We start from the raw sequence: 142,668 nt of genomic DNA, 5'->3' as shown, positions 1-142,668 counted from the left end.
TCAGCATCTTTATCTTAACTTTAGCGGTCCACCTGAGTAAAGGTGCTGCGATCCAAGAGGATGAAGGTACGTATAAATACATATATTTCCATTTTGCACATTTATTAAAATTAAAATCTATTAATTAGTTTTTGCTTCAAGATATAAAAATCTTAATTTGTGTTAATTTAATTTAATACATCAGTTAAGTAATTTAAATTATTGCTTGATTACATTCCAATAGCATTGTATCAAATTATTCAATGCCCTTACAAACGTGTTTTAAGATCTTTTAGACGTCTTGGAAAAAAAACCGAAAACTATTGAAAAAATAGCAAATAAAATTTTCTAGAGCGAAAAACAGGTTTTTCAACCAGACTGGAAATTTTTGGAGTAAGTAGCGAGTAAGTAGGTAAAGCTACCAAATTGAAATTTCTGAAGAAAGTGGTATTGATGTTTCTCGAAGGAATAAGTAGCCTGAAGTCTTAGTAACCAAAAAGAAAAATTTGTAACATTGGTAACAGCAGCGGAAGCTTGCAAATCAGTATCAGTTTGATATCCAAAAAATTTATAGCACCATAAAATTGTCACGAACATTTATAAATCTTCTCTGTCCATTGACTTCTTCGTTTTAATTATTATAAATTCTTGGTTGACCTGGTCTCACCAGTGTTCAACAGTTTTGACAAATCCTTAAAAGCGTTTTGTTTTTTAATCCTACTTCTAATGCTTATAGCACGCATCCCATATTTCAGAGTATAATTGCACGTTTTCTATTAACAAATGTTTCCTCCCTGTCCTGTATGTTTTCCGTCGCGTCGGTAGCCATACTATCTACTTGCGCAAACACTTCCCGACTGGTAGGAAATTCTGCTTTAAGAAGATAAACTTCACTGTAACAAGTAGTTGCGAAATGATTCATAAATGTGTACCTACCTACTTAAACAAATGATTCACATTTAATATTGCTATTTTTTCAGTTTTCTGTGAAATAAATCCTCTTGTATACACCAACTCTCCCCTGGTGATACCCAACGGAGGAAACACTTTCCTTTACCCCGAGCACGGTGAAACCACCCTACGCATTCCCGCTGGACAAACGGTGGACCTGGTATGCCCCGGAAGCGTACTCGTAGTACTGGGCTCCCGAGCGCAAGAAAGCGTCAGCGCCACCTGCATCTCCAACATCCGGTTCCGCATCCTCGGCGAAAGGACTCTCTTCACCCAAGTCTCCTGCGCCGGAGACGCCGTGGCTATCACCAGATTCACGGGGGCGACATGCGAAAGCGGAGGCAGGGTTGGAGAGATCGGATTCAGCCTTACCGACAGTCGCTTCCTGCGTATTATCTTGGTCTGCTACGACACCGTCGCCCAGAGCCCGCTCTACACCTATTTCGACATGACCGCTTCGATTGGCAACAACGCCAAGGGAACTCCAAGACCGCTGTTCGGACAGGATAACGAGTTTTACAATTTAGGGAGCAGAACGGTGAACCAACTGTACACTAGAGCCGTACAAAGGCAGACAGTCAACACGCTAATAGGTCTATCCACGACTGATCTTACTTTTATCGACAATGGGAGCTGGTTCTTCTTCGCGAGAGGGCATCTAACAGCGAGAGCTGATTTCTTCTATCCCGCGCAACAGAACGCCACCTTCCGCTACACGAATGCTGCCCCGCAGTGGCAGACCTTCAATGGGTTGAACTGGAACGAGATCGAAGGTAGCACGAGAAGCTACGCGAGTAGGAACGCTGTGGATCTTCAAGTGTGGACTGGGATACATGGTGTAACCACTCTTCCCCATCAGACTACCGGGGCGCAGATACCCATCTATCTCTTCACCGATAACGGGAACAGAGCGTTACCAGCTCCTGCAATCTACTGGAAGGTGGTGTATGAACCGATTTCGAGAAGAGGCGTTGCTTTGATAGGGGTGAACAACCCGTATGATACGACTGTTGCTAGTAACTTAATTTGTCCAGATGTGTCGAGTAGCCTCAATTGGTTGACGTGGAATAGGCTTAATATTACTCAAGGATATTCCTATGCTTGCACTGTAGCCAATTTGAGAAGGGCTGTTCCTTACGCACCTAACCTCCAGGTATCTGGACTACTTGTTTGATGGCAATAAAGGTTGTTTCTTACTTTGATCATAAGTTTATTTTTAATAAAAATACTCGTCCTCCTTTAATTTAGGCATTCCTTTATTATCAAAACACAAAACCCTCAAAATTTTTTTAATGACACTTGAAAAAGTGTGCATTAAATAAATATAAAAGACTATGTAGAAAAGTTCTGTTTATTTAAAAAAAGTAACAAATATTTTTATAAAAGATGTAAACGTAACAAATATACATAACCAAAAAAAGTAAATGAAAAATATTTAAAATAAACAATAACTAATAACAAAAATAAACAATGTGGAGTTGTATGCAAAAACTATCTATAGTAGGAAAGACTTGTAGCCTTTACTTGATCTAATAATAGAAACTCCAATTTTCTTCTTTGCTATCTGCATTCTGTGGCTGGACCAGCTTTGGATGGGTTCAGAAGTACATTCGGCATCGCTAAAGTCGAAAACTATAATGATAAAAAAGTAACCCTTGAATTGCTAGAGCAAAATAAAATCAGCAGAATTAAAAAAGTCCAACACCTATAGACGTAAATGTAATACTTCTATTACCAAAATTTGGAAATATGACCAAGTATAACACCATGGTGACATTGGTTGCCAACTTTTACTTACCAGACGAGCTTGAATTGTCACTAGTTGAGAAGCTTCCACTTAATCCTTCTTGACCAGATTTGTCATTCTGAGATTTATTAGATACGCTAGATACAGATGAGCTTGATTGCAATGCAGTGGTGAAATTGTCGTCATTGGTACTACTCTCTTCTGGTGAATTAGATGGCCTCTTAAGATGGAAATTCAGACCTAGATTTAGGCATGGTAACTTCGCGAATTTGTTGGCAAGATCCAAAAAAAGGCGGGATTGGTGCAAGTTGTTGTTTGCTAAGGTGATGGCAGCTCTCACCTGAGTTTTGGAGAGATAAGGGTAGAGAGGCAAGAGCTGTTCGTGGTAGATTTGAGTTATTTGCAATTTTGGTGAAGGCTTTCGAGGGCGCTGCGACGGACGTCGGGAAATGGACTGCAACAACAAAAGCTGGTGATATAAAAATGCAATGGCGTCAGGATCGCATAATATCAATTTTGAAGTTATTACAAATAATCGACTTGTTAACAACAATCAAGGATAATTTTGATCCACGGCATTATCCAATCAATCAATTTCTAGAGAATAATAATAACATTCTTATTAAAATTACTGCATTGACGTTAACATGTTTATATATAGTTGAAAATTTGTTTATAATTTTTAATATACAAATAACCATTGTTTCAGAATTAACTATAATTAAGATGGATTAAGGCAATCACACGATTTTGATAGCTAGCATTATCAAAAGTATGTGCTTTGTAATACATATTCATAAAGACATCGAAGTCTTAAAATTATAGGCTACTCTTATTGCTTAATCTTGAAAGATCTTTTAATAAATGCTGAATATGAAATACAATAAACCTAGAATCCTATTATCATTAGAAAAATATAATAATATAATAATAAATAATAAATATTTCTCTGCCTTGTTCATGAATCCATAGCTTTACTGTATGCTTAAAATATTTATATTTTTAAGATTAAGTATTTGGTAAAATATTATACAACTTGGAAGCCCTTGGAAGGGTAAGTAATTTATATAGATTGTGAATAATACAGGACCCAAGACCGTTCCCTGTGGAACCCCATAGGTAACGGTTTCTAGATTAATTCTTACCCCACCAACATTTACTTGTTGTTTTCGGTTGCACAAGTAGCTTTTTATTAAATTATGTATTTCCTCTAATTCTAAGTATTTCGTGGCTAACTGTATCGAATGCTGTAGAGAGATCAACGAAGATGCACAGTGCAGGATTTTTCTTATATATGATCAATTTGTAAATGACATTCTCCGTTGACCTTCCTTCCCTAAAACCATACTGCCGATCTGATATTAGTTTGTTTTTCTAAAAATTTTACAATTCTTTTTTTTTATTATTTTTTCTAAAATTTTTGCCACTTTAGATATTAAAGAAACAGGTCTATAATTAACAACTTCCATTTTATCTCCACCCTTATATAAAGGCTTGATTACCCCAATTTTTAATATGTCTGGAAAATAACCGTCTTCAAAACATTTGTTTATTATAAAAAGCGGAACAACTATTTCATCTGCAATTCCTTTTAATGTTTCAGCACAAATTTCATCATGGGCTGGAGATATCTTCGATTTTAACAGATTAATAATTGAATTCACTTCATCACAATTTGTATACATTTCAAATTTTATTTGCATAATTCTCGCCCAGCTTACTTTAATATTAATTGAAAAATTTTGACATCTCATATTTATCTGTTATTATTTTACCATTATTAATTTTAATTTCACTTATTTTTATTTCAGATTTAGATTTATTACATATTCTTTTAATACTCTCCCATAACAATTTAGATGAACTTTTATTTTTTTCAATTTATGTTTTAATATATATTTTTTGCTTTTGTTATCAATGTGTTTAGCTTATTTTTGTATGTTTTATACCTAATTTATAGATTTCTGTCGTTTTGGTTTATTTGGTGTTGTTTGTATACTAGAACATCCTGAAACATATACAGGCCATTCATTCCGAAGAACATTGGCTAACAACTCATTTTTTATATTTATAGACTGTATAAGAACACTAGTAATCCAAGGCTTACGTTTTACTTGTTTGCCAGAGATTTTAATCACTTTAGTATTTTTATATGTCTTTATTTATCTATACATTTATCTTTTGTGTAAACTATCATTTTTCTGCATTAACATCGCTAACAATGGACAAATATTTGTAGTATTAAGGCTACTAAGACATGTATTTATGTCAGCCTTTCCAAATGAATGTGAAATACCTCTTTGTTTTTATAGAATTCTTAGTTTCTGGATAAAAATGTCAAAAAACGAAAAATGAAGCTATATCTCGGAAACTAATAAATCAATCTATATATAGAGTGAAATAATATAATATGTACATCACATGAACATCAGTGAAGTACAATCATCGGTTGTCGCGAATAAAATAAAATATTTACTGAAATAGTCATTGCATAGAAGATAGTTATGTTTACCATGTATATTATGTTATAAAGCTAAAGAAAGAGATTTATCATCTGACAAAGTCAATTCAACTTTTAGAAATTATAAATATAAACATATTAAATATAGGTAGTAAAATAATTGCATTTAGTAAAAAGGTCTTGGAACTTATTGAACATTTTTCGACGTATTTGAAGAGTTAAAATTATAGTAATGTTTATTTAAAGAGGATGACTTTTTAAATGTTTAACTCTTCGACAAGCATCACAACGCGCTACTGATTTGGTAAGTACATCCTTTAAATAAAATATTAAAATTGTATTTATCAAGATAATATTTAGATCAGATTAATATATAATCTAAATGTTGATGCCGTGTTCCAAGCATTTGTTTGAGCTCCGTTAGCAATGTTTCTCTCGCTACTAATTTTTTTCAGTTTCAGTTCAATAGTTACTTGTTTCAAAGTATCAAACAATACGAGATCTGCAGGTATGTGTGATATTTAAATTAGATGCTATAATTATTATGCCTTTCCTTTGATACAGCCACAACAATAATATTTGTTAGTCAAAGTTACAAATTTATAACTACTCTTTAAACAATTTTTTTGAAAAGGGATTTTACTTTTAGCTGAGATTTAATATTGTCAAATGTTTTTTAAATAGGTATTCCTTAACTGAAAATAGATTTTAATTTACTAAATCCATAAATTATAAGCGTACCTACTCACTAGGTATTGAGTAAATAAATCGAAAGTTTGGTGAAAAGTAATACAGACAAAAATATTGTAATAACAAATTTTAGGATGCGAATATCATATTAACCAATTACCCAACCACACTCCACTGGTCCTGAGCCTATCAACAAAAGAGATACTCTACCCCAACTATGGATCTTCCTTCGTAACTTTGGCCAGTGGAGAATCGGTGGAACTAGACTGTCCCGGAACAGCTAATTTGCTAGCTGGTGATTTGACGACCCGAGAAATTACCAACGCGAAATGCCGTTCAGGAACAACTTTCGACATAGCCGGCAACTCCGTCGACATCGGCACAGTCCTGTGCTCCAGCAGAATAACCAGCGTCGCCAGATACACAGGAGCAAGCTGTTGGGGTAACGGAAGAGAAATCGAAGTAGGCCTCCAGGTGAGAGACGGCCGATGGTTGCAATTGCTGACTTCCTGTTTTGATGATGTTGCGAGAAACGTCCTCTACAGTCGATATATCCTGACAAAACAGATAGGAAATCAAATAACGGGTGGCACTAGCCCTACCTGGTCTGAAGGTACTTTTTATAACCTGGGTGTTACCCTTAACAACATATATCCGATTGCGAATCACAGAGTAACAATCAACAGGCAAGTTGGATTGCCTGATGGGGACTTTAAATATGTACAAGCTTCTGGTAAGATGTTTTTGCGAAGGCAATCGACATACACTCTGTATGAAACAAGTTTGTAATATTTTCAGGTCACCACTACATAGCTAGAGGTCACTTAATAGCGAGGACGGACTACATGTACAACGCACAGCAAATGCAAACTTATCACTACATCAATTCTGCCCCCCAGTGGCAGACTTTCAACGGGTACAACTGGTTCTATTTCGAAAGAAACCTTAGGAACTACGCAGCGAATAATTTCGTAGATTTGGAGGTATACACAGGTAAAGAGAATGTCTATGTGGAAGTGTTTTGTTTCTGTTATTCTTATGCGTTAAATCGTAGGTACCTATGGAATATCAACTCTTCCCCATGAAGTAACCGGTGAAGACGTGGAACTTTATTTCTTTGTCGACGACAATGGCAACAGAGCCATGCCGATTCCGGAACTGTTTTGGAAGGTCGCCTACGACCCGATCAACAAGGCAGGAGTCGCTGTTTTGGGAATAAATAATCCTTACCAGACTGACATCGAGAGAAGCATTATCTGCGACGACATAGCTGATAAATTAACGTGGTTGACTTTTGACAGATTTTGGGTTCAAAGGGGGTATATGTATGCGTGTACCATCGACGACTTAAGAAGGTTTGTGCCGAATATACCGAGGTTTGATGTGAGAAGTATTCTCAATTAAAGATGTCGAGGAATTTGTGTTTATTATTTTTTTTTGTTACCTATCGAAGCCGAACCCCGTGTGCTGTTTCATAAGTCAATTTTTTTATGCAATTATTACACAGTGGGACATCAAATTTGTGTGTTATCAACTTCTAATAATTTTAATCATTAAGGTTATCTACTATATTATAGTACCGTCTACTTGTTTTACGAAAAAAAAATGAGATTCAAAATGATGAGGAAACAAACTTAAAACACTGTATGTTGTTTTAAATTGTATTATAGAGCTACTTATCTATTATGGAATGATCTGTTTGCGGAAAATGGCTTTGTGACCTTGATTATAGTAAAAGAAAAGGCAACTTAAATGTAGTTAACAAATAATTCCCAGCATATTGACAATTTTGTATTTTACACTAAACAATTAATTCAATAAGGTCAAAAAATGTATCAATTTATTTTGACTGTAGAATTACTATTAACTGTGGATAGTAGGAAAGATTTTAAATTTTGATTGGGCTAATAGAGGGAGCGCCCTAATTTTTGCATTTAAATGTTAAATAAAAAGGCCGTAACTGATTTACCTCCCGCTTTACGGCAGATTTCGCATAAAAATTGATTTTTTTAAAATAAAAAGAAAGTACTGCTGTCTTTCAGGGCCTACTTAAAAAAATATTATAAAGAGTTGATAAAAACTTGTATAGAATTTTTAAAATATACTTCCTCAAAATCGATTATATTATATACTAAGAGACTTCAAGTATATATTTCTTTATTAAGAAGGTGCGGAACGCTATAATTTTTATAATAGGAATAAATATAAATACCTACATATGCAGAAAAAAGTTCTTTTCACAATGTGTCTGATTTTTCCTATTAATATACCTTTAAACACAAGTAGGCTCCTGGAATGAAAAACTATTTTGTTATGGGGAATGATCGTTATTTGGCAAGTAATCCAATTGCCCACGAATGGCCTGTTATGATTATTTTCGAGAATTTTTTACATATGTGCATTTTTCAGAAAAACATGTTATGATTTTTCTATTCGAAAAATAATGCTGTAACTTATTCTCCTTGACTCAAATAAATGAAAATATGAAGAAAAAATATATATTAATTTCTTAAGAGAAGAGACGAAAAGAAAGGTTAAGTCCTACGGTGTTGTATTGTTGATTTCATGGCATCTTAGAAGCGCATATTATGGTCCTTTATATGTATATGTAGTTCAATTTTGATTTTTATAAAATTCATTGGCGCAAGGAACATAACCAATAGATTTTTTTCTTCTAATTTGGTACACAACTACTTAGAAGTAGAATAACCTTACAGCGTTATTATAATAAAAAAAATTCTAACATGTTTTTCTGAAAAATGCACCCACATAAAAAGTCATAGAGCGCTATGCGTTCCTGGCAATGGAAAACCGATGAAATGGTGACCTTTCGGGACCTTACCCTAAAAAAATAGTCTCACTTGATTGCGCCAACGCCGCCAACCTAGTGTTGTATTTAGGAGGTATTAAAAATACTACAAATAGACTCCACCGTCAATTTTGATTAAAAAAAAAAAATGGTAAAAATTCATTGAATTGGTATCGTTTTACTACATTATTATTAAAGCAAGCTGCAAGATTAGCTAAAAATAAATAATTTGACTCCTATTATTTACAGAAAAATTTAGGGTTATAAAACCAAAACAGAAAAATACACAACCAAGCCACCCTGATGTGCTTCATAACAGGAAAATATCTCTTTCTACATCATAAGGATTTTTGTAGACATGTTTGTAATATTCGAATTTTAAACTGTACCTAGGTATCTCTAAAATTTTGTAGGTACAATGTATAGGTGGGTACCTACCTACCTATTTGTAAAATCATCCTCCAAATTGTAGACAAATTGTTATTAACTAATTGTTATATTGAGAAATAAACTTAAGATATAACAAGCATAAAAATAAATGGGTGAAACATCAAAAAAACTAACCTTTACTTTGGGATCGGCAGGCTCAGGAAGTTTCTTTGCAGCAGCATGCGACCCACGAAAGTTGTTGGGCATCTTTGGCGTCCATGGGCTGTTTGTTACTGGATTATTAATTACAAGCCTCATTGTTTGTAAAAGAAATAAACACAAAATCACTGAAAACACTCAAACTCAAAAGTTACAAATTGTTCTCAAAGCTTTGTTCAAGGTTAAACAGCGTGCGCATAGCTGCCACTTTGCATTCTTAATTTCGTTTATTTCTTTCTACCCTACCAGGGTTGCAATAGCGGTTGTACAATTTATAAACTGAAGTAAACAGAAAGTAAGGGTATTTATTATAAATTAAATGTGCAATAGATGCAAAATACATTAATAATAATTTAAACGTTATGAAAGTTAAACTTCGGCAGTTTTATCATCACATATCTCTGTCGCTTGCATCAAGTGACCACCGAGACCGGGTGACGTCACGGTGTGCACCGTTTTTTGATTGTTTTCATTGCTGCTGACTGTGGGAGGGAAAGCGGAGGAAGATACAGTGGTTGTTGTCGGTGTGTGATTTTCTGTAGATGTTATCGTTAGCGGGATGGGGATACCTGAAAAAAAGTTTAAATATTGTTAACATTGGTGCGTTGCGTTCTAAAAGCTGTTGCCTAATTTGCCTCTTTCCCTGTTGATACGTGGTAAGATGTGGATTGTGGATGAGGGTAAGTCTAAGTTAACCACTACGAAGTTACAAATTATTTTAATTATAATGTGTTATTTCATTGTTTTGGATGTATAATTACTAGTAGTACTCTAATTTTATTCTTTCTCTCTATTCTCAAAATTTTGTCTTTTTATGCCTCATTATTTTGTTCGTAATTTTGTTAGCCAAAAGATTTTATACATTGAATTATGTTTAGGTACAGGTAGATATTTCGTATCGCCTATTCCTCTATCATAAGTTGCTACGTGTAGTCATTAGAGGGCGTCGATGTTGTAAAAAATATTTTTAAAATAATTTTCAACTGCTTTGTACAATTTAAATAAAATTTGATTTATGAACACAAAAATATGCGTCAACGTACTTGATATTATAAAAAGAGCCATATTTTTTCTATATAAATTGTACAAAACTATCAGTTCCTGTGTAGGCATCTCTTCCCATTTTTTTCGATAACGTTATTCTATATATCAGACATATGCACCTTTCATTACTGCTATATTTGTCCATCTATTCTAGTCCTTTTGTAAATAGTACTGTAAATGTCACATGCGTTGTATTTTTGGATACAATCGTCTATCAATTCGCACAACGTGCACTTGTGGACATTCCTTGTAGGTAAACAGGTGACTATTTATTAATCGCCATATAAACAATACACAATAATCCATAGTTAACTGCGAAGAAATGGTGACAAACAGATCGTGGTGGTACGATTTATCACAGTTACCTGCCTCTATGTGGTTGTTTCAAAGGTAGGCCGTTTTTTTGTTGTTTTTATTAATTTTTTATTTTAATCTGTTGTATAGTGAAACATGTTTTCGAATTATTATTTTTCTTTTTGGATTAAAACAATATTTGGAAAATCACGATAAAGGAATGAAAGGCACAGAAATAAAATTTTAAAAGCATTTGACGACGATCCTCGGCTAAGTAGGTACACGAAGAATATCTCGGCAACTTGGGGGAGTAAATCGAAAATTTGAAAAGTTCTACGTAAGAATGGCAGTAATCCGTACCATTTACAACCTGTGCAAAATTTACTTCCGGGAGATGCATAGAGACGCCTGAATTTTTATCAGTGGTTGTTTGAATTTTTACTAGAAATACTTTGGACCGATGAGACTACGTTCACAAGGCGAGAGTGAATTTTCACAATCTGGACATTTGGTCACATGGCTTAATGAAAATTATATGAGATGATGGATAGGTAGAAGACCAAATGCCAATGTGAATCATAATGGTGCCGAGGGTCCAGTGTGTTGGCCAGCCAGATCGCCAGATCTAAACTCCCTGGACTTCTATGTTTGGGGTGACCTACCTGAAAAGTTTAATCTACTTCAATAGATACTAGACCACAACTACTGCAGCGAATAGAAGACGAGTGTAATGAATTAAAAGCAAACATGATATTAGCTTCAATTAGTTCCATTAATAGAAGATGTCAGAAATGTATCGATGTGGGTGGTTCGCATTTTAAACAATTGCTGTAAATACGCAACGTTAATTTTGTTTCTTGTTTAGTTGTTGTTGCTTGGTAAATGTATTTTTATTATTATTTTGATTTAAATTGTTCTTATTTGTAAAGATAATGTCTCCAGGGAAAACTAAAACACACCAGGAACACTACCTCACAAGTGATGTGGAAAGAATTTCGTTGATGTGCTTACAAATTGCACTTACTTTTAAGCATAAACATAATTTTGTAATATTATGATTTGAAATGTCTGCCACAAGGGGATTGTATTTGTATGAACAACTTGAAAATGGTGAATTTTAGGGAAAAAATTCAAGTCACCTTTTTTACGTTTTAGACCAGGGTGGATAATTTTTTAAACCAAAAAAAATTATAGTAGGATGAAACCCATTGGAAAAGAAAGAGAATATAATATAATATATAATCTGAGGTCGGGAAGGGGTAGGGGGTGAGTTTTTAAGGGTAAAAAACGGGTTCCCTTGATTTCCAGAAAAACTACAAGTCTTATGGAAAAAAGTTAAATGACAAAGTTGTAGGTAATAAAAAGATCTACAACTTTTGTATTTGCACTTTTTTCACATAACCTCAAAATTTATGTGAAAAATTCAAATAACCAAGTTTTTGGTTTTTAATTTTTCTTTTACAAAAAAAAATTTTTTTCACGAAATTTGGTGAAAACACCTATTTATGTCCCAAACACGCTGTAATTTTTTTGATTTGAAATATTTGTTTTTTCACCTTATTTTTACTTATTATCGAAAAAGCACCCTAATTTTCAATCGAAAATTCTCAAGTCAAAATATCTGCTTTTTTAAAAACGTCGGTGGGCTTTTTCTTCGTTGAAATCTGTACTTTCTGATGGTGTAAAAAAATATACATTACTATGGTAAGTTTTCTCAGGAAATGCAAAGAAACGAAAGAAGATTTTACAACTTTCTCAAAATATTGTAGATGTCTTATTAAATATTAACTTTATTAACTTATTTGGTTGTTAATTATAATAGTATATTTCGACTTGTAATTTTTTTGTTTATCAATGTAACATGGAATCTTACGTTTTTCGAGTAATTAAAGTGTAAATTTTAATAAATAGCTCAAAATTCTACATAATGATTAGAAAAAAATTTTCGGATTCTAGTTCGTTTCTTTGCATTTCTTGATAAAACTTACCATAGTAATGTATATATATTTTTTACACCATCAGAAAGGAGAGATTTCAACGAAGAAAAAGCCCACCGACGTTTTTAAAAAAGCAGATATTTTGACGTGAGAATTTTCGATTGAAAATTAGGGTGCTTTTTCGATATTAAGTAAAAATAAGGTGAAAAAATAAATAATTCAAATCAAAAAAATTACAGCGTGTTTGGGACATAAATAAGTAAGTCTTCATCAAATTCCGTGAAAAAAATTGTTTGTAAAAGATAAAAATAAAAAACCAAAAACTTGGTTATTTGAATTTTTCACATAAATTTTGAGGTTATGTGAAAAAAGTGTAAATACAAAAGTTGTAGAACTTTTTATTACTTACAACTTTGCCATTTGACTTTTTTCCATAAGATTTGTAGTTTTTCCGGAAATCAAGATAAACCGTTTTTTACCCTTAAACACTCACCCCCTTCCCCTTCCCGACCTCAGATCGCCCGTAAATTATTTTTCTTTTCATTTCTGTTATATTCTCTTCCTTTTCCAATGGGTTTCATCCTACTATAATTTTTTTTTCACTTTTTACCATTTTTGACGGCTTAAGCACTGGTCTATTTTTAGTGCATTAGAATATAAATCCGTTACAATAACTTGTAAAAAATACAGTGGCGTAGGTTTTTTTTATAAAAAGGGGTGACCCCTGTCCAGTTGTACACCACTAGTTAAACCTTTAGAGCCCATATTTTAGGGAATGCAATGCCTACTATCGTACATTATTTGTACCAAATTTTATTGAGATCGGTTAATAGATTCCTGAGATCAAAAAATATATTTTTTTAACAACTTCAACACCCCGTATCTCTAAAATGTGGCCGTTCCAGACCTATGTTTATAAGGCAAACACATATTATTTTAAAGAGATCTATCTGCCCTCGAAGTTTCCTGCATAAATTTCGGACCACCCTGTATACAAAGTATATGTCATAATCTTAAATATTATTCTTATTCAGTGCCTACTGGCACAAGGCATTGGTTTGTACCTACTGATAGAAAGTGACCTACTAATCTGTAGGCACTATATATTCCAGTCGAATTAGAGTTCAACGTGAAAAGTAGACATTATTTCACTTTATGACAAGAAACAGTATGTAGAATGATAACATCAAAAAAGTAACTGCAAAAAAGTGACGCTAAGTTGGCAAATTGCATATAAGGCGCAAATTTACGTGTTTCTCACATTTTTTTACTTTTTACTTTAAGTGCTATATAAAATGTCTACTAATAATTTTTTCAAGTTTTTAGGTTTTATGATCTAATTCGACTGGAGTACATGAAAGCAGGATTTATTTCACGCTAGGCGAAATAATTTTTTTATATTATGGGAATCAACTATTCTGTGGGTTATATCCTCACTGAGTTGGTTAAAAAGAATATGCTAAATGCTATATTAAAAAAAATGAATTATCTCGAATTTAAAATTTAACACTATTATAATTGCGTGCGTTCTACAAATCCCTACTTACCGTTATTTTCTTCGGCAACATCCAAACTGCTCTCCCCTTCGGCCTGCGTTTTACCCAGATCCGAACCTTTGTGCAAGTCGATGATCTCCTTCGTGCCAGGATACACCATTGTCTCATTACTTCTCCCTTTATCCTGTTGACTTATCACCTTTCCGCCACTTCCATATCCGCAGTACGGATGACTCCTTCCGATGGAACACCTCTTGAACATGCCCTGGCTTCTACTGTACAAAGCCTTGCACCGTTTCGCGTACAAAAGTTTGTCCACGGCGCAGAAGAAGTCGTTTTTGCACAAGCACAGTACCGTGTGAAGGGTCGCTGGGTGGGTCTCCGGGAAAAGCTGCATTAGACGCAGGAAATAGAAGAATTGGCTGGAGGAATGTTGCAGGGAAGGACAGGTTTTCTCGTTGATGGTTCTGGATTCCATTGATAGGGGTATGTTGGGCTAAAAAGAAGGAAATTAGGCTAATAGACTAAGTTTGATGCACTATATTCTATTCAATTTCAAAATAGTATTGATTTTGATAAATTGTTATGAATTTCCACGTCTTCATTGACTTCCTGGAGCAACATTGACCCCCTTATTATTATTTTTTACTATCACACTCTAACTTGTCACTTTCTATCCTTTCTATTATGCAATACCAACCATTGATTTAGCTGCTGTGGAATCGCTTGCTCTATTTTTATTCAACGTTGATGGATAAGGCTGGTTGGTAATCCAGGGGCAAGTAATTGGTTGTTTGCAGAACAATTTCCAGGGGTTTTGATTGTCCTGATTGCTTTTAGGTTGGGCCTGGTCCATACTCTAATCTGAAATAACAGAGGCATTTACTTGAAAACATTATAAGGGGAATTAGTACCTCGGTATTCAATAACAATCCTTTTTTTCAAACGAAAATATTGGGCTTTGTTGTTTTGTTATAAACAAGTTTTTGTTTCGCTCATTGTTATGATGACTATTTGTAATGTGAAATATTATTATGACAACTGATCTGACTGTACAGATTGACATATTTTTTGACAGTGTCATACAAAGCACCCTAAAGAAATTGATACGAATTATTTAGAAGTGCAAATTGTTATAACAATAGCGTAAGTGTTTCTGTTGGGATTTTCTACCAAACTATAGAACATAGAAACTGATATCATCATTTTTAGCGGGTCCAAATACGTACTTTGAATATTTTTATATACATTTTGGCCACTTCCAATATTTATTTGATAATTTTTCCTTGGAAACTCTCATGGAAAATTCTTCATTAGGAAATTTTTGTCTATTTTCCACACCAATTGATTGAACTTGGAAAAACTTACATCAACGGACACTTAAATGTTTTTATATTTTTTTCTCTAGCTTCTAAAAGTATTTGCTATGCCTCATCCTAATCACAAGAATTATATCATTTGGAGACTTGTGCGAGAGAAGGAATGGCGTATTATGACTTGGTGGCTCGTATTTCCGCACAGGATCGACTTGTGTCTACATTTTGCTAAAAATATGGCATTATTAGTGGTAGGTTTTAGTGTTTAATCAGTCTGTTGATAGAAATTAATTAACGCCTAATGAACTGTCGTCAGTTCTTCGAGCGAGGACCTAATTCTGTTAAAGTATGCTATTAGGCTTGCATAACAAGTTATTATTAAAATCTAAATAGTTCCACAGCATATCTACGTAGCTACGTTTAAATGTAGGAGTATTTTAGATCCAATAAAATAGAAATTTTGAAGGATGCTGCTGCGAAAATATCGTTTACTTTTAAAAATAATACGTACTAAACGCCGGAATATTGTTTTATTTTCTTTCTGGTATCGATATTGTCCAGTACTACTAGAAAATTAGTGGACAGTTTTTTTAAAAGACTGACAGACTGAAAAGAGCTACATTCAAAAAACCTCGAAATAAGTAGGACTGTCAGAACTGAGCCGCGAGACATAGGCGTACGCAAGCAACAAATTAGATTGTCTACAACTGTCATCGGATAGGAATTAATTACCTAACATCCGCACGATAACAAAGCAACAGTATACTAAGGTGATGTGAACGTGAAAAGCATTCTGAGGCAGCGGCTCACGCATGTCTCGGTTGATCCGCTTGGTACGCCATTGAATTGCGGCTCTCTCTGACTGCCTTAGATATAAGTAATATTAAAGTAAAATAGACAAAAGGCAATGTGCATATAATTTTTAAATGTCTAGAAATAATCTTTAACTTTATATAAGTAATCATATAGTGAAGGTATTATAATAGAAACATCTTAGAAGTTATTAGTTAACAATTACCTAATTATTATGAGTTATAAATGTTTGCGTTCTCGGTCGCACTAAATGACGTCACAATGCGTTCTTGATTACCTGACAGAATTTAAATTTGTTCATAATTTTAAACATCTATAATTAATTGACAGCATTAAAAAATGTTTATCACTGTTGTTGATTATATATTACAAATTGATGCTGTTCTATTAATAAGATTTTTTTTTTAATATAAGATAAGGCAGTTTAAAAGTATTGTGTTTTAATTTAATTGCTTTCTACAGCAGTGTCTACCGAAGTGTCTACTTTCCCCTGTTTTGTTCTTTATCGTTGACCACCTTCAAGTTGGTTGAAAAGTTTTGTCAGCAAAAACCCTTGAAAAATACGATCCAACAGGTTTTTATATTTCAATGTGTTGTTTTTCAACAGTTGTGCCCTTGACCTAAGCTAATGATTTTTTCGAAAAGTGTGCCTTGGAAGCGTATTTGAAACAAAACAATTGTTTTGTGTGGAATCAGGCATTCGACCAAAACATATGTATACGCAACTGTCTAAAATAAGTACCATTGTACCTGTATTTTTAGAATCGAAACATACCCAATGAAATTACACATGCGGATATAATAAAAACAAAAGTAATAATGCAAACACAAATAATATTTCCATGTGAATCTGATTTAAAGCAATAGAAATTCTAAAATATGGTATTTAAATTTAATGTTTATAAGCTATATTTGATAGTTTTTTTTGTCAGATTTTTCTGTAGTTAATTACATTTGTCGACGTTTGGACAGCTGCAAAGCTGTTAATACCAGTAACCATAAAGTTAAAAATATTACAAGGTACCTGACAGCAAAAGTACAACATGCAATGATATTCTAACTACCAAAAAATTGTTTACGGAATCGAAATTACCGCCCCGTTGACAGACAACTGTTTAAGCTACATATTTCCAAAATAACTGATTGATCTCCAACTTTTCTGCAAGCTGGGCGCTGAACTATTATTGCAACGCTACTTCCTCAATCCAAAAGCCTTCCAAATAATTTAAATATAAATAAATAAATCTATGTCAACGCCAAGTAAACGGTGTGATCTAGAGACTAAAAATAATTCCGGTAACCAGGCAACAACTGTTCTTTGATTTCAAAATGTGGAAAGCAGGCGCGCGAAAAACCATGCGGATGTGAAAATTTAATGGAATAGTTCGCCTAGATAAGTTGCATTCAGATTCGGATGTTGAAGTTGGAGTCTGTAAATTTAATAACATTTTGATCATGAAATCCTAGCTGCTAGTCATTGGGTGCATACCAATAAATATCTAATATTTTATTTCAACAAAAGGTCAAGAAATTTTGGTCAGAAATTGTTTACTTTTTTTGCTTTGAATCTCGAATCAATTCTTCATATTTACAAGTTCATCTCATAGTCCAGTCGATGATCATTTTCCCGTATAATTTTGCCAAACAGCACCGATTTTCATAAAAATTTGGATTTAGGTTCTACTTACCCTCTACTTCAAAGTTGACCTTGTACCGGGGGTCGCTTTTACCCTGAGGGTGGATTCCACCCCTTCTCGGGGGTGAAAAGTGTTTCATTGAAAATAATTGACTAATTCTAAGCAACTTTTGTTCTATAAAGTTATTTCGGAAGGCCAATATTTTTCGATTTATTCGCGAGTGGAAGTGTAAATTTTTTAACCAAAAAAAGAACACTTTTTCAGACGGTTTTTCGCAAATAACTCAAGAAGTAAGTATTTTATCAAAAAAAAATCATTCTTATAAAAAATGTAGCTTATAAAAAACAAAAAGAATTGTGTATTTATGGTGTCTGTACACCCAATACAAGCGGAGTAATAGCACAGCTTATATATTAAGCTGTGATTATAGCTTGTTGAAGGTTGGTTCTTATTCGTCAAACGTCAAACTCATAGAACCTTTTTTAAAGTGCTGGAAAAACCTTTATTTTTATTTTTTTATGAAAGTCTAGCGGCAAACCTAAGCGAGTTATGACGAAAATTAAGTTGGTCCGTATTTTTTTCGGCGACAAAAAACGTGAAAATCACCCTCTAATTACCACCCCAATTGAAAATAATCGTTACAACTTTACAATTTACTTTATTTATGTTCTTGTAATATGCTTTAGAAGTTTAACCGGTTTAAAGTGCTTAGTTTTGAAAAAAAGTTGAGCTTGAAGTGAAAAGAGAATTTTTGTATTTTTGGAAAAAATTGTCTTTTCTTCAAAATAACTCAAAAATTATTAATGATACGCAAAATTTTGTAGAGTACAAAATTGTAGGTTTTGCTTTTTTGAAAATTTTGTTTTTTTTTCTGTAGGATAAAAATTAAGTAAGATATGACCGTTCAAAGTTTACATATGTTCCTAATAGTAACTTGTGCAAGCACTTTCAGCTCAAACCATTACTAAAATAAGGGCTTTGATCTTATAGCCCTTGAAAAAACCTACAAAATGGTTCTTTGAAGGGCTTGATAGCAAAAAACTAAGCGAGTTATGGGTAAAAAACCAATCACATATTTTTGCAGATATCAGAACATGTATATTGAAGTATTGATATTGAATACACATTGTAGCTATATTTTAGGCATATTACATTTTAAATAATAAAAAGACTGTATTATATTTTGAACTAAATATTTTTTAAAATTAATAAAAAATTAAAACAGTAAAGAAATCTTAATTTAATATCACTATATATATTATGATTAAATTATTCCAAGTTGCTGAATAATATTTTTCAAGATTATTTTTTAATGATTAGTCATAGGGAGTGGTTTTTAGGGATTGACAATTTTCAATTCTTCATAATTACTTATTTAAAGATTATTTCAACCTGTTACACGTTCGAATCTACAATTCTATAGTTATTTTCGAATAGGGGTAGTGTTCACCCCTAAAAAATAAAAAGCAACCCCCGGCACAGGGACAACTTTGAAATAGAGGGTAAGTAGAACCTAAATCCAAATTTTGGTGCATATCGGTGCTGTTTGCGAAGCAAGAAGAGCGCCAGAAGAAAGGGCCCTAGCCGGCGGGGCCTAGCCAGGACAAAAGGAGGTCCCACAAAGCGCCTACACCGGCCGCATTTGCGGTCGGGGTAGACGACGGATGGGGCCCACCTACGAAGGCTGTCCAGGCCTACACGAGATGAGGCAGGATAAAGAGGGATAATCCCCCTCGATCCCAAATCATTGAGGCCAATTTCTAGCCATAGAATAATCGCGCGGTGCTGTTTGGGAAAATTATACAGTAACGCCGTATTTTACCTTCAATGACTGGACTGAAGATACTTGTTTTGACTTCTTTTACAATTTTTTCTAATGATCTATCTTCAAATGAATTGGTGTCAATTTTTGAAATCGTTTTCTCATATTCGACTTTTTTCCAATCCTATGATGTTTATTCTAGAAAATTGCTGTAAATAATACCTACTAATACAGATTTAGTATCCATTTAAAAAAATAAAAACACATTAAAAATAGCAGGATTCGATTTTTAAAGAAATACCTACTACATTTACTTGTATAAAATATCTACTAGTCGGTGTGCCAAAAGCTTGCCTTTCAACGAAAAAAGCGTATCGAACAATACGTAGCTCAGACTTGGCTTTATCGACGCGTTGCTCTTAAAAAGAAAAATCGAAAACGCGCGTCGCTTTATACGGGAATAGCCGTGATGCGACGAGAAGGTATTTTGAATTATCAGAAACGTATTGTGACGGCGGCATTACAATATATTTAAAAATACTCATTGCTGAAAAGCGTTTCCCGAAATAGACAACGGATTATTATACGACCGTATAAATTCTATCTGTCCATATGTTATTTTTACGTTTGTGATCGTCTGGACAAAGCAACAATGAAATAATGAAAACACACATGGACGGGACAGCTGGCGAATCATATTACGAATCAAAAGACTGAATTACTCCTACAAAAAAAAACAAAGGTGATAACTTTTTTATTACTGGAGAAAATTTTACTTTTCTGAATGGATCTTTCGTGGAAGTAAATTAGCGTAATCTAGAAATGATAAAAATTGCAAGTAGTTAAGCTCATGTTCAAGATCTCGAATGATGTTTTAGACCTAAAATGCATAATGCAGTACTAGTATAATAATAGGTTGTTTCTTCTAGTCGTAAAAAATGCACAGCATTTAATTCGTTCATGAAAAAAAAAAAACAACTCACTCAGGGTAGTGGTATGGTAGCAATCAGAGAAGTGTAACACCGCGAGCTTAAGCCATGTCATAAACTATACATATATGATATTTTATGTATTTCCTTTTTCTTTTTGTGTAATTACTGATAATTACTTTTAACAATGTGATCAATGTGATTCAATATGTTTTTCATTCAACCATTTTTTCTTTTTCTGTTCGTCGACTATGGTAAGACGAATTGTCCATAACGATCAGTCCATCAGGTTCCATGTGAGGTAAAATAGACGTAAACCATTAGTAAAGTTAAGAAATTTCTTTCATAGTTTGGTAAGTCATATCAGAACACTATGCAAAATAAACGGTACACTACAGTTTCCATCCAGAGAATATACCTACACCATTATTTTACTATTTACCATTATTACCATTACCATTACCATTACCATTATTTTTATTTGTTTATTATTACCATTACCATTGTTATACCAGATTATTTTACCAGACTAAAAAGTAAATATTGTGGAGTGACTTAGTTACGGTTCACTGCCTACTCTTTGGACCTAGAGTTTTCAGTCCCACCTTTCTAGTATTATTGTCTTAAAAGAAATCAGTACATAGAGGCTAAGTGATTTGGAATTGCATTAGCCTTTAAGCTTTAGCATTATAGCTTACGTAACAGTTCGAATAGAACACAGATGATGAATAAAATAAGATTTCTTGAAGAGTATGTATTATATGTTGTTAAAATAGGCTACTGCAAACTGCAAGCACCAAGACAAAAAGTTAAACAATCCTGCAAGGTTGTTTGTACGGGCTACCTCTTAGATTTACATAATTATGTAATTAACTTTGCCAAAATCAACACAAGAATGCTTTCTTTGATCTCTATAAGTCTTGTACAGTTCAGAAGAATCCCTAAACCACTAAAGAATTCTGTTGAACAATCTGTAGATGTTTGCTCGCAGCTTTTGGAATCGTGAAAATTATCTGAAAATCGTCCTGTACAGGAAAGTGTTAAGTTATTGGCATTAGCCTGACACCTCTCCCTACCCCGCAGTGAATACACGTTTCTGACCAGTCTTTACATCAATCTTTGTTCTCCTTCAACTGGTCACCAACTAACAAATCAATCCGTCCCAAACTCTCCTTCGCATTATGGTTTTTCTTCCCAAAAGAATTGTAACACGATGCTTGCCAATGTTTAAATTTAGCCAAAAAGAATACTTCGTGATGTAGCAGGCTGTGGCTTGCTCATTCAGGTTCAATCGTAACCATCGACTATTCAGTGTTTGTTCCTCTACTTCAATCTCTTGAAACAATTTTACTGCACCTCTGTCTGAGGTGAATGTCTTCAAGTAGCCAAGGCTAATGGGATTTGAAGGTGGTCCGTCAAATTTAGGCTCACCATAAACAAAAAATAAATCAATATTGAATATCCGTGTTCAAGAACATTTTTTTTGCTTTAAATGGAAAAACACCATCAAGAAACAAAATGATTCTGGCAGAAAAAAATGTGATATTTCCAATGATACAAAAAAAAATTGAAGGACCATTCCTTTGAATTTAATTCATTTTACACCTATATCAGTGGGCAAGTTTCTCTACAAGTATGCTAACTATTACCCTGGATTACGACAATGATATGTCCTGCAGTTGGTTAGTCTACTGTGGAAAGGACAAGTTACCAATTTTGTCTTTGAGTCAAAATATAACTCAAACTTCACGCGGTGTGGTTTTAAAGCTTATCGTTTTGTGACTGGTAGTATTATTTTTTCATGTTCTTATTAGAAATTTAGCGTCTCAAATTTCAGCATTAGAGCTAATTTTGGTAAGCAATTGGAAAATGTGAAACTTTGCAATATCCCCGCAGCCAAGGGGAATGGTGGGAACTCCACGAAAAGGGTGTTTTGCTATCTGGAGCTGATGCTTCACAGAAACTCCTTGCAAGCTTATACGTACATCCATATTCATTTTCAGCAAAATTGGGGATGGTCAAGTGGGGAAGATTTTCAAATCTGATTCACTTATTTTAGTTCATTTATTCATTTTCATTTTTAGTTTTATTCCACCCATTTAGTTCGTTCACGAAGTGAACAAAATGAATGCAGTATCAATCTGAAGACAGTTTATGACGATGCTGGATCAAGAATAAGAATATGTGCAGAAAACTAATAAGGAAAACAAATATTAAAGTTATGAGTTTGCATAAGAACAAGATTGAACAAGCTTGTGACTGAACTACAAGATTGTAAATATTTGGAACATCCTTTTTTCATTACTAGCAACCGTAGTCTTTTGTGACCTTCATGATTTTATCAAACTTTAGCCTTCTAGTTAAGCTACACAGTTTTGACAGTGATGCTTTTGCATAGCTTCTGGGTTTCCTTTTCCGACCATTAGATAACGCACTCGTCAAATACATGAGTTGTAGTCTCTTCCTCTTCCTGACTGTCTTCCACGAGGCCAGTATTATTCAAATATTTCCTAAATCTGTATTGTCCGGTTAGTAGTTCCACTGTTATCCTCTTAAGAACTTCTTGACTTTTGTTTAGAGGTTCCTTGCCACCATTCTTGAGCCCGATCTTTCACCCTTTCCTGTATGAGGAAAATCATTGCATGCAAACATTACCAAGACTAAAAGTTATGCTGCAATGAGAGCAGGAACCAGGACTACCAACTTGCTGTTGATATGGGCTTTGCACAGTAATCATCTTTGTTGCTGTAGCTTGTAGGTATCAGCAAAAGCAACATCCGTGCGGTTCCAAACAATTATTAAACAAGCCGTATATTTTCGCTTGTGACCATCGCAATCCCGACAGGTACACGAAAATCGCCCTGTACGGCAAGGTGTAAAGTTATTGGCATTAGCGTGACACGTCCCCCCACCCCGTCCCGCATCCCATGATAATTCCAAACATCACAATGTATGGCTGAAATAACGCCGGACATACAGCAGCGACCGTGTCCAAGGCCCCGCATGCTTGGGCTGCAAATAGCAGAAACGAAGTCGCGGAGTGCCAAGACGCTCGCTTTCGTACGCAGCGCACTGCGATCCGCTGCTTACCAGACACACGCCTGATAACGCCAAATGAATCACGGTCGAGAGGGTGATGAGTTTCGTTAGGAGCATCTTCGGGAAGATGAGTGATAACAAGGAAGAGGTGGAGGACGAGGAGGACGTCAGTGAGGAAACTTCGGTGTCTTCGGACGCGGGATTCTTCAGCCCCGGGAACAGCAACAGTGACCTGGACACTAGGTTGCAGGGGGCGGCCGTGGAGGCTGACTGTTCCACCATTTCCAATTTCTTTGGATACTGGTACGTTGGTTGGATTTGTGTGGCTTTTGGTTTGGTTCAGCTTCAGTAAAAAACATGTATGGCTTATGTCATTGTTTTCTGTACTTTTACCTGCATTAGCAACTGAAACTTCTTGATATTTTTTAAGGAATTGTTATTATTTCCAACATTTATTCCAATGTTTTGCGCGCAATTCTACAAATTCTACATCACAATTATTTATAGTATAGATATAAATTCGTATATGTTGCTTGTTTAACCTTTATTTTTTTTTATAAATATATTAATACATGATTGTGTAAAGCAAATGCTATTGTTGCGTTTTTCAAAACAAATTTTTTTTGAAAATAAATTGAGTTCCAGTATTTACATGTTTTCTAACAAAAGGTTCTAAAAATAGCACACACAACATCGTATTTATTTTTCCCGCAATATTTTACTTGGTTTCTTCAAAGTTGCTCGAAAATACACAAAGCGCATATAGTTACAGTTATTATTATATTATGCCAATATAATTTATTTATTTTATATAGTAAATAATATATTTTGCTCCCAAATCTAATGATTTTACTTACCATGATTTGATACATATATTTTGGTAAATATCCTTGGTCCAATATATTGGCCAAGAAGTAAAACTGGTTCTAATTTCTTGATCAATTTTGGTGATTTTTAGTGACTTTTAGTAGTACCAATTTTAGTTTCAGTCTACATTTCGAAAGTTAAATGTGATTTGATGTCAGGCCCGGTCTGGCTCTTTCAGGGGCCGTCGGGAAAAATCGAAATCGGGGCCTATTTGGTTTTGTCTGTTATTAGGGTGCATATCGACTCTCTCAAGGGAAACTGTCGTATCTGAAATTTGGTTATTCTGAGATAATTGCATTTGAAGAGTTAAGAAAATAATAATGTTCGTTATTTTTTTATTACAAGAGCTAAATCGTTCTTCTTTAACAAAGTAATTATTGTTTAGGTCTTAATTAATTATTGATGATCTAAATAAAATAGTTTAGGATAAGAAAAAAAATGGATTTTGAATGAATTACTACAGTTTTCGCTGACAAATTTTTTTATTGAGAAACAACTTGGTACACTAATAAGGTACAGAAAAATTAAACATTTTCTATTTTTAGATATAAAATATTTGTTAATAATCAATAATGACATAAAAGGAAAATTTATTACGATTCAGTCAGTCATCTTCTTGGTCAATATTACTTTCTTCCTGGTGGTCAGTCTTACTAGCAGGCCGAAGGGAGTTGTAAAATCCATGATACATCGGTGGTATCAAATTAGCCTTATAGAGACCTAAAAACCGCTTAATTTTTTTTCATCAATTGGCAACAAACCTTGATACAATTTTGGAAATTGATATTCTTCGCGTTTGCGTGTGTTTTTTGTTTGGAAGTCTAGTTCTTTATGATTTTCTCCAAAATTATACACAAAAAATACTTTATTGGGAGACTTTGGATAGCAGTGGATTTCTCTGATTTTACTGATTTTTACAGCCTCTCCAGTAATATCTTTTTTCCAGTTTTGTTTCTTTATCATTGGTATAAATGTTACAAAATCTTCTTAAGACATTTCTTACTTTGTACTGTGGGGCAGTAACTTTGGCCATTTTTATTAGACTAATCCACTGATCAGGAGTGTATATAGCAGAGTGACGTTTTTTTGCAACTTTAATCACAGCATGCATGCTGTCATTTTCATTCTGCGTGTGGTCAATTTCAAGAAAACGGTGTGTTATTTCTAAATACAAAGTCATTGATGCATAAGCAAACATCGCAAAAACAGAACGATTACGGTTTTGACCACCGCAATTGTCGGAACAAAGAATAACCTTTCGTATGCCATTTTCTTTAACACTTTTTAAAAAGATCCATAAACAACTTCCAATTTCATCCGGTCCTCTCTTCGATATTTGCTCATGCCATACATAGCAATAGCCTTGATTGCTGCCAAAATCATAAATTGTAAAGTTGCATGTTGCGATTTTACTTTTATAATAAAAATCGCTGACTTCTGACTTGGGCGTTACTAACACCTTCTGCAAATCAAAGCATGCTGTTTAGAGATTAGAGATTTATCATTTTTCGACAATTCTTTATCAATGTCTTTCAGATTTCGAACCGCGATTTTCTTTAAATTATGATTTTATAATCATATTTTTTTCTGTTCTCTTCTCGGGATCTGTATTCTTATAGGCACTACACACGGAATCTTTTTTTGGCTTAAAGAAAGCTATATTAAATTTCGAATTCTCTTGTTTTTCCTCCAGGCCCACGATTTATAGATAAAGGAGTTATTATTTTAAAGGGCTTATGGTTTGGAATATATATTTATTTCTGTACACTGTTTATAGGGGTATAGGGCAAAATAATAAAATTTGTGTTATTTTTTTGACGTGGGAAAATCCCATTTCTACAAAAGATTCCATTTTCATTTTTACATTCTTCTTTTTTCTTTTCAATTTACTGTGGCTATACCTATCTCAAGAATTTACAAAAAATTTTCTTATACTTTTGGGGCCTAGTTAGTCGTTTGGGGGCCTATCTTCCAAAATAAGTCGGGTTTTGCCGACTTCTCGACCTGGACAGACCGGGCCTGTTTGATGTTATCATAATTGATTATTATTCTAAAAACCACTACGTTGAAATATGACAGTGTCTTGATTAATTTTTTCAACAATTTAGGATTTAACATTGATATTTTTTCTACACTGTTCAGTCTCCATCATTTTTGGGTACTACAGACGACGCCAACTCGACTAATGAAACGTGCGTCGACGTCAGTGTTTCTCTAGAGATTCTCCTGATCTCGCTTCATAATTAAAAAATAATTGACGGCAAAATATCCGCCTAAACCAAATAGAAATATACTCGGATCAAAATAGACGTCTTTGCTGTTATTGACCTTTGAAAGATATGTTTTGACTACCCGTAACAATTCGAAGTGTTCTTTCTGACAGGATTCATTAATTTGATTCACTAATATAAGAAAGACTAAAATGCAACAGAGACGTTCTACAATTAAATAGTTCAGAAACACTTAGGTTTCTATTATTGGAAAATATGCATCTCCGATACTATTTGGAGCATCTTGCTTGAGAAATATCACACTTCACAAGAGTCGTCATAATCGTAGATAGAAAACTGCTGTTTCCTGAATCATATTCATGTCATTACATCGATAATATTTATATTATGACTAACATACCCGTTTACAATTATCCGAAAATAGTTCGAATCAAAAGTATGCACGCTGATCGAGACTAGTAAAAAGTTATGTGATACAAGTTTTACAGGATCTATTTTGGTTAATTAAATAAACGCAAGTCAGGCGAATAAGTGGTTGGTTGGTTAATTAAAATCTCGTTTATATTTAGCCCTGTAACTGAACTTCGCTGAAAAACATGTTGACAAAGGAGTAGGTGCACTTTGTAAATATTTGTTTAGGCTGATTAGGAGGTGCTCGCTGAAGTAAATGGCAAACTGCGGATTCGAAATAGACTATTTTAGTGTGACGTCACATATTTAGGCAACCCACAACAAATTGTCATAGTTGAAAAACGGTCTATTGGTAGTTGAAAAATGTATTACTTACAAGCCAATAAATTGATTTCCATGGGTCTCATCAGAAAATGCCTCTAAAAAAGTCAAGTCGGGTGAATTGAACAAGTATTGAATTTGAAAATTGTGACCACCAGTTTAATTTTGCTAGTGGACCTTGTCGTTTTCTGTATCCACTTAAAAGTGGGTAGAACAGCGACCGATGAACTAAATATTTCATTTCGACACAATTATTAAAATCTATAAATAACTGTGAGAAATTAATATTTCTATAAATAAAAGGAGAATATAGAACACGTTCGACAGCTTCATAAACAAATTTGTAGGAGTACGTATTGATTTGTTTATGTGCACATTGATGTGTACACTTGAAATTATAAATAATACATTTTTGATATAAAAATCTTTAGAAACAGTTTAATTTTTTTTTATTACAAATAAAATTGGAAAATCGAATATAGGTAGTTCGATTTTAATGCTAAAGACGTTCAGAAAAGTGTGACATTTTGAAGGCTTCAGAATAGTTTGTTGTATGCTTGCCAAATTGAAAATTAATGAGATTACCACTTTATAAATTTACAAATGAAAATCTCCGTGAAACCGATAATTACACAGGCCGTCAAAATTTCAAAAAAAAAATTCCAGAGATCAGACACTACGTTTCCGAAGGCATTTGGCGCGCTGAATCCGAATTTGGCCTCAGAATTGATCCCTCACCCTAGGTTTCCGAGATATTCTAACCTAAAAGTGCAAAAAACACGTACTTTTGCTATATTCAAGGTTATGTAACTTTTTCTCAAAACTGAAAACATCATTGGAAACGACTCTCTTTCCCCTTCAAGACGCATTTTTTTATTTGGAAAAAGCTCTATTTTTCGCGGAGATATCGTCAATTTAAGATGACCAGTATGGCTATATTATTACATCATGGCTAACCCCATAACACTGAGCGCTGCTAGCCCTAATTGTTAGGAACGTTAACCCCAAGCCCTATAACCCCACAACACTAAGCGGAGCGAGCCCTCATCGTCAGGAAGGTTAACTTCAAGCCCTACAACCCAATGAAGCGCTGCGAGCCCTAATCGTCAGGAAGGTTAACCCCAAGTCCTATATGTCTGGAAGGTTAATCCCAATCCCTATAACCCCACAACACTAAGCGCTGTGAGCCCTAATCGTCAGGAAGGTTAACTTCAAGCCCTATTACTCAATAACACTAAGCGCTGCGAGCCCTCTAAGGCTCGTAGCGCTTAGTGATATTGTGTTATAGATCGAGCCATGGTTTAATAAGGTAGCTATACTGTTCATCTTTAATCGACGATATCTCCGCGAAAAATAAAGCTTTTTACAAATAAAAAAATGCGTTTTGAAGGGGAAAGATAGTAGTTTCCAACGATATTTTCAGTTTTGAGAAAAAAATTTTTTTCGCCAAGTTACATAACCTTGAAAATAGCAAAAATACGTGTTTTTTGCACTTTTAGGTTAGAATATCTCGGAAACCTAGGGTGATGGATCAATTCTGAGGCCAGATTCGGATTCAGCCCGCCAAATGCCTTCGGAAACGTAGTGTCTGATCTCTGGAATTTTTTCCTTGTTGGCCTGTGTTATTTAATAAATTTGAACCTAATTAGTTCTTAAATTACTACAAGGAATAACAAAACGGCTAAACCTCTCTTATTTTTAGTAGGAAACCTCTTGAAATTGATTTGAAATAAAATTGAACTAACGCTTTGTACTCGCAATACAAATAAATCGCACGGGAATCAAATTTATTAAGAATTCGTTACTATGCACTCTAAAAATACTTATTTACTTGAAACGTTCTGTAGGTACGATTTTTTTCCGGTGGCATTGAAATCTATAAATATGTTATATCTTAATCTCTGTAATTCTCGTGTTAGTACCGCAATATTTTAACGACAACGCTTGGCAGATACGACATCAACAGCGGCTGCTACTATGCACCGGTACTATAAGATTAGAGCAATTAGTTTACAAGTAAGCTTCATATACAGAGTGTTAAAAGTTTGACTGCCTTAATTATAACAGACTATAGAATACATTAAAATAAACAAAAAAACCTTATATGACACGGGTCCTAAACTCAACCATTTCCGAGAGAAAAAAAAATATCAAAATCTCCAAGTTGATGTACAAAAGTTGGATTAATTAAGGAATATTGACACCTGCATGCATAGAATATCATAAAATACAATGTTTATCACTTTTTTGACGTTCTGTATCTACCTCAAGATGGAGTTGCTTAGTGCTGATTTTTGAAGTTTTATGAAGTAGTTTATTGAATGTCGTTTAATATGACCAAAACTTTTTTATAAATTACAGATTTTTTTGGCTGAAGGTACAGGGTATCAAAATTACAATTAAAATAAAGATTGTTATTAATAACTATTGTTTTTTAAGACTAAGTTGAAATATTGTACAGACATATCTTTAATATAATTTTGGTTAAAAAAAATAGAACATAGAAAAGTAAGGAGGCGGAGGGGTAATGTACCCTTTGACTATCATCCAACTTTTATCCTGCTTTGGGCTATGATGTAGAGATATCGTTTTTTAGATTATAAATTTTTTTATTCAATTTTTTTCAAGTAAAAATTTTGAGTTAGTATTTGGTTTCCGAGATATTGCAACTTGTAGACGTTACAATTTTCTAAATAAACATTAAAGTAGACGCGAAGATAATTTTATACATCGCGTTGTTTAATTTTTTGTAGTACTGTATTGTAGAATATTTTGAGATCTATCAAAAAATTAACAAAAAAATACAAAGAATTGTCCCAAAAGGATCAGTGAAGGGTTATTTCTATGAACATACATTTGTCTAATCAAAAATCACATACTTACTGAAAAAAGCAGACAAAAAAAACAAATATACATTGTTTACGTTTCGAAAAATAACCTGTTTTCGTCTTCTGAACTGATATTGACTTCATTAGATATAAAGGACAAGAGGGTGCGTCTAATTGTTGACATTGCCTATAGTTGTAAGGCAAGGTAGGTCGCGCGCGGCTAGGGTGCAGCAGGATCGGCATCAGATCTAAGAAAAGGTGCCTCAAAAAGAGGCAATATAGAATAATAAAAACGGTAGATGTAATAAACAGATGGTAAATACTTAATTAGTCTACAAACGTCAAAAATTTGTAGGCAAGCGTCAGCCTTTACCTTAAGTTTATTTCTGTAGTACTTTCAGCACAGGCCTTTTGACTTAGCTGTTATAGTCCAGTCGAATTAAATCATAAACACTGAAAACTTAAAAATTGATCCAAAGAAATGTATCAAAAAAGAAAAATTAGAAAAAGTTGAAATTTACTTGCAACTAATAAAGTAGGATGTGCAAAACAGCGTTATAAATAAATTATCCCATTTTCCTTACTGCTGCTAGCGCGTTTATTACATGAACTATCAATGTAAAATTTTTTGAAAATAAAAGTTTAACCCTTCTTTTAATTGTCTCAAAAATCCCGGTTTGATACGTCCAATAGCAGTTAATTAAGAATTAACGTTATAAAAAAGCTATCTTGAGAACAAAGAGGCGTATATGATTTTTTTTTATTGACGTAAATATAATCTATATTTAATGCAAAAAGAGCGAATTCCCGAGAGGATTTTGAAATTTGTATTTTTCGACACGTTTCTTTGGATCAATTAGAACATATGTCTACGATATTAACTTCTGAAATTAACGTTTAGTAATTAAACAATTAATTGCAAAAAAACGAAATTAATTAACAAATATCTGGAGCAACAATTTCTCGGTCAATCGAATCGGCTTTTAGCACACATAGAATAGAATAGAATATAATAGAATAGAAAACATTATTTCCTTTAGACAATACAAAATTGCATAAGATTAATTCAATAAAATAGGAAAAATTCCATAGGATTGAATGAACTGTTTTATCCCAACTGAATGCTAGGGCATCATTTTCAAAATGGCATCCAAAGTTCGCAAGAAACAGTTTTTTTAATTTAAAAACATTTTAGAAAAAAATATTTTAGACAAAAGTTGTAGAACTTATTATAATAAAAGTTTTTAGCCCAGCTCGATGTCAATTGATAAACAAATATGTATTAGTTATTGCAAAAAAAAACGACTAAAAATCGCATTTTTTTTAAACTTCTACATATATCTTTAAAACGAAAAAAGATTTTTTACGAAACTTTAAGAATATGTAGTGTTTGGCAAGTACAATAGGTGCATTTTTGTAAAGTTGCAAAATATTTGATGGTTTTTGCAAAAATTGAGTTTTTCAAAATAGAGAAATTTTTTTCAAGTTTCAATAAATCATACAGTACCTAATGCACTTACATGACCCATCTTGGGCTCAAAACTTTCTCTAAGAGTAGTACAATCGAAATTGCATTATTGTTATTTGAAAGGTGACATGTTTTCATAAATTTAAAAAAAAATCCTACGACCAACAGGAGTCGAGATTTTTTTTTTTTCAAAAAATCGTTCCAACTTCATTTATTAATATTACTTAAGGTTTGAAATTTACACATGTTATAGTTGAATACTTGTACTTCAATATAAAAAATAGTCGCAAAGGGCCCAACAAATTGCTTGTTCGGCTCGACACGTTGATGCGCGTGGTGGGGGGAGAAAGAAATCTCATTTGATTGGACTATATATCTACAAGTTCTATTAAACTTTGTTTAAAATTATCAGTTTGCTTCCACATTATATTTTGATTATTTTGCAATTATAAATATTAACTATAATTTGTAGATCTTGTGACATTTTCAAACAATATTGTAGCAAAACTTAACAGCCTGACACAACTTGTAGCCGGACCAATGTTCTATGCGCTAAAATTTTATGAATTTTCATGACAATGTTATAATTTTGACCTCAAACTCAATAAAATGTATTTCACTTAAACAAAACGCATTTCAATTAAATAACACAGAACACAGATCACAGTGTGTTGAAGTTAACGGATTCACGTCACATTTCACTATGATACCCTCAGGAGTACCTCAGGGACCCTTAATGTTCACAATTTATATTAATAAAATAAAAGAATGCCTTAATTATTGTAGTTTGTTAGGATATGCTGATGATTTTAAGCTATTTTTACCTCTTCGTGATGTTACTGATTGTCTAAAACTTCAGAACGATCTTGATGCTTTGCATTTTTTTGTAAAAAAAATAATTTGTTTATTAATATCGGCAAATGTCATGTAATCACTTTTACTCGAAATAAACATCCTTAACTATATCAGTGTAGTATTAATGACTTAATTTTAAATCGTAGAAATGAAATTAGAAACCTTGAAGTCATTTTTGATAGTAAAATGTTATTTGATGCCCATATTAATAAACTAATATCTAACACACTTAATATGCTGGGTTTCATTATGAGACAGTCGAAACAGTTCACAAATTTTAAAGCCATATTGCTTTTATATTAGTTACACGTTTGTATTTAGTAAAATTAATTTTGCTTCACTTATATGGAATCCTCAATATAATCTACGCTCATATATTAGTCGCATTGAAATGATTCAACATAAATTTAAAAAAATTTTTTCTTTCAAGTGTAGGCGAACTTTGAACGATGACAATTTTCATAGATTTTGTGTATTATAACTTTAGCTAACAGGAGAGTATTAGCGGATGTTATTAACCTGTATAAAATTATTAATGGTAAAATCGACCGTGTCCAATTAATTAGTAAAATATTTTTTAATATACTATGCAGGCCGTTTATTACTTATTTTTCATTCCTTTTAAGCATACCAATGCCTCCGCAAACTCTCCTGTGTGCAGAATGGTACGTTCTTATAACGATATTTGTAGCAGTGTAGATTTATTCTCTACATCTTTAGTTTCATTTAAGAGATTGCTCAAACGTATATGTTTATAATATTTTGTATGCTATTTATAACTCTTTGTACTGTTGTTTGATGTATATCTGTTAATTTAGTGGATACTTTAGTGAGTTTTTTTCGTCTCTTTGTGTCCCAAATGGTAAATAAATAAGTATGTAAATAAATCATGATCGAAGAAAAATTGGTTGCTTCAAAATTCAATTATTTTGATTAATTCAAAATGATGACTTTTTAATTCAAATGCGTGCGGATAATTATAAAATTCTTTTCCGTGCAAAATAAGGGATAAGTGACCCTACAGGCTTTTTCACACTTTCTGGATTGTGTGACAAATGGAGTAAAACGGATTTTGCGATTTGAAACCGTCGAGATAAATATGTACGTACGGAGAAATAAAATAGAACGCATGGAGAACACGTCGATATATTTTTACGGTTTCTCCCACGGTGGCAAATTCAAAGACCGAATTATTGTTTTTGGCCCAGACGGTCATATACACCGGCTATTAACACGTATAAAAGGGGCTACATAAAATTAGTCATGACACGCTTAGAATATATTCGTACCAAGAATTGGTCTAAATTTACCCATAATGAAAGTTCAGGTGATACGTCTACGATTAATGCTCTTGCGACCAGTAAAACGTCAATTCGACTGGAAAAATCGGAGGTATTAATATGGCCTGAATAAATTTATGATCTTTCTTGCGTAAAATCGGTATAAATAAGCTTATAGTACGCAATTGCTGCCGAGTCATGGGGTTATTCCTCGATTTATCCAAACAAGTAGGTGGTGGACTAGTTCAAATTTCAGAACATTGGGGTAGACTCGAATTGAAACGCATATAGAAATAACGAAAAAAAGAAATACAACTATTTTACTGATATATTTGTTTTAGTCGTCTAACAACTGATTTTGTTCATGAACATAAGCGTTAAAAAAGTATGTAATTCAAAAATACAAATCAAATTACAATTTGAATTTTATTTTACAGAAGTTAATATAGCTCACCAGAATTACAAGTACGCGTATTGTTGGTTGCCTATAATTGTTTTATACATGTTTTCAGACGGTTAGTAATTTCTTGCCAAAGGCGTAGCCAGGATATTTTTCAGGGGAGGACAAAACGAAAATACGTTCGAAAACATTTGAAAATATATTTTATTATTGAAATCTTAAAAAAATTTGAAATTAAAAAATGATTAAAAAAATAGACGCATCGGGAGATATGAATCATTTAAAAAAACCCGGCTGACGATGATATTTAAACGGTAAAAAATATTTTTTTAATTTCAAATAAATAAAACTAAATATGTATATTTAATTAAATTTATAATTTTTTGTTTATCAGTTATTACATATTTATAAAAATTATTTTTTATTTTTTAAATGTAGTCGTCAGTTGGAGGTTTTTAGATAATTAACTTTTACCGGCGCAACATTTTTTTTTATATTTTTTTGTTTCATTAAATGAACCAGAGGGGCAAGTGCCCCAGTCTGCCCCACCACGCCTATGTCCCGTGCAGTAAATATTTATACTGGCAAATTTTAGAGGATTTAGAACTTTAGTTGAGCTTTTTCAAAAATGTATGCTTTATTATTAGCTTTTCTATTTTTTCTTTATTTTAAAGGTAGTACTAATAGTACGAAAAATAACTTTTATTCTTGTTATTTTCACTTTTGACAAATATCCATACGTAAATATAGCCACGATAGATAGATCCCAACTATTTGTGAATTTTCTGCATATTTATTTAGCCATACCCATGATGTGGGTATGGCTTAATTCTGGTATTCTGGTATTAGACCAGACCTGTGTGTTCGACCAGACACACAGGTCTGGTCGAACTAAACGTGCAGGTGGTAGAAATGTATAAAACCAATTGAAGAATGCGCGCGCGAACAAACGCACACAAGCATGGCCAAACTGGGCGATTGGGTCATAAATTTCAGTTGTTGACAAATTGCCTAGCAGTGCAGTGCAGCAATGAGGAATTATTTTATTGTTGATTTAATAACTTTTCTAACCTAAACTAACAACCTTTCCCCATCCTTTCCTGGCAAGGACATGTTCGTACTTTCCTGTTGGTTCTTGGCGAGCAGTAATATATTTTAATGAAAATACAAATGTTTTTTGATACGTCATAACCAAAATTTACCATCAATATAATACAATTATTTCAGGACATAAATAATTAAAATATTATATTTTACCTTTAGCAGAAAACTTCTTTTAGGGACGCCTATGAATCTCATTAAATTTTATCGCTAGCCGTTTTTATACATGTTCAACTGACTTTGGAAAGACTATACTATGAAGTACTCGTACATAGTTGAAAACACTGATAATCACGGAAATAATTGTGTAGTCTTACTGCATCGCAGGGGACTTGAATAAAGGGTTGCCTATACTACACGTTAACTTGATGCATATTGCATATACTGCGTTTCTTATTCGCACTGAAAGAATAAATGATTTAATAGTTATAAAATCAATCTTTATACGCCGTTTGACCCGAACTTTCAGTTTTATTACTAAACAACTTAACAGATATTAAGCAAACTTTGCTGGAATTAATTAAACAGCGGCTTCACTTCTCGTTGATATTGCATTACAGCGTAAACACGTTTAACCGAACTATTTTGGAACAACCTCAGTATTAGATGAAAGCTCGTTTGACGCAAAATTGCAAATAGCACTTGATAAGTAGGGTAATTGAGTTCATGCTTGTCTGTTTGAATGAAACGAAGAATCCATTTTACGATCGATGGAAGCAGAAGCAGACCACGCTGTTCTGTATCTAAATTAATTGCCCAATGTCTGTGACCCACACCCAGAATAGATCCTATTATTTTACAGATAGAAAGTTCGGTGTGTGCAACATCAAGGAAAATAGATTGGAATATCTGAGCGTCCCATATATTTTTACAAGTTTTTAGAAATAGTAACCCAAATGTCGGGACATCTGGAACTGTGTCGGTCATACAGGTGTTAGGTTTACTTTACTATGACATGACACTCATGACAGTTCGTTAGGTTTAGATATTTTTCTTTCATTCATACTAAGTTATGTTTTGTGGAGAAATGTCTAGCCAGTGCACCTGCATTAAAAGTCAGTACAAAACGCAATATCGTTGGCCTATTAGTTGCTATTATACAATTTCTTCAAGAATGGCAATGAGATATAGAGATATATATTAATGAGATATAGAGATATACATCATTGAGATATGGAGACAGAGATATAGAGATGTAGATATGGAGATATAGAGATATCTCTATTTGTAGCCAATCAATTCTGATGTGAAATTTTCTTACCATACGTGCTAGTAATATTATAACTGTAAATGTACCTATTGTCATCCTCCAGGAGACTCTTTTAATACATTTTTGAGACCGAATAGAATTTTTTCTAGTTTATCTGTCGAGACATAAAATTCAGTTAATAATACAACAAATGTTATAAATCATAATAAACGCTTGTATTTTATGTTAAGGATTATACTAGTTTCAAGATTACCATGGCTATTGAAGTAAATCCATCAAAATGTTACAATTATAGAAAGGCTTGTTTTTAACTGTAGCCATATTTTTTAAGTGTTTATTAAATTCTATCAGATCAAAGTTTTGCTGGTAACTAACGTTTACAGGACAGGTCCAATTATAAACATTCTGTTTAAAAATACATCAGTGACCTTAACATCTAATTTTAAAGAAACATGCGTTTGTGAATTAAAAATAAGAATCAGTGTAGTAGATGTTATACTCAAAGGTGGTTCATATATCAGTTAAAAAAATAAACAGAAAGTTTCTTAAAAAATGAGCAAGTAGAATTGAAGTTAATTTTAGCTCTGTTAAAATTAACTTTCTCCTGTTTGTTTGAACTTTTGATTGTGTTGTCTTACTTAAATATAATTTTTCAAGTGTTTTGTATGTTTATTTCGTCTTAATTTTTATGCAAATGTTTTTCTCTTCTCTCTTTATTATTAAGAAAATAGTTGCCACTACTGCTGACGTTTATTTTCTTCTCGAAATATCCGTAGTCCGTTTGATATGCTTATTTTGTTCCATTAAATTTAACAACCGATAAAAATATAAATAACAGGATGCAGACTCGGTATGAACTTCTAAATCGGTTTGCGTTGGCTTCAATGCCGGTTTCAAATTTTATTTGATTGATTAGGTGCTAATGCGCAGAAACGAAGTCACTTTATTTTTGAAAAAATGTGTCGTACGGTGCTTAATGTTTTAGGAAGTACCTCCTACTTATTTTAGAATCATATATGCAACTTCAAGTACTTTTTAAGTTTAGGGAAATAAGACAGAAAGAAAGTTATTGCTCTTTTTTAAATTAAAAAAATACGCAACAAGGAATGTGACAATTTTTCATTCATTCAACATTTTAATGTCTTACTTTTTGCACAAAGAGGTACTACACAACAAAAAAGTACCTGGAAAATGCTTAGTCACTGATGTGCTTCCAAATATGGGATAAGGCCAAGAGTAGATCCTTAAGGAACGCCATACTCAATGGTGGGAGGCATATCGATATTAGTTTAATAATAATTATACATATTTGACTGATTTTAAGAACTAGAGTTAGTTTTTTGAACAAGGAAGCCGTGAAAAATTTCGTAAAATGCATGTAGAACTGGAATGACTTGCATCCTGCACAATATAAAGCTTTGTTGTGAACAATGGAATATAAATAGTGCATGTGACAGCCAAGGAATGTTAATTACTAGACAACAGTTACAAAGACATTAAGGAATTTTGTTTTTTAGGCGCTAAATTTTTGTTTTGCTGCATGTGATATTTGAAAAAATTAAAATATTATAAAAGCAATTGCGTTGCGAATATAGATAAATGGACCTATTCCTGTTTGCTTCGAGCTTACGTTTCGCGTTTTTTATAGATCATTAGACAAAGGTGTTGAAAACTTGTTTAAGGTTACAGGGAATATTTATGAAGCTGACTGAAAGAGCTCCAGCTGGTTTTTATACAATTTATTTATAAGAAATCCACGTGAAAGTCATGTGATATGCAAATACCAGCGATTATTCTTAAAAATATATTTTGATTGTTATTAATTTAGCATATGCATTTGCCAAGGTAAATTGTTCACATACCGTAAAATAAGATAACTTTTAAGCTATCGTTATGGCTACAATATGATTATTATCATTTTAAAGGAAAATGTAAGAAAAAATTCAAATATACGCTTTTTTAAAATTTTTGTATAAATTTTTTGTTTGTCTTTAAATTTGCTGTTCAGGGTAAAAGGAAATGGTCTTTCTAATACAAGTAACCTTTATAAATTAAAATATCGATTTGAAATTTTCAGAACCGAGATTTTTTTCAACCTAGAAAGTGATAAAATAACGAGAGAAAAAATTTAAAAAAAAAATTCAATTTTTTACGATTTTGGAAATTTTTAAAAATCTTGACATCTAAAAAAATTTTTTTTGAGCCGATTTATTGACGGGGCTCTTAAAACATGATAAACTAACATATTTTCACAAGAGACACGAAAAAAAATATTCGTTTTTTTTGGGCCACCCTAATATACATATATATACGGAGCATTCAGTGCCAAATCATTTTTAGTTTTCATGATTTTTTGATATTATTTAGTAGGCACTTATTAATAGTAGCTTTCACTAATTTTTTTCAAAATTTACTTCATCCCCTTAAGAAATTATGAGCATTTGAATATTTTGGGAAAAAATTTTTTCAAGTAACTGTATCTTGGCTAAAACTAGAGAATAACAACTACATGAGTCAAATCTTTTGAAGTGGCGCTTGCATCACTGGCGGGAATATTTAATGAAATAATACAGAAAATAAAATCCGTCAAATGTTCTGCAAATTAATTTTTTTTTGTTTCATCGTTAACCTATTGTTTTTACTAAATACAAATGTTCAAAGAAATAAGTATTATGGTGTTATGCCAAAACGAACTTTTGATATTGAATGAAAAATAAATAAATAAATAAATCGGAATATTTGTATAGTTAATATTAATTTAGACATTTAATAATGACAATATCAGAAGAATTATTTATAACAATATGGTATTGTTAGTAATTAGTCATCGCGATTTATTTCTAAAATAAAATTTGGTTTAATAAGGTGCAAATTTTTTTTAATTCGAAAAAAAATAGAATAAAAAAAGATCCCTCTCTAGAACCTAGACGATTTTTTTGAGAAGAAAAGAAACGCCACTCAAATATTGAAAAAATGAGTCCAAAATTAAAAAATATTCTATTTTTATATATTTTTTGTAAAACTACGTCTCAAAACGAACAAATTGAAAAATAAAAGCTTGCGTTATCTCTAGTTTTAGCTAAGTGTCAGGTATTTGAAAATTTTTTACTCAAAATTGTAGGATGTCAAATATCTAACATAGGCCATAATTTCTGTGACCGAAATCTGTTGACATTGAAGAACCTCACGAATTACCTTTATGAGTTTTATAAGTTAACTTGACCTATTTCTGTTTTAATAAAAGAATAACTTGTTCAATAATTGAGCTTAGCATTGAATCACTACAAATATTCTAAATATGTATTCTATTAGTCTAAAAAAGAAGTTGGCATTTCTTTTCTGATTTTAGAGATAATTTGTAACTGTGTATTTGTCACAAGAACAATATTTGTCAGACAATTTGCGTAGGATGAGTAGAGGAGGCGTATTAGTATTTGGAATTATTAGAATGCTTCCAGAATTGGAAGTGTTTTTGTAAGAACATTATCCTTCAGTAAAATTCAGACACTCCAGAATGTTGCTTTTCCTGACATAAAATATTGTTCATATAATAGCAGAGTGTTTTTTTATGAGATTTATTATCAATAATTTCCCAAAATAAGCTGCCGGAAACGAGCTTTTTGAAAAAATAAGTCGGTACAGTGCTCCTTAGCCACAAGGACGTTTAAATACGCGAAACCTAAAAATAGCACCGTATTCTTCTTAAGCAGAGTTTATTTCAAGGCATCCCCCCCACATCCCCAACGGCTTTCCACCAACACACAGCCTTTTCCCGACGTTTTTCTCATTTTCGAATTAATGCAAGGACATTTTCACGGCTCGCCCCGCACAGATCACTTCTGCCTCATTTGTAGAATAAAGCGTCTATTTTTAGACCACCACCGACTACTCTAAAATACCGGTTCGAACTAGCCAGACGGCACTAAACTGTGATAACAAAAAAAATCCGTAAAGTGCGGTCTAAATTTAAATCCGGTGCGTGAAAATTGCAAGGTATCCAGTTTCTCCCCGACGCCGCCGTTCACCGTCAGTTCCCCTGCTGGACAAGATGCGGACCTAGGAGCCGATCGCCGCCGGTAAGATGAGCAAGATGTTCAGCTTCTTCAGGAAGTCGAAGAAAGACGACCGCAGGAACAGGGACTCGCCGCCGCAGAGTGCAGGTAGCAGAGACGCGAACAAAAATAATCACCAAAAACCTGAGATTGCGCCCGAAAGTGTCGCCAACTATTCGTCGGAAGTCGGACCGGTGAAAAATGCCACGAATGCACCCAGTCCGCCGGACAAGCTTAACGAAAAAATCGACTCGAATTCGCGCTCCGCGAATCCCGAACCCTCCGCAGTAATGTGCGATGACCACGCTGCCACACTCGCCGCGAACACCTCTTACGCGAGCATGCTGAAGAAGCCGGAACCGGTGGCGGACAGACGCGGGTCTGGCGTGAAGCCCTGCGGGCACGGCACCACCGCCATCGCGCCCTGGGTTGCGGTGTTGGGCCACAGGCACGATAGTGCCAACACGCCGCCCGCTAGTCCCGTGCTGGAAGCCAAAAAGGCTCTTAAGGTGGTCCAGAATGGGGTGGACGAGAAGGCCGGCAAGGAAGAAAAGGATACCGTCACCGCTTCGATGAAGTTACACGTGAATCTTCCCATCACCTCTAGCGAAAAGATCTCTGCGGGAAATGGGGTTGAGAACCAGGTAGAAAAGTATGTGATATTACGTAATTTCATAATTTTGTAGGTCGCTTTATGACAGTGTGTCAAATTAGTTGTCTCCTCACAAAGCATACTGCCTTAAGTGAAGGTAAAAGTACGTAGCAGTTTCTTTTCCACAAGTTCTTTTTTGTTTTGAAAAGTTAATCGGTCAATTCAGCTTTCAGCTGCTATTGCTATCTGTAGTTTTTTAATATTTTTGCGTCTTGGTTTGTTCAAATATCAAAATGTATCACGCTCTTGTCTGTAATAAAGTATAAAAATGTTTGGTTCTATTGTATTTTAAAACAGAAGATTTTGAACATTTTTTTAACACTTAAGTTAAGAATATGACGATATGTACTATAATTATTGCTCTGTCACTTTATTTTAAAGGGAATTAAGCTAATTGAAATATTCACTTATAATCTCCCTAGTTCTTGAATTATTTCCGGATGTTCAAGGCCGTGGGGAATTCGGTAAGAAAATTTTACAACCAAAATTTATTTAAAAAATTTGACATGTTTCATTTTGGAACTTATTTCGCCAAAATAAATTTGGCTTGACAGGTAGACACTGTTTTGTGGTGCATGATATTTTCTTCTTAAAGGTCCATAATTTAATCGAATTTCATGCGTTTTTTTAAATTCAAAAATGGCTCGTTTCTTTCACTTTAGTAATAAATGAGACATTTAATTTTTTAATTCAAATATTTACCATTGCAATACAATTCACTTAGTATTACTAAAATAAAAGGAAAGTAAGATTTTGAAGAAAAGTGCCTATGGCAGTTTATCAAAGATTCCTATTAAAACATAAAAAAAACACATTCCTTTCACTTTAGTAATAAAAAAGGCATTTTATTTTTGAATTTAAATATTTATCTTTGCAACACAATTCACTTAATATTACTAAAATAGAAGGAAAGTAAGTTTTTGTAGAAAAGTGATGTTTATGGCAGTTTATCAATGATTCTTATTAAAACATAAAAAAACACATTCCTTGCACTTTAGTAATAAAAAAGGCATTTAATTTTTGAATTTAAATATTTATCTTTGCACCACAATTCACTTAGTATTACTAAAATAAAAGGAAAATAAGTTTTTGTAGAAAAGTGATGTCTATGGCAGTTTATCAATGATTCTTATTAAAACATAAAAAAACACATTCCTCGCACTTTAGTTATAAAAAAAGTATTTAATTTTTGAATTTAAATATTTATCTTTGCAATACAATTTACTTAGTATTACTAAAACTGAAGTAAGTTAAAAAAGTTGGATTTTGCATTAACATTAGGCGAAAAATAGTAGAAAATCATATGTATATTTGGAGCAATTTTAAAAATAAGTAAATATTTATAAATATTGATGAAACTTTGTGAACAAATAGTAAAACATATGTCAATTCTACCTTAAAAATTTTGCAACGATCGTTTGCGTGGTTTTGGATTGACAGGAATGTTCTAATTAAGAAAATTTCAAAAAGCTTATCGCGTACCGTGGGTTTAAATTAAGGTTTAGAAAGGGTATACAACTTTTTAGAGATACTTGTTGCCATAATAAACAATGAGCAATACTAAAAATACCTATTTTTACACTTTTATAACCATTTAGAATTTTTTTTTAGTTTTTCAACATTTTACTCTATAAACAATTATTTATTGCTCCAGGGAATTTTCTATGCAATCGACAAAATCTTGCACAGATAAAAACTACGTAACCCCTTGGTTTTTAGCAGAGTACGATAGCATTTTACTGTGTAGATTCTGAGATATAGAAGCGTAAAGTTAATTATGAATTTTTAGCTCACGTAATCGTGAAGTCGAGAAAAAAAAATGTTTTTATTACTAACTGCAAGTACTTTCAATATCCGTTTAGTGCATTTTCGGCAGATAAAAAGCTTAATGAAAGAAAAATCAAGAAAGGTATTCTACCGTAGTCACTGGAATTTCTCGGCAGAGCGGGAGTGGGGATAACTGCGCTGCCGCGCGCCGCATGGATTTCCAAATGCGTATGCGCGATAAAAGATGACTTTTCTCGGAAACGGTAGCACTTATCAAGACGATTTTTTTTTAATTTTATATAGCAAAATGAGAGGAAAACGAGTATGTCATCAAACATCAATAAAATAAATAATTTTTGCACGAATTTTGAGTTTAAAGAATTATGCCGCTTTCGTTTGCTTTAAAAAAATAGCTATATTATGGTAATCAAGTTTGTGTTCATCAATGCATTCCATGAAATTCACGTTTCAATGATTAAACTAAAAAATATATATTTTCGTATTTTAATGATCTCTCTGTTAATTCATTGAAGTATAACAAAATTTTCAGTTAAATTAATGATAGGAGGAAGTTGTTATTAAGAGAAAAAATGGTATAAAAATCGATAAATTCAAATAATTTGATTTTATTACAATATGTAAAAATTATGTGTGCCAGATTTTGTCCATTGCATAGAAAATTCTTTGGGCAATAAATAATTGTTTAAAGAGCAAAATGTTGAAAAATTAAAAAAAAAATAAATTGTTATAAAAGTGTAAAAATAGGTATTTTTGGTATTGATCATTATTTATTATGACAACAAGTATCTCTAAAAAATTGTGTGCCCTTTCTAAACCTTAATTTAAACCTACGGTACGCGAAAAACTTTTTGAAATTTTCTTAATTAACAATTCTGTCAATCAAAAACCATGCGGCCGATCGTTGCAAAATTTTTAGGGTAGAATTGACATATGTTTTACTATTTGTTCACAAAGTTTCATCAATATTTATTTATTTTAAAAATGGCTCAAAATATACATATGATTTCCTACTATTTTTCGCCCATTATTAATGCAAAATTCAACTTTTTTGATTCGCAGTTGTTTAACTTTATAGAAAATCGTCAAATAAACAAAACATAAAGAACGACTTTTTTATTTAGAGCTTACTTTCAATGTTATAGGGAAAAATATGTCGAAAAACGAGTAATTTTTCGTTCTTTTTGTGCTTGTTGTTCCCCTGAATTTAGCAATGGTTTTTTGAAATAGGCAAACTTGGATTCTTATTCTGTACAACAAACTAGATGACTTCAAATACAAACGCCTCGAATGCTCTAGCGCCTGGACTAGTATTTGCTGGCGTCATTTGAGATGATCCTTAAAAATTTAAATTTGAACATCTGCATTTGCAATACGACGATGACACTGACATTTTTAGTTTCATAACATTGCTTGTATTTACCAAAAACAATTTTAACTCAAGTACAGGAGCGAATTCGATACTTTGAGTTTATGTGCTCTGGATATATCTAAAGTATTTATGTAAGAGTCATCTTAAAAGAATTGAATTACAAAAATATAAATTTTAGACGTATGTATCTTCGAAAACATTTTTTGTGCAAATATACGTATATGACACATCATTTCAAAGGAAATTTTATGAAGATTTAAAAGATCAAAAAGTACATTCCATTTAAAAAATTAAATATAACTCAAAAACTGGAAATTGCCATAATGAAGCCAACATTTTTAGTTATAAAAACAGCTAAGATTCGTGGATTGCATGTAAAAGAGATGAATTGTTAGATTTGTTGTAGACGAAAGTTCCACTTTCCGAATATTACCAAACGCAAAGACCAAGATCAACGTTTTTTTTTGCTTGGTATAGAAATAAAGAATGTACCAAACAACCAGTTGAAATTTCATACCTATGCTAAAATGCCAAAAGCTCTTTCTTGATTGTAGTACACCCAGAAGAATCTATGTATTACTTCTGACGTTTCGCTTTATTTTTGACCATTTCTGGTGATTTGTCTCCAACGAAACGAAGGTTGGAAAAATACTACCGTAGCTGATAGTTATGCAGAGAATTCCATCGAACAGAACAAAAATACAACGAGAAAATTAATCAACTTGTTTTGGATCAACATCTACCGTTAATTTAACAAATTGCAAGAACTGGGGTTATAATCTTTGCAGTAAATAAATATTAAAATAAAATTTAGAGTAAACATATCTGGGGAATTCTTCTGATGTTTGTTTTTTTTTTAATAGTCGCGGAAAAGGCTATACCGAATCAAAAATATTTAAACCTGAAAATTGTATTTTACTTGCACACCTGTCAAGTTTTGGTGGCAACTGTAATAAAATCATGAAATTTACAGTTATTTGTCCTTGTTAATTGTTTTGAAAATAATTCACTAACTATAAAACATACTTTACTTACTGATAGTTGTAACAACAGAATATTCGAGGATGCTCATAACATAAAATAAGGATAATTAGGTACTTAACGTATATTTTTACGACTCTCTTTAGTTTATTTAAATTTTGATTTTCGTCTGTGCTATGACGTCGTATTCCTCGATTTAGGAAACATTTATTTCTTTTAGAAACATTTATATTCAATCAAGCGTTATGGTACTGAAACCGTCAAGATGTTATAAAATTAATCGAATAAACATAGTTAAAACAAACCGAATAACATTCTAATAATATTCCTTTTCGCAAAATATTTATGCTAGGGTTACCTTTGTTAACAATGAATCTGTAGTCGTCGCAATTTTTTATATATGTGGTTTTAAATCAATTCAATTGGAAGCGGAAACTTGATAGTTATTTTAAAATTTAAAAGCACGTTTGTGTTACCCTCTTTCGCGTGCCAAAACCGAATTGCTGCACAATCTACAATGACATAAAACGTAAAATGAAAAGAATTTTGCTAGTTAGTAATGATTTATGGCAAAATTTAAAACAATTTTACTAATAAAATAAGTCATAACATTTGTAAGAAAATATCTGAGTAACATACATAGAATGGCGTTGCAAGAAGCGAAGCCAGATAGTTTTGGCCCATTCTGGCATAATAAAATTAATTGAATAAGACCGCTTTAAGCCTCTAAAAATAGTTTGGTCATTAATATTTAATCATCTGGCCACAGCAATTATTTTTAACGAGTTAAATACTTCTTTGACAACTTACCAAACGTTTACTTACATATTACTTGTCAAATTGCTGGCTATAAATCTACATACATACAATTGTTGAGAGAAAAACATTATGTAGTGCATGCTGCTAACTTAATTTTTTTGCGTTATCCTTTGTCAAGTTAATAGCTGTCATAAATTACAGGCTTCCAGACTTTATATACTTGGTTTATTTCTGGTTGGATATACTTCTAGCGTAAATTTTTCAACAAACTATGTAATATAACCTTGTTAAACGTTTTTTTAAAAGTTGTTTTTCAAAAACACACGGAAATAGCTTAGGGAAAGGTTAAATAATATGCCGATCCGCATATTTTATGTGCACAGAAATAGTAGCTGGATATTTCAAATGAGATACGTCTCTTTCAATATATTGAAGAACGCATTACTCAACAATTAGAGTCAAGTGGTTATGAAGTATCTAATAGAAAATGTTTCTAAAAAAACGTTTCAAAGGATAAACATCATTTTACAAAAATATGATTAACTGATCACTACGTAGAATTTTTTAAATAAACTTGACATACCAAGGCATCGAGGCTAAGCAAGAGCAAAGCCAAAACAAATGTTTTTCTAAAACTGCAGTGTCTTTACTGGTATAATTAATTTTATATTATCCGCACAAACAATATAACAGTTCTTTATTTGTTGTTCAAATTGTAATACTACTTAAAATACATATGTCACAATTTGTTTCTTTGGGCAATTTTAATATTTTTGCTGGCTTCTTAAAATATTGTCATGTTTCCTATCAAAAATACCAAAAACAACTATTAAAAAAATATATATTATTTTCTCGGGCTACAACTCGCTTGGCTGCTAAGGCAGAAAAAACAGAGAAACAAATCCATACATGTTTATCTTTCAAAGTCTTGACTAAAGGTAAAGGGTGATTATTTAAATTTTTAATATTATTCTTCCTATCTCTAAAATATTTATAGTTGACAATATTTTTTCGTTTGTTTTTGTTTTTTATGTTTGTTGCAAGTTCAGTCATGAGAATTACAATTTGCGGCGGTTGGATGGCAAACTGTCAAATTTACACATGCAAAATAATGAGTAACTGTAGTGAAAATAAAATACTTTCTTACGTGTGGTCCAATTAAAGCGTGGCTATAGATATTTTTAAAAATATATAAGGTCGATTTTAACTATATTACATCGTACTAAAACGCACGCTAGTCATTGTAATTGCGTTTAATTTCGGTGCGCCGAAATTTGGACAGAAGCTCAAAACAAATAGTAAGACTGGTTTTTTGAGATGTACCTGGGTTGTTTAGGTTAGAACTAAACATCCTGTGTTTCATTAGTCAGGCTGTTGATGAATTTCTTAACAAAACATTATTCACTATTTTTTTTGTTTGCCAGAACTTTAGTATAAATAGAAAAACTTCAAAATATTTGTAAAATTCCTCATTATTTCTCAACATTCATCCGTGAATGGGAAAATTCAATGAAACCTTTAAATTTTTGTTGATTTAATAAAAAAATCGATCTGACGCATAAAAAATTTGCACCGACATTCGCGTTTCACCGAATAAACAAAACCACCCATCGATTAAACAGTTCTGACGCATGTTACTTAACAATTTGATGCAACCCGGATGCAGTGTTAAAGACCAGCCTGTATAATTTTCATGTTCGGCTAAATTTAAAACTAAGTAGGCACACGTGAATCAGTTCAACGTCAAGTGGCCCCAAAATAGCGTCTCTGGTGTTATTCTATAATTGTCAACCTCGAGTCTATTGAAAACTGTAGAAAAAAACTTCCAGATCGAGAATTCTCTTGCTGTTTGCGTATATTTATAATATTCTCTGTCTTAATGTCGTTTTCCTTCCAGGAAGAATCTTATAAACCAAGAGGCTAAATTCCAAAGCCAACTAAATGACCTGTCTAAGGAACTTTCCATTCGAGATGCTGAGGCTACTAAGCTCAGGTTTCAAATGGAAGAATTGCAGAGAGATGTGTTTGCGAAATCTGCAGGAATAGACCGTGAGTTCTTCTAAATATTTTGTAATGTTTTAAAAGCTCATCGATTTTTTTGTAGGTCTACAGACTGAATTAAATACGGCGAACAAAGAATGTGAAGTAACCAGACAGCGGATCCGGCAATTAGAAAGTGATTTAGAAAATTATAGAGCCAAACATAGTGAACTTTCAGAACAACTATCAGAGAAATCAGGTGAGATTTCACCATTACTTTGCGTATCTCAAATTCAATCAGTGTTGATTTTTTGCAGAACTATTAACTAATTACGAAAAAGAGACCAAGGCAAAAATAGGCGAGCTCGAAGGTGTGGTTAAGGAACTTCGAGACAAAATAGAAAACCTAGAAAACGAATTAAACACCTTGGGAGATGAAAAAGTAAAACTAGAAGAGAGACACGCAGAGCTATCAGCGGAAAGGGATGAAGAAAAGAAAAAGGTCTCCGAAACTGTAGAACAAGCTATAAAACAGAAGCAGGAGATTGAGAAGAAGTGGAAGGAGGATTTTGAGAAGTTGAGGACGATAAATATCCTGAAGGAACAACAACTTCTAGATGATTTCGAGTGGAAACTTAGGGAAGTCCAACAGACATGCAAAAAACGGTTAGAAGATAAAGATAAAGATGTGGAGGATAGGCTGCAGGAGGCCTATAAGGAAGCGGAAATGAAAATGAGAGAGACTGAAGAAATGATGGAAAAGGTAATATAAATCTCGTAGAAGTAAAATAATTCTTTTACACTACAAGTGTTTAAGTGACCTTATTAAATGCATTTAACTTGTTTCAGATAGAAAACTTAAAAATCTACCAAACAGAGGTAGAGAAACTGCGGAATATCACCATAGACCAAGAGAGGGCTATGAGATCTCTCCTGGACCAACAAGAACAGATGACGCAAGCAGAAGGCAATTTAAAAAATGAGACTAAGAAACTTAGAACTTTAATAGACATAGAAAAAGAGAACATACAGCACATCCAACGAATCCATCACCAAGAACTGGTGGACAAGGAGAGAAAACTCCAACAAACCTTGGACGAAAAACGCACAGAGATTGCGATGTATTGGGAAGAACGGTTGCTTCACGAATGCGGAAGACTGAAGTCCGAGCTGGAGCAGATCCACAATGAAGAGAAGTGGTTGGCCATGGAAAGCGTCCGCAAGAAGAAGGACGAGGATTTCCAGAAGGCCCAGAACGAGTGGGAGCAGAAACTGAGGAATTGTCTCAAAGAGGTATGACACTCTATCACTGTTACCGTCTAAAGGTATAAGTAGTTCTATTATAACTTCAATTCTTATATTGTGTTTTTCCTTTTACACCTCCTAACTTAGTGTTGTGTTATTTGGTGTGAAATAAGTTTCTGTTCTAACTAGTTTCTGTATTCTCCCAGATTAGTTCAATAGGGTTCAGTTCACAGTGGTATGGAGGCAATCGAAGAACTGTAACACCGAGAGCTTTGGCCGATTCGTTCACTACATATTTCATGTATTTGACATTTTCTTTCTGTGCATTTGCTAGTCATTTTAATATCCCATAATTTTTCCTCTATGTAGATACTGGTAATTTCATCTATATGGTAAGGCGCATTATCTATGGCAATCACTGCACCAGTTCGATGTGAGTTAAAATCAATTCTCAAATACCCCACTGACCATATTTTCATGGCAATCCTCTCGTATGTTGCAACTCGAACAAGTGTAAACCGTTTATCCAAAAATCCGCATTCACTTTCGTCTGCTTTCCCAGAGGGTGCTTTATTCAAAAGAAAATGTTTCTAAGAATGTTTATTGTCTGCTGTTGATATTTTCGCTTCCGATTGTAACCTGAGGGGTTATTTCTTTACTTATCTATCTACTGCTATGACCAGTATCAACGGTGTTAACTGACAAAAGAGTTTACTATTAACTTCTCGAAAGGGAGTTTATAATTATCATTACACTTTAATTAATACGTGAGAACTGAGAAATGTTGTACGTTCAGAGAATTAAGACCAGACACTTACCGTATGTCGCTCATGTACAAGGTAATCCAGTGGTTGGTTGTATGGGGTGACACTTAAGATGAAAGAACAAGAAAGTATCACCAAAACTCCCAGGAAGAGTTTTAATAACAATAAAAACAAAACAGACAAACAAAATAACGACACAACGGGCTCGAACAACATTATTAATTTATTGACACGCGACAGAGTACCGAGATTCAGGGAATGCGCGATCCATAGCAAAATGTGGAATAGATAACCATTATTTAATTAACCCGAGACTCTAAAACTAAGTAGACTGCTCAATGTGGAACCCAAGGAAGAACTGCCTGTTCTTTCGGAGATCTCTCCTGAATTCGACACCTCGCCTGGACACGCCCATTTCTTGGGTGCAGACGTTTATGTTCTTATCTTACTGGCGGGAACCCTGAATATCGGGACGCTGTGGCATATCTATGCCATGTTAATAGTTATCTAATGGACAGAATTTACATTTACATAAATAATTATGTGACTAACTGGACTTACAAGTAACCCTAGCCTTCCTCTAGTGACTCCGTGTAGCAATACGGGACGGATTAGTCAATCTTATTTAATCTTTTCTTATATCTTGGAAAATCCGCCTAAAAACCAGCTATTTGATCTATTATTATTTTTGTAACAACTTATTCTTGGAATTCCTACGTTCTTTGGAATGCATTTCGCGCGTTATTTGAAATATCAATTTTTCTCTTTATACCAGATGCTCAACACATGGCCCCGACAGTCTAAGTGAACTTGTTCAAAAATACTGTTAAACTTCATGAAGCCTTCTCCGAAGGACGGCTTTGTGGCGACGCCACCTACTTGAAGACTTAACTTTTCGATAAAATTAGTGTTTACTGAAATATTTTACTTTTTGGTCCATCCGTTCCGAGAACTAACAAATAAATTACTACGCGTCCCGACTTTTGTTACACAATGTACGACACTCTATCAGTATTTAATGCTGGTAGTTTGTACGGATCGCCTATTTAACTCATTGCCAATTTCAATTTTTTCGTGTCACGTCTTTCGCCTTTTCGTTAACTCACTGATTTAAATTTAGTCCCTTACGACTATCTTGATTTCAGATTGGAATAAGTAAAATGTGAAATAAATTCTCCCCTTTGTACGCTTATGACACGCACTGACACACTTCGGGTGGAAACTGTTGTATGGTTTTAAGAACTCAAATCATACGACTTCGGTCCTCTCGCTTTTTGTACAAGATATAACGTCCCAAGTGCGCGTGCAAGCTGAGCAATTGAGCATATCGGAACACTATGCGAAATGAACGGCACATTACAATTTTAATGCATTTTTAATTTTTAATCATGTTCTCGGATTAAGAAGTAGTGAAAATTGTGGTTTGACTTATTTACCATTCTACTGCCAACTATTTTGGCACTGTATCTATTTAATTTTTAGGTGGCTTCGCTAAAAAAATCCCTAGTGGAGAAAGACGAATATTACAGAGAAGAACTCGTAAGTCAGCAAACAAACACAGACAGGGATATTATGGAACTCAGACGACTGATGGACAAAATTGACATGTCCCATCACAATAAGTACGAAAAAGTGATAACAGATCACGAATCAGAGTTGGGTAAGTCTTTAAAAAACTGCGTATTTAAAAAGCTTTCAGACGTCTTTGGAATCCTCAATTATTTTTATAATTCGTAAATTATTCCATACCTTTGGCTAAAAATTGCAGCGTTGTTTATTTTACGTCTTCTCGCGCCCCGTCACTTTGTTTCCCAACTTCGTTCCAAAATTAACCCAACCCGACTTTTCTATTTTTACAACACAAGTTGCACGATTGTCGCAAACTCAGCATCAAAAAATGTTTATCTAACCGTCTCATGTTGCGACAAATGATTAAATTTTTCTCGCATTCCTCCTCAGAACGAATCAATGAAGAGAACGAGAAGAAGCTGAAGGAAGCGGAGGTTTACTGGCAAAACCAAGTCAGTACCCTCCGGGCCACGGTAGAGCTGGTCAAGGAACAGATGGAGAAGGAGTCTCAGCAGAAAATAGAGACCCTGATCCAACAACACAGAACGGAATTAGGTAAGGATAGATCCTTCAGGTGAAGCTCCAGGTAGTTTTCATTGCGGCGAATGGATTTTAGATGCCCAGTGGGAGAACCTCATCCAGCAAAAGGGCGAGGCCATCGAGCTCCTAGAAGAGGAATACGTGACGAAGTACAAGACGCTGGAGGAGCAGTTCTACATGCAGCAGAAGTCTCACAGCGTGCGAGAGATCGAGCTGCTGAAGACCATAGACAGTTTGAAGAACGAGCTGCAGAGTAAGGAATCGACCATAGATGATCTTCAGAACAACGTAGACACTCTGGAAGGTGGGGTCCAGGTGCTGAATCAGGAGATAGCGCAGAACGCTGTTGATTTAGCCAAGACTAGGAAAGATGCGGACCATAAAATAAGGTAGGGGATATTTTGTGATTGTCATGAATTTTGCTGACAGTAGATGTTGATGTTCGAGTTTCGCAGCGAGAATTTTATTTTTAATTTCGTTTCTAGAAGAAATAATTAACTTTTGAGTAGGTAGTTTTGAAATGAAATAATAGCATTTACATATAAAAATTGTGTAAAGATTGAACTCTTAAGAAAAATGAATAGTAAAATACCTTATGGTATAATTCATTTTAGATTTAATTGGATTTGGTGAAATTGCTAAAATAAGTTGAAGTTTCATCTAAATAGCACGAACTTTGAAGAAGAGAAAATGTTAATTTTTCTCTTTAAAAATTATCTTTCATTAAAGATCTTTAAATGAATTGAAAATTAACTAAACAAAATAATATTTTTTCTCTTCTTCTACAAGTTCTTCAATCATGAGAGCAGTTACCGTTTTATGTTGTAATAACTGTAGAAATAGTGGATTAATATCAAAATTGACACGTTCAACTAATGTTACTAATAAATGAATCATCAAATCTACACAATCCGCTACTTCTATTCCTCTCGCACACCATCGTACCGACTAATTCGTTGTTATTATTATTTTTCCCATCTAGATGTACTAAAGAGCCCAAAGACCTTCCTCCGCTCTCCTCCTTACTTATACTGGTCTTTCCCATTCTCACTTGGATCATTTCCAATTCAATTCTGCAAACTGTAACCTTCATGTTACTAGCTGTCCTTGTAATAATTAATCAAGGACCTTAGATGGTCCACCCGATTTTTCGTGCATTTCCTGAAGTGTGTTCAGCAACCCGCTCGCATTTAATAGATTGTGCATTTAGACTGCGCCTTTGAACGTTTTTGCGCTTGCTCCAACCACACGACTGTTAAGACTTTTTTGGTACAATCGAATCCAGTTTACAAACATTAAAAAGCTTCTCCAAGTTCTAGCTTTCAAAACTGATAATCCGGTCAGTTTTTGTCTTTGAAAACATAGAGGATGTGAGCAATTGCGCGATATCAGGCCTATGAAGAGAATTTGTGACGTCACAACAAGTGGGTTCTGATTTTTGACATTCTCGATGGATGTAAGTGAATTATTTCGGTGCAAAATCGCAGATGGAACAATAATTTTGCCTTAATGTTAATGACTGTCACGGATACCCCGTTTTTGGAGAGCCTTGGTGTTTTCAACTGGAAAATTTTTCAGGAACCAAAAGAGTCTTATCGAGATTATTCCTCGCGCTTGCTATTTTTTTACAATTTTTACACAAAACTGTGCATTTTAATCCCCTTGATCGCCTTACTGTGTGACCCTAATTCTTTGTTCCTTTCCCATGAACTCAGAGGTCTACAGGATACCATAACCAAGCTCCAAGAGGAGCAGGAAAATGAACGGGAGGTTTTCAGACTGAAATACATGAGTTCTCAGAAGCAGGCTCAGGAGACCATCGACCACTTGCAGAAGAAGTGCTTGTGTTTGACCAAATTGTAAGTGAATGAGTGTCTATACGCCAGTGCCAAATAGTAGGCAGTGACTCGTTGGTAAAACATGTAGATTCGAGCGAAGGGTACGGCGGGCGGGAGAATGCGATTCCAGGGGCGTATCATTTTAGAGGGTTCCAAAAATTGTTATTTGTAGAATGACAAGTCTAGTCGAATTTCGCAGACCGCATGTCTTTCATTTCTTTCATATGTCACTATTATTTTTTCTAAATTTTCTCTTTGACGTACCTATATTCTATTATTTCCGTCTTTTCTATTAATATATTTTGTATTTTCTTTTAAATGCATAGTCAAACTTTTGGCGACAATCCAGGTAAATCTTCGTCTTTAAATAAACAAATTGGCCACTGATACCCGCACAGAATTCCATTTTTTAACATCACTTATTCGAATAACTAAAATATGAAGATACTAGCAAGTATTTCACATTGACACGCTTATGACACGAACTGTCACGCTTCAGCTGGCAACTGAGATAGGACGAGATTTCAAAAAGTCAAATCATGTAGCTTCAGGAGTCTTTCTTTTTGTACACGATCATATCGGAACACCATGCGAAATGAACTGCACATTACAATATCCATGCCGAGAATACACGACATTATTTTATCATAATAAAAAGTAAAAATCGTGCTCCTACTATTTTGGCACTGGATATGGTTTTCTTTCCCTAAAAACACTAGCTTAAGAAAGTGAGCCAAATTGTCGGGAAGAAAAGCTATAAAACGAATTAATTTCCCTTAAAATTGTCAATGAGACCTCTTCTTTCAGATTTGAGGAAGTAAGGCAACGTTACGAAAGAAGAGAGTCGAGACAGGAAGACTTGACCACGATAGCCGATCTGAAACAGATCATAGCCGAGCAAGAGAAAGACCTGGCGTGCATTAATGAGGAGAAACGTTACTTCCAAATGAGACTGATGAGCCTGGAGAAGCACCTCGAGGAAGCCTCCGCGGAAGAGGAAGAATTCGAGGATGCGCGCGCGCAGCCGACTAGATCTCTAGAGAATCTCGCGCATATTTCCGGTTCTCCGGAATGTCCCCCCGTCAATCCCCAGAACGGCCCCATTTGTATACCCCCCACGATACCTGAATGTGATGATTGTGATGAATGATTTTACTTTTTTTTATGATAAATATATTTATTTGTAACTTTGTAATATATGGTTGTAAAGAAAATCTTTGTAATATAATTACAACCGATTTAATAAAAATAAAGTTTAATACAGCGTATTTTTTAATTTCACAGGAAGTGTGTGTATAAAATTTTAGTAGGAGGAGGGTGGAGGCTCTCAATATTCGTCGTTCTCGAAGGGATGGTGTTTGTGGCCAATGGCTCTGGAAAAGAGATAAAACATTACTATCGGTTTCATTTTATTTTGAATCGCAAAAACATTTAACGGCTATCTGGCGCCCAACGTGGGGCAATATTTATCCTTCATGTTTTCAACAGTACTTCAAATCTGTTGTTTAATTACTTATTTATATCGTTATTTATGATTTATCGGAATGTCTTATTATAAACAACTTACGTACTGTAAAAAAAATCGTTTTTTCTTTATCAGATAAGCAAGCAATCACTGTAATTTGAAGAAAGTATTCCGAAGAATAAGATATCAAATATGTCACGATAAATAAAAGTATTTGTACGTATAGTAAATTAAAATTTCGTGCTTTTGTTTTTCAAACTAAGAGTGTCAATTGTTGTAAATCGAAATAATTCTATAATCAATACGTTTAATGCGAAAAATATGAAAATGAAGATAATAAAGTACTTACTCCACAAATTCGCAAACCCTTCCATTGCAATCGAAGGTGTCGATGACAGCGACATCTTCAGCAGCCAGTTCAAAGTCAAAGATGTTGACATTCTCTTGGATACGCGATTTCGTGACGGATTTTGGAATTGGCACCACACCAATTTGAACCAAGTACCTAAGAATCACTTGGGCGGGGGTCTTATTGTATTTTTTCGCTATTGCTAAAACTTTTGGGTCTTGTGTGAGGACAGGGTCGTCCGGTTTCGCCCAGGGTCTGTCGGGGGATCCAAGAGGGCTATAAGCTGTCACCGTGATGCCTTTCGATTTGCAGAAGGCGGTTAGTTTCTTTTGGTTGAGATAAGGATGACACTCAATCTAAAAGAGGATCATTAAAAACAAAGATGGAAGAAATACTAATATATGATTATTATAATGGTAAATATTTAACAGTGGATTAGTATATAGGTAGACTATCGCTACGTCTTTTTGCATGTATTCGTAAGCTTAAAATTTGAAAGGATTAGGTTGGAATTCTAGGAAAATACTGTTGTTTATTTAAAAGCATTGCAATATACAGTTGCATTAGGTCGTTTTTAATCATTTTGCAATAGGAAAATTTCTTACAAAAATGTTCAAGATAAGAATTTGTTCGAAATATGCTGTAAAAGATTTTTGAAGTAGCAGATAAACATTAATATTTTAAACAAGATAATGAAAGACGTTTAATAAATTTAGCCTTGATTTTACATCAATCTGTTTTTCAGTGATTTGAACAGCTTGATTCTAATCAAACTATAATCTGAAGACAAGATTTTTAATATAAATCGGAATGATTGTTTAAGAACAACTTTCAAAATAATCAATGGCCTTACCTGGTTTGTTACTGGTACTATGGTTGAGTTCTGCAGAAGCCTTTCCAGCTGCCTTTTGTTGAAATTGGAAACACCAATGGATTTGGCCAGTCCCTTCTTGTTGACTTGTTCAAAGGCTTTCCATGTGTCGAGGTAGTCAACATCGCTGAAGATAGCTCTTACACCATCGGGTCCAAATGGCATAAGATTATCTCCTTCCTAGATACAAACATTAAAAAAGAATGAATAGTTTCAAATCTAAAAACCTAATAAAGGAAAATTTTTGATAGTACAATAATCATTATCATTGGAGTTCTTAGTGTTACAACTTCAAAATTGTCATGAAACACCTTACCTTAAGAGCGCATGGCCAATGGACAAGGTACAGGTCCAAGTAGTCCAATCCCAGATTTTTCAAAGACAACCTAAGTGTGGGTTCCACTAAATCTGGTCTCATATAGGTAGCCCACAGTTTGCTAGTGATGAAGAGGTCATCTCTTTTGACAACGCCTTCTGCGATTTTTTCCTTGATTGCCTGTCCCACTTCCCCCTCATTCTGGTAGTAATGGGCACAATCAATGTGGCGGTAACCACAGTCGATCGCGTCCCTGACTGCTTGGGTCACTTGACCTGGTTGTGACTACAAAAAATTTAAAATATTTAGGCTACTAAGAAGTAATTTGGTTTAGGGTACCATGAATTAAAGGTTTTTTGCTTTATTTTAATTGTAAACAAAAAATTTGCTTATTTGAATATTACAAATTGATGCTGATAAACAACTGAGATATAATTTGACCCTAGGGCGCCACTTAAGAAATTATCAATAATCGAATAAAAAAAAATGATTACAACATTCATATTAATACCAATTAGTTCACTTTTACAACAAAATTATTTAATATTTTCTTAGAATTACAAATGATTTCAAATGATAAATTGCTTCGTTAGTTCAAGGTGAAGTTTTTATGTGGAATATTTATTTGAGATAAATTAACCAAATATTTCAGTCTACTAACCTATATCTAAAAAATTGGACAAGATAACCTTTTGGATCGGCTTTTCGTCTGCCAACAGTCAATAGTTTCACAAATTGGTTTTTGATAAAATAACAGAGTATTGCAACTTGAGCAAATTAAATATTATTGTTATTACTTGCTTACCATTATAACAATACAAATAATAATAAGGACGAAATTGCGCTAAATCCAAGTTGTTATATAAAACGTTTAAAAACGTTTGTCAAAAGCAACAAATTTTTCCTGTTGTATAGTTATTTTTTTGTTTATTATTCAAATAAGCGTTTCGACTTAAGCTACAATGGCGGGTAATAATAAAAATTTGAAATTTAGAAAATATGTATATCTGAAAAACTATAAGGTTTGTGGAAAAAATTTTAGACAAAAGTTGTTGCTCTTAACGACTTAAATGCAGGGTTAAATTTTTGGCAGTTATTCTTGGGACATCCTGTATATACGGAATTCCAGAATTTCCGAATTCCCCTATGTTTTTTTGCAGGTGCACTAGCACACTCCACTTCCCGTGCATATTTAAACAGTTCATTTTTCTTATTTCAGTAAATATTTTGGAGCGATTAGAAAATATTAGTTGAAATTAAATATATTCCAGCCGTGGTTTTAAAGCTTTTATGACCCGGGTGGTAGGTATTTAATGTACCATGGTTTTTCTGGTTATTATGCTTTAGCTAGGAATCTTTGACCCGACCTTGTTGTTCTCGGGTTAGGCTCTGTGGGAAAGGACCCGCTATTGGAACCCTTAGACCCGCACTGATGTATATATTGGTTCTTATTGTTGGCTCTAGGCAGTTGCGGAACCAATAATAAGAACTAATAGGAGCGAGCATAGGAGGCCGCCCCCACAGAGCCTGGCTCGAAAACAACAAGGTTAGGTCAAAGATTGCAAGCTAAGTGTAAGGAAGTGCACTGTAAATTTGTAATTGACGGTGACGAAGGCCATGGCATAACTTGAAAAACCATCGTATTTTGAATATTCTAACCGTATTTCTCTGTATTTTGTTTAACACATTTTTTTTCCTTCCCTACAAAGACAATAGTTATTTACACCATAAAGGAGGTAAGTATTATTTACCAGTCGAGGACGATTTTGCGCCCGACCGGAGCGAGGGCTGGCAATAGAGTTCGAGACTGGTAAATCATACTTAACTGCTGCGTGGTGTATAACATTTTATCTGCTCCCACAGGTCTTTATGGTTCATGAGATAAAGATTAGGTTTTATTTTTTGAATTCATTTTGACATCATTCGAAATCTTGCAAATTCGCCTTGGTTGTTTGGATGTTGTCGTTTCAAAGGTGTTTATAAACAATAGGCCAATCATTATAGCTTTTTTTCGGGAAAAAAATACTATTAGAAGTTTCTCTGCGGAATATTGTTCAGAAACGTGTTATAAACAAAATATCAAAAAATCAACTCGAGACTAGTTGGGAAACTTTGTTAAAACAATGGTCAAAATTATGGAAAAGTAGTTTTTCGACTGGCGTAAAAAAACTGTTATTCATAGAGAAAAAAAGGTTTATACAAAAAAGGTAGGTATTAAATAAATCTGTAAAATAAGACAAGTCCGATTAAATTCCGATAATTTGTTTATGCGCAAGAGCTCAAAAATGGTCGAAATTGTCCGCTTTTTTCAATTGCTAATAATTAATGCAATTTTCATCGCAGACACTTGTAATTCAGGATTTTTGAAGCTTTTTGCACCCTTAATAAGTGGTAAAAATTTCAGCCCAAAAACTTCATTAGCTTGGCGTTGGCGGAATTTGTTATCTAAGAAGATGCTATTTTCAATTCATTTTTCCCAAGCTCACAGGCGTTGTAGGGTTTCGATCATTAGTTGTTTTTGTACCTAAATAGTTGTATTGACATATGCATTTACTGATAATTTAATTTTTCAAATTTAATTTGTTTAAAAATGACTTTGAAAAAAAGTTAATATTTATTACATCGTTAAGCGCGCATGCTAAGCCTCGCCTTCCCCACTCGTTCGCTAGACCAAGTAATAGAATGCATCGCCGTTATCTTCTTTTTCGAAATTAAATAGTTGAAGTCACCTTAATGTTAATGTAGGACATGAAAATATAGCTCTTAATGTATACTCTCTCCAAAGTCACTGCGATTAAATAAATAAAAAAATTATCTCAGCTTCTAATCAACTTACGATTTTTTTTTAAAATTCGAAGAAAACTAAAGTAAAGAGGTTACTATTTTATTTTATAATAATTACCTATCTTAACAATTTAATAAATATTAACATTTTTTCAGTCATTTTTAAACAAATTAAATTTGAAAAACTAAATTCTCAGTAAATGCATATGTCAATACAACTATTTAGGTACAAAAACAACTAATGATCGAAACCCTACAACGCCTGTGAGCTTGGGAAAAATGAATTGAAAATAGCATCTTCTTAGATAACAAATTCCGCCAACGCCAAACCAATGAAGCTTTCGAGCTGAAATTTTTACCACTTATTAAGGGTGTAAAAAGCCTCAAAAATCCTGAATTACAAGTGTCTGCGATGAAAATTGCATTAATTATTAGCAATTGAAAAAAACGGCAATTTTCGACCATTTTTGAGCTCTTGTGCATAAACAAATTATCGGAATTTAATCGGACTTTTTTCATTTTATAGGCTTATTTAATACCTACCTTTTTTGTATAAACTTTTTTTCGCTATGAATAATAGCTTTTTTACGTGAGTCAAGAAACCACTTTTCCATAACTTTGACCACTGTTAAAACAAAGTTTCCCAACTAGCCTCGAGTTGATTTTTTGATATTTTATTTATAACAGGTTTCCGAACAATATTCCGCAGAGAAACTTCTAATAGTATTTTTTTCCCGAAACAGGCTCTTTCAAGTCCATAATGACTGGGCTACAAAGCTACATAAAAGTTGCACTTTTGCTGGTTTTGGATTAATATTTCTAAATGAGTGATTTTCAAATAGAAAGTGCAGCAAATACTGCTTGCGAATTTTTATTGCTGAGAAGTCGAAAGTGCGTACGAGCATATAGAAATTTCAAACGATGGTGCCAGAACAAAAATACTGGTGATGTCACTGCTGGCATATTTCATGGAGAAGTCAAGAACTTTAAAGTCACCGGCGAGTTTGTGGAGTGAATACTCAATGATTAAGTCAACTATTTTCATAAAGGAGAACGTGGATATATCAAAATACCCCAAGCTGAGAGCATTTTTGAAACGCAAGAATGACAGCTATAAACCTAAAAATTCAAACGTTTTTACAAGAGTTGTTCGTTCAGGCACCAGATAACACATATTTGCTAATGAAGATAGTGAGTGACCGTCTTAGGCATTGCAGGAGCTCGCCGTTCTGATGAGTTATCAAACTTAGTTTGGACAACGCCCATTTAAAAGAATTCGATGACATTATTGTAGTTACAATTCCAGATTCTAAAAATGGTATGTCATGTACGTTTACAATTACTTCTCGACTGGGTTCTGTTTCTCAACTAGAAATTCTCAAGAAATATATCAAGATTAGATTGGGAATTTCACGCTTTTTTATGTGCTATCAAGAAGGTAGATGTTACAACCAACTAGTCGGCAAGAGTACCCTTTCTATGATTCCTAATAAGATTACACAGTTTTTAAAACTAGAACATCCTGAAACATACAGATCATTCATTCCGAAGAACATCGGCAACGTTACTGGCTAATACAGGAGTTGATGTATTAGCAGTTAAGACATGGTGGGTGGAAATCAGTCACAATTGCAGAAAGTTATGTTGCTGACAGTTTAAGTAACAAAAATGAAATAGCCAACAGGATTCTTTACAATGACACTTCAACTCCAGGTTCTAGTAGTGCGTCGCATCATGCTGTTTTAATAAATCAGTCAGATAATATTGAGCTTCCGGTGGCTGAAATGGAGCGGTCAAATCATTTTGAGAAAAATGTGACAATTAGTAAATGCGAGGGGAATAATTATCCAGATTTTATAAATGTTACTAAATATAATAACTGTACAATTACTATAAATATAATGATTTATTAAAATGTAATGTTCATCAAATATTTCTATTTATTGGTTCATAAAATATGCATTTATAGCTCAAAATCGCTTTTTTCCCTAGGGAGGTAAATTCCCTCACTTACCTCCCGTTGTCTATAGCAACTCCCACTTCTACAGTAAAAAACCACTTAACTCCTTAAAAACTATTAATAGTCTATTTACTATAGTGGGAGCAAAAAAAAAATGTCCACATTATCTGTCAAACAAATATACTTAGGAACTGATACATCTTTACATTATTATAACTGTTAATGACAATTGAAAAAGTCACCCAATATTATCTATTTCCTTCTTAGCCCCATGTCAGGCTCTACTTTTCGTTAATTTTTTTTATTTTCAATTAAATGAAAGATGGGTGAAAACAAAACATTGTTCGAAAAAATAAAGTGATACATTTTGGAACCTTTCTTAAACTTTTATTTGTTATTTTACTAAATTGCTGAAATTAGCTTATTCAAAATAATTTAGGAAATTGATCAAATTATTTTGATTGGACTAATGAAATTTTGATGAAACAGGCCTCATACAAAATCTAATGGAGGCAAACACTTTCACCTAATCCGGTCCTGACAAATCTGAACCCACCTACATTTTTAGGTTATAAATTACCTAAAATGGTAGTAACATAATTACCCAGGCATGCAATTAAACCCATGTTATAAAATACTTGACAAAACAAATTGAATTACATAAAACCTAATCGAGTAAATAACGTTATGCAATTGTCAACAAACCAGCAATAAAGCGGAACAGCGGGTTTGCCGCATTCAGCAAATTGTTGAACCGTTTACGTAATTATTTACAAAATTATTAGAATTAATAAAGGCACTTACCTTCCATGTTCCCAGCCCGATAACGGGAAAACTGAAGCCGTTGTTGAATTTGATCGTCGGTACCCGAACCATTTTATCTAAGCGGTATTTGTCTGGTTGCTAGTCAATTCATAACAGAAGCGTGTGCTCTAGTCGTACACATTTTCATTTTGAAGGCCGCATTTATAAATAGCGTATAGATTAAATTATTTGATTTGCGTATATTTCGCTTTTTCAGATAAGTTTTAAGTACTGTACAAATGATATCGCTTCAATTAATTGAAATTGTTGATGTAAGTATAAACTAGAGGTCTCAAAGGTTTATGTAATGAGCCATCTCCCAGATACATCGAAGATAAGAACATACGAGGTTAATCAGAAATAAGTTTGAAGCGACATTGATGTTTCTGATAATTTTTTTAAGGTACTTCTGAGACGTTTATTCATTCAATTTAAAAATTAACTTATATTCTGACTCTATTTGAATTTAGATATTTATTAATGTACAAGGTTTAAAAAAGTAGAGCAAGGCACTCCCTTATTTCTTATGACATTCAGTAGGAGTTTTGTATAAACTCACATACATTTTATTTATTCTTTATATTTATACTTTATTTATACTTTTGACACTTAATTTTGAAAAAAAAAACAAAGTAAGCTTTAATAAACACTTCTCTAACTTACCCTTTTTATTTGATCGAGTATTTCTGCCACATATTTTTTTAATAAATAACTGCTTTTGGTGCAAGGAGTTACTTGATTAATATTTATTTTATTTTCAACAAATGGAAATAGAAAATGGCACACATACATAATTGTAGGCAATTTCTCTAACCTCTTCCGTTTTTTTTTTTTTTTTGTATATCAATCCCGAGAATTTCAGTAATTTTCAACTGTTAGGGCAAGTTTATATTTTGCAACAAAACAGTGAGCAATGAAGTTAGGAAAAATCGGAAAACAATCGGACATTTTTTTTTAATCGAGTCACTGATACGCTCGCCGCCAAAACTTTCTAATGACGCTGTTTCTGATTTAATGTTCTAATTCATTGAACTTTATTTCGATGAAACTAAATATTTGCCGTTGTTGCAGTTCTCGAGAAACGCAGCGCTGTTACTAACTACACTTAGGTTTTATGACCCATTGTGCATGCCGCTTGAATGGGTTTCTAAAACGTGCCTTTTCTAAGTTTGAAAGCAAGCATTAACTTTGCTGGAGTCTTTCCGATATCCTGCTGTGGCAAAAATGATGCCCCCTGGTTTTATTGTTTCACAATAAGCAAGCACAGTGACAGAGGATTTATATAGAATCCTCGTCTTCGTATCTCGCGGCAAATTATACCAATTCTGTAGAGGTACTTGTTTAAATGTCATCTCAAATATTTTAAATAATCGAACTTGTACAAATCTTCTATTGGGATAAATTCCATGCAATATGAAACTTATCGATTTAAAAAAACTTGTCTGTACCTTTTTTATTTATTTTTATTAATTATTTCAAAGAGTTTTGAACGTCCTGTATTTCGAAATCGAATAATTTTTTATCCATTTATATCAACTTTTTATTTTCAATTCTGAATTGCATTTTTACTGTACTCACGCTTTATTAAAAGAGACCCTTAAATAAAAGATTAACAAAATCTACAATAAAATATGTTTTATTTTTTCCTGAAAAACGGCGCATCCTACGAAAAAAAAATGAAGAGACCAATTTCATTCAGAATTGATGGCGGATTTCTAAAAAAATATCAAAACGGGAAAAAGTCAGTGGCGTACCATTTTTTTATTAAAAAAGTTGTGGCATTCGAACGCCACTGGTGCAAGTAGACATATTCGGATCACCCCAAAAAATGTTCATTTATCCCTCCAAAGCGTGTTTCAAATTTCGAGTCAATATCTTTAAAACTCTGAAATAATTAAAAAAAAAATAAAAAAATAAAATTTAAACACTCTGTATATCTGAAACGATTTCTACCTACGTTTATATATATTTTTCACAAAATAACTTCGGTAAACACTCCCTAAACTATTTCGCACTTTTTTTTTAATTTTAAAACAAAATTATTTACAAACACCCTGTATATGGCCAAAAGTAACTCTGAGATCTTTATAATAACAAAATTCTGACTTATTAAATAGGTACATAGCTATTTAAAATATTCGGAGTTAATATTTATAGGTCTATGTCGATAGCATACAGCAAGAAGTGAACATTAAGATCTTGGGCGATATCGTTAATAAAAAGAGTACAAAGCACTGGACCAAATGTCGAACCTTGCGGCACACCGGATGTTTGATTAAGTAACACAGATTTGTAACTATGGTACTTTGCAATATTTTAAATAAGACTTATCATTAGTACATTTTTGTGAATTGTAAAATCTTGTATTTTAATGTTAAGTGTTAAAAAACAAACATTTTTTAAAAATGAACTAAAAACTAAAACTACTTAATATTTTATGTAACTTTTAATGTGTAATGAACATATACATTATACGTGCTTGTGCTAGCACTATGAAAAATATAAATCTCAAAATGACTTAAAATTAATATAAATAAATAAAGAAACATCTCAATATTCATCATTTGCGAAAGGATGGTCCTTGTGTGTAAGAGCACTACAAAAAAAAGAAAAAAATACGATTAATAATAGTCTCTTTTCATAGAATAATTATTGTCATAAATGCAATAGAATCTCCTTAGAGTTATGTTACCAGAAATGCATTTTCGAGATAGCTACCATTTAATCAACCTATTCAATATTAATTCTTCCAAGCTATAATTAATTAATATCCGTATGTTTTTTATCGTGACAATTTTCTAAATATTGAACTAAAAAATCTTGTCTTTTCCTTATACTGGATTGATGCATAACTTTGAGTCGTTTTAATTTAATTACAAATTTGTTTCATTTTAATAAATAGAAAATACATAAAATTCAAGTACTAATCAAGGACATATTCAGAATAATTAACCACTTTTGCGATGTTAGCGCTTTAAGGGCGAACCTTATTGTGCTCCAAAATCATCTGATGTTATCTTAACAGTCGTTTTTTCTGAATTGCGGTCCCAATATATCGAAGCTATTATCAATAAGCCTCAACAGTGATAGTTACATATATCGGAAGTGATTCATAGTTAACTACACTTTTTTGTCCCACCAGATGCACATTAGCGTACGCTGATGGGAAACAGCTTTTGCTGGAGGAGTTGCCTTCCTGTTTTAGAGCTAAGCCATTCTTTTTTGGTCATGGCATTGACGTAAAGGCACCGTATTTCGTCACCGGTAACAATCTGTTACAAAAATGTTACTTTGCCCATGTAATACAAATCTCGTAATATGGTCGAATGGTCCAGTCCATCATACTGGCCAATTCCCGGGTTGATTGTGGATCATCATGCATCAAAGACTTCATCAAAGTCAATCGGTCTTTCTGAACCTGAAGAGTCGTTCATGCCCTCTTTCAAACTAGCAAATTTTCGTACTGTACTTTCTTTAAAGCCGTTTTTACGTCGGTACAAATAGTTTTAAAGGTACATGACCACTTAACTCCTCTACTGAAATAGAAGGATATGTCGGAAAGACCAGAATTCCAAGTGACACTCCATTTTCTTTTACAAATAATTTTTACAATTTCTGCACAAAGTGCGAAGACTTCAATTAAACAATAGTTAGCTTATAAATTCAATTAAACCAACTTTGACATAATGTGTGACAACTAATTGTGTAATGAACTTATGCAATCCCAATACACACTTTCAATAAGTTCAAAAACTGTTCAACATCAAATATGTTGGATGTTTCATTTGATAATCCATTATCGGTACTTACTCGGTATATGGGCAGATTCTACCATTGCAGTCAAAGGTGTCCAAAAGCGCCACGTCTTCCTCACTCAGTTCAAAGTCCCATATATTAAAGTTTTGTTGGATCCTGCCCTTGTTCACGGATTTGGGAATGGTAATACACCCCCTTTGGACCTGGTACTTCAGGACGACTTGCGCGGGAGTTTTACCGTACTTTTCCCCAATCGCCTTGATTTTCGGGTCCTCCAAGAGCAAAGGGTCATCTGGTTTAGCCCAAGGCCTATCTGGCGAACCCAGGGGGCTGTACGCAGTGATGACGATGTTCTTGGACGTGCAATACTCTATGAGTTTCTTTTGGTTGAGGTACGGGTGCACCTCAATCTGTAACAAATGTTATTAGTTCTTATTCAACTTTGGAAAATCCGTCGTACTTACCTGATTTGTTGCTGGTGGAATTGTGCACTTCGCTAGAAGTCGTTCCAGTTGTCTTTTGTTGAAGTTGGATACGCCGATGGATTTTGTAAGTCCCTTCTTTTGGACCTCCTCCATAGCTTTCCAGGTGTCGAGATAGTCGATGTCGCTGTACGCGGTTTTTCCGTCGGCGTCGACAGGGAACAGTTCACCTTCTTCCTGAAAAAGAAATCGAAAATTAAAATGATGATAAAATATAAAATTGTAGTAATTGAGAATAATTCAATGCGTATTGATTTTAACTCTATTTTCCCATTATTGTGGGAAGATGGGCATTGCGTGGAATCGATTCAACAAAGTTTTTTCTTTGTCTAGAATAGTTAATTATAAAGTCGATAACAGATATGGATAATGGACTATTGATAAATAAAAAAAATTTCCACATAACATCCCTATTAAATTGCATAGAAAAAAATTTAAACAAATTTGGTGTCTTTTAATCCTTTTTTTTTTGTAATCTTTGTACCCTTTGCTGGGCAGGCGAATGCAACTGCAAACAAATGCGCGCTAACTGCGAGAGCTTACCTCACTGGGAGCTGCAGCATATACTGTTGTCAAATATTAACTTTTTTCTGTTCGTATAAATTTTTTCTATATCACAGAAATTTATCAATGAAGACACATAAACACATTGTACCGTCATTAAACTGAACACTGAAATAAATATCTTTGTAAGTTACCCTACACAAGACATTTCTTCACTAAATACCATTTTAAATTTTACTATAAAATTAAGCTCAATAAAACAACACTGTGTTATATAAATTATGTTCATTTTATTACAATCGACAATTTGACGAACTAGGTCAACGTCAAAGGTCACTGATATTGAGAATCACAAACTAAACACAGTGCTTTAACAAAATAGTAACACATACTTGAAATCATTATAAAACTTATTTTAAATCTGTTAGAATAGTACCTAAGTGTATTAATAAATTTTTTTATAATGCACGTTTTTTAAAACAGCAAAAATAATTTTTGAAAACAAATTAATTTTGTAATAAAATATTGATTTTTAAAAATAATCGAAATGTTTTTTATGTTCGGCGCTCAAAAAAATATATATCGCAAACGCAAAGTCATACAAAGCAATATGCTTTTACAAATTTATTTTCCATTGTAGTTTTGCTCTCTGCTCAGTTTCATACTATTGGTTTGAAAAGGCAACAGGCATCGCCGATTATATTATATAACAATTATACCAATTCTAACAGCAAATATAAATCCAGAATTTTCTTTTTTGCACGAGGGGGCGCAAAATTGTTCTGTATGGAAGATTTCCAACAAGTTCAGTATGAGTTACTTGTATCGAACATAAAATATTTTGAATATAACTGTCCTTTTTGCAATTTAAGTTACATTACCTTCAAAGCGAAAGGCCAGTGGACGAGATACAAATCAAGATAGTCTAACCCCAGATTGGTCAAAGTCGTCCTTATAGCCGGTTCCACCAAGTCCGGCCTATGCATGGTATTCCACAGTTTGCTGGTTATGAAGAGGTCTTCCCTCTTCACGGTACCATCCGTTATTTTTTCTTTAAGGGCCGCTCCGATTTCTGCCTCGTTTCCGTAGATGTGGGCGCAATCGATGTGACGGTAGCCGATGTCGATGGCATCTTTCACTGCTTGGCCAACTTCTCCAGGTTTGGACTGCAAAATAACAACGTAAAGAATAAAATGCAACTGTTTGCAAAATTTAGCCGCCCACTTCGTTATAGAATCCAGTTACATATTATTTGCATCTAAAACTATGTTTTTCTATATGCTGTCTAATATTTTTCCTCATGTTATAAAAGCATTTACACGTATTTTGAGATTTTTTTTAAATAATAGCTTGATTCCTCAATTAAGACGCTAAGAATCACAAATATGATTCTCCCTATATTTAGGGAAATTTTGAAAAATGTGGCAACATCGCCTTAGATAACTTTTTGCGCCGGGCATTTCTAATATAAGATGTGCCTCCCTTGTCGAACCACAGACAGTCCTTCTCCCTCACTTGCACACTAAATTAGGATTTCAAGTACCTAAAAACTGTCTTTCCACAATTAATAGACACAGAACTAAAAAAATACCTTTTTATTGAACCTCAAATACCAACTCTTTAGCGATCCTTGCTTTAAACAAATACTTAACCAAAAAGTAGTGGATTGGGTTTGTATTGCAAATGTAAACAATTTTTGGGCCTCATCAAAGGTACAACAAAACTACAAAACACTAGTAGAAGAACTTTCAAGTGGTTATTATACAGGGTCGGAAAGTCCCCATGGTTCATCGGCCGTTACGTGAGAGCGATATAGAAAGACATAGAAATCCGTGCGATAGAGAAAGATGGCTATAATGAAGGCGTCTAATAGTCACCGCCCATTTCGCCCTTCCACAAATAAGATCCACTTCTTATTTGTGGAAGGAATGGGCGGTGACTATTAAACGCCTTCATTATAGCCATCTTTCTCTATCGCACGGATGTCTATGACTTACTTTATCACTCTCACGTATCGGCCGATGAACCATGGGGACTTTCCGACCCTGTATAGTTACTACTTTTATTGCACGTCCAATCTTCCTGGAAAACGAAGAAATTTCATACAATTTTTTGAGTAAATTTGGTTCTCTGTAAATAACTTTTAGATGATCAGGCATTAATCTGTTGAATTTGAATTTCTTCAGTAAAAATGATGGTATGACTAATGGTACCTAGTAGGTATTTTTTATTTAAATTTCTATCCTCTCATGACAAAAAAAAAAAATTACTTAATATCGCTTCCTGCGTATAGCTTTTGAACTGTCATTGTCGATGCTAGAAAAACAAAAATTGTGTCTAAATGATTCAGACAAAACCGCGATTAACAAATAAATGAAAAGTTCATTATAAAAAGAAACCAGGAAACCCAACATTGGAAAACCACAAAAATGTTGATCCGTATATCTATTCTATAAACTGACAGATATGTCAATAAGAACAATAATTAATAAATAACAAATATCAACTGTATCTTTATCTTTATTTACCGATTTTTCGAAAGGTTAACATAATGTAAAATATTTATATGATACTTTTGTATCTATTGAAAACATCATCCTTAATTTTCTGGCACGGCTAAAAGCGTTATCGATTTCTTTTTGGCACAAAAATCCTCCGAATATGAGAAATGTAATTACGAAGATAATAAAGACTTACTTTCCACGTTCCCAAACCGAAGAGAGGGAATGTCTGGCCGTTGTTGAATTTCACCGTAGGCACTTTGGACATTTTTCTGTAACCGTGACACTCGTGACAGGAACTAGGAAGTGGACAGAAACAACTGAATTAACTGAAACCTGCTTCACGCACTTGGTGACTATTTACAAACGGCTACCGATAGAAACGGACCTACGTTCAGGGCCGGACTGGTCGTGGGGTGGGCGAAAGACGTAAAAATAGACGAGGATTGGGACTCACGCAAGGTCGCGATTAGGGATTTCGTGTTATTGACTAGTTACAGAAATAAATGAAAAGACGATTAATTAAAGAAAAGTTCATATTTGTTTTATAATTCCAAATTAGTTACGTTGGATTATACTTTACATTATTTTTTTATTTCACATCACACGACTTGTGTAATGGGTAAGCAAAGTAAATTTGCAGTACTTAGTAACCTTATTTTGGCACATCAGCATCAGACAGACGACAAACGAGTGAGAAAGGTATAGAAATTTTCTTTAGGCGATAGAGGTGGAAATGGCGGTTGAAATATGAAATGATGCAAAAATTAATATTTTATTCAAAACATAAAAAAATGAAACATGTTCATATCTCTAATTATATGTCTTGTAAAAGAAAAGAGACACTATAATAATTACCAAAATTAAATATAGGTAAATAATGAAAGCTCTTTGAACAGCACAATTGGTGTTCTAGTAGTACTAACCTCTACAAGTTCTGTATTTTATATTAATAGCGTCTTATGCAATACTCGAGTTCAGTATATTCTGTATATTGGCAGAAAACACTGTTTATTTTTGTTGACATAGCACTGACGCGTGTTGTTAATAAATCTCGTACCTGTCGTAAAAATAGACAATAGATACTTACTCTCCAAGTTCCTAAACCAAAAATATGGGAGGTTTGACCGTTGTTGAATTTAACTGTTGGGATCTTCGACATTTTTTTTCAAAACAAACTGCAATTGCTGTGTTATCCAAAGCTAGTGCGTTTTATAGAGGAAAATGAAGGTTACTGAGCTAATTTTCAATCTCTCTCATGATTTGGCTAGAGAAAATGTGTTTACCCAACGGACAATAAATTCTGGTGTTATGAATTTCTGTTCGTTTGGTATTTGTCTCAATATAAACTACTCCAGCCGTCTGTTATGGATTTAAGTTACACCATCTAACAGTCAAGACTATTTATACAGGGTGATTCAGTCAAAATGTCATTAATTTTAACCATGTACTCGGAAGGCCTAATAAAGACAAAAAAACGAAAAAAAAAATTCTGGAACTTTTAAACGATAATCTCTTAACTTCCGCTAATTCGGCACCTTCATATTTTCTGCCGGCGGACCTTTGTGTTCGAACATTGAAGTGAAACAGCGTTGCCACATCAGAACTATATAAAGAATAATAAAATATTCAAATCTACCATTGTTAATCGCTTCTTCCGCATTGCTTTCCCGCAAATTTGGAGATCACCTTATACATATAGAGAGGGGATATTTAGTAAGTATGTAGAATGCAATACAACCCGCAGTTTATTTCGGATTGTTGCGCGAATCGGTCGTAATGGCTAATTTTGCGAATTTTGAATATGCGGTAATGGTGGTTTTATATGGAGAATGTTTACAAAACGCGAATGCCGCTGCAGTAGAATATTGTAGGCGTTTCCCTCATAGACAACATTTTCTGAGTACGCGAATCTTCGTACGAGTTTTTCGTCTTCGCGATACTGGGTCTTTGATACCCCAAGTTAGTTTTTTCAACTTGCTTTCACAAATTTTAAAATCGGTCTCCTACAAAAGTTTTCTATGTCCCATGTCTGGTTATTGAGATATAGGAAGGAAAAGGATAGCATTTTATACCGACCATTATTAAACTATTTTTACTAACCTTTACTAACTATTGAAATACTGTTTTTTTTTTTTATTTAACTTACGTTACAGTCAAATATATCTTAATTGGCGCAAAATGTTAATAATTATTACATAAATTATAAGCAAAGGTTAAGTTGATATTTGAGGTTAATAGATGGTAGAAAGTATGTCTGGTTGCATACATAATTTGAATTAAAAATAGAAGTGTAATGAAGACAACTATTAATAATTTGAAATGGAAACATTATCAAACACATTCCTCTTCTTGTTCTATAATTACAGTTTTATGTCTCATTAATAAAACCTCATGACATGCGTTAACAGCTGGATAGAAACCAACAAATTTTAAGAATTTTCGTTCCATATAATGTTTCCATACGCCAATATAAAGAAAAGGAAATAATTAAAAAAGTAGAAACAGAATTTTTATGTCATTTCTGCCTTTTAAATTCTAATATTCTAAATCATCTACTTTTCTAAATTAAACTATAATTTTTTTTAAGGTTGCAGCTATGTGTTTTGTCCAAATTGTCTTGTATTTTCAGAGAATCTGCCCTAGAATTTATGAAATAATATATATTTAAATCATTAGTCAAAAAATGCAATTGAAATGGAAGTTAATTATATCAACAAAATCGTTAATGACAATGACAAAAAGTAAGGTCCCCAGTATTATACCTTGAGGTACTCCAAATAATATGGCGAGATGCTCTTCTCATTTAAGACCACTTCATTCAACATTCTGATTTCTGGAATGTAAAAAACATCGAAAAAAAATATGAGAAGTTTAAAATGTAAAGTAAGTAAATGGACTACAATTATTTTTATTCCATTTTTGTAGATGTCTCGATTACGTTTATTACTTTCAAAACGTTACTTCACTGCTCTTCTACTGTTTTATGCCAACAAAATTACTTTGAACACTCAACATTTAATTCTTTATCTCTTGGTATACATCAGCGGATGTTTGTGTTTAGCAGCAGGAAATATCTTTGAAGTAATAAAATATATTGGACCCTAAATTTTCTGAACCATTACCGTCGCGTATAAGGTTGAAGGTTAATCGTTCCAGTATTTTTCCACAGGAAAATGAGTCACCGCACTGTAGACTTTTTACGAAGCGTTCTCTTTTGACACGGGATGTTTCAGATGCAGTCTTTTGATATTTACTGAATATTCCAACTTTCCATCCAAGTCATATGAGCGTTTTAAATCTTTGAAATACAATAAAAATGTAGTACCTATGTAGTACAGGAACAGACAAACCACAAAAAATAAGACAATAGTTGTCTAAGACTTTGTTTGTCTTTCTTCGAAAATAACATTCCAGGAATTTCGCCACTGAAACGAAATAATTAAATGGGCCAGTACCGGCTTGGTCAAAAGGGCGAATCATACAAAGCCGTACAATTTTTTTTTGCGGTAGCTACACTGGTGTATTTGTTCGAAATACCTGTTCAATTAAGGCCATAATTATTTGGTTACACTAAAATTAAACACTAAAAATAAACTCTCACTATTGTCAACATTCAGGTTTTTAACGGGTTATTTTGTGGTAAATTAATATTTTTTATGTTGCCATACCTATTTATCATTTCAATTTTTAAGGAAGAAAAAACAATTTGCATAATTGAATTATCATAAAAAATTAGTACTAAACATTATGAAGCTGCACGCAATTGAATATAATTGCCATTAAAATTTTAAAATCTAGACGGAAATTACTATCGATCTAATAAGAGGAAAATTGGACATCTGCTTGTATTTGAAATAATTATGATTTGTTCTTGGCAAACACAATGCACAGGAACAGGGAAATTATGTGTAATTCTCGACTAGTTTTTTAGACACAGAAGAGAGAAGAGATATAATTTGCCTAACGACAAATTATTGATATTACTACAAGATTTCTGTTCGGCAATCAAAGGAGTTACATACAACCTTCACAAGCTGGTATTTTATCGCAAATTATTTTCCTTCGCATTAACCCATGAGCAATAAAATTAAATTACTGGCATAGTTACAATGCATTTGTTTAAGTATATTTGCGTTGCTGTGTCGTACAAAGGAACAATTAAAATACGAGTTAAAAAATGACTAACACTTTTATCTGTATAGTGTTCAGTGTTGTCATAACTGCCGATAATGATAATAATTGTTGGTAGTTTCAATACCTACCTTATAACAAAATAATTGTTTCATTCATAAACATTTTATTATAATTGCTATTACCACTAATAATTATTATTTGCCACTGTTCTATTTCGTAGTTTAACAGGTGAAATATGTTCGTGTTCGTTTTGGCAAAACATAAATTCTGCTCTGTTGGTTGCCTATAGACAATCAATCAAATAATATAGAATTGTGTATACAAATACAGGGTGATTCACAAATGGTGACCAAACCTCGTATTCTTTGGTGAATTTTAAGGGAAATCTTTCCTATAAAGTTTTTATCTAGGACGCTTCGTTAAAAAGAAATATATATATATATATATATTTTTTAATAATTTAAAAACTAGTAAGTAAGTGAAATAATTTGATACATGTATTTATGTAAATATTGTCCAAAATCTGAGGGCCTTTCCTAAAATTTACATGCTCCAGTGGCAGTTAACCTCAATCGGCCAATCTTGTTTTTCCTAATCAACGTTGGCCATTTGTTTTTACCCACCTAGCACCCTGTTGTCATATCTTATCAAGTGGATTAATAGTATGTAGTTCACCTAAACTAGGTCAATGTAAGAGGCCATTAACACAGAGTTTCACACACCAAACCCAGTGTTTAAAAAAATACTAACAGATAGTTTTGGTTAAAAACTTGAAATGTCTAAACAACATTTCAAATCTCAGGTTAGTGATTGTTTTTATTTATTTTTTATTATATAATTTTAAAAAGAGCCATAAATAATTACTTTAAAAATATTGTTTGTATATTTTTACAAAATATTTTCCATTGCAGCAAAAGTTCTGTGAATAGTAAAATTTGAAAATAAAATAGAAAATATACATTCAAATTTAATTTGATACTCACTTTAGGCATATTTAAAAATAACTTTTTACAAATATTTATTAATCCCTTTCATTATTTGAAAATATTTATTTAAACGTTTATCAATAAATAATTATTGTTTTACCTTAAGATTATTTAAATAAAAAAAAACAATAAAACAGATTTATAAAACAAAAATTTTATTAACAGTACAATCAATTTGTCGTATCTATGCGTGAAATAAAAATTATAACAATAAATTTGAATATTGCAAAATTGCAAAATGAAGGCGATGGTGCGTTGCAATTGTTGAGTGGAAATTTCCTAATTGATGGGGTTTTGTTGGGGCAGGAGTCATTCTCTACTACCACTTTTTCCAAACGTGTAGAAGGTGTTGTAGATGTCCAGATACTTAATATTCATCGCGTGAAAAAGGGTGGTCCTTGTGGGAAAAGGCACTGAAAAAAAAATAGTTAACAATTAATTTTAATTGCATTTTAAATTTTAAAAAACTTACTCGTCATATGGACAGATTCTACCATTGCAGTCGAAGCTGTCGAGAAGAGCGATATCCTCAGCAGTCAGATTGAAGTCCCAAATGTCGAAGTTCTGCAAAATCCTGGATTTGGTCACTGATTTGGGAATGGTGATGTTACCCCTCTGCACTTGGTACTTCAGTACGACCTGGGCGGGAGTCTTTTTGTATTTTTTGCCGAGTGCAACGATTTTGGGGTCATCCAACAACTGTGGGTCACCTGGTTTAGCCCATGGCCTGTCAGGGGAACCCAAAGGACTGTAAGCCGTGATGACGATTTTCTTTGAGGTACAGTAGTCGATCAGCTTCTTTTGATTCAAGTAAGGGTGCACTTCAATCTGGAAAGAATTTAGAATTGAGGAACGATGCTCGCATTTTCCGTCAACCCAAATACTTACTTGGTTGGTTGCTGGTGGAATGGTGGAGTTTTGGAGAAGGCGTTCCAACTGCTTCTTGTTAAAGTTGGACACTCCAATGGATTTAGTGAGTCCCTTCTTTTGGACTGCTTCCATGGCCTTCCATGTGTCCAAGTAGTCAACATCGCTGTACGCTGTTGTACCATCTGGGTTGGTTGGGAACAAAGCACCTTCTTCCTAATACAAAAAAAAAACAAAGTGGGTTGAGCAAAATTCTTCCAATCAGGGATAAGTGAACTACTTGTCGTATACAAAATTAAGACTGTTACCTTTAAGGCGAATGGCCAGTGGATCAGATACAGATCCAGGTACTCCAATTGCAAGTTTTTCAGGGTAGTCTTGATGGCAGGTTCGACCAAATCGGGCCTGTGCATGGTGTTCCATAGCTTGCTTGTAATATACAACTCCTCCCTCTTAACAATGCCTTCCTTAAAGACTTCTGATAGGGCCGAACCGATTTCGGGTTCATTTTCGTAGATGTGAGCGCAGTCGATGTGACGGTAGCCGATGCTAATGGCGTATTTGACAGCTTCTTTGACTTCGCCGGGTTTGGACTGAAAAAATTATATTCTTAGACAGATCGATTCGAAAAGGCAAGAAAAACTAAGAACTAATTTGATTTGTCTTCGTACTAAAGGTAGATTATTTAGAATTATTTGACACTTTGAACATCTTTGCTTTGTTTTAATCTAGTTCAAATAAAATCTATATATTTTTAAATATGCTTTCAAAGGAATTGAATAATACACTGTGCAAACAAAAAGAATAAATAAAAACCAAATCGTTTTTCAGCATTTACTATGTACAGTAGTCTGTATCAAAAAATTTACAATATTTTTTCAAAAGTGAGATCGAAAATATAGTTCATGATGTTGAAAAAATAATCCTGTTGAAATTTGGGCTCTTAATATTAATATTAAGAGTTGCATTAACGCGATTTTCTATTTCCTATTTAAATAACGAGGGATTTTTTTTTAATTTGGAATTTTATAACTTGTCTACGGATAGGTGTACTAATAAGACCAAAATTTATTTCTGTAGGGAACTGAACGTGCTATAAAAAAGGTCTCTTATCATTTTATGATAAATCTACTCTTTCAAGATTTTCTACTTTTTCCGTGAAACTAACAAACTTATCGCAAAACGTCAAAGGACCTTTTTTGTAGATCGTTTTATTTCCCTCGAATTATCTCTCACATAGTTTTCGAAATTCTTGAAGAATCTTTAGTTAGATATTTATTAATCCTCATTTCTCAGTAGAATATAATCAAAAACTGAAAATTTGTTTAAAAAATTGAGATTATCAAATTTTAACAGGATTTTTTCGACATCCTGAACTAATGTTCACTTTTGAAATAGTCGTTTTTTGATACAATCTAATGTACAGGGTGTCCCCAAATAGTCTTAACTGTATCAATAACAAACAATTTTTAAGTTAAAGTTGTGGCATTTTCGTAAGAGGTCCTATACGATAAAAAAGTAATTTGTATCATATTTTTATTTCTGAAAAAATAAGCAGACTTTGTCAGAAGCAAAAACAAATATTCCCTGTATAGGTAAAATGTCTTTTTTCAAATAATGTATTAAAAAATTGTGTTAATCACAATAAAAATACATGTCCATGTACAAATTTGACGATAATCAGCCTACTTTGACATTTTTTATTGTAATAAATCACTGGATTTTCTCAATTTACAGAAACGGCATTTATAAAGAATGAAGTAACTAATTAAAAAAAAACAATAAAATTTGGAAAATTTTCAAACTGAACAACTTTAGAAAATTATTATTTTGTTCTTGTCGTGATCTACTCAATTTTTCATAAATAAAGTATGTTACATTTTTATATACTTTAACACAATATAACTTTTTTACAAGAATGACTTTATCATAAAACGAAAAATAAAAAAGTATTCCATCTTTTCAGCTCTGTCCGTGGACACACTGTACTTAAGAAAAGTAATTTTCATACAGAATATATTTTTGGAAAGGCAATGAGAATAGAAAATTAGTGTCGTAAAAATATACAAAGTATTTCGTTAGAAGTAACCTTCAGTGGTATTTCTCCGAAAAAATGAAATTAAGAAAAAAGTACATAGCTCCATTAGATATACAGAAAAGAATCGTATAAATAATATCTCAACATTTTTCTTGATGTTTATTATAAGTAGATCGCCCTTCCTGTACAGTATATGTTCCCATATTAAAATTATGTCTACTATTATGGACAATTAAAGTCGACTGAACCTTTGTGGATAAGTTAACCTTGATGGAATATTTTACTATTATTTATACAAACACTTAGCATAGTGTACATTATTTATTTTTCCGATCTATATAAATCTGCAACAAATAACACTTAACAACAAATTATTATCCGATTAAATTATTATTATTATTATTGCTTCGACTCGAAGGTGCATTTCCACAAAACGAATTACTAAATTATGAAACAACGTAACTGTTATTATTATTTAATTTTTACGTTGCAATATTATCAGGTTGCAATGTTTGAAGGATAAATTAGGTCAGCAAATTTTGAGTGCTAGAGTTGTATAAGTAGCATCATTTTTCAAAGAAGCGGTCTTCCTTCTATATTATTTTGTACGTGTAATTAGTTTTTATACAAGGTGTTACAAATTAATAGGTCAAGCAGTTTCTTTGGACTAAAATAATGGGACTTTCTTATGTCACTTTTCATTTCGGAGCCCCAAATTCAAAATACAAAATTAAAAATTAAAAAATGATGTTTATCGATAACTCCGGTGATTATTTAAAATTTAGCACATATTTTGATCTTACGTCGACACACTTTTTGTGTAAAGCATAGGCGTACTCAAAAAAAAATATAGGAGGTCCATGGGTACTGCGACCCCCCTCTCCTCCGTTCGCGTCATATATTTTAAACCAAAATTACACAAAACGTGTACCGATTTCAAATAAATATATCTACAATCAATAAAAATCATTTTTTAAATTTTAATTTTGACACTATTTTGAAAATGGGGCTGTGAAATGAAAAGTGACAAGAAAAGTTCCATTATTTTAGTCCAAAGAATATGTGGTTAACGGGTTGACCTAGTAGTTTCCAACACCTTATTTACAGGGTGATTCACAAATGGTGACCAAAAACGAAACCTCGTATTCTTTGGTGAATTTTAAGGGGAGGTCTTTCCTGTACAGTTTTTATCTAGGGCGCTTCGTTAAAAAGATACAGGGTGTTAAACTTCAAAAAATATTTTTAATTTTTTAAAATAATTTAAAAACTAGTAAGCGAAATAATTTGATATTGGGCACATGTATTTATGTAAACTTTGTCCAAAATCTGAGGGCTTTTCCTAAAATTTACGTGCTCCAGTGGGTCATCATTTGTGAATCACCTTGTATAAACAACGTTATACAAACATTTATTAAAGTTTCTTTTTTGCATTTGCATTTATATTTAATGTTATATTTCACACTGTAAAATTAAACACACTTCATGTATGACTATGAATTTATCTAAAAAAAAAAGATATCAGAACTCACATTGAATTATTTTTTGCTAAAGTATGTACATACGTAATTTATCATTTTAGGCTGTTATTATTATCTATAGTTAATCCCGAAAATGAGTACCGACACAATATAAATTTGATAAGGCGGTCATTAGAGATATTTTAAAATTGTTGAAAGGTGTAATAAAGATTTGATTTTGATTATATAATACATAATAAATAATTGTTGTTCGATGAGTACTATGTGCATTTTTTCTTATTATTTCTGTGTAACATTATGTTTCATTATACAGGAAACATCTGTTTTCCGATAAAGTTACGTATGCCTCATTCCAGTATTATAGTATCAAAAGGTATAATAAACATTATTTAGCTTAACCCAGTCATAAAAATTTTATTTATTAACGATGTTTTTAATGGGTAAGAAAAAATAGTTGAAGCATGTAATAACAGTGTTTTCATTTGCTTCAAATAAATGTTTGTTTTGGAACAATGACAAATTGTTACTGTACAAAATTTTCGAATGTAAATCACATCAAAATCCAAGGTCAAATTTCCACTAAGCGCTACAGCACGAACCAGAAACGAGCGGCAAAATATTTAAATTTCAAAGTAATTATGACAGAACAAACTTACCTTCCACGTTCCCAAACCGAAAATGGGGAACTTTTGTCCGTTGTTGAAGGTGACGAAGGGTACCTTTGATGCCATTTTAGAAAATCACTGAAACTTGTATCACCAACGAAACTTAATTTGTATATGAACGCAACAGCTCTTTGCAGACTAATTTATTTGATGGCCGTGAGTCTCTCACGCATGACACTGGAGATTTGAACAGGGTCGGACCTGATTGGGCAACACCTTATCAGGAAACTAGATGTGTACCTACCTCTGCTTCTGACAATGATACTGTGTCGGATGATACATTCTATCTATTTCAAAAAGACATAGTTTATATATTTTACGTGAGGAAAAGTTAAATAAACACTGTTTTTCGGATTGTGTGTATTTTGAATGTGCTTTTGATCTAAACGTAAAATTTCTATTTTTTAAGAACTAATTTAAACAGAAACTAACAATATTATATTCTCTATTTTCATATTGTATTATCATTCAGAACATTATTCCGAAAAAATAATAAATAAATTAAAAATGTAACCACATAGCTTAGAAAAAGAAAATTCTAGGTACGCTTATAATTTTACATCTTTTCTGTTTTTTTATTCCCTCGCTGTCCCTCATAAATTCGCAGAAATACGTAGTTACTTCATTTTTATAACAATGAACTGATATTTAATATATTAAAATTTATGTTATATTTCTAAGTACGGTCCTGACTTTACATGTTAAATATTCGTTCTGCAAAGGGATAAATATTATATGAGAGAAATAGCACGTCATTTAGTAATTTATTTGCACTGTACTTTCCTTATATTAATTTTTTATAAATCCTTTTTAGGGGTACTCCGGAAATTTAAAAAAATGCTTTTCTGATTAGATATAGAAGTTAAAGTATATAATGCTTACAGATTTGTGCTGTTCTAAACAAGTACATTATTAGATAACATTTTGATTATAATTATTAGCCGAGAGGAATTTAACCCATCATTACACAACATGTGAAATGTTATTTGTTATACTATGAATACAGTTCTGAAAATATTGCTAATTTCAGCACAAGTCTTTTGGATGGTTTGTGAAAACAAATATTTACTAAATCATGCAGCTGGATTTCGAATACAATAAAATATACCAAAGTACATATGTACTGTTCTATGAACAAGTTTTTGAGATGGTTTTCTTCATGGTACTATATGCTTTGTTTATCATCAGCTACTGATAAATCTATTGGGACGTAATTTGCAATAGTACGTCACGTGAACATTCCATACAATGACTGTTTGTACCGGTAGAGTAAAATATACAGGACCGTTTTTTTCCGTTAGCACAAATAATAAATGCTTTCCAAAATACTATTTTCAGTTAAAATGTATTTGCTAGACATACTTGATTTTAAAATCGCCTCTCCAAATTTAATAATAATAAAAACTACTACACTTAAAGTATCTTAGCATTCTTTTAAAGATAAATGTGAACAAACAATTTTTATCTTCCACAACTATTTGTGTTTATTATGCAAGTTTCACCAGTTCGACTTCAAACGAAATAGTCTTTAATTCTAACTATTTTGATCATAGTCTATCTAAAATAAATATATAATAAATGTTTATGCAGCGGTTTTGAAAATTTCGTTCTCTCAGACATTATGATATATCTTTTTTATTTAAAAAACTTATTCATATTGTCTTAATTTCAGTCAGATCTTAAAAAACTTAGACATAATAGACCAGTAAGTGAAATTTGTAATACATGTAAATCAAAAGGTAATTCGTTTCAGATTGAAACTTGCTTTAATCGTTAGTTTAGACAAAAAGAAATAATATTTCCTAAAAAGTATCGGTTTAAAACAGCAAGATCATTGTTTAAACAATGATTATAATGTAAAAATGATCAAAAATGGAGTTTTTTAGCTGTATTAATAATTATTAATTAATTTAATTTTTTTTCGCATTTTTTCGAGAAATAATTATTGACAATGGTATAAACAATTTTCTTAAAAAACAATATTTTTATGTAAAAAAAATCAAGAAATTACATTTTTGATGTACCTATAAAGTTTATTTTAATGAGAATCGAGTTTTTGGATGTAATATGCATAATAGTATTATTCTTTAACATTAAATTACATATTATATTTTAAAACAAGTAAGTAAATTAAAAGACTCTATAACTGTATTTTATTTAAAAATATATGCCACCGCTACTAGAGCATCTAAATTTTAGAAAAAGGCCTCAGATTTTGGACAATCTTTACATAAATACATGTGCCCAATTTCAAACTATTTCACTTACTAGTTTTTAAATTATTTAAAAAAATTAAAATTATTTTTTTTAAGTTTAACACCCTATATCTTGTTAATGAAGCGTCCTAGATAAAAACTTTATACGAAAGACCCCTTAAAATTCACCAAAGAATACGTGGTTTCATTTTTGGTCACCGTTTGTGAATCTCTCTGTATAGGAGCTATCTTTTGAGACATATCACAACGTCGTGGAAACTTTTTTACCTGTTTCGAGGTTTTCATACCCCGCCACTAGTGTAACCTCAAATAATGCTCGCTCTAAAAGCCAGCGCAAGCTACAGTATGCACTGTTGCCAAATCTAATCTGTTTTATTCTTATTCAATTTTTTTATCTGTGAAGCATAAATTTAACAATGAGGACACAAAAACACGCCGTACCAAAAAACTGATACTTCACGCAGCATCTTTTCGTAAACCGATAAACTGAAAACTAAAACAAGTATAATAAAATCAAGCGGTGACATATCGGGTCATTCTCGTTTCGCGTAATAAACGCTGATCTTTTGTTTTTGACTGCCTAGTGCCCTATTGTTGCATTTCATCAGGCGTATTAATACTATGTAGTTCACCTAAAAACTACGTCTATGTAAGAGGTCATTAACACCGAAATTCACAAACTAAACACAGTGTTTAAAAAGATAGTTATAACTATACAGGGTGTCTCACCACGAACTCCATCGATGGATATCGGGGAAAATATTTTCAAGGTCATCGTACTTCCGGTTATACCGGTAATCGATACCAACTTTCTTATTTTAAATTAAACCCCCTATATATTATTGCATTCTTGGAACGAGCATTTATGTTTAAGTTGAAAACATATAGCACACTCCATACTTAGGATTGACCGTTTCCGAGATATTTTGATTTTTAGGCAAATTTAGTTTTCTGAATTTCATATTCGATCCTTTTTCTTTGGCCACCTTCTATAAAAACTGGAAATTTTTCATGTCAAATCCGATAAATTAGATCTTCCTCTACAAAATATTCAATTCGCACAAAAAAAATAAACCTGTGTTTCCGGAAAAACTAAATTTTGCTGACAGACTAAATTTTTACCTAAAAATCAAAATATCTCGGAAACGGTCAATCCTAAGTATGGAGTGTGCCATATGTGTTCAACTTAAAAATAAATGCTCTTTCCAGAAATGCAATATTATACAGGGGGTTCCATTTAAAATAAGAAAGTTAGTATCGACTTTAAGTATAACGGGAAGTACTATGACCTTGAAAATATTTTATCTTGGTAGGCTCCACGGCCCGTATCACACCAACACAATTTAAAAAAGCGGTTTCGCAGATATCCATCAATGGAGTTCGTGGAGACTTTGTTAAATAATTTTTTACAAATATTTTTTTCATTGGTTAAATATTTGGAAATATTTACGCATTATTAAACATATAATTGTTGTTTTACCTTAAGATTATCCAAATAAAAGAAACATAATAAAGCGTAGATTTATAAAACAAAAAATTTATTAACAGTACACAGTACAATCAATTTGTTGAATTTATGCGTGAAACATAAATTATAACAATAAATTTGAATATTGCAAAATGAAGGCGAAAGTGCGTTGCAAATGTTGAGTGGAAGTTTCCTAATTGATGGCTTTTTTTTTGTTGGGGTAGAAGTCATTCTCTACTACCACTTTTTCCAAACGTGCAGAAGGTGGTGTAGTTGTTCAGATATTTAATATTCATCGCGTGAAAACGGATGGTCTTTATGGGAAAAGGCCCTGGAAAAATGAACAATAAATTATTTTACTTACGTTACATTTAAAAAAAAACTTACTCGTCAGCTGGGCAGATTCTACCATTGCAGTCGAAGCTGTCGAGAAGAGCGATATCCTCAGCAGTCAGATTGAAGTCCCAAATGTCGAAGTTCTCCAAAATCCTGGATTTGGTCACTGATTTGGGAATGGTGATGTTACCCCTTTGCACTTGGTACTTCAGTACGACCTGGGCGGGAGTCTTTTTGTATTTCTTTCCGAGTGCAATGATTTTGGGATCATCCAACAACAATGGATCATCTGGTTTAGCCCATGGCCTGTCTGGGGATCCCAGAGGACTGTAGGCCGTGATGACGATGTTCTTTGACTTGCAGAACTCTATCAACCTCTTTTGGTTCAAGTACGGATGCACTTCAATCTGCAAAGAAATAGAATTGTAAAACAATGCTGGCATTTACCATCAACTCAAAGACTTGCCTGGTTGGTTGCTGGTGGAATAGTGGCGATTTGGAGAACACGTTCCAACTGCTTCTTGTTAAAGTTGGACACTCCAATGGACTTGGTGAGTCCCTTCTTTTGGACCTCTTCCATGGCTTTCCATGTGTCTACGTAGTCAACATCGCTGTATGTCGGTGACCCATCTGGGTTGGTTGGGAACAGTGGTCCATCTTCCTAAAAACGGTGGGATGTTAAGATAATTTTTTCCGATGATACAGAATTGTACTAATTGTTTGGGAATTCGCGTGTGTCAACTGAAGAAATTGGCACCAAGTTCAATATACGAAATTATGATTTACCTTTAAGGCGTAGGGCCAATGAATCAGATACAGGTCCAGGTAGTTTAACTGCAGGTTTTTCAGGGTGGTCTTGAGTGCAGGTTCGACCAAATCAGGCCTGTGCATGGTGTTCCATAGCTTGCTAGTAATGTACAACTCTTCCCTCTTAACAATGCCTTCGTTCAAGACTTCTGCAAAGGCTAAACCGATTTCGGGTTCATTCTCGTAGATGTGAGCGCAGTCGATGTGACGGTAGCCGACGCTAATGGCATATTTGACTGCTGCTTTGACTTCGCCTGGTTTAGACTGTAAAGAAAAAGTTCTTAGACAAATGTATTCAAAAAGAAAACAGTACACTAAATGATTCGTCTTCGTACTAAAAGTAGACTATTTATAATTTTTGGACAGTTCGTACATTTTCACTTTATTTTAAAGCTAATTCGAATAAATTCAATTTTTTTTCTAATAATTCTATCAAATGAAGTCAAACTAATAAGTTTTTTCTTAATTCACATTTTCGTCAAAATGCCACAATTTTTTTTTCTAATAAAAAGAGACTTTTCAGCGTGTATTTTTATAATTTTTTGTTAAACAGCAAGATTTTGAAGTTGAAGAGGCAAAACGTTTTTATTCTTCATATCACGGAAAAAAGTCTTTTAAAAATTCTGCTTCTGTGTTCAAATGTAGTTTTAAGTGGATTAACATGGTTTGAATATGGTAATTGATTCGTTTTCCAGTATTTAATATGTATCTATGGGGTGTTCCCAAACTGTGTTCACTGTATCAGCAAAAAATTTTTTTTTTATAAAATTTTGGCATTTTAAAAAACGGTCCTGTATGATAAAAAAGTAAATTGTAGCTTTTTTTCATTACTGAAAAAATACTTATATAAAATTGAATTAAGGAAATTTATTCACAATAAAAATGTATGTATTTTTATAAATTTAAAGACGATTGACCCACTCTGATATTTTTTGTTGTAATAAATCACTGAAAATCACAACAAAATTCGAAAAATTAAAGTAAACAGTGTTTTCAAATTTGGAATACTTACATACTTTAATTCAGAACATCTTTTTTTAATGTACAAAAAAGTCACTTTATTTATATCGAAAATATTTTTTTTGTTATTGTGAAAACCTACTTAATATTTCATAAATGGGAGAGTTGACAATTGTGGTTATGTAGGTACTTTATACAGGGTGTTTGTAAATAAGTGTGAAATATATTAGGGGGTGGTTGCCGAAGTTATTTTGTGAAAAAAGGTTCATATAAACGTAAGTCGAAATATGCTTCCGAGATACAGTGTTTAAATTTAAATTTTTTATTTTTATTAATTATTTCAAAGAGTTTTAAATATATTGACTTGAAATTTGATGGTTGTTTGTTGTCTAGAAATATTGACAGCAACCTACTAGATAATGTATCAACAGAAATTAAAAATACACAACTTGCAATAAAATGTTTTATTTTTTTCTTCAAAAACGGTGCATCCTACCAAAAAAATTGAAGAGGCCAATTTTATTCAGAACTGACGACGGATTTCTAAAAATATATCAAAACGGGAAAAAGTCAGTGGCGTGCCATTTTTTTATTAAAAAGGTTGTGGCATTCTCGCACGAACGTCACTGGTGCAAGTAGAAATATTCGGATCACCCCAATATATGTACATTTATCGCTCCAAAGTGTTTTTCAAATTTCGAGTCAATGTCTTTAAAACTCTTATTAAAATAATTATTAAAAATAAATAAAAAAATAAAATTTAAACACTCGGAAACGAAGCATATTTCGACCTACGTTTATATGAACTTTTTTTAAAAAATAACTTCGGCAACCGCCCCTAAAATATTTCGCACTTATTTACAAACACCCTGTATATGTTGACACACACAAAACTTAAAAAAGAAATATTTATTAATGGTGTTTTTAATGGGAAAGAAAAAATAGTTGAAATATTTAATATTTTCATTCATTTTATATATTTTTCTAAATTTGTGTTTGAACAGAGAACAAAAATGGGCGGCAAAATATTCAAATTCTGCCGCAAAATTTCAAAATTATTATGAGAGAACAAAACTTACTTTCCACGTCCCCAAACCAAAGATGGGAAACTTTTGTCCGTTGTTGAAGGTGATGAAGGGTACCTTCGACGTCATTTTCGAAAATCACAGAAACTTGTAACACCAACAGAACTTAATTTGTATATGAACGCCACAACTGATTGCGAATTAATTTATTTGATGGCCGTGAGGCATGATACTGGAGATTTGAACAAGGGTCAAACCTGATTACGCAATGTCTTATCAGGAAAGTAGATGTGTACCTCTGCTTCTGATACCGTTTTTCAACTTGTATTCGAAAAAGATAAATATGTAGTTCATACAATTTTAAATCACGAAAAGTCAAATGAACGTTTTTCGAATTGTGTTTTTGATTTAATCAAAAAATACATGTTTTTTAAGAACGAAATCTGAACAGAAACTAAAAAAATATTGTCCTAGTATATTGTAAGTAGCTCACATTCTAAATATTTGTTCAGCAAAGGGATAAGTATGATGTGAAAGAAACAGCAGTAATCAAGTCACTTTGTTTGAACCCTTTGTTAACTGTTGTTTCTGAATAGACATATAAGTTAAAGTAATATAATGTTTACAGATTTGTGTAGTTCTAAACAAGTACATTATATTATGAGATAATATTTTGATTATAATTGTTAGCCGAGATAAATTTAATCCGTTTTTGCGCAACTTGTAAATTACTATTATTTTTTACTGCGTTCTAAAAATATTGTTAATATCAGTACAAATCTTTTGGATGGTTTGTAAAAACAAATATTTGCAAAATTATATGGAGCTGGATTGCCAATACAATAAAATATACGTAAGTATATGTATACAGGTTAGGAAAGTCCCCAAGGTTCATCGGCCGTTACGTGAGAGCGATAAAGTAAGTCTTAGAAATCCGTGCGATAGACAAGGATAGTTACATTGAAGACGTTTCATAATCTGAATAGTTCTAACCAGAAACGGGCGGTGCCTATTCAGATTATGAAACGTCTTCACTATAGCCATCCTTGACTATCGCACGGATTTCTATGACTTACTTTATCGCTCTCATGTAATGGCCGATGAACCATGGGGACTTTCCAATCCTGTATGTACTGCTCTATGAAAAAGTTTTTGTGACGGTTATTTCCATGGTGCTAAGAATGGTTGTTTATAATCAACGATCTATAAATTTATTGGGACATAATTTTCAACACTAATTGTACTTTTCCATGCGGGAGAGTTACTTAAATGTGAGTCAAGTGAATCATTCCGTTCAATGGCAGTTTATTCGATTAATATATTAAAGTATACAGGTCCGTTCTTTTTCTGTTCGCACAAATAAAAACAGCTTTCTATAATACTATTTTTGGTCAAGTCAACTATTTTCAGTTTTAAAATGTTTTTGCATGACATACTTGAATTTAAACTCGTCATTCTGATAAATTTAATAGTAATAAATAATACACTTAAAGTATCTTAGCATTCCTTCAAAAATAAATGTTAACAAATTCTTATCTTCCACAATTATTTGTTTTTGTTATGTAATTTTCGTTCGAGTTCGAGTTCAAATGAAATAATGTTTAATCCTAACTCTTTTGATTATATTTTATCTAAGATAAATATATAATAATTGTTTATGTAGTGGTTGTGAAGATTTCATTCACTACGAAATTTCTATATATATATATATATATATATTTTGATTTAAAAAACGTATTTATATTTTTCACTTTCCAAATATTAACAGAAATATTTTTTGTTTGCAGATTAGTTTTGTATTAAGCAGACAAATCCGGATGAAAAATTAAATTGGCAAAAATATAAATTTGTTTTAATGTAATTTAAGTCACATAGATCTTAAAACATAACTAGATGGCTTTGTAGTTTACCGACTTTCGTAGTGATTTTTGATATCTTTATTTGATCTTCATACCTTCAAATTATGAATGAAGTAATTTTATTTTATTTTTTTCAATTGAACGAATTTTTATCCGTATTACCAAAGCATGATTTCTTATTTAACTATTTTTATTCAAATATTACTTTGCAAACAAGCACCGTAATAATTATTTAGTAAACATAACAAGTTTATCTAAATCCTCAATTATTTTTGTCAAATAAATTAGAAGTGATAATAGTGTTCGCGAACTTGAACTTTTTAATAATAGAATGCGACACGCAGATTGTTTGCTTAACTTTTATCGGCCTAACAAAGTGCAAGTTGTCTAAACGTATTTCAACTGCAATGACACACCAATTCTGTCCTTTTTAAATATACATATTTCTATAAATATAATTTTTCATTAGCCTAATATTTTTCTACAAATCACTTTTTTTATGCTCTCTTACTGTTTATGTGCTATAATTAAGTTAACTACTGGAAAAAAGCTAAAATTATCCAAGCTGCACAACTAAATGCTACCAAAATAGCTTTCATAGAGATGCGAAGGTAGCAATCATTGTAAATGTTTTACGAGTCGTAAACTATTAAACACATCACTCAAAAGAGACATGTTTACATTACGAAACGAGGTATATTAAACATCTGATAACACCATCAATGTTTTAGTAATAACATTCTGCTTTGTTATTATATTGGAAGCACCATAGTCGTGTACTATATTGTTTACATAAAAAAAAGATAGAAAACATTATTTTAACTATTATTTAATTAACATATTGTGTTTTCTGTCATTAAAATTGTCTTCATATTTTACTGACCGATCACATTATAACTAGCGACAGCGTGGCCACTGTTTATAGAAACTTGATGATCCTACTAGACTGTAGAATATTTGTATGGTATGCAACTGTACCTGTGACTGTACCATAGTACCATGTTTTTTTGGGTTATGTCGTGACCTATCTACTTGTCGCCGCCAATTACAGACTTAATGTCTTTTCATACTTACTGAAACCGGGTAGCCTGCAGTTACTACCGATTGGGTCAAACGAATGCTAAAACACACTTAAAAATAATCGTTCTTCGTTAACTCTATGGTGTTGCCGACTACCCAGTTCTGGCAAGTGTGAAAGTGCCTTTACAACGCACTTCGTTAACCCGATCTAGTAATCTTTATCTCCTTGTTGTTCGCGGGCTAAGTTAGGATCCGCTATCAGAATCCTTAGGCTTTGATTATGTTTTCGGTTCTTGTGGTTGTAAGGGCGTCTAAGGAGCGGATCCGCCCCCACAGAGTGTAGCCCGAGAAGAACAAGGGTAGGTTAGATATTCCGAACTAAAGACAATTAAATGTATTTTACGGCAGCAATTTGGCACATATATAACAGTATGGGCTTTGAAAGTCTTAAAACCACGGCTTTTTATGAATATTAGTCCGACTAAAGGGAAGTTTGTTATTAGAGGTACATAATAGTTTTGTTATTTTTTTTTTGAGAAATAATATGTAATCTTTATTTAAGTAATACTTGCTTGTACAAATATATTTTTTATTTACGTATTAAAAACAGATAAGGTCTAGTATTCGTCTTTCTCAAATGGATGGTGGGGGTGTCCCAAACCTCTGAAAAAAAAAAATATATATTAGTAGACCATTTTTGCAAGATATTTTTTCAACTTTGCTAATAATTATTGCATTCAAGCAGGTTTTATTTTGATGCCTGTTCATATACTATTTTTATGACTAGCTTCGTATTTATTTTTTGCATAATCTGAGCCATATCCAGAACTACTTACGCTGTCAACGGGCAAAGCCTTCCATTGCAATCGAAGGTATCCAAGTAGGCGATATCCTCCTTGCTCAAATTAAAGTCGAAGATCTCGAAGTTCTGTTGGATCCTAGACTTAGTCACGGATTTGGGGATGGTGACAACGCCGCGATCTAGCTGATACCTCAGTAGTATCTGTGCGGGACTCTTCTTGTACTTTGTGGCCAATTGCTGCAATTTTGGATCGTCCATGAGTTGAGGGTCGCCAGGTTTGGCCCAGGGGCGATCGGGAGACCCTAGGGGACTGTACGCTGTTACGACGATGCCCTTTGACCAGCAGAAGTCGATAAGCTTCCTCTGGTTGAGATATGGGTGACATTCGACCTGCGTAAAATTAGAATTTTGTGTAGTAGATGTTTGGAGAGTTGTCTAATATCAAGGAATATTTATAGCTTGTTTCACATATTTCTCAATGTACAAATACTATGACTTAGTAGTTTGTGGGTGGGTAGGGGCCGTATATTAAAATTCTTATACTTATATACCTGGTTGATCACTGGTTTGATAGTAGCCACGCTAAGGATCCTTTCCAATTGTTTTTTATTGAAATTTGAAACTCCGATGGATTTTGTAAGGCCTTTCTTCACTAATTCCTCCATAGCTTTCCATGTGTCTACGTAGTCGACATGACTGAATTGCATTTTGCCATTTGCGTCAAACGGGAAATTTTCCCCATCTTCCTACAGAAGGAAAAAATCTGATATCAAAGAGGTTCAATCAGATCAATTTTTTTTCAAATATTTGTTGAAAAAATGTTAATCAGTTTGAAATTATATTTATCTTCCAAAGTGCTTCTCTAGAATGTTATCAAGCGTTATCCATCACAACTGACGCAATTACTAATTTGTTGTTTAAGTGCTGCTCTTCAAAATTAAATAAAAAAGCAGTTTATATTTTTGTACTTAATAGGGTTCACTTAAAAGAGATAAAGCTTTTCTGATATTCGTGTTTTAAGTTGCTCGATAAAATTAACAATATGATAGTTTAATAATTACAAAATGTTTTAAATATAGTGGATGACCACCTAGTTCTCCTAATTTAAGCTTACTGAATTTTTTTTAATATTCTTTATGAGGAAATTTTGTTTAAAAAAAATACGAGAGAGATAGAGAGCTAATAACAGAAAATATGTTTTTTAAAAACAAATTTAGTAAAAAGGGCAAAATGGTTAGCTGGAAAATCAGTTCCTTTCAGTTGTTTTAGAAAAAAAAAATGAATTTGAATTAGCTTTAATACAGTAAAAAATACGAGAACTAAGAATTTTTTAACTTTCAACCAAGTTTCCATTGCCTTAACAAAATATATTGCGGACGACTATTTTTTTTACTCAAATGAAACTTACTGGATTTTTTAGAGCCTATTTAACTAATACTTGCAACAAAATTTGCTGTGAGAGTCATAGAAGTGCCTCAATTTTTTTTGTTTTATTCGACTTTTCAGTTACCTTGTACGCAACTGGCCAGTGGATGAGATACAAGTTCAAATAGTCCAAACCCAAATCGTTCAGGGTTATCCTGATGTTCTTCTCCACGAGGTCTGGTCTGTGGTAAGTGTTCCATAGCTTACTGGTGACGAAGACGTCCTCTCTCTTGATGACTCCCTCGGCAAATTTAGCCTTCAAAGCGGCGCCGACTTCTTTCTCGTTGCCGTATGCGTAGGCGCAATCAATATGGCGGTAGCCGATGTCGATGGCGTTTTTGACGGCCTCCTCCACCTCGCCTGGTTTAGACTAAAAAGGTAAGTGGATTAGAAAATATCTCATAACAATTTGGTATTGGAGAAATTAATTTCTTGTGAACTAAAAAGGAGTTCATGGGAAGTGAACTAAGTATTGTGGAGTTAAAAATAAGATCACTGGAAGGAAAGGTACTACCACAACATGTTTTATTTATTTAGTCATCTCAATTATTCATCTCGATTTCTTTTAATCTTTTGTCACAACTTACAAATTAATTCACTCTTTTTTAAATCAAGCTCAACTTTTTGCAATTCCAATTCAGTTTGTTGGAAATAAAACAAGAGTTTAGTGGTTTGGGATTGGTTAGGGAACGATTAGAACAAATTTTATTTTACTTTAAGGTTAAAATCCCACGTCCGTTGGTTTATATTTCATTTCGACTGTTTGTTATGAGCAAATCTGAATCAGAGAATCATTTAATCGTGATTACCAAATCATAGCCGAATCTATGTCTCAACTGATCCAGTTTCTGCGCAAACGATCAATCTGTGGTTTCTGTTCTGTAGTCACAATGCGGAATCGTGGCATGATTTCGAGTATCTTCGGTTCGGCGCATGCGCAAAATTACGTTTGATATTTAACGAAGGTGAGTTTTCAATTATTATTTGTGGATATTATATTCAGAGTTGCATTAACCGTGTCCAAAAAATAAGGTCAATTAATTATTTACAATTCGCGTATATTATGAAAGCATACAATTGTTTTTCTAGGTTGGTAGTACTGTCCTTGATATCTATGCAGAGTTTCAAGTCAATATATTCAATTGCTGCAGAGCTACTCGTATTTTTGTAAACATACGAAAGTGACATTATCGATTTTCACTATGTCTGATTTTGTTGAGCAAAGATTTTTGTTTGGGGAATGAATATTCTGCCGCGAAAACGTTGAGGATGTTACTGAAGGCCTTTAGTACCGTACACCGTGCACATCGTTCCACAACCACCCTATTCACCTGATTTCGCACCGAGTGACTTTTAGCTATTCCCTAAACTCAAAAGACTATAGACACCGTTAAGACTCGCTCGAGGAAATAAAAGCCGAAAGCATTGATTTGGAAGCATAAATAAAGATTTTTACTTTTTAAACAAATTCACCTTATATTTTAGATAACGGGTTATACTTCCTCTGTATACATACATACTAACACTTTATGACACAAATTATCATTAACAGTTTTACACTAATGTTTTTTTATGAAAAATTTGTGTGTATTATTTGTTCTAAGAAATATTTTTCTGTTATTTTAACGTAATTAAATAACTGTTTGAAAAAAAATATATGAACATTTTCTGTTCCCATATTTTATCGGTCGAAACTAATACTAAACCTTATGAATATGTATGTTGCGTCCGTGACTGAGCGGTTAGCTTTTTAAAAAAAAAAACTTTATTTCTTGCAAATTTGCACTATTTTTTACATTTTGGGAGATTTACTTTAACTTTTGAATTTTTTGTATTTAAATAACTAAGGTTTAACTAATTTATTGACACAAAATACTGCAACAATGCTACATCAAACTAAGGGGTACTGTCGTGAGCAAAACTGATACTAAGGTGTTTTTGCTTTGTTACAAGGGCTTTTTATAAGTTCATTTAGTCTTAAGTCAGCAAAAGCTGATGAGATGCAATTAAGTTTCTTAGAAGTCCTTGGTAACTTGACAATACTTCTTTGTTCTAGTGCTTATCTTTATACAATACAATGTTCCATCCTTACTTGAAATTATTCCGAAATGAACACAGTTGAATGTTCATGTAACATGTATTATGAGCTAAAATATCAACACAAGTTTTGTATAAAAATTATTTTGTAAAACTAGGATAAAAAGCAGATACAGTTCTATTGCCAGTTTATATTTTTCGCGCGAAACGTAGTTCTCTGCCTGACAACTAGTTGCGCTGCTATCGCCTTGTTTCTAGTTTGCGCCGCTTTTCCTAGATGTCCTCTAGAGACATACACGAGGGACTAAATATAATCGGGAGTTTTAAATTGAACATCCTGTATGTTCCGTAAATATTACCTCATGTTTTTTAAGACAGTGTGAATAGATTTACAAATAGTTGAATTTTATTTTTTACAAAATTGAGTTTAGAGAGCAAAATTACCACATTTTTTATTACTGTAATCCTGATGATCTTAAAGATGAAAAATAATTTTCAACCTTCGAAATATAACGTCATTAACTGAAGTTAAAGTGGGAGGCTTACGTTCAATGTTGATAAAAGTTAAAAATAACGACCAGTAGCAGTTTGATTGTGATAACAGTGGAAACATTTGGTTTATACCCAGAGACTTACATAATTGATTACATATTTAATTCATGTAAAGCACTTTAACCGTATCGAAATATATACATGCTTTTTCTCCAATTCTACGTATTGTTGTACTTTGGCAATTATTTGTCTCTTTAAAATAACAGTCTTAACTTTTAAAATATTTATCTGAGAACAAAATCTACGTTTCGACTCTTGTGCTACAACAAATCACGTAACGCCACTGCTGTTAATTAGAATTTAACCTTGAACAATACTAAAGCTTTTCATAATAACAAATTAACTCTAATTTTACCATAGCAGGTAACACAATCCTAACAACGTTAGTAAATATGTATGTAGGTAACTTACCTTCCATGTGCCGAGCCCAAAGGCCGGAATCTCCAGCCCATTGTTCAGCTTGATTCTGGGGACTTTCGCCATTTTTACAATATTCGATGGGTACCGCCGATTAACTGGCTTATTTCAATATATCACTCTGATTTATAAGATATATATCAGTACCAATTTACTCGTACTCTTGTCGCTTATCTAGTTCATTACATGTTCATTTAATACAATTTTAATTAAATCGGGGAATATCTACAGATAAATATTAACTTAACCTTATGTGTGTGTGCCGCTATGTTTCAATGTCAACAGTGTTTGTTTACTCGCTTGTAGTTTGTTTGGGATCGAACACGTAGCTGCCATTCTTTGCTGCAACCTATGTAGATAATTTTTTAAATTGTATAGACCAAGGCCTACCTGTAAATCTGGGAAATTGAACGAGAATAGGTCTGTTAGACGCTTCAACGAAAAATTATAACGAGCAGTGGCGTAACAGGGGTCAAAAATACTAGAAAAAAAAAATAGGAACTAATTTTATTTTTAAGACTAACGATTCAATTTCTATAAATAATGTGTAAAGGCTTTCTTCGATAAGTAAAAAAGGTCTGATTTTAATTTCTCCATCGAGCAAAATATTTCCGATTATGGTTTAACAGAGAATGTGTTTAATTTGAATTTGTGTTGATTTGTTATAATTATGCTTATTTTATTCAGTTTGTTTATCTGAGTGTCAGGGCCCCTAACAAACAAACTGATAGCGTGCATGCGTCTATTTATCGTCGTAAGATAGTGGATTTAATTCCACAGTTGGTTGTTTTGTGCTATTTATGTCAAATGATTATTTTTAAAAGGAAATCATGAGGGAAAATCATGTGCAACTCGATCAAATTTTTCAATTAAGATGAGTATGAACTTTGGCTAATAATCTCTCTTTTAAAACTTCTAATTTCTAAGCGTTACTTTTTGCACTGGTTTTCTTTTAACTGAATATCATCAGATTGTGTATAATTTTTTTAGAAGAATTATGCAATATTTTGGTCAACATTTCACTGTACAGGGTAAATCCTAAAAGTGTCCAGTGAAAGACAATTTATTATTAACATAATAAGTAAAAAAACAATCAAGTTCAATAATTTTTTTAATAAATTCTAGGCATATATTTAGAAAAAGTCTCAATTTCTATTTTACTGCACTCCGCAAAAAAATTAGAGGCAGAAAGATTTCTAATTTTTTTTAGTGATTTTTGAAAGACTGCAACTTCGTGAATAATGGTCGTATCTAGAAAAAAAAAGAAGCATCTTGAAGCTTGAGGATTCTAGTTTTGAAATCTTGAGATGAATAATTTTTTTGAGCATCAATCTCAGCGCAATCAAAAGAAATAATGCAAGGCAAAAATTTTACAATTCTTTTTTTTTTTCAAAACTGCCCTTGGGCTCAGAAAATCTTTTCTGGCTTAATCAATGCCATGGTCATTTAGCCTGATTCATCAGCTTCATTTTGGTATTTTTTTATTTTATGTACGATTATTTCTCATTGAGATGACATAAAAAAATTTTAAACAATTTTGAAAAATTTAATATCCACTTGATTTTTTTAAATTTTGAAAAAATCAAATTTTTCTTTTTTTAATTAAAAAAAAATTCTCGACATTTGAAATACTTATTCAAAATAAACTTGTAAAAAAAGACGTATACAAATTTTTAAAAATTTGAAAAAATTTGATATTTTTTCACTTGATTTTATTTAAATTTTGAAAAAATCAAATTTTCAACTTTTTTTAATTTAAAAAGAATTTTTTTTCTCGACATTTAAAATATTCAAAGTACGATTGTAAGAGGGCGTAAAAAAAATTTAAAAAATTTTGAAAAATTTTATTTTTCACGATTTTTTTTTTAATTTTTAATAATCACTTCTTTTTTTTTAATTTAAAATTTTTTTTTCTCGACATTTGAAATATTCATAGTAAAATTGTATAAAAGAGGACGTAAAACAATTTTAAAAAATTTTGTAGTTTGATATTTTTCACTCGATTTTTTTAAATTTTGAAATAGAATAAAATTTTTCAACTATTTTTTTAATTGAAAAAAATGTTTTCTTCTGGACATTTGAAATATTCAGTAAAATTGTAAAAAATAAGGATTAAAAAATTTAAAAAAAATTTGAAATAATTGATATTTTGTCACTATTTTCTTTTTAAAATTCGAAAAAAATTAAATTTTTCAACTTTTTTAATTTAAAAAAAAATTTTTCTCGACATTTGAAATGAAGTAAAAAATTTTTAAAAATTTAATTTTTTCATTACTATTTTTTTTTTTATTTTGAAAAAGGCCCTTGTAGATTGATTCAGGTTTCTAAAACCCACCTTCCGTTTGCTGATAATAAAAAAAAAGGTCACTTTTCACTCAATAGCCGATATCTCGATGAGAAAGAATCGTACAGAAAATAAAAAAATACCAAATTGAAGCTGATGAATCAGGCTAAATGACCCTGGCATTGATTAAGCCAGAAAAAATTTTCTAAGCCCATGTGCAGTTATAAAAAAAAAATTTTAAAATTTTTGCCTTGTATTATTTCTTTTGATTATGCCGAGTGATGCTAAAAAAATTTTTTCAACTCAAGATTTCATAACTAGAATTTTCAAGCTTTAAGACACATTTTTTTTTCTCGATACAACCATTATTCACGAAGTTACAGCCTTTCAAAAATCACTAGACAAAATTTTGGAAATTTTTCTGTTCCTTTAATTTTTTTGCTGAATTTGTTTTTCTGGTGGAAATATGCTAAATGAGACCATTGTTTTTGTTTCTACGTATTTTCTTAAATTTCAGCGATGCTATTTAGTAGGTATTGCTATTGTGTTGCGACATATACAGGGTGATTCAGCTCATCCAAAAAAAAAATTCTGGATGTACCCTTACAAATACAATTTCGTAAAGAAAAAAATCAAAAAGGTCAGTTCGAAATTGATTTAAAAATACACTTCTGCACGGCACTGGAAACTGGTCCACTGTAAAACCTGACCTCGCACAATGCGACCGGTATGGCGGCGTGATAAAAACGGACAAAAACTGCCGAAAGGAAAGAAATATGTAAATAGAATTTTATCGCACCTATTTTATATTGGCAAATTTAAATGCTTTTGCCTTTATTAATTATTAATAAAATTAATTTGTGTTTTTAAATAATAAAATCATTTGACATACCCGATGCTGCAACAGCAATTGTTCAAAATTTTATCCACTCACGTGTAAACACATTTGGGTCCGTTTTACTCACTTTCTACGAACTAACACAAATGATGTCTTGCTTCACCATAACACAAATACTTCACCATAATACAAATGTTGTCTTGCTTCACCATAAATTAAAACGATATCCATCAACTCTGAGTTGCTATACACGCAAGCCATTTTGACACTAACTACTAAAAAACTTATGTAAATACCACAGATAACAAGTAAAAACTACCGCAACGACGGATTTCAGTATTAGGAGTCACATGGCTCTCCACGCGTATTGCGGATGACGCTAGAGATTACAGTTGTCCAGCTATGTAGGGGTTTAATGTGCTATATCTTCAATAATTTTTTTCCCAGAAATTATAAAGATTTTACAAAAATTTTTTTACAATATTGACTCCATTTCTCATGCCGCATCTATTCCCAAATTTTTTTGGATAAATTGTGAATCACCCTGTATGTATAGTGGGGCAACGTAGATGGCTTGAAGTATTTGTCTCGATTTGTCATTTTCACGGATGGTGTAACTAATAGTAAAAAAAATAAAATCGTAGCTAAGCAATTATCATCTTTTACCTTGCTGTTTTGTTAATATATTTCACGATATTATGTAACAATCAGCAACAAAATTTTATCAGAAAATTATTGAATAGGGTAATATCTGATAAAAGAATACAATTAGTCTGAAATTAGTAGCTTTCGATTACGATAAGTTAAAGCTGTTGTATCGTGTTATAGTTTTTATCGTAGCATTTCATGAAAATGATTGATTATGCAGATAATAATACAATAAATATCACGAAATAAATCAGGTTAGAGCTAAATAACAAATAAATTGTATGAAATTCTTGCAACTGGAATATTTAAATAAAAATGACATTATTGTATTTGTATTGTGAGGTAGCCATAAACGTGTTTTTTTTAAAGCAGGATTAATTTTACTGAAATAGAAACAGTACCAAATTTATTCACAAGACTGTTTTATAAATATATACACATGCGATTAATATTAAACACTTGTACTTCTCCATAATTGATCAATATTTTTATACCTTAATTCGCAGGCTTGTCTATAAATTATTAAAATATAGGTCAAATCAATAAGTATTGCTTTGTCACAGATAAACATAACACTGAAACTCAACATTATTATAGAATCAGACCTATAATTTTATAAAAACAAATAGTCAGTTATTTTATGTATAAAATAATTTATTTTTCAGAATATTTTTCATACCCTACAAATAACAATCTCTGCTGAATATTACAAGATAAATTAAAAAAAAAACACTCCATCAAAGCCTCTAAACGAAAATATTTGTGTCAAGTTTGTTTTTATAGATTTTGCCTTTTATTTAACATCATTTAAAGATAAAACAATATGTATTTAGCATCGCGATAATATCCTGTGACCTTAGCTTTATTAGTAAACAACAATAACACTTAAGAGAGCATTAATTAATGGATAAAGAAGAATAACAATACGTGGCTTTCACTAAATTGGAACTGTCACCGTGTGTCACGGTATTTTCCACTCGCTTCCTTCCAGTCGTTGATACAATTTTTTTGGAAGCGGTTTGTAAAAACATTTTTCTGTAATAAAACAATCGACAGTATAATTTACACAGGATATATAAGTAAACTTTCTTAAACATAACTTTTTTCCACCTAAAACTCCACACCCTTGAAAGGATAATACTTGGAATCCTTCAGTTCCTCTGCGTGCACAGCTCTTCCATTGCAATCAAACGAGTCAAGCATGGCCATATCTTCAGGACTTAACTCGAAATCGAACAGTTCGAAATTCGACTCTATCCTCTTGGGATTGCTGGATTTGGGAATTGGAATAGTTCCTAACTGGAGAACGTATCTCAAGATAACCTGGGGGCTGGTTTTTCCATACTTCTTTCCAATTGCAATTAGCTTGGGGTCATTCAGGGACAGTATAGGGTCGCCTGGTTTTGCCCAAGGCCTCGCTGGTGACCCGAGGGGACTGTAGGCAGTCACAGCTATGTCGAGATCTTTGCAGAAACTTATCAGTTTCTTCTGGTTCAGATTAGGGTTTACCTCTATCTGAAAATATGTTAGATTAGACCACATTATAGTACTTATTTGCATATTATGAAGTTATCTATTATATTGTTTTAAATTGTTCATAGTTAAATTATTTCCAGTTTGAAACAAAGTAAATACACAAACTAGTAAAGTAATAGCATACAAATATAATTGGATTTAACCAGAATGGGACCTTTAGAACCATTAAAAGTAGATAAATCTATTAACAGTCGAAATAGTGTTAAATAGGTTAAAACACAGTTATGAAAACCATGATAATAATTGAGTAACAGGTTCTAATATATATCAACAGAACCGGCTTCAAATATTTTGCAACAGAGATAATTCTAAAAATGAAAGACATTTGGATACATTGATGAGACTGAATTTTCAGTATATGAACTTAAAAAACTATCCTATCACTATAAAATCATTTAAATGAATAATGAATTATGAAAATCTTACCTGATTCATTACTGGCCTAATTTTTGCGCAAGAAAGGAGCCTTTCCAACTGCTTGCTATTGAAGTTAGAAACTCCTATGGATTTTGCCAAACCAAGTCTAACACACTCCTCCAAACCCTGCCATGTCTCGACATAATCTACGTCGATGTTCACGGCATCTTTGAACGGTAGATTTTTGTCGAATTTTCCCAAATTCCTCTGGGCCACCGGCCAATGCATCAAGTACAGGTCTAAGTAAGTCAAACCGAGGTTCTTCAAAGAATCTTTGCAAGCTGGTATAACCTGGTCCTTTTGGTGGAATGTGTTCCACAGTTTGGTGGTTATGAATAGGTCCTCGCGTTTAACAGTGCCATCATCTATTTTGTCCTTTATCCCTTCTCCAATTTCTTGTTCGTTTCCGTACAACCAAGCGCAGTCTATGTGGCGATAGCCAACGTCTATAGCGTGTTTCACGGCTTTTTGTGCCTCCCCTGGATTAGACTAGAACATATCGAACGATTTTTAATTGTGTTAAGTGCTATCACCGAATATTGTTAAGTTAAAATTTGAAACGCCATCTATTACCACTCGGTTATAGTTGCCAAATAGTTACTGATCGAACAGTTGTGCATGTTTTGCGCACGCCACTAACGTGACAATCCGTCACCGACATGTCAAACTAATAAAATCCAAACAACCCTTTAAATTCCAAGTGTAATAATGGCAACAGATACAATGCACTACGACGATACACACGATTTTGAAGCAAACAGGCAGCTACTGGAGAATCAAACGTTCCTTTACAACGAGAATCAAAAACTTCACGATGACGTAAATCGTCTCTCGGCGCAACTAGAGAATTTGAAACTGTCAACAGTGAGCCCAGAGGTATTCCAAGCGCTGAAACGCGAGAAGGACAATCTTCTAGCCTTAAACCTGAGCTTAAAGTCTAAATTAAGACGCCTGAAGTCTAATGCACCTAGTCTGAGCGCCGCTGACATAGACCAAGAGAAGAAATCCTACAGCGACATAAGCAAATCGGCCCAAGACCTGGAAAAGATGATACAGAAGCTGAGCTCTCACTCAGACAGGCTAAACATTTCAGTACCACACGACACCATCTCTGAGACAATCGTAACGCTGAACCAGAAGTTGGAAGAGGAACAAAAGAAGTACGCAGAAGCCAAGGAAACTATAAGAAGACTGCGAGAGGACGATGAGAAGTACATCTTGAGAGAGAAGTTAATGGACATGAAACAACTACTGTCAGATCTGGAGGTGGAGAACACAAAGCTGAAATTGGAAAGTGAACAGTTGGCCGAAGATGTGCAAAGCTACAAAAAGGACTTGGAGGACGCCATCGAGGACGCAAAACTCACTTCCAAACGTAACATCGAACTGGAAGACGAGGTTAGCAGACTGAAACAAGTCATCTCTGATTTGGAAAACGACAATTTGAAGTTGAAGAAGGAGATGATTGAGGAGCTGAACGAAGCCAACCGGGCAAAGAGGGTTTCTGCTGATACTGAAATAGCTTTGCAGCATATTTCCGAGGCGTATGAAAATAAGAGGAAGGAAGTGATGCAGCTATCAGCGAGGTTGGAAGATGCGGAAAATATTATAGATATCTTCAAAAGGCAGTTTAGTGAAGATTGATGGAGTTTGGTGAAATATATAATCACAATTTAAGTACTGAAAGCTAGACTTTGAAATTTCATGAATAATGTAAGATGCTCTGTTCATAATTGGGAATCAATAGGTAATTAATGATTAAACATTTTAAATACAAATAACCTTAGTTTAATTTTGGAATTAGATTGGTATTTTCTGTTAATAACAATAGATACCATCAAAGAACTGCTTCAACGACGCTACTGACTACCTACTAATATTACCTCAAACCCAGTCAAGGTCAGGTATTTTTAACGTGTAATTATACATATATACAAACATCAAATCACTTACCAGCCAGGTGCCTAGTCCTATCTGCGGACATTTCACACCGTTGTTCAGCACAACCGCTGGCGCCATTTTTCCTGAAAAATCACACACGAATGAATGGATTTCTGGAGCGTATTTTTTAATCACGAATAAAATCTAACCAGTTTGACCACTTTTAAAAATAAATGTAATAAATGATTATGTGGCATTATCTCTTATTGCGAAATATTTATGAAGATTTATTTACTTTATTTTTTTTATGAAAGTCATATTCAGTGAACCAATTATTTAATAGGGATTTCTTGGCGATGAACGGGTTTGTTCCATAGGCGCCGACTTTTAAAACTTTTGTCGGGTGCTTGGTTGACTTATAACCATTTTTTTGCCAGATAACATTAAAAAGCAAGATAAATGAGTCGACATTTGAAATAACATGAGGAAAGAGATTTAAAATACGTATTTCTCCGAATTAGATTTTATGAAAAACTTTTTAAAAAATATATCGAAATTAATTAAATAAACTTGTCAAAATAAATAAACTTTATTACTGTTTCGATACAAATTTCAAAAATCTTAATAATTTTAACAAAAAATAAACTTCTATGGAATAACAAGTGAAAATATAAATATATGTACTATGTAGACGTAAAAGTAGGTAGCATAGAAATATACTATTCTAACAATACTGATATTAATTCTTGTGGTGCTCCGCACCCGACAAATACTTTTGTCAGATTTTAATCAGATTTGTAAATAATACATCATTTAATACCTACCATAAGAATCTTTGTTAATACAAGAACTATTTTTTTTAGTATTTTCTAGAATTTATGTCAAGTGATCTGTTTGCGTAGAACAAATGCAACAAGAAGGAATTCACGTACAAAATGGAACAACTGAATGATTTCAATGTTTTTTACACATAGCCTACCTTGTTCGTGGAACTAACTGTTATGTGATAAATAGTTTAATTCAACCTATAGTCTTGTGTATTGTCCCATAAATATTAATAGGACGATAATCATTGAATGTAATTAAAATGGTAATAGTATAGCCGTGCATATTAGGATAAGACAGGGCGATTTGTAAAAAGTTATCTCACTCGACTTAAATGGAATTTGCTGGTTCAAAAGCGGCAAATTACAAATTTCTTTACAACAAAAAGTAATTTTAGTTTCAAACTAACTCCATCTTATAGAAAATCTGCATTAAAATGGAGGAAAGTCTGTTATTTGTGCATTAATTCATATTCAGACAAACTATGTAATAAAATTTATAAAAATGTATTGCTGGTTGCCTATTTACTATAGAGCCTTCTTAAGAAAATATGCTCATTTAAAGTACGACGGTTTTTCAGTCACTGCCAATTACAGATTTACATTGAACTTCCTTAGCCTTAGGTAGAAATCTTCGACATGCCTTTGTCTTTGGCTAGACTCTTGGGAGCGGACTCGCTGTCAGAAGCCTTACGATCGTCAAAGGGAGTCTAGGGCTTCTGATAGCAGGGCCGCCCCCAAGAGCCTAGACCGAGAACAACAAGGGAAAATCAAAGATTCCTAGCTATGGCTAAGGAAGTACAATATGTCTATAACTAGTGGCGACTATGTACATAGGCTATGGCCTTCAGTTCTTGCCCTGCTCCGTGTCGGTTCATTTAGGAATCACCCTGTATATGCGACAACAGATTTCAAATCAAAGTAGTAGTCCAATTAAATAAGCCTTTAAATCGCAATTTGGTTAACTTGCCTGAATTTTTGATATGAGTTAGTTCGAGGTATATTATAACAATAAATGACAGTAATTTTTTGTTCCACCCCCGGTCAAGGGTGAAAAAAGATAAAACAAAGGGGTTTTTCAAGATAACTCAAAAGGGGTAAGGGGTAGAAGAAAAAGTATCGTATAAAAGTTGTAAAGCATACAATTCTACATAAAAATGGCGTCTTGACTTAACAGTTAGGGAGGCTAGAAGTTAAGGGAATACTTCAGAAATTTAAAAAAATATAACGAGCAGAAAAATGAATGAATTTTGTATTTTTTTTCAATCTACTCTAAAAAAAACCTTTCTTTTCAGCGAAATAGATATATCTTTTAATTTTTAATAAGAAAGTTATAACAATTTCAAATTTTTAATCGTTAATTTTAATGATTAAACTAAAAAATTTTTTTATACTATTCGATTTATTATTTGAAATAATGAAAAGTTGCCTTCGAAATTTTTTTTACGTTTGTTTTTTAGACAGATACAAATTTATTTACTTTTTTATCTTTTAGCTCCTAAGATAAAAAATCACGTTCGCTTTGTTGCACTCATGGTACCGTAATCGTGGACAACTCGTATGCTTATGACGGAGATAGATTATTTCGTGCATCATTGTCAATGCGCGTGCGTCAGTAAACGTGTTTCTTTAAATTATTGTATGCTCAATATCCGTTGTTAATCTCAAAAAGGTAAATATTAATAAGCACTAATATTTTTTGTTGTTTAAATTTTGTAAAAGCTCGATATTTTTACGCATTCTTGTCTATGTAAAACATGTAGAAACTTATTTATTAATACTTGTAAACTTGTAGTCTGAATTATATTAATAATAACATAGTGATAACAATAATATAAATATAGATCATATAATTGCCTGTCCAAAACATTAAGAGGACAAGAAATTTTCTTACAAGGAAACTACCCCAACCCGCACACTCCGATTTTCAAGATTTTTATATATGTTGTAGAACATAAAAAATTAAGAGACACGTATTTTTTTTATCGGCGGAAAAACATATTAACGGTGTGAATTACACCCTCAAAGTTCGCCCCCCAAAACAGTTTTTTCTAAATTTCTGGGGTTCTAATCAATATTTTGAAATGAAACAAAATGGAAATTACTTATTATAAAAAACAAATATTTCGCAAGTGATTCCGTGCTACCCTTATTTTTTACTTCAGAAAAACTATATTTTTTTTATTTATAAAAAAAATCATGTTTACTCAAAAAGAATTAAAAATATGATTTATGTAAACAAATTGACAAAATTAAATTGACCTGTTTCGAGGTTTTCGTTAAAATCTCTGTTTAGGGAGTGAACAACAAAGAAATTGTTACAACTTTGTTATTAAAAATTAGAAAATAAATCTATTTCTTTGAAAAGAACGGTTTTTTAGAGTAGATTGAAAAAAAAATTACAAAATTCATTCATTTTTCTGCTTGTTATGATTTTTTAAATTTCTGAAATCTTCCCTTAACTTCTAGCCTTCCTAACTCTGTTAATTTTAATAGTACAAGAAAAAGTCAATACGCCATTTTTATGTAGAATTGTATGCTTTACAACTTTTATACGAAACTTTTTTTTCTAGCCCCTTTTGAGTTATCTTGAAAAATTTATTTTGCGAATGTTTCTGTGGTGAATACTAATTTTTCTACATGTGTGAACCATAATAACTACTTAGAAAATAATGTTGGCGTTAAAATCTATTTTTCCACGTAATTAATATAAACAACATACCCAGAAATCAATATTATATTATCTCACATTGACAGCTGGTCCCTAAATTCATACGTTCTACTTACCAGCGCATGTTGAGAAAAATTTGTACAAGTATTTTGCAGACATTTCCAGATACATGAATGTACCTTAATTTTAATAATTATATCCTCAAGATTCACGTCATTTAAATTTCACAGCAAAAACGTCATTCTAACATGGTTTTTTCCTCAGACTAATAAATAAAAGGGACGCCGTACGGTATTTACAAACATTGATACTTGTGACGTCCTTGACGTTGATGCCAATGTTAAATTTTTATCTTTATAGCTAGGTACAGCGGTCATTTTAATTGATTAACGTACAAGGATCTACCTCATTCTTGACCTCGACTTACAAATTAGTTACATTGCATAAGACTACGACACTATTTCCTTGCAACTTGTTTTATAATTATAGATTCTGAATATCCGAAAAAATACTTTATTGAAATTCCTAACAAACGCCGTAAGTGGCATCATTGCCCGGTAGGTATTAAACGGTACTATATGAGGGACGCCATTATTACAGTCTATTATTGTGAAATCGATATTAGCCGAGTTCAGTGTTTTGTGTCTTTAAACTGTGTTTTTTATTTAATTTCAATAAAAATTTCAAAGCAGTGTATAATATGCCGACAATTACAGGAAAAGAGCCAAATATGTACTACTTCTTTTCACAAGTAAGTTTGACATTGTTTCCATGGGCGTTCTTACAAGGGTGTAAGGTGTCCTAAGTATTTTATTTGTTAATTTATTATGTTTGTATTTTGATACTAACACTAGCTCTGTGTTTATTTGTAGAATACCATAAGATCCTGCGATACGAGCAGTGTGGCTAGAAAATTTAGTCATATCTGAATATGATTTATCAAAGGATAATTATGTCTGTTCGAAGCATTTCCGTGCTACAGATATTAAGGTAACAGTAACTGGAAAACGATGTCTCACACATGGAGCTGTCCCTATTAATACAACATTTGGAAGGTAATACGTTTTAAAAAGGTAATAAGAATAACTTAACAAACATTTTTAGCAGTGTTGATGAAAAGGTTGTGCCGTCTCAAAGGTTCCCCCTTCGAGAAATTGCCAGTGAAGGGAGCTGTCGATGCTATGAGCTCAAAATTCAGTTTATTTTTGTTGTGTGCATTTAAAACGTGCTTGGAACATGTTTATTTTCCCATACAATTAAATGTTGTTCAATGTAATTTCATTTTTCCGTTACTTTTAGTACAAATATGTTTTGTTTTCTTTGCATTCTTTATATTTCAGCAGATTTTAATGAAATATATTTTTGCTCCTTGTAGTTTTATTTAAATTATTTATTTTAATAAATGTAGTTTTTCAGTAATCGAGAACTACTACGAAATAATAGAACTAATAGCAGGCAGTGACATTGAATGGGTCATATTTTGTAGTATTGGATACTTGTAAAATTATGTTTGCTTGGTAGCTATAGTATAATGACAGTTTCAATCGAGGAGTTTTCTTTAGTCACTCTTTTGTTCTGGAAATGTTTTTAAAATATTAATTATAGATTTTGAAGAAACTGTGCAAAACCATACTTATCGTATCAACTTCAACGTCACCTGTTACATGGGTGTTGCACAATAATGAAAAGGAAGTACAAAAACAAACGCTTAGGTGGGGAATTCTGGAAGGAAGCCTAAATAGTTGAAATGAAACAATGTGGGAGATGGTAATAAGACGATCGGCGGGCAAAGTAAGACGATCGGTGCACGGTGAAAATATATAAGTAGTGAAAAATTAAAAGTGTTTAACCGGTATTAGTTAGCAGGTAATTATTCTCTAAGTACTTTGTTGTAAATTGTTTTATGTAATCTTATGATTGTGATGATTATAGACGTTTCATGATAATAATTCTGTATATGTTTAGCCTTTATTGTCTTATGCTCAGGGGCGTATATTTTTCTAACGTAAAATTGTTACAATTATTATTAAAGATTGCTCATTATTTATTACATGTTAAAATATGTATATATTGTCGTGACTGCCCAGATATTGCAATAACAACTTCTTTGTTTCACATTTAACTTGTTTTATCATGATTACGTTGTTCTTTGATTTCTTGTGCTCACTTTATGTCAAGACGCATATAAGGGCCTTGTTGAATTCACTAACATTTTCGCCCGTGAGGAACGAATCTGAAAAAAAAAGAATAATTAAATACAAAAAATGAATTGCTAAAACAGATCTTCCGAAATCTCAACTATAGCTGAATTGCCTCCCGTATGGGACTCCAGTACCTTCCGGCCCTGCCGGCTAACTAACACCAAACCTCTTCAGTTTTACTTGGAAGTGTGTATGTCTAATTCGAGTGAGGTGACATTTAGTGACACATTAAATAAGTCAGGTCTTATTTATCATTAGCAAAGGATATTAATTTATGCCTTTTGTTAGAGGTTGTTTTGTATTTATATTTGGGTAGTTAGAGTAACGATCATGGGTTTCTCTGCCATGCTCTTTCCCCACAGGAGCTCTAGGTGAGCCTGGCACTCTCATTTTATGTTAAATGGTTGTTAATGTTGTTGTCGTTCTTTCTATGTGTCACATGTTTAGTTTGAAGACTTTTGTACGTAAATAATAAAGTTAGATGTATTTACTCTGCGATCACATATTTCTGGCTACAACTATGTTATATATTTTCTTTTTCGATCGAACCCGGGGTTGTTATACTACAAAACCACTAACTTTTTCCTATTTATTGTCTATTTATTACACATGAAAGCTTAGATAATCGAGCACTTCTGATTTTATCAAATTCTATTTCCTTCGTCGTTCGTCACTATGACGCCTGAGTGGCGGCGGTTACCTCGGGCGCCAGTGCAGAAACACCACTGTGACACGGACGGCTGGCTGCAGTGAAGACACGGTATGTCCAGAGGGTCTAGAGAGAGTTAGATTTCACACAGGAATAAAAGTCACACAGTTTACAAATATATACATTTATTACGGGTTTAATCCTATATACAGTTCTACACTATTCTCCTAAAGCTACGGTTACACGGTGGCGGGTATCTATGTGGTTAGACGGCAACCTGACTAAAGCAAAGCACACAGAATTAGCGGTACTAGCAAAACAAGCGTAAATGTGACGGTAAGCGGCGCGCGGCGTGCAAATACCAGGGGGCGGGCTGAGGAAACAACAAAGCTAGCAAAAGCAAAAAGCTATATATACTATACTATAGGCTTGGCTACTTACTATCTCTACGCAAGAAACAGAAATACAATTAAAGAATAACAAGTTTCCTTGGCACTTGCCAGCCGCCCCTTGGGCGGCTGGCAGGCTGAAACAGACAAACAGACCTGGTTTCGACTCAGAGCGGATAGGAGGGGAAGCAACACCCTATGACCCGAACGCGCAGCAGGGTCAACTACACCGGATAATTGCAACAGTGCACCCAACCACGGAGTCGGATGGACGGATCTCTGAAAAAAAATATGATTAATGACGACCTGCGTTTCGACTCATAGAGCGGTTAGGAGGGGAGAGCAACACCCTATAACCCGAACGCGCAGCGGGGCTAAGTACACCGGATAATTGCAACAGTGCACCCAACCACGGAGAGGACGGGTATCTGAAAAGACAAAGTATGATTAGTACAAACGGACAGTAGCCAAATCTTTATCTATATTCCTTAAACCTTTAACTTACTTCCTTTCGATACGTCTGCACTGTAGTAGCGGTAGGACGGAACTAATTCTGCAATGCAATTATCATTTATCTCGTCAGGTCCCCGATGAAATCGAAGACTTGCGCACTGAGTATGCGCAGAACCTTACTTACTTTGGATTGGACGGCTTGTTGTGATGACAGGAGATGGACCCAACTGCTCGCTGCTACGGCTCGATGTCGACTTCTTCTCCATTCTTCTCCAAAAGCAGCTTGTTGGAAATGTTCGTACGGTGACTTCTGGCGGCTGCGCAGTTCTCTCAGGCTGGACTTACCAATTCCTATCGGTGACGTAGCTTGGGCTGAAGCGGCTCGACTGGTTGCTGCGGCGGCTGGCGAGGAACTGAATTTCCAAACTCAGTTTATTTCCTAGGTTCCTCGTCTCGGATTGGCGGCTGCGCAGTTCTTCTAGGCTGGACTTGTAAAATTTTATTTACTTCCTGCGGTGAAGTATCGGCTTGCTGGAGTTGTTACCAGGCTGGACTGGCTCATTGTGGACTAAATCTCTGACGGCGGCTTAATTTCAAGGTCCTGGTGACGCTTCGGCAGCGACTGCATAGTTCTCCTAAGAGGGACTTGTAAAATTCTTACTCATGCGACGGTGACGTATCGCTGGCTGGACGGCAGGCTGGGCTCGGCACGACTGGTCCCTACGCTGGCTGGCGGAAGACTGTCGAGCACGGTGCGAGTTAGCAAGCCCTCGGCTTGGCGTTATGCGATACCGGGTTAAATTCAGGCGGCGTTTGAAATGCCAAAAATAATGTCGGTGCAGTAAACTACATTTATTAATATAATTAAATAAAAATAACACAAATGTGGGGTGTCGGAAAATCGCTTCATTACACCATTAAAAAGTCTAATATGGTTTCCTTATATTATGATAGATTTTAAACCTAAACTCGGTACGCCACTGTATCAGGGACCATTGTGTTTACTTATATATCATTTGTTTATCAACATACGATAGGTTGAGGTTACATGTTTACACTGTGTATTGAAATAGGGAATGCCGTCTTCCCTTTATTTATTACTCTGAGGTTTTTTCCTATTATATTTAGTAACTTTCAAGCCACAATGTTGGTGTGTACCTTGAACTTGAAATTGTCTCAACAACACTTCTGAATCAGCACGGTTTATAAAATGTTAATTTATATAATCAATTACGTTACTTATGATTATATAGTATTACTGTATCTTATCGAAAAAAATATTTGGCTTGGTCTGTTTTTTTATCTCAGATATGCGTAGGGAAATAACGCTTCCTGAACAGGTACGAATTGGCCCTATTTTAACTTAGGGATTCTTCCTTTGCGTAAAAAGATTAGTGAATTAGTTTAGTTAGTGCTAATGTGCGTGCGTGATTTACAATTACGTCAATTTTAATGCAATATGGATTGGAATAGTTGAAATAAAATAATTATCTTTACTTTATTCATATTTTAATTTTACAAATATTAATGTCCGTCTAACAGAAAACTATTTCAATTGGTTAATCCTCATAAAACGGAAAATATTTTGATCCCTTTAGTTCTTCTGCAGGGATAGCTCGTCCGTTAGTGTTGAGCCCATCGAGAGTGGCTATGGCCTCAGGAGAAAGCTCGAAATCGAAAATATCCAGATTTTGATCTATCCTCTTCAAATTGCTTGATTTTGGTATGGGGATCGTCCCAACCTGAATAAGATATCTTAGAATAACTTGGGAACTTGTTTTTCCGTGTTTAGCGCCAATGCTAACTATTTTAGGATTTTCCAAGGATACGACTTGGTCTTCAGATTTTGCCCACGGTCTAGCTGGGGATCCGAAAGGACTGTAGGAAGTTACGGCCACATCGTTGTCGTGACAAAACTTAATAAGCTTCTTCTGGGTGACGTTAGGACTTACCTCTATCTGAAACAGATACTAGCGTTAGTTTTTATTTAGTGGACATCACCAATGCCTTACTTGATTCATGACAGGTTTGATTTTCGCGTGATCCAAAACTCTCCGCAACTGTTTGGTGTTAAAATTAGAAACGCCTATACTCTTAGCCAGACCAAGCCTAGCACAATCCTCCATTCCCTCCCAAGTCTCAAGGTAGTCGATATCCACGAACTCAGCACCTACAAAAGGTACTAACTTATCGAATTTTTTTACCTTCTGTGCAACCGGCCAATGCACCAGGTATAAGTCAACGTAATCCAGCCCGAGGTTTTCCAAGGACTCTCTGCAGGTCGGAACGACTTTGTCTTTCTCGTGGAAGGTGTTCCATAACTTGGTGACTATGAACAGGTCTTCACGTTTGACGGTTTTGTCTTCTATTTTTTGTCTGATGGCCTCTCCTATTTCCTTCTCGTTGCCGTAGATCCAGGCGCAGTCTATGTGGCGGTATCCCACGTCGATGGCGTGGCTTATGGCTTTTTGGACTTCTCCGGGTGCAGACTGGAAGTTATCAAGTACAGTAACTTATGTGTCACAAGAAATGTCTGTTAAGAATGTTATCAAACTACCAGTTGCTTTAAAATTGAGGAGTCTCAATGCAATAGGAACAACATAAAAAAGATTGCCTTTTTGAAAATGTATATGGCGGGGACGTAGATATTTTTTGACATGAAAGATGTTTAACGATAAATTATTTGCTTAAATTTTTTGTACTCACTTATTTATATCGTGTTTATAAGAATTTTTTGTTCAAGGTACAATTTCAAATATAGTGTGGCCATTAAAAATTATGAAAATCGTTGTCGTAGTAAATTTTATTTATTTTTTTTTAGGAACTATGACTCTTCACTATTCCTAATATAAAAATTGATATGCTCATGACTTATACATATAATTGTTTTTGATGATTACATTATAACGAGCGTTCAAATAAAAACGTGGTCGAAGTTGGCTCTGACACATTGGACGTAGGGAGTAGCTTATAGCGACCAACTTAACCTCATGTTTCAATAACGTTAATGACTATATGACTTTATTTTAAAGAATAATCGTGATAACAATAACAAACAATTAAAGGAGCTGCGGAAAGTGTCCCCCTCCTTGTTATAACAATAAATTAAAGACATTTAAATTGAAAGCACAACAAACTCCAATTTTTTTAGCGTGTAGAGGGCCCTCGACAAAAAAGTTATCTGGTTTTTCAGAAGACCACATTCTCATATTCTGTGAGTTTACGTAACCACTTAAATGAAACCAGGCTTCATCAGAAAAAAAGGTGATATTATGAAGTTCACCGTAGTTGTTTAAAAACCATTCACAAAATACAGCCCGTCGCGGAAAATCAACTTCATGAAGTTCTTGCTGACAAGTTAAACGCAAATCTTTTTTTAACACTGTGTGGCAGGTACCGACTGATACTCCCACCATTTGTGATAAAACACGTACAGAAGTTCTTGGTGCATTTTCCATTATTTGTTGGACATTTTCTTTTAATTCTTCAGTCCGCTTTTTAGGTCGGCCGCTTCCTTCTTTTCTTGTTACACTGCCCGTTTCACGAAAAACATTAACACAACGCTGAACTGCACTTTGAAAAATTTTGTACTCAACAACGCCGGGAAATTGATTTTGAAATTCTATGAAACATTCCTCAATAGAATACTTCTATATTACATCAATCTTGCGTCCATTTCTAAAGTAGGACTCTATGATAAACACTTGTTGTTCTTGAGAAAACACCATTTTAAACGCTTTTTAAAACGAAAATATTCAAATTGATAGCGGCGATATAGCGCTTTGACAGATGACATTTAAGTTCTTTTGCTATACGCTACGCCCTACGTCCAAATTTTCAGAACCAACTTGACCACGTTTTTATTTGAACGCTCGTTATTTAATTTATCTAATTGTGTGATAAGCCTATTTTAAATAATAAAAATAAGTCGAAAATTGTTTTTCGAGTAACGTGAAAACACCTTTTTAGAACGACCATTCCCATTATTAGTTAAATTTCTGAAAATACTCAGCGTACTGAAATTTTGGACCTTGATATCTGTATCACAGAATTTTTACCTTTAACTAAACTGAACTAAATTAACAACCCAAGTTTATTTAAATTTCAACACTTGCTTGTATCTCGAAAAGCCTTGATGAATTTAGTATCTTTGACAAAAAAGAATCCAACCTCCTGTATAATTTTGATAGAACTTTTAAATATTACTGCTGATCTGTTATATACAATAACTTACCTGCCAGGTACCTAGACCAAGTTGTGGACACTTTAGGCCATTATTCAGAAGAACTGTGGGTACTGCCATTTTACTGCAAATAAAACAGCAAGTTGTAAAAATATTTGAAAGGTAAAAAGTGTTTAATATACTATTTTCCAACACCTACACTATTGTACATTTAATAAAAAATGCTCACCAGATGGTTTCTAATTGAAAAACTGATATACTTTTATTGGCAGTTTTTACTAATCAATTGTGAGGAAAAATATGACTGCAGTAATTATCAGTAACTAGTAGATATATTTTATTATGTATGATAAATATTTAATACCTACCAAATATATATCTATAGATAAGAAAAAATTGCTAGTCATCCAGATATCTCATATATGCGAAAGGAAATAATGTTTCCTGAACAGTTACGAATTCGCCCTAATTTTAACTTAAAGATTCTTCATTTGCACATGAAAAAATGTTCCATTAAGAAACACACAAATTCTATTCGTATAAATTTTCTCTAGTTATAAGCTATTGATTATAGGATTTTAAAAAGAACTATGACGTTCAAGATATTTTATTACATGAATCGTTCAAATGGTCATTTTAGATGAGAAAACAGCGGAGTACTATTAAATTAGAGGGTGGAAATTGGAGATGGCGGTGAAAATACACCCCTTTCAGTTTTTTAATTGTAGCTCGAAAACGAAGCAAAATTTCACTGTAGTTCATAGGTAAAATTATTTACAGAATTGAATTTCCCATCGAAATGGCCGCTTTAAAAAATTTTAAAGGAAAATTTTATGCAAAAACCGTTAAAAAACAATTTTTAAAAAAGCAAAAATTAGATTTTTTTCAGTTTTTTACCTCGGGTTTCTTTTTGAGCAAAGATAGGTTAGGTATAGACATTGCCTCATAGAAAAAAAAAGGTAGATACAATTTCCCTCAAAATAAGAGGTTTAATTCTTATTTTTTTGCAGAAAAGGAAGGAAATAAAACCTTCAAGGATTTTCATCAGGACTTGTTCGAAGGGTCATTAAAAAAAACCGCGGGGTGTTATTAAATTAGAGGGTTGAAATTGAAGATAGGGGCGAAAATGCACTTTTGCAGGTTTTTAAATATAGCACGAAAACAAAGCAAAATTTCTATATAGTTCGTAGGAAAAATTTTGTAGGGAATTGAGTTTCCCATTGAAATAGCTTATTTAAAAAATTTAAAAGAAAAATTTTATGCAAAAATATCTTTAATGAACAAAAAAAGCTAAAAATAAGTTTTTTGATTTTGTTTTACATTTTTGACTAATTTTTTTTTTAGTAGTAGGCAAAGAAAATTGCTGTACAAAAAAACTAGATGAGATTTCCTACAAAATAATACGTTTTCAAAAGTTTTTGGATTAATATTGACAGTTATAACTGGTCAAACTTAAATATTTTTAGATTTTCGTCGTTTTTAACATAATGATTATACCTGTAATTCTTATTATTTTTACAATAAATTGGTTCTTTATTTAATAAACAATTAATTCAAAAGTTTTATTTGTTAATAATAAATAAAGATTTTCACAACTCAATGTCAAAAAAGTAAATAAAATAAAAATTCCTATTTTTTGCTTTTTTTAAATGTTTATTAACAATTTTTTTCATAAAATTTTTCTTTTAAATTTTTTAAATGCGCCATTTCGATGGGAAATTCAATTCCCTACCAAATGAACTATAGCGAAATTTTGCTTCATTTTCGTGCTATATACTATTTAAAAAACTGCAAAAGTGCATTTTCACACCTATCTTCAATTTCAACCCTCTAATTTAATAGCACCTTCCGATTTTCTCATTTCTAATGGTTCATCGAACAAGTCATGTGATGAAAATCCTTGAATGTCTTATTTCCGTCCTTTTTTTTCAAAAAATGAGAATTAAAACGTATAAGGGTAAACGCGACGAAAATCAAAAAATTGGCTAATTGTAAGTTTCAGCGGCCATATGTCTTCATCCAAAATTACTTTACAACCTCTTATTTTGAAGGAAATTTTACCTACTTTTTTTTGTGAATCTTTCTACTCAAAGAAAAACTAGAGGTAGAAAAGTAAAAAAAAAATTAAAAAATCGAATTTTTTGCTTTTTTCAAATTGTTTATTAACGATTTTTTGCATAAAATTTTCCTTTAAATTTTTTTAAATAAGCCATTTGGATGGGAAATTCAATTCTCTAAATAATTTTTCCTATGAACTATAGAGAAATTTTGCTTCGTTTTCGAGCTACAATAATTAAAAAACTGAAACGGGTGCATTTTTACTCCTATCTCCAATTTCCACCCTCTAATGACCCTTTGAACGATTCATGCAAAAAAATTGCTTGAATGTCATAGTTTCTTTTAACTCTGTTTTTTTTTTATATAATCAATAGCCTATTAGTACTAATGCGTGTGGCTGATTTACAATTACGTCAATTTTTATGCAATATGGAGTGGAATAATTGAAATAAAATAATTATCATTACTTTTATATTTTAATATTACAAATATTAATATGCGCCTAACAGAAAACTGTTTCAATTAGTTATTCCTCATAAAACGGAAAATATTTTGATCCCTTTAGTTCCTCTGCAGAGATAGCTCGTCCGTTAGTGTTGAGCCCATCGAGAGTGGCTATGGCCTCAGGAGACAGCTCGAAATCGAAAATATCCAGATTTTGATCTATCCTCTTCAAATTGCTTGATTTTGGTATGGGGATCGTTCCAACCTGAATAAGATATCTTAGAATAACTTGGGAACTTGTTTTTCCGTGTTTAGCACCAATGCTAATTATTTTAGGATTTTCCAAGGATACGACTTGGTCTTCAGGTTTTGCCCACGGCCTAGCTGGGGATCCGAAAGGACTGTAGGAAGTCACGGCCACATCGTTGTCGTGACAAAACTTAATGAGCTTCTTCTGGGTGACGTTAGGACTTACCTCTATCTGAAACAGATACTAGCGTTAGTTTTTATTTAGTGGACCTCACCAATGCCTTACTTGATTCATGACGGGTTTGATTTTCGCGTGATCCAAAACTCTCTGCAACTGTGTGGTGTTAAAATTAGAAACGCCTATACTCTTAGCCAGACCTAACCTAACACAATCCTCCATTCCCTCCCAAGTCTCAAGGTAGTCGATATCCACGAACTCGGCACCTTTAAAAGCTCTTACCTTACTAAATTTTTTTAGCTTCTGTGCAACCGGCCAATGCACCAGGTATAAGTCAACGTAATCAAGCCCGAGGTTTTTCAAGGACTCTCTGCAGGTCGGAACCACTTTGTCTTTCTCGTGGAAAGTGTTCCATAACTTGGTGACTATGAACAGGTCTTCACGTTTGACGGTTTTGTCTTCTATTTTTTGTCTGATGGCCTCTCCTATTTCCTTCTCGTTGCCGTAGATCCAGGCGCAGTCTATGTGGCGGTATCCCACGTCGATGGCGTGGCTTATGGCTTTTTGGACTTCTCCGGGTGCAGACTGGAAGTTATCAAGTACAGTAACTTATGTGTCACAAGAAATGTCTGTTAAAAATGTTATCAAACTACCAGTTGCTTTAAAATTGAGGAGTCTCAATGCAATAGGAACAACATAAAAAAGATTGCCTTTTTGAAAATTTATATGGAGGGGACGTAGATATTTTTTGACATGAAAGATGTTTAACGAGAAATTATTTGCTTAAATTCTTTGCACTTACTTATTTATATCCTGTTTATAAGAACTTTTTTTCAAAGTACAATTTCAAATACAGTGGGACCATAAAAAATTGCAAAATTTAGGAACTGTGGCTCTTCGCTATCCCTAATATAAAAATGTATATGCTTTGGCAAAAAATAATCCAACATCTTGTATAATTTTGATAAAACTATTAAATATTACTGCTGATCTATTACAATAACTTACCTGCCAGGTACCTAGACCAAGTTGTGGACACTTTAGGCCATTATTCAGAAGAACTGTAGGTACTGCCATTTTGCTGCAAATAAAACGACAAATTGTAAAATATTTGAAACGTAAAAAGTGTTTAATATACAATTTTCCGACACCTACACTATTCTACATATTAAAAATTTAAAAAAATGCTCACCAGATGGTTTCTAATTGAAAAATTGATATACTTTTATTTGCAGCTTTTACTAATAAATTATGAGAAAAAAATATGACTGTTTGCAGTAATTATCATTAACTAGTATGTAAATATATTTTTATTGTGTGATAATTATTTAATACCTACCCAACATGTATACCTATAGATAAGAAAAAATGCTAGTCATCGAGATATTGATTATGCTGCACTCACAAAATTGTAATCTGCAATTAATTGGTTATAATTTTATTTAATAGTAAATCCTCAATATGTACTCTTTCACACTTGTTTTTTTTACGACAAAATACTTTTATGATATTTCCATCAGTTGTTATTTCCTCCTTGGCAGTATCCAACTTTAGTATTCAATAAAACAGTGATAGTACCATATTAAACTAACATTGTTTATTAAAATTAAAATTAACATTTAATTGATACAAAAATATGTGTTACACAATGATATACTTAATTGGCAAGAGCATTATTTCTATAGATATTACGTTAGTAATAATTTCCTCTAAAATCTGCATACAACTGCACATGGAAATTCAGTTCCTTGCCGTTTTGTGACGTCAATTCCAGTACCATCTCCGATTCTCCAATGCCACCTCGTAGAAGCCGTACAGAACCTTTATCTGCATTGGCTAATCTGTTCGAAACGTTGACACATGTTAAGGAGTACTCATCGTATCCTTTCCATGTGTACTGAAAATAAAAAAGAGCGTATTAACAGATTTTTCTAAGAAATGCTTTCTTATAAAAATAATTTTATTCCTTTGACTCTTTAACAAGTAGGCTTATAATATTTCTTTATAAACAATTGATTGTAATTAATATTATCTCGTAAAGAAGAGTTCGTTGTTCGAAAACAAAGCCGTCAAAGTTCAAAGCTATCTTGAATCGGGATTGTTTTTTTTATAAATTTATTCCCACCAAATTACTAAGTGTAACATCACTTACGGTTAATTTTCTTGTTGTGAACGGGGCTGCAGGTTTAACGACGTCATCGTCGACCAGTAGAACACCTGTGCATTGTCCAAGATGCAGTTCATCATGATAATAGACAATTGGAGCCGCGCTTGTCAGTTGGGAAACAATAAAAGTGATAAAAACCGCGTAGAGCAACGCACGAGACATTTTTGTTTTACGGAGAAGAGCTTATAAATGTGTGTCAGACAGATTGTGATGTTAAATACTACTATTTTGTACAATAATTATTATTGAGGCCTTCAACTCTTGTCACAAACATAAAATAATTTATTGGTATGATTTTTAATTGTGCATGATAACGCACTGTGTTAAGAAATTTTAATATTCGCCTTCACTGATAAGCTATTTTTTTTAAATAAAAACTTGACTTATGCTTTATAGAAGATGTATTTTATTCATTAAATTAGTGAATGGTTCCTAAATACCTGTTTGTTTTATTTATATAAAAAAAATTATTACAGCAGTTAAGAATTCATACCATTAGTAAAACATACAGATCAGGAAATGTAAAACATATTTTTTTAATCAATATCTTTTGATAGTGCGTGTGTGCCAATTATTTTGAACTCAAGGTTTAAGGCTATTATTTATCTAAATGGTCAACTTCAAATGTATACAGACATAAAAATAAATAGTAGTGGACTGTAAATTACATGCTTATTCTTATTGTTCCAAAACTGAGAAGAAATGTATTTGTAATTTTTAGGCTAACAATTAATTAATTTTTTTTTGTTCAAATTATATAATCGCTTTACATTTCATTATTAATGATAATCAGTATTGATATACGAAAATCACTATCAAATTGTTTAATATTAAATATCAAAAGTATTTCGGGATTCAGAAATTCCCAGCTGTGCCAATTCCAGCAATACGTCCCTGGCTGAGTACGGTTGATTTTTCGCAGTTGGCAGCGATTTGCACACGTATTGACGGATTTGGTTTTCATATGTTGGTATTATGGCGGTGTGAATGACACGAATGACGTTTGTAGTCGCGAAAACAAAAATAAACATGGAAGCTTGTTTAGCAGTGGAAAAGGAAGTAGACAGGGTGCTTTCAAAATTCGGAGGGATTAACGAACATGTAAGAAGAGTCTTATCCGACCTGGTTAACCAGATACAGAGTTTAAAAGAAGAATACCAAAATGGTAAGGTAGTATGTTCTAGAATCACATTTTCCTAACAAAGACTATTGTTTAAGTACGTTGTATTTTTAGCCGGCGAGGACCATGTGCTTACGAATGTACAGATGGATATCTTGAAACAGAACATGGCAAAGGTAAAGGAGACTGTTTGCAAACTAGCAACGGACCACAGAGACCTACACAGTACTGTTTCAAAAGTGGGGAAAGCCATAGATAGAAACTTTGTCTCAGATTTTGCAGCTACGAGTCGCGAGGAGGTCTTTTCTAATCCCGATAAGATAAATCTCATAAACAAAGTTATATGCCAGCATTATTACCGACAGGGAATGCACGATGTGTCCGAGGAACTAGCAAATGAGTGTGATGTCACTCCAGAGCATCACGAAAAGGAGCCTTTTACCGAACTAAACCACATCCTAGACCGCCTTAAGAACAAAGACCTCGAACCCGCATTAGCCTGGGCGACGGTTCACCACGCTGAATTAGAGGGACAGAATTCCTCGTTAGAATTTATGTTACATCGTTTAAAATTTATAGAGCTTCTGCGTAAGGGAGCCACACACCAGACTGATGCGATATGTTACGCTCGGACACACTTTAGCAAATTTGTACATAGACACGAGAAAGGTAATTATATTGTTTCCAGATGGAAGCCGTGCACATGTTTAGAAAATGTTTTAGAGAAATACTAGTTTATTACCTAATTTCATGTAAACAATGTACCACTTTCACTTCTTGAGAATGAATTACATTTTAATTAGAAGCAAATTGTTTGTTGGAAATTAAAAATTAAAGTTATAGTATTTGAGTACCATGGTTTTTCGGGTTGTTACGTCGTGGCATATATAGCTAGTTGCTGCCAGGTACAGACTTATAATGCATTTCCTTATTCTTAGCTAGGAGGCGTTGACCTGCCCTTGTTCTCGGGCTAGGCTCTGTGGGCGCAAACTCATTGTCAGATCCTCTAGGACCGGTCTGATATTGATTTCAGTTTTTATTGTTGATTCTAAGGCTGCTACGGGTGGAACTGTTCCTTAGACAGTGGTGTTCCTATGTTTCGTAGTAACCTCTGTAACTGGTCCCATCCAATGCTTCTATAAAGTAGTAGTAGGGTCGCTGCGCCATTTATTCCACCAATTTTCCACTAGTTCTGTAAAACTCGAGCAGAAAGAAGAAAGCTTGAATAAATATTATTTCCTTCTCAGTTCCCTGTTTTCGATCATTATTTCCCTCCCTTTCCATATTTTTGGTTCATTTAATGTCGTCGAGTTGCTCAAAAATCTATTGATTCCTTTCAATTACAATGTCAAAAAATATATTTTATCGACCAGCAGATTTTATGTTTATGTGGGTTTTTGAATTAATGCAGTAGACATCTTTTTTTTCTTAATTTATTGAAATATATTCTTCTAAAAGCCGATCAAATTAATAGCAACAATCATGAATAATAAAAAAGATGTTATTCTTGTATTTCAAAGATATTGGCAAAAAAAAAACCTTTTTTTAACTTATTGTCGGTTTTGTGATTCTATCTTCAACATTTAGTTCATACGTGAACAATTATTTTCGATTAAAGCTATCTACGATTCTTAAAAATGTGTTTGGGTGGTCGAAAATTAGTTTTGTAGTTTTTTCGAAAAAAAAAACTTTATTTTTAGCGTTTTTAGAATAACTTGTATTAGATTTGTAGCAAGCTAAATCAAAATAAAGAATTTCTGATGAAGCTGTTAAATCTTAACGTTAAAACGTCTACCAAATGGTCGAAAACGTACGCAGTGACCCTAGCTAATATAGACTTTCGTACAGATAAATATTAAAAAATCCAACACCTTATTTCAGACATTCAGACGTTGATGGGAATGCTACTGTACGTACCTAATGGAATAAACAGCTCCCCCTACAGCTGTTTGCTGGACTCCGAAATGTGGATCGAAATTTATGAACTGTTTATCCGCGACGCTTGTCAATTATTAGGTGTTTGTGTAAATAGTCCCCTAACCACATGTATTAACGCAGGATGCACCGCCATCCCCGCCCTGCTCAATATCAAACAAGTGATGATGCAGAGACAGGTCACGGGGATTTGGAACGGAAAAGATGAACTGCCGGTAAGTACTTGCAGTCCGGCGTCCGAGGTGAGTTACTTACAAGTTCTTATCCGTAGATCGAGATCGATTTGGATAGTGAGAACAGGTACCATTCGATGTTTGCTTGCCCGATTTTGAGGCAGCAGTCCACTCAGTTTAATCCACCGATGAGATTGATATGCGGACACGTTATTTCCAGGGATGCTCTTAACAAATTATGTAACGGAAATAAGTAAGTGTGTTACCTGATTTTTGTGCGTAGTATGGTGATGTATGTATGTATGTATGTCGGAAGGTGGTGGAATTGTTTTTCCACCGCGACTCTTAGGCCTTATTAGGCCCCTTGTACACCCTCCTTCATTACTCGAGTATTTTTCTTCAAACCATCCTATTTACTACGCGGGTGGCTTGGTGGCAAAGTCTCATACAGTTTATGTATGACAGCATGGTCTTGAGTTACAGAGATTATCTTTGCTCTGTTCTCATTACCATTTATCGGGGACCACACGCATGCGGCAAATGTTGGGCGACCCAGGTCTCTGGTAGGCTGCCGCAGCCACGTCCCCGAGCCTGCCTTAGGTCACCCATTCAAATTCCAGCCTGCGTCCGTGATGCTTGCCTCGACAGATCGTAATCCGCCGGCCAAGACACCCGGCTAGGCGGTCCCCGTAGTACAGTGATTCTATCGATCGAATTACATAACCTCAGATTTTTTATTTTTTTTTTATATTTTTCTTTCACAAGCAATTTAAAATTATTGAAATTCTAAAGCCCGAAGAGGCTCAAATGCCCCTTAATTTTTTTTTATTTGCCGATTTTTAGAAAATTTTATTATCTAAGGTGATATAGAATGCTTTGTGACCATATTTCTTGTTCAAGTCCCAATAAATTATTATTTTTAACTTTTATAAATCAGACAATGTAATTAAATACAATTTGACAAATTTTTTAAGGGTGTTCAAAAATATTAAATGCATTTTATACGGGAAAGCGGTTAATGTTATCGACTTAACAAACATCACGTGAGACTTTTTAATACGTTTTCAAGATCAAGTTGTTTAGTTTTTTGAAATGCCCCAAGTAAAAAAGTTCGGTAGCTATTTTTCCATTTAATAATGATAACTTTAAAGTTATATAACTTTATTAATAGTGAATTTTTAAATGTATCATATCAAGCATCGCCGTATAATTAAAATTTTATGTAAAATATTAAATTTCCCATATTTATATGAGTAAAATCACCAAACATTTTTTATTACAGTTGCCGCACACCTATATGAATTACTAGATCACTGCAAATATTTTCTGTATACTTTCGAAAAATTTCCTTCAACCGAGTTTTGGGGTTTATTTATAATGAAATGATACACTCATCTCTAAAAGAGAGTGACTGATTCATTTCTTAAAGTATCTGAGATCTACGAGCCCTAACAATTATACAGGGTTTATCACAATGAACTCCATCGATGGATATCTGGGAAACCGCTCGAAGGATTTTTTTGAAATTGCGATAGTGTGATTTTAAATTAAACCCCCTGTATATTATTGTGTTTTTGGAAAGAGCATTTATTTTTAAGTTCAAAACATAGCACACTCCATACTTAGGATTGACCGTTTCCGAGATATTTTGATTTTTAAGCAAAAATTGACAGATGCAGACTGTCAGCAAATTTAGTTTTCCCGGAAACACATGTTTATTTTTCTGTGCAAATTGGACATTTTATAGTGGAAGACCTAATTTATCAGTTTGACATGAAAATTTTCTAGTTTTTATAGAAGGTGGCCAAAAAAAAATATTCGAATATGAATTTCAGAAAATGTGGAAAACTCGAAATTTTTAAATGGAAATCCCTAATTTTTTAATGTATTTGCATTCATCACTAAAATTAAGTGTAACTTTGTTAAAGTTTCCCTATACTTTCCTGGGTTTCCCCCATTTTCATTTTATTTACGAATAAACATTTCCCTTTTCTTAAAATGATGTTTCCATTTTTTCGCACATTTTAGGTTGGCCGTGACAGGTAAGCAACAATCAACATGACGATTGTTACAGGTTTTCAATTGTCAAATTTATTTTAATAAATGTTCAAAATGTCTTCCTTCATCTTCTAAACATTTTTCATACAGCCGGCATCACACTACCACAATTTCAAAAAAATCCTTTGAGTGGTTTCCCAGATATCCATTGATAGAGATCGTGGTGAGACACCCTGTATATTGGAATGTTAGCATCCTAATAAAATGCAGTGTTTAAACAACTTAAAATTTTTTTAATTGGGTATATTTTTTGAAAGATATGCTTATTTAGGGGAGAATTACCAAAAAGCAAATTAATCTAAATTATTTTTTAACTTGAAACTTGGATATTATGAGAAATACATTATAATTCCTGTTATTTATATGTTGGGACTTCGCTATAAACTAGTAACTAGTCACATCACCCTTCGCTTTTATTACCGCTCGGGTTCTCCAGGCATACTTTTGACTAATTTTTCACAAAACTCTGGTGAAATTGTATCCTAAATTTCTTGAATTTTAGATCTCAGATCGACAAGATTCCTCTGTGGGTTGTTTCTTAAATATTTTTTCATTTCATGCCAAACACAATCAATTACACTGAGATCTGGATTGCTTGATGGCCAAAATGTTACTTTTAAATTGTTTTCAGTGAACCACCGTTTTGTTACTCGAGCAGTATGACACAAAACTGAAAAATACAGTCTGTCTGGATAAAATTGGGTCATACTTGGGAGTAGCCTGTCTTGTAAAATCTGTTTATATTTTTCTGTATTCACTGTACCTTCTATGAATTCTAATTGGCCTAACCCCTTAGCTGACATACACCCCCAAATCATTTGATCCTTAGGAAACCTAGCAGTTCGTTTTAGGCAATCTTTATGAAATGGTTTGTTTAATACATATATGACTCTCTTACGACTATCTCCGATATGAACATCGAATTTTTACTCGTCACTGAAGATAAGTTTTATCTAGTCATCATAGGACCATTATCCAGTCATCATAGGACCTTTGATTTTGACTCTTTCTGATTGGAAGTCAAAAGTGGTTTTTTGTTTGCCTGCAAATTACATTAACATGTGTTGTCAGATTTGGGTAAAGACTTCAAGTCACTTGTCTTGTAAAAACTAAGTTCTGATTGCCCTCTCATTTTATTTTTCATTCACAGTCTACATAGCACCGTCCCAAGGTATAGTTGTCAGTATTTAATGTGTTCATTTTTATAATGTTCGCTATACTTGATATAAGCAAATTTAAACATATATGTATAAGTAACTGTACATTTAATGGGTATTTTAAAATATAACGAGCGTTCAAATAAAAACGTGGTCGAAGTTGGCTCTGACACATTGGACGTAGGGAGTAGCTTATAGCGACCAACTTAACCTCATTTCTCAACGAGCTGTATAGCAGCTGTCAGTTTCAATAACGTTAATGACTATATAACTTTATTTTAAAGAATAATCGTGATAACAATAACAAACAATTAAAGGAGCTGCGGAAAGTGTCCCCCTCCTTGTTATAACAATAAATTAAAGCAGCTGCTGAAAGTGCCCCCCTCCTTGTTCCAAGCACTTTTCACACCTGTTCCTCAAAGAATTCAAGACATTTTCTAAGATGCTCGGGGTATTGTTAATTTCACGAATCTTGTCTATAAGTCGAGCCTGCAGATGGTTTAAATCAGGAATAGGCAGTTCAAAAATAGTGTTTTTAAGGTAAGGCCACAAAAAGAAATCACGGCGTAATATCACATGACCTCGGTGGAAATTCATGTTCAGCATTGAGACTTATTAGTCGATTTTGGAAAACTTCCCTCAACATATTCATCGTCTCGCCTGCCGTATGTGCCCTTGCGCCATCTTGTTGAAAGTAAAAGTTTGTAATTTCGTTTTCTTCCGGCTGGTTAACAAAAGGAGCGATAATTTCTTCTCTATACCTTTGCGCAGTAAGAGTACCATTAAAAAAAAATAGGTCCATAAATCCTCCTTCGATTGAGAGCACACCAAACTCCAATTTTTTGAGCGTGTGGAGGGCCCTCGACAAAAAAGTTATCTGGTTTTTCAGAAGACCACATTCTCATATTCTGTGAGTTTACGTAACCACTTAAATGAAACCAGGCTTCATCAGAAAAAAAGGTGGTATTATGAAGTTTACCGTAGTTGTTTAAAAACCATTCACAAAATACAGCCCGTCGCGGAAAATCAACTTCATGAAGTTCTTGCTGACAAGTTAAACAATAGGAGAACAAACGCAAATCTTTTCTTAACACTGTGTGGCAGGTACCGACTGATACTCCCACCATTTGTGAAAAAACACATACAGAAGTTCTTGGTGCATTTTCCATTATTTGTTGGACATTTTCTTTTAATTCTTCAGTCCGCTTTTTAGGTCGGCCGCTTCCTTCTTTTCTTGCTACACTGCCCGTTTCACGAAAAACGTTAACACAACGCTGAACTGCACTTTGAAAAATTTTGTACTCAACAACGCCGGGAAATTGATTTTGAAATTCTATGAAACATTCCTCAATAGAATACTTCCATATTCCATCAATCTTACGTCCATTTCTAAAGTAGGACTCTATGATAAACACTTTGTTCTTGAGAAAACACCATTTTAAACGCTTTTTAAAACGAAAATATTCAAATTGATAGCGGCGATATAGCGCTTTGACAGATGACGTTTAAGTTCATTTGCTATACGCTACACCCTACGTCCAAATTTTCAGAACCAACTTGACCACGTTTTTATTTGAACGCTCGTTATATCCATTTCCAGCATATTAACAACTCTTATTAATTGCATGTGTACAAGATTAAATTGTTTAGCATCCCAATATGTACTTGTTAGGGCTCGTAATCTATAATCTTCATTGCTTACGTGATATTTTGGAATAATTCAATGCTGGAAGGGTCTGTAGCCCACAGAGTAATTGTTTCGCATAACGTTCGACTTTTAAAACAAAATATAGCGGCATGTCTTAGAAAATATAAAGGCGGTTTGAGAAAAAATTTAATATAATTTTTCCTTGCTATCGCCAACATTTTGACGTTATTTCGTTTTCAGGTTGAAATGCCCATACTGCCCGATGGAACAAAGCCCTTCCGACGCGAGGCTAATCTTTTTTTAATGGCGCACCCGTTTCGTAATTTACTACGTTGCATATATTGTCCTGTTATCATTATTAATCGCATTTTTACATTATTACCTTATTTAATTATCCAGTGGTTTATATATGTTTGGTTTGTGTTCTTTGTGATCTCTTTTAACTAACTATAGAAAATAGAGTAATCTTTTCAGATTCATCGTTTCATTCGTTCCCCTGAAATTAATAAAAATCTGAAAAAATCTATTTTTGTTTCTGTTTATGGTACCCAGTTTGTAATTAATCTGAATCGCATTGGAAGAATTTTTACGTTACAGGATGTTATTTCAGAATCTAAAATCGACTTGTCTCAAGATATTTTATAAATAAGTATAATAATTATCGAGATACTGAATTTATTCAATTTGGCTGTTCCACACTGTATATGGTATTATTTTCTGACCGTCTGAAAATTGCATTCCTGCAAGAAGCCTGCAAGTCTTCTAAATGTAGTACTTGTGTCTTCTATAACCAAAAACATGAAATAACTCCACAAAAAGATTTGTGTGGATTTAGGTCTGGTGAGCGAGATGACCAACTAAAAGAGCCATCTCTGCCAATCCAGTTACTGGGAAAAATATAAGGTTCTCTAACATTTAAGGCCAAATGAGGACTGACATATTGTACGATACATCGTCCATAATTTCAGATTTTCAGTCACTAATATTAATTTTAAAAATAAAAAAATATCATTATCAAAAACTATGATTTGAATATATTCTTTTAACAATTGTTATTTTCAATGTATTCTTTTGTTTTTACATATTTGTTCACTAGATTTGTTTGATAAAAATGATTAAAAACGTCCCATCTTCGACCTTCGTTAAATTGCATATTTTGAAAACTATCTGTCTAAATGATAAATACATTGTTCGCCTCTAACTATATATTACCATATGCGCGAATATCATAACATCTTGTGCCCTGTATAAAATACGTACATACATACAAGGGGCAGGCAAAGTGTATTATTATTGTGAATCGTAGGAACAACTCGTAACATTCACTAATGCCAGATGATGCAACTTTCCCCAAATTAACTCTTACGCAACAAAACAACATGTCACATTATACAGCTAATAATTCTCATAATTAATTACTTATCAGTAGGTACTGGTTATTTTTTTTTGTACCTGGATCTGCACACGTTTCTACTTACAAAAAATTATATTTTATTTGTTAGCAAATTAATATTCTTGATCCTTCTGTCAAAGAGTATATAATTTGTACTCTTTGCTTCTGTTTTCGTACATCAAATTATTTGTTGGATCAAAATACCAGTAGGCTATGAAGAAATAATATTATGCTGTGTTCATTTTTTTTGCTGTCAACACGTTTTTATTTAAAAAAATGCATGGCGTCTCTAGAACTAATCTGAACAAAGTTCTGTATGCATTTCGGCAAATCTTTATATTTTTTGATGTAAATAAGTAGTCGCGAAAAGTTTTTAGTGTATTTATATTTGTACTTGATTGTCTAGTTAATTTGATGTGCATTTTGTTTTCGACTTGTGCAAGTGCAACATGGAAAACGGATATTGCACTGTAACAAACCCGTCGAACGTGAAAAATTGGTGATTTAATACATAGTTCTAGAAACAAAGTTTTTTAAACCGGCTTTACAGGTTTAAATTTTGATAAAACCGTGTCAGTTCTTTGAACTAACCTAACCCCAAAATAGCAAATGTTTTTGACAGTGGTTCTTCAGGTTAGGTATCTTTGCAGTTTTGGCTCTATTTTATATCGATTTCAATTCATAAATAACAGCCAGTTGTCTTGTCGAATTTTTAAAATAACTAACCCTATTGTCTAATTTCAAATCATAATACGAAATCATAGATCTAATAATAGTATATTATTCAACGAGCGTATAATGATGGGTATTCTTCACGAGGTGAAGTTTACGGCCACGAGTCGCAGGCGAGTGGCCTAAATCACCGAGTGAATAATACCCATTATACGGGAGTAGAATACTATACTTTATCCACGACTACTAAATATTTTTGTTGAAGTTTATTTTGAAATGTTTCGAAAAACATGGTATGTTAAGAAACAGATATACGACTCGCACAAATGAAGTCGCTGATGGCTCAGTGTAGATGCTCTTTCCCTTCCAACCGCGGGTCCCGGGTTCGAATCCGGTCTAGGAAAATTCACTTTTTTAATTTTTTTTTTAAATGTACAGCACTGAATTGAAAATATTTAGTGGTTTACACGATAAAATTTTAAAAACGGATTGTTTGTAGCAGAACAATATAATATTATAGCTAAATTAAGGAAGTATCTGACAGTAGTGATTAATGACTCATTAATCACTGCCGTGATTAATGGGTATTATTAAGGTCGAGCAAACAGACGTATAATGGGTACATTATACAATAGTCGTGGATAAAGTATATTAATGCACGAAATTATAGTTCTAAAAGAAGACATGACATATGTATACAGAAAAACATTTACCCAATTAAAAACATTTTCAGTGTTAGGAAAAAAAACTAGGTAGGTACTAAAAAAACTGATGATATACTTATACCTACATAGGTATACGAATTTTTCCGTAACGCAAACATAGGATATGTTTATTTTATATTTAAGGAACATATGAATTTTTGATATACCTATATGTAGGTGCTTGTTTTTTCAAAACAAAATAAACTACAATTTTGAACAATAAAGGTATAGGTATTTTTAGTACTTTAATATATTTAAAAATATACATTTCGACTTATTTTTCTAAACAATCAACCCGACTTCTTAAACATAGGTTTTATAATAAATAAATTATTAAGATATGACGGCCATAATGGTCGTTTAACATACCTACTAAAATTGTATTAATTTATAACTATATTGCACTACAAACTTCAGATGTTTTAATTTATTTTCTGCTTTTGAACTTCTCATTTGAAATATCTAATTACATTAGTACATCAGTCGAAAATCTTGCAAGGGAACACAGAACACCTAGTTTCAGAATTTTCAAATTTTCATCATATGCAACCCTTCTTATGAATGTTACAGTTTCTAGCCATCTTCGGAAGAGGGCGTTGTTTTGTACATTCCATTTAAATTTTGAAATCCATTAATTAATGTTGCATTTATAATTAGGACATCAACCAAACGTTTAATAATTAATAATTGAGAATATTTGTCAAATCCCTTTCTATACCTAGTTCTATACAAATATTTTTATAATAGGTACATGTTTTAATTTTGTGTTTCTTCAATACTTATCTACAGTTGAGGATCAAACTTTGTTTCAAAGGGTATCTGTCCTTGGTTTATAAAACAAAAATAATTTTAAATCGGCAATTTTTAAAATCAAGCGTCCATTTATATAAAAATAAACACATAAGAAGAGTTTTAAATCAAGCAGCCAGTAAGTAACTAAATCATTGCTTGGGTCATGCCCTCTTATCAAGACAAGCAATTTTATTCGGAAATAAATAAGTAATCACTAGTCGTCTATAAATAAACAGATACTGCTGCGTTGTATTATCAGAATTGAAATTGAACGGTCATTTTTAACACTATGAATTACACGTTTTCGTTTTTCAATGTGCTTTTGATGTATGCCACTAATAGGAACCCCGACTGCCCACATATTTTGTACAACGAAGGTAAGTACTTTTTTTAATTACATAATTTCAATTTATTGGCGAAATTTTCTTTCCTTTGTAGATATAGGGGCATCTTGTTGTCAAAAAGACATTATAGAACTACACAGTATACAAAGGGTAGTTACAACCCCCTTGATTTCTGCAGAGAGGACACCAAATATGGTAAATGGTTAACTTCTTGTTGCAAAAAAAATATTTTTGTTTTTTTAGACGTGGAACGGCGAGTTGGCAAAAAAAGCACAGGATATTGTTAGAAAATGTAAATTTAAGTATGAACCAGTGGAAGGCGGTTAGTATGTTGTTATTGGAATGATTTTTTATACCTAATAGAGGTAGATATTGGTTAGTGACAGGTATATAACTTTCTTGTTGATCTATATTTCTAGGCAGACTCCATACTGGCCAAAATATGTATTTAAAATGCTCGAATAGCGACGACATAGAGGCAAATTGGTCAGAACCCATCCAATATTGGTTCAGTGAAGACAAAATACGTCCCAACTATGCTAGAACTACCAGTGGCAGCGGTCAGGTATAAAATTAAATCTTTTAATAAAATTGATTTAAATTTTTATCCGTTTTAGTCAACCTGGAAGAAATTACACTCCCTGCAGGTTGGTTGCGGTTATGCCAATTACAAAATTAAAGAGACTGATTTCTTTGTCGAAAAAAGAGTGGGGATACGTATTTCCAGAACTGGAAAGGATTTTTGTCAAGTGTACGCTTGTGTGTATGGACCTGTTTAGATATCGCATGTAGATTTCATTAGCAATAAAACTTTTTATGACTATTTTAAAAGTATGTACATGGTGTTTTGCAAGAAGGTACCACAAATTTAGGAACTAATGGGACATAAAAACATAATAATTAAAATTAGCCATATCTCCTTCGAAAAATAGCATAATGCATTGGGTTTTGCTTAAATGTCTTTGTGGGTGAAGATGTATGTGTTCTTAGTTTTTGACCTTTTGCTGAAGATCGACCATACCAAGTAACATTTTAACATTTTTCAAGGTCAGGTTTTTTATGGTGTATGTCGTATATTACAATGGAAAATTTAAATATTACATAAAAAGGGATTCTTACTGAAATCGTTAATAACACTTCTACTCCATATCGTACAGGGTGTCCGGAAACGAATGGGTCCTACTCCTAGAGTCGCTTCCTTAGATGAAAATAAAATAATTCCGCACAAGTTATTTTTGTACAATCTTTCTTTCTTGTTCAAACATTTTTTTAATTCCATTCTAATACTTTACTAAGATAATTTCTGAAGAAAATACCATTGACGTATGGCTCATTGGTTTCGGAATACCCTGTATAATACGGAGTATATGCTGATTGACTTTGGGGCAATTTATTTTGTGTCAAAAAACGGTGCGTTTAATCACAAGAGTAACTCAAAAATATACATGTACTGAATTTTAAAGGATTACATTGTTTTCTGGAAAATATGTGGTTAAAATTTGATTAAAAAAAATCAACTTTAACGCCCTGAATTTCGAAAACAGAAGACGATGGATCCATAACCCTTAGGAAAAAAGGGTCGTATTTGTTTATGTTCTGATGGTCCTTGTATCTTTTTCCAAAACACCCTGTGTATGGGTACTAACTCCTGGACAAAATTTTCTCATCACATTAATGAATAATTGTTTTAAAAGTACTATAGGATATTAAATCAGGTTATGACATTTTTAAAGTTTAATTTGAATTAAAATATTAAATACTTAATTTTTGCATAAACTTCATAATTTTCTCTAGGAATATCCATACTTTTTTAAATCATCTTTCGTGTATCATAAGTTTTGTTTGTGAACGGAAATATATAAAATAAAATCCTATTAAAATATAAAATGCTTTATTGTTTAGAAATTATAAAATATTAAAAACTAATTACTTAAATATAAATAATTATAACTTATAAAAAATAATTATCTGGGTATCGTCTTCAGAACATATTGGCTTACGTCCTGTATGGTAGTTGTCCGACGTAATTTCCCCTAGAATAAATTAAAATAAATAAGTAAATAAAGTAAAAGTAAGTTTAGCCTATACACAAGTGGCGTACTTTTTACTATGACACAAACATCACAATCAGAGTAAAAACAAAAACAAAAATATAAATTTCTTATTACTTACGCTGGTCCATAGTTGCAGGTATAAATTTTTTCATAGGGCCATGACGTGCCTTTGCAAAGAGTGTATCCACATCCAACATACTCAGTATCAGCCCACACCACCTTTAGAACAGAGTTAAATTAGCTATTTAATTAATAATTGAACATTAGAGTACTATTTCCTGGATCTAGCAATTTATAAAAAAGTCTTGGGACAAATGGTCTTAACCCAGAAGTTATACTAATTAAATGCATTTTCACTATTCCAGAAATTATTAAATTCTAACAAACTGATTGACTTGAAAGTTAATTTATTGCGAGAAAATAACTTTTATTGACAAAATATTAACATGGAACCGGGAACCAGGGTCGGCTTAATGGGGGCTACGGGCTGTAGCTGTAGCCCTGGTCCTCAAGGAGATCGGGGAGTTTCGGCGAGATCTGGCTAAATGAATTTTTTTTTGGGCCTACGTAGAGCTTGTAGTCCCAAGCCTCACCATAGGGTAATCCGGTCCTGAATGGAACTAGATAAAATACTTACTTGAGTGTAATGGCCATTTTGGTGGTTGGTACTACGATCTCCATATTTGTAATATGGATATTCATTGAACCAATCCTGTATAGCTTTAGCCCAGTTGGCCCCTGGTTGATGAGCGGTGGAGTAAGAAGCGTACAAGTTTTGTCCTACCGCATGCCAACGACCTAAAAAAACATTATGATTTTGCATTTATTTTCTTTTTAAATCATAGCAAATTGTACAATTAAATAAAAACTATTGGAATAAATGCGGTGTTGTGGATAGTATGTCGCTCCCTTTCCCGCACAAATCCCGGTTAATCCTTAAAATTAAAATTAGGGGTAGGGCTATTTTTGTTATTCGTAAATGATTACAAGCCACATGACCAGTAATTTTGTTTGGAACTGTAATTTCGACCAATCAGTGACCGCATTATCTCGAGCGTAGACGTAAGGGTTTGTCATTGTTCATTGTAAACGAACCATTAATATCGATGATGGATGGGATTTAGGGATTTTTAATTGACAGTATCAGCCGTGAAATATTGGTTGACAAAGCTTCGCGATCACGTGGCTTGTGATAATTTTTGAAGGCTTTGTAGTAAAATAGTCGTAGTTATATTTTCTTTATTTATTGGGTTTTTACCGCCTACGAAAAAATTAAATAATACCCAGTAAATAAAGAAAAAAAAAATAACTTGAGGTAATAAAATGAGTTATTTTTCTTAGGAAAATATTGGCCTTGGTAGATAGACTTACCGTCAGAAACTTTGACGTGCTTGAACCGACAGGTGTCGCTGATTTTCTGAGCCTCCCTCGCCAAATTTTCATCATACCTCTGAAAGAAAAACTTGCGTAAGCCTCTACTGTACACAAAATCAGAAATATGAAATTCCAAATTGAACAATATCCTTACCAGTTGCTTCAAATTGGTTCCTCTAGGTTGACCTGGTACCCTTCCTTCAGAAATCATCCTCCTGAGTTCGTTGTGCTTATTCACGATTATTTGCTTCTCATTGTCATTTACTCCCCGTTCTATAAGAAAAAATTGTTAATGGATAGGTAACAATAAATCGATAGTTAGTTTATAAAATGTAACCGCCGTTAAATTTTATTTTTTTGTTTACAAGTAGTACTTGTTAGTTGTTTTCTTCTACTTTGTCTTCAGGTAATATTTATTGGTAAGCAATACGAAGTAGAAATATGTAAAAAAACTGTTTATCGCTTCTATTAATTAAATAAATATACATAAAGTGAAACCATTTGTATGCTATGTTTGGCTTCTCCTGACAAATAAACATTTCTGTGAGTGTAGACGTAATTATATTAATTGATAAAAAATACATTACCGTACACCGCCGCACAATGCGCGACATTGAGGGATGAAGCTATAATAGCTATCACGTATACGCACAACATGCTGGCTGCATTCATGATTGTGGAAATCGCGGTGTACTGAATGCACTTCGGTGCTACACTTTACCTTTTATATTGCAGATTGCGTTAGTCACTAACTGATAACGCGATTTGGACGTAAAATACGTATTGTTACAATTGCTACCAGGAATACCTTGGAAATTAATAAAGGGATTGAATCAATAAATGTATAATTGTTTGTTTTCTTTATGGACTTGCTAAAGATTGTTTTTTTTTTAATTTGAACGGGTTAAATTAATTAAATGTCCATAATGGTTTTTCGGTTTAAGAAACATATTTTCTATTACTAACGCTCGTATTTTTCACTCTATTTTAAAGGAGTACTTAAAAGTATGTTCTAAGCCAAATCAATTTATTATTATTATTTTTTAAATTTTATCAAATGAAGCCAAACAGTACTAGAAACCTAGATATTTAACCCCATAGATAAGACTGCCTCAATTATACCTCTATACCCAGTAAACAGTAATAAATGATTATCCAAATTAGAAACTAAAAATGATGTCTAAATATAATTAATACAAAAATACAAACTTGTTATATTGAAATTGTTAAATAATGTAATCATTCAACAAAATATCTTGTATTCTTGTTGTTCTATCATCACATCATCCTCGGCAAAGACTAATCACCTAAAAAACGGCAAAGATTATTTTCACATTTTACTTAGTATTGTTTCATATGGATTTAATAAATATTAATAAAATAAATTATATACAGGGTGTTGCAAAATGTTGTTTGGAAAATTCTAGAGCAGATTCTACGTCTAAAAATATGAAAAAATTCCTATAAACGTAGGACTGCATATTCTTCGGGTGTCAAAAAAAAATACAAAAAATATGTTTTTTTATTGATAATTTCTAAATTTTTCATTGGAAGTCGTTTAAATTTAGGTCGTTTACTTCTCCATAGTGACAGCGAATGTTATTTTTCAGTGACAGTCATCAACTATGTTTTTTTTAGTAGGTACCTAATAATAGACAAATTAGTTTGATTTTAAAAAATCTTCAATAGCTCGAAAGCCGCTCGCTAAATGACAAATGTGCAAGGGGGCCTTTTTGCTCTAAACTAAATAAGGTTCTTAAAAATAAAGTAAGAACGAGTAGAAGAAGCAGTGGCGTAGATTTTCTGGTCAAAAATCAATAAGTCCTCCCCATATCTACGCCCCTGATGGGTCTGAAATTCAATGGATTATACCAAATTATAACCTATGTACCATAAATATATTGACCCAAACTTAAACAATTTCCAATGTAGAATTTAGAAATTATCAATAAAAAAACATATTTTTTTTGACACCGTTTATTTCAAAAACGGCATTTGCAGACCTACGTTTATAGAAAATTTTTTCATATTTTTAGATGCAGAATCTACTCTAGATTTCTCTAAATAATATTTTGTAACACCCTGTATTTTACAAATTTTTAGAAAAAACATTTCGAAACGACAGTGACAAAAACGTGGAACATGATTAGGTAAAAAAAGAAATTGTTTTTCTTATACTCGTACATTTTACTAAATTTTTTAAAAAAACGTAAATCTTATTAGATGAAGTCAAACAATGTCATTCAACCTTCAAGGGTGATGATAGAACAGTAAGGATACAAGATATTTCTTCGAATTATTATGTTATTTAATAATTTTGTATTAATTATATTTAGATATATCATTTTTTATTTTGGATAATTATTTATTGCTCTACCTATTTACTAGATATTGTTGGTGTAATTCAATGGGGCATGGGGACATATAGTCCATGGAGTTTTGTTTGAGGGGTTAAATATCTTTTGCGTACATAGATTTCTGGTCTCGAAGAACATTGGCTTCATTTGATAAGATTTTTTAGAAAACGTTTTCAGATAATCTTTTTTGTATTCGTATTGAAATATCATTTCGTGTAAAAACGGCTCACTCTATTGTCTGAAAGTAGACTTTTCCTCTCTAGAAATAAAAACGAGATTGTTAAATTTATTAATTCCATAATTGAAACACATCTAACTTAATTAAGGTGATCCTTGTTAACCAATTTTATTTATAGTGTAAACGAGTAGAAATTCCTGCATTTTCCTACTTAAGACATGCCATCGCGAAACATTTTCTACGACTTAAAGATATTTTTGGTGTAACGTCCAACTACATATTTTTAGTTTTTCTCAAGATTTTATTTGTAACATTTGCGTCAGTCTATAAGTCCAAGTGTCAGCAATGACGAAAGGTAATCTAGCAAATGAGGAAAACTGATAAATCATCTCATTTGTCATCAGTTGGCAGGAACGTTTATTAAAAAAATAATGCTAAATATTTGCTTTTCATAACCAAACTTCCTTCGAATGAAAATATATATTATGTCTGTATTTTTTATTTTCATTAGTCATTTACAATATGACTAATTAATTACAACAGACTTAAATAATGTTTATTTGTTATACTAATTACAATAGAAAATAATACTGTTTGAAATTATGCAACAAATAGGAATATATCTTTTCCGTGAGATACATCTAAAAGGGAGATTGCTAATGTCAAATTATGACACTTGAACTCAATATACAGGGTGTTAATGATAAGTTTTGCTCTATAAAAATTTTTGATAGGACGCTTCCATACGGAGATACAGGGTGTTAAAAATTTCAAATATTTATATTATTTTTCCTGTAACTTCACTGGCATAAAAGATTGAATCATAAAATTATAGTACGCCACTGGTTTTTTAAATAATTTTAAATGTTTTTAAAATGTACAATCAATTTGTGGCAGTAAAGTATTCTTGTAAAGTATTCGTAAAATTTACTGGTCTTTAGATAATTGCGAAATCAAATTAAGAAGATACATAAGTGCCTATGTTGCTATTTACCATATTCTATTGATTGCTAAATGTATAACAATAAATTCAATACCTAATATTTTTGAGAGATTCCAAAACACTATACAGCATCACAAGAAATGTTCAAAATGCCGTCCTTGGGATGCAATACATGTTGTGCAGCATCGTCTTACATGCCTCATAATTCCAGTCGTATTGTGTATGGTTGCGAAACCCTCTACAATGCGCTGTCGAAGTACTTCTACATTGGGAACTGGAGTACGATATACCACAGTTTTGAGGTAGCCCCAAAAAAGTAATCCAAGGGATTCAGGTCGGGGGAACGAGCCGGCCAAGCAATGGGTCCTCCTCTACCAATCCAGTGATTAGGATACTGATTATTCAGCAATTGCTGTTTACCGGTAAGGCTGTAATGAGGTGGCGCCCCATTATGCATATATCACAATAATTGACGTAACCTTAATGCCACTTCTAGAAGTGGTGGTAATTCTTCTTGTAGGAACCTTTGATAAGTTCTACCCTCGAGGGTTCTGGATAAAAAATAGGGACCAATCAAGTAATCGCCTACAATGCCTAAACATTCAGAGAAAACTATTCTTGGAATCGACACTGGGAAATAATATTGTGGTTATTATGATGACAATTCGAAATGGTTTCCCTTGTAAATTTCGCTTCATCGGTAAATAATATTAATAACTGAAAATCAGGTTGTACGCATTGTTGTAAAAATCACTGACAAAGTTCAATCCTCAATTGATAAGTCATTTTCATTTAATGCATGAACTCGCTGGACATAAGACGTAAGACGTTCCAGATTCCATCTATAGATTCCAAAATCCTGTTTTCCAAATGAACTGTACGAACAGGTCTTTCTCCTGTTCGACGTTTTGGTAGCGACAAACATGCAGTTTCATGAGCTCGACAGTGAACGCTTGAAAAAGTATTCCTTGTTGGACAACGTCGATTTGGAAAAGTCTGTCTATAAAGTCCTTCAACTTGTCTAGCATTGCCATTCGCTTTACCGTATGTAAAATGTAGATCTGCTAATTCAGTATTTGTATAATTAAATACCATATTTTTTTTTTTATTAAAACCTGTTTTTAGTTGTATGAAAAATTACAAACGTTTTGCAACACACACAACAGTGGCGTTGTATAGTGTTTTGAAATCTCTCAAAAATATTAGGTATCGAATTTATTGTTACAGATTTAGCAATCAATAGAACATGATAAATAGCGACGTAGGTACTTAAGTATTTTCTTTGATTTTTCAATTATCTAAAGGAGAAAAGGACCCTTTCGTCCAAAGCGAGAAGTGTCAGGATTTAGTATTTTTGTTTTCGTGTTTTTAAACCCTCCTATTCATCTTCCAAACTTGTATCTTGTAAATTCTTTCAGTTCTTGTATAACAGCAATACCTTTCCAGCTACATTTTAAAATCTGTTACAATTATTTTATTTAAGTAATTGTTTTGTGATATTCTTTAACTTCTTCCTTGAAATTTACATGGTCATGATTGGATACAATAAGCTATAACATAAATACTTCTTGCGGTGTATATTTTATGTGAACTAACTATTTGACGAGGTCATGTTACTTCCGATAACGATGAGAAAACATCATTGGTACATGGAAATTATGTTGTACCTCTATTCTTTTTACGTACGAAAACAGTCATTATAATAAGTACCCCTGTTACTCATGCGAACGCACTATTACAATAATTTCGAGTAAAATTATATAAAAAATAATAGTTTTGCGATGATAATAACCACGTACATTCATTATGTCCCTCATCAGCGTTGTTAGTTAATTAAAAAAATAGCGCGCCTTAAACAATTGGTTTTTGTAAAAATTTATTTAATCAACAGTTAAGTAAAATTTTATTACATTTCATAATCAATGAATGGGACATAATCGGTGGGGTTGAGCAGGGCAAATGTGATACGGTTCCAAGAAGAGCAGAATAGAAAAAAATAAGATTTGATCCATTTTCATTGAATGCGACATATTTCGTCATTGTGGAAGTTCTGAAATAATTGTATATAATTATTTTTTTAATATGTATGTCGTTCAAAACTGATAATCTTTAAAGTGGAATGTTGAATATAATTCTAAGAAAATTCATGCGTGTAATAAATAAATCATAGAGGCTTTAAAATGGGAATTAACAAAGATAATTGTACAGTAAGAAAATGTGTGACTCACTCCAAAGTATCCAAAGTTTGTGTTCCATGCTTAGCTAACAACTAATTACTTCTGTCAAAATTGTTTAAAAAACGCCAAAATATAAAACCACTAGTCCAACCAAATTTCAGTTTAAATGTAAAAAAAATAAATGCGTGAGTGGGAATGGTGGTGGTTTGATTTGAGAGGTTGAAAAAGGGTGAAGAATGATATTATTACGATTTTCGGGAAAGTTGACGTCAAGAAAAGTATCCAATACAAAAGTTATAGATCATGCAAGAATTACAACTTTTGTAGAGGTCACTTTTTTACATAACCTCTAGATTTTCGAGAAAAATGCGAAAAAACGTTTTTTATCTTTTTTCGTTTTTTGCGTAAAATAATGTAATTTTGACGAAACTTGATGAAAGTAGGTATACCTTGTTGTGTCTTAAATAACCACAAATTTTGTGACATAAAAAAATCAAAAAGGTATTAATTTTTTCCTTTCCGAAACACTTCCTTTTAAAAAAGAAAAACAAGATAAAAAAAAATCGTCGTACATGTTTCTGCCTGTTATGTATATGTTAAATGAGCACCATTTAACATATACTTTTTGATAAAATAAAAAAATCTAATCACAATTCAAAAACATGCTCAAAAATGCAAAAAATAACTTCCAGCAATGAATTTTTCAGTAACTGTTGATAATTTGTTTAAATTTCAAAAAAAAAAAATTGAATTGAGCGGTGCAATCAGTTTTTCAATTTTTAAAAAAATTATCAACAAAAACTGAAAAAAAAAACTGGCACAGGCGGAATCGTGTACCATGATTTTTTTAAGTAGATTTTGTTTTTGAAACAAAGTGTTTCGGACCGGAAAAAATATATCTCGGAAACTTGTTGATATTTTTGTCTTAAAAAAATTATGGTTATTTATGACACAGGAAGGTATACTTTCACAAAGTTTCGTCAACATTAAATTATTTTTGCGGAAATGAAAAATAAAAAACGAAAATAGCCAAAGAAAAAGAATTTTTGCATATAATAAGTCCAGGTAACAATTTTTTATTTTTTCCCACTGAATGAGTTATTTCGGTCGGTCCCATTTTGCTAGACTTTAACAAACGATTTAACCACTACTGACAATCGACTGTCAGTAAACGGGAAGTAATATTTTTTTAAGCAACTTGATACAGATTTCTTTTAATTCATTAAATGTTTAATATAATGTATTTTCTAGTAAGATTATTAAATGCTCTACGAGAAAACAATCAAATTATTGCTATTTTACCTTCGCTAATTAGTATTTAAATTTGTTTAATTGTTGGAATAACATTTTAAACAATTATGCCTGTGATGATTCCATAATACAAGAAATAAAATCCGTTTGATTATGGGTGTTAGTTTTGTTGGAAAGTCCAAATTAATTGATACACACCTACCCATACGGGGTCCGCCACTTAAAATTCCCCAAGTCTGTATATTCTGCAATTGTCAAGATATAACAATTGTGTTATAATACGTAGATTTTTACAAGGCCTTATAAATGAACTACTTAATTAAGAAACATGATGTAATAAAGTGGGGGCCGTCGAAAATCTATTTTCCGCAATTTTTTAACGCACTGTATAAAAATTTATAATACCATGGAATACACAAAATTGGGGAAGAATGACAATATTTCTATACAGGGTGATTCACAAATTCAATTTCAAATTGTTTCACTTAAGTACTAGTTTTTAAATTATTTAAAAAAATTAAAAATATTTTGTAAAGTTTAACACCCTGTATCTTTTTAACGAAGCGTCTCAGATAAAATGTTTATAGAAAAGACCCCTTAAAATTCACCAAAGAATACGACGTTTCATTTTTAGTCACCATTTGTGAATCGCCCTGTATACCTAATAGTATATATAAGTTATAAAAGTTTGGTCATCATAGAAATTGACCAAAATTTTAAATACGATATCGAGATGTGGTTTTCGCTATTCAATTTTTTTTGGAAAATCGAGTTCGTAACATTTCAACTCTTTTTTTTTTCTATCTTTTCGGGAAATAGAAACAGAAAAAGTGTCGAATTTGGCCCATTCTGAACGATTTATCAGCATTGTTAGTTTTCTTAAAAAATGTTAATATTTACTTTTTTACAATTTTGGATTCTAAATATTTCATAAATTAGCGAAATATGAACAAGTAACAAAATCTTAACGAGACGTTGAAACAGAGGTACAAGTGGTACTGGAATCACCTTTATTTTTTTTACATCGTTTATAATATAAATTATACATTACAACATTGGGATTTCATATTTTGCACATTTATGAAAATGATACTGATGGTGAGCTGTTAACTCGAAAACGTCACTAAACATAACATAACTGGACTCGAAACAAAATAAAACAATAGCGTAAAAATAATAGTAGGTTTGTATTTAGATTTCAAATAAACCTGAAAAACGATAAAATCGATATCTGAAAATTTTACAATTTCCAAAAAATTTCAAAAACACATATTTTCGATTTCTCATCAAATTATGCAACTTTGCTCCGATTTCAGCATTATTTTTTCAGATTTCTTCTACTTCGGACACTTTTTCCGAGGTAGTAACATATTCATATTT

At 32.8% G+C, this 142,668-nt stretch overlaps 14 protein-coding genes and 1 long non-coding RNA gene across 20 annotated transcripts in view; 5 read left to right on the top strand and 10 right to left on the bottom strand.

The window, feature by feature from the left end:
- LOC108903541 overlaps nt 1-7,255 on the top strand; it is a 7,282-nt gene extending 27 nt beyond the window's left edge. Inside the window, exons 1-6 of the mRNA XM_018705763.1 lie at nt 1-66; nt 960-2,102; nt 5,554-5,646; nt 5,962-6,561; nt 6,627-6,821; nt 6,883-7,255. The exon at nt 1-66 is cut by the window's left edge and continues 27 nt beyond it. Of these exons, the coding sequence (XP_018561279.1) occupies nt 1-66; nt 960-2,102; nt 5,554-5,646; nt 5,962-6,561; nt 6,627-6,821; nt 6,883-7,232 (2,447 nt within the window). The 3' untranslated portion in view covers nt 7,233-7,255. The remainder of the gene's footprint in view (nt 67-959; nt 2,103-5,553; nt 5,647-5,961; nt 6,562-6,626; nt 6,822-6,882) is intronic.
- A 16,223-nt stretch (nt 7,256-23,478) lies between these two features.
- On the top strand, nt 23,479-55,264 carry LOC108903763 (protein FAM184A). Of its 4 annotated transcripts, none has more exons than XM_018706080.2 (10): nt 23,479-23,795; nt 47,963-48,114; nt 48,170-48,304; nt 48,363-48,808; nt 48,895-49,338; nt 51,537-51,714; nt 52,014-52,178; nt 52,240-52,552; nt 53,879-54,022; nt 54,809-55,264. In XM_018706080.2, the coding sequence occupies exons 1-10, from the start codon at nt 23,590-23,592 to the stop codon at nt 55,149-55,151; spliced, it is 2,526 nt and encodes an 841-aa protein (XP_018561596.1). In that variant the 5' UTR covers nt 23,479-23,589; the 3' UTR covers nt 55,152-55,264. The 4 variants fall into 4 exon arrangements, with proteins under 4 accessions (XP_018561596.1, XP_018561588.1, XP_018561580.1 ...); XM_018706055.2 differs by lacking the exon at nt 23,479-23,795 and adding an exon at nt 40,358-41,168; XM_018706072.1 differs by lacking the exons at nt 23,479-23,795; nt 53,879-54,022; nt 54,809-55,264 and adding exons at nt 40,319-41,168; nt 53,146-53,774.
- LOC108903791 (aldose reductase) lies at nt 55,240-62,707 on the bottom strand. The gene is made up of 5 exons (XM_018706091.1): nt 62,551-62,707; nt 57,003-57,287; nt 56,669-56,866; nt 55,816-56,171; nt 55,240-55,374 (listed from the first exon to the last, which is right to left on the bottom strand). The coding sequence occupies exons 1-5, from the start codon at nt 62,620-62,622 to the stop codon at nt 55,329-55,331; spliced, it is 957 nt and encodes a 318-aa protein (XP_018561607.1). The 5' UTR covers nt 62,623-62,707; the 3' UTR covers nt 55,240-55,328.
- Nucleotides 62,708-64,981: 2,274 nt separating this feature from the next.
- On the bottom strand, nt 64,982-71,005 carry LOC108903801 (aldose reductase-like). Of its 2 annotated transcripts, none has more exons than XM_018706110.1 (5): nt 70,884-71,005; nt 68,174-68,458; nt 66,771-66,965; nt 66,361-66,716; nt 64,982-65,146 (listed from the first exon to the last, which is right to left on the bottom strand). In XM_018706110.1, exons 1-5 carry the CDS (start codon nt 70,953-70,955, stop codon nt 65,101-65,103), a joined length of 954 nt encoding a protein of 317 aa, XP_018561626.1. In that variant the 5' UTR covers nt 70,956-71,005; the 3' UTR covers nt 64,982-65,100. The 2 variants fall into 2 exon arrangements, with proteins under 2 accessions (XP_018561626.1, XP_018561618.1); XM_018706102.1 differs by lacking the exon at nt 70,884-71,005 and adding an exon at nt 69,990-70,186.
- Nucleotides 71,006-75,050: 4,045 nt separating this feature from the next.
- LOC108903590 (aldose reductase) lies at nt 75,051-80,137 on the bottom strand. The gene is made up of 5 exons (XM_018705820.1): nt 79,956-80,137; nt 76,092-76,376; nt 75,805-75,999; nt 75,389-75,744; nt 75,051-75,329 (listed from the first exon to the last, which is right to left on the bottom strand). Exons 1-5 carry the CDS (start codon nt 80,028-80,030, stop codon nt 75,284-75,286), a joined length of 957 nt encoding a protein of 318 aa, XP_018561336.1. The 5' UTR covers nt 80,031-80,137; the 3' UTR covers nt 75,051-75,283.
- Nucleotides 80,138-83,753: 3,616 nt separating this feature from the next.
- On the bottom strand, nt 83,754-87,043 carry LOC108903579 (alcohol dehydrogenase [NADP(+)]-like). The gene is made up of 5 exons (XM_018705808.1): nt 86,831-87,043; nt 84,771-85,055; nt 84,451-84,645; nt 84,036-84,391; nt 83,754-83,979 (listed from the first exon to the last, which is right to left on the bottom strand). Exons 1-5 carry the CDS (start codon nt 86,903-86,905, stop codon nt 83,934-83,936), a joined length of 957 nt encoding a protein of 318 aa, XP_018561324.1. The 5' UTR covers nt 86,906-87,043; the 3' UTR covers nt 83,754-83,933.
- A 3,164-nt stretch (nt 87,044-90,207) lies between these two features.
- On the bottom strand, nt 90,208-95,040 carry LOC108903570 (aldose reductase). Its single transcript, XM_018705797.1, has 5 exons — nt 94,883-95,040; nt 91,968-92,252; nt 91,009-91,203; nt 90,492-90,847; nt 90,208-90,318 (listed from the first exon to the last, which is right to left on the bottom strand). Exons 1-5 carry the CDS (start codon nt 94,952-94,954, stop codon nt 90,273-90,275), a joined length of 954 nt encoding a protein of 317 aa, XP_018561313.1. The 5' UTR covers nt 94,955-95,040; the 3' UTR covers nt 90,208-90,272.
- Nucleotides 95,041-99,291: 4,251 nt separating this feature from the next.
- On the bottom strand, nt 99,292-106,275 carry LOC108904008 (aldose reductase-like). The gene is made up of 4 exons (XM_018706378.1): nt 106,104-106,275; nt 102,565-102,635; nt 100,621-101,100; nt 99,292-100,173 (listed from the first exon to the last, which is right to left on the bottom strand). The coding sequence occupies exons 1-4, from the start codon at nt 106,156-106,158 to the stop codon at nt 99,769-99,771; spliced, it is 1,011 nt and encodes a 336-aa protein (XP_018561894.1). The 5' UTR covers nt 106,159-106,275; the 3' UTR covers nt 99,292-99,768.
- Nucleotides 106,276-106,583: 308 nt separating this feature from the next.
- Nucleotides 106,584-107,321, top strand: LOC108903752. Of its 2 annotated transcripts, none has more exons than XR_001964215.1 (3): nt 106,584-106,738; nt 106,860-107,042; nt 107,095-107,321. It is a non-coding gene; the product is annotated as an uncharacterized LOC108903752 (long non-coding RNA). The 2 variants fall into 2 exon arrangements; XR_001964214.1 differs by having other exon boundaries at nt 107,092-107,321.
- Nucleotides 107,322-111,171: 3,850 nt separating this feature from the next.
- On the bottom strand, nt 111,172-114,191 carry LOC108903619 (aldose reductase). The gene is made up of 4 exons (XM_018705855.1): nt 114,092-114,191; nt 113,914-113,986; nt 111,692-112,168; nt 111,172-111,637 (listed from the first exon to the last, which is right to left on the bottom strand). The coding sequence occupies exons 2-4, from the start codon at nt 113,980-113,982 to the stop codon at nt 111,239-111,241; spliced, it is 945 nt and encodes a 314-aa protein (XP_018561371.1). The 5' UTR covers nt 113,983-113,986; nt 114,092-114,191; the 3' UTR covers nt 111,172-111,238.
- A 2,192-nt stretch (nt 114,192-116,383) lies between these two features.
- Nucleotides 116,384-118,070, bottom strand: LOC108903987 (aldose reductase-like). Its single transcript, XM_018706357.1, has 4 exons — nt 117,984-118,070; nt 117,800-117,872; nt 116,900-117,376; nt 116,384-116,845 (listed from the first exon to the last, which is right to left on the bottom strand). The coding sequence occupies exons 2-4, from the start codon at nt 117,866-117,868 to the stop codon at nt 116,447-116,449; spliced, it is 945 nt and encodes a 314-aa protein (XP_018561873.1). The 5' UTR covers nt 117,869-117,872; nt 117,984-118,070; the 3' UTR covers nt 116,384-116,446.
- Nucleotides 118,071-118,366: 296 nt separating this feature from the next.
- On the bottom strand, nt 118,367-119,321 carry LOC108903998. The gene is made up of 2 exons (XM_018706368.1): nt 118,944-119,321; nt 118,367-118,688 (listed from the first exon to the last, which is right to left on the bottom strand). The coding sequence occupies exons 1-2, from the start codon at nt 119,118-119,120 to the stop codon at nt 118,485-118,487; spliced, it is 381 nt and encodes a 126-aa protein (XP_018561884.1). The 5' UTR covers nt 119,121-119,321; the 3' UTR covers nt 118,367-118,484.
- Nucleotides 119,322-119,841: 520 nt separating this feature from the next.
- On the top strand, nt 119,842-127,524 carry LOC108903978 (protein RMD5 homolog A). Its single transcript, XM_018706344.1, has 5 exons — nt 119,842-120,123; nt 120,193-120,747; nt 121,960-122,228; nt 122,285-122,439; nt 127,290-127,524. The coding sequence occupies exons 1-5, from the start codon at nt 119,946-119,948 to the stop codon at nt 127,351-127,353; spliced, it is 1,221 nt and encodes a 406-aa protein (XP_018561860.1). The 5' UTR covers nt 119,842-119,945; the 3' UTR covers nt 127,354-127,524.
- A 3,356-nt stretch (nt 127,525-130,880) lies between these two features.
- LOC108903661 (cysteine-rich secretory protein 3-like) lies at nt 130,881-131,777 on the top strand. The gene is made up of 5 exons (XM_018705910.1): nt 130,881-130,987; nt 131,049-131,149; nt 131,198-131,276; nt 131,374-131,519; nt 131,572-131,777. The coding sequence occupies exons 1-5, from the start codon at nt 130,900-130,902 to the stop codon at nt 131,731-131,733; spliced, it is 576 nt and encodes a 191-aa protein (XP_018561426.1). The 5' UTR covers nt 130,881-130,899; the 3' UTR covers nt 131,734-131,777.
- A 1,071-nt stretch (nt 131,778-132,848) lies between these two features.
- On the bottom strand, nt 132,849-135,090 carry LOC108903652 (venom allergen 5-like). Its single transcript, XM_018705898.2, has 6 exons — nt 134,970-135,090; nt 134,537-134,655; nt 134,380-134,458; nt 133,646-133,806; nt 133,127-133,227; nt 132,849-132,987 (listed from the first exon to the last, which is right to left on the bottom strand). Exons 1-6 carry the CDS (start codon nt 135,052-135,054, stop codon nt 132,951-132,953), a joined length of 582 nt encoding a protein of 193 aa, XP_018561414.1. The 5' UTR covers nt 135,055-135,090; the 3' UTR covers nt 132,849-132,950.
- Nucleotides 135,091-142,668: the final 7,578 nt, after the last annotated feature.

This window comes from Anoplophora glabripennis, unplaced genomic scaffold (assembly GCF_000390285.2).
Source record: "Anoplophora glabripennis isolate ALB-LARVAE unplaced genomic scaffold, Agla_2.0 scaffold10, whole genome shotgun sequence".
Lineage (NCBI taxonomy): Eukaryota > Metazoa > Arthropoda > Insecta > Coleoptera > Cerambycidae > Anoplophora > Anoplophora glabripennis.
This window is presented reverse-complemented; position numbering and strand designations above follow the sequence as displayed.

Coding starts and splice junctions, on each gene's coding strand:
- LOC108903763 (XM_018706055.2), top strand. CDS start 40,546: ATGAGCAAGATGTTCAGCTTCTTCAGGAAGTCGAAGAAAGACGACCGC. Junction 48,305..48,362: donor ACAACTATCAGAGAAATCAG/GTGAGATTTCAC, acceptor GATTTTTTGCAG/AACTATTAACTAATTACGAA. Junction 49,339..51,536: donor TGAGGAATTGTCTCAAAGAG/GTATGACACTCT, acceptor TTTAATTTTTAG/GTGGCTTCGCTAAAAAAATC.
- LOC108903791 (XM_018706091.1), bottom strand. CDS start 62,622: ATGGTTCGGGTACCGACGATCAAATTCAACAACGGCTTCAGTTTTCCC. Junction 56,172..56,668: donor TAGTACCAGTAACAAACCAG/GTAAGGCCATTG, acceptor ATCCTCTTTTAG/ATTGAGTGTCATCCTTATCT. Junction 55,375..55,815: donor AGGGTTTGCGAATTTGTGGA/GTAAGTACTTTA, acceptor TCTCTTTTCCAG/AGCCATTGGCCACAAACACC.
- LOC108903801 (XM_018706110.1), bottom strand. CDS start 70,955: ATGTCGAAGATCCCAACAGTTAAATTCAACAACGGTCAAACCTCCCAT. Junction 68,459..70,883: donor TTGGTTTAGGAACTTGGAGA/GTAAGTATCTAT, acceptor GTTATTTTGCAG/TCCAAACCTGGAGAAGTTGG. Junction 65,147..66,360: donor AGAATCTGCCCATATACCGA/GTAAGTACCGAT, acceptor TTTTTTTTGTAG/TGCTCTTACACACAAGGACC.
- LOC108903590 (XM_018705820.1), bottom strand. CDS start 80,030: ATGGCATCAAAGGTACCCTTCGTCACCTTCAACAACGGACAAAAGTTC. Junction 75,745..75,804: donor TTCCACCAGCAACCAACCAA/GTAAGTATTTGG, acceptor AATTCTTTCCAG/ATTGAAGTGCACCCTTACTT. Junction 75,330..75,388: donor AGAATCTGTCCATATGACGA/GTAAGTTTTTTA, acceptor TTTTTTTTTCAG/TGCCTTTTCCCACAAGGACC.
- LOC108903579 (XM_018705808.1), bottom strand. CDS start 86,905: ATGACGTCGAAGGTACCCTTCATCACCTTCAACAACGGACAAAAGTTT. Junction 85,056..86,830: donor TTGGTTTGGGGACGTGGAAA/GTAAGTTTTGTT, acceptor TTTTCTTTACAG/TCTAAACCAGGCGAAGTCAA. Junction 83,980..84,035: donor AGAATCTGCCCAGCTGACGA/GTAAGTTTTTTT, acceptor TCATTTTTCCAG/GGCCTTTTCCCATAAAGACC.
- LOC108903570 (XM_018705797.1), bottom strand. CDS start 94,954: ATGGCGAAAGTCCCCAGAATCAAGCTGAACAATGGGCTGGAGATTCCG. Junction 90,848..91,008: donor TCAAACCAGTGATCAACCAG/GTATATAAGTAT, acceptor AATTTTACGCAG/GTCGAATGTCACCCATATCT. Junction 90,319..90,491: donor AGGCTTTGCCCGTTGACAGC/GTAAGTAGTTCT, acceptor TTTTTTTTTCAG/AGGTTTGGGACACCCCCACC.
- LOC108904008 (XM_018706378.1), bottom strand. CDS start 106,158: ATGTATCTGGAAATGTCTGCAAAATACTTGTACAAATTTTTCTCAACA. Junction 102,636..106,103: donor ATTTTTCTCAACATGCGCTG/GTAAGTAGAACG, acceptor GTGATTTTTCAG/GAAAAATGGCGCCAGCGGTT. Junction 100,174..100,620: donor TTAGGCCAGTAATGAATCAG/GTAAGATTTTCA, acceptor ACATATTTTCAG/ATAGAGGTAAACCCTAATCT.
- LOC108903619 (XM_018705855.1), bottom strand. CDS start 113,982: ATGGCAGTACCCACAGTTCTTCTGAATAATGGCCTAAAGTGTCCACAA. Junction 112,169..113,913: donor TTGGTCTAGGTACCTGGCAG/GTAAGTTATTGT, acceptor GATAACTTCCAG/TCTGCACCCGGAGAAGTCCA. Junction 111,638..111,691: donor TCAAACCTGTCATGAATCAA/GTAAGGCATTGG, acceptor TATCTGTTTCAG/ATAGAGGTAAGTCCTAACGT.
- LOC108903987 (XM_018706357.1), bottom strand. CDS start 117,868: ATGGCAGTACCTACAGTTCTTCTGAATAATGGCCTAAAGTGTCCACAA. Junction 117,377..117,799: donor TTGGTCTAGGTACCTGGCAG/GTAAGTTATTGT, acceptor GATAACTTCCAG/TCTGCACCCGGAGAAGTCCA. Junction 116,846..116,899: donor TCAAACCCGTCATGAATCAA/GTAAGGCATTGG, acceptor TATCTGTTTCAG/ATAGAGGTAAGTCCTAACGT.
- LOC108903998 (XM_018706368.1), bottom strand. CDS start 119,120: ATGTCTCGTGCGTTGCTCTACGCGGTTTTTATCACTTTTATTGTTTCC. Junction 118,689..118,943: donor TCACAACAAGAAAATTAACC/GTAAGTGATGTT, acceptor TTTTATTTTCAG/TACACATGGAAAGGATACGA.
- LOC108903978 (XM_018706344.1), top strand. CDS start 119,946: ATGACACGAATGACGTTTGTAGTCGCGAAAACAAAAATAAACATGGAA. Junction 120,124..120,192: donor AAAAGAAGAATACCAAAATG/GTAAGGTAGTAT, acceptor TTGTATTTTTAG/CCGGCGAGGACCATGTGCTT. Junction 120,748..121,959: donor TGTACATAGACACGAGAAAG/GTAATTATATTG, acceptor ACCTTATTTCAG/ACATTCAGACGTTGATGGGA.
- LOC108903661 (XM_018705910.1), top strand. CDS start 130,900: ATGAATTACACGTTTTCGTTTTTCAATGTGCTTTTGATGTATGCCACT. Junction 131,150..131,197: donor CAGAGAGGACACCAAATATG/GTAAATGGTTAA, acceptor TTGTTTTTTTAG/ACGTGGAACGGCGAGTTGGC. Junction 131,520..131,571: donor CTACCAGTGGCAGCGGTCAG/GTATAAAATTAA, acceptor TATCCGTTTTAG/TCAACCTGGAAGAAATTACA.
- LOC108903652 (XM_018705898.2), bottom strand. CDS start 135,054: ATGAATGCAGCCAGCATGTTGTGCGTATACGTGATAGCTATTATAGCT. Junction 133,807..134,379: donor GCACGTCAAAGTTTCTGACG/GTAAGTCTATCT, acceptor ATGTTTTTTTAG/GTCGTTGGCATGCGGTAGGA. Junction 133,228..133,645: donor AAAATGGCCATTACACTCAA/GTAAGTATTTTA, acceptor TCTGTTCTAAAG/GTGGTGTGGGCTGATACTGA.